The sequence below is a fragment of the Eschscholzia californica genome, unplaced genomic scaffold, assembly GCF_041429995.1.
Source record: "Eschscholzia californica isolate CP2 unplaced genomic scaffold, dmEscCali1.0.p SCAF_3, whole genome shotgun sequence".
Lineage (NCBI taxonomy): Eukaryota > Viridiplantae > Streptophyta > Magnoliopsida > Ranunculales > Papaveraceae > Eschscholzia > Eschscholzia californica.
This window is the reverse complement of record NW_028238420.1, coordinates 8,848,278-8,992,456: the sequence shown is the minus strand read 5'-3', so window position 1 is coordinate 8,992,456 and position 144,179 is coordinate 8,848,278. Positions and strand designations below refer to the sequence as shown.

General features: G+C 35.7%; 5 protein-coding genes, 1 long non-coding RNA gene and 1 pseudogene across 7 annotated transcripts; 4 read left to right on the top strand and 3 right to left on the bottom strand.

Moving 5' to 3' along the window:
• Nucleotides 1–10,066: 10,066 nt before the first annotated feature.
• On the top strand, nt 10,067–11,909 carry LOC147548211 (uncharacterized). Of its 2 annotated transcripts, none has more exons than XM_086670861.1 (5): nt 10,067–10,887; nt 10,978–11,085; nt 11,260–11,325; nt 11,455–11,520; nt 11,619–11,909. In XM_086670861.1, the coding sequence occupies exons 1-5, from the start codon at nt 10,312–10,314 to the stop codon at nt 11,733–11,735; spliced, it is 933 nt and encodes a 310-aa protein (XP_086526987.1). In that variant the 5' UTR covers nt 10,067–10,311; the 3' UTR covers nt 11,736–11,909. The 2 variants fall into 2 exon arrangements, with proteins under 2 accessions (XP_086526987.1, XP_086526986.1); XM_086670860.1 differs by having other exon boundaries at nt 10,249–10,887; nt 10,972–11,085.
• Nucleotides 11,910–31,043: 19,134 nt separating this feature from the next.
• Nucleotides 31,044–31,524, bottom strand: LOC147548210 (uncharacterized). The gene has a single exon (XM_086671070.1). The coding sequence runs from the start codon at nt 31,413–31,415 to the stop codon at nt 31,188–31,190; it is 228 nt and encodes a 75-aa protein (XP_086527196.1). The 5' UTR covers nt 31,416–31,524; the 3' UTR covers nt 31,044–31,187.
• An 18,963-nt stretch (nt 31,525–50,487) lies between these two features.
• LOC147548209 (conserved oligomeric Golgi complex subunit 4 pseudogene) lies at nt 50,488–87,475 on the bottom strand (annotated as a pseudogene).
• Nucleotides 87,476–98,317: 10,842 nt separating this feature from the next.
• FAB1C (FORMS APLOID AND BINUCLEATE CELLS 1C) lies at nt 98,318–108,326 on the top strand. Its single transcript, XM_086665047.1, has 11 exons — nt 98,318–99,955; nt 100,157–100,933; nt 101,021–101,174; nt 101,263–101,607; nt 103,380–104,210; nt 104,302–104,633; nt 104,860–104,986; nt 105,253–105,417; nt 105,590–107,203; nt 107,292–107,561; nt 107,880–108,326. Exons 1-11 carry the CDS (start codon nt 99,429–99,431, stop codon nt 108,132–108,134), a joined length of 5,397 nt encoding a protein of 1,798 aa, XP_086521173.1. The 5' UTR covers nt 98,318–99,428; the 3' UTR covers nt 108,135–108,326.
• A 5,372-nt stretch (nt 108,327–113,698) lies between these two features.
• LOC147548207 (uncharacterized) lies at nt 113,699–114,533 on the top strand. Its single transcript, XR_015236600.1, has 2 exons — nt 113,699–113,779; nt 114,292–114,533. It is a non-coding gene; the product is annotated as an uncharacterized LOC147548207 (long non-coding RNA).
• Nucleotides 114,534–119,736: 5,203 nt separating this feature from the next.
• SOS4 (pfkB-like carbohydrate kinase family protein) lies at nt 119,737–130,681 on the top strand. Its single transcript, XM_086669518.1, has 12 exons — nt 119,737–121,711; nt 122,510–122,603; nt 122,756–122,860; nt 124,414–124,497; nt 124,995–125,068; nt 125,600–125,664; nt 126,738–126,801; nt 127,805–127,870; nt 129,067–129,123; nt 129,587–129,631; nt 129,782–129,835; nt 130,423–130,681. The coding sequence occupies exons 1-12, from the start codon at nt 121,625–121,627 to the stop codon at nt 130,561–130,563; spliced, it is 936 nt and encodes a 311-aa protein (XP_086525644.1). The 5' UTR covers nt 119,737–121,624; the 3' UTR covers nt 130,564–130,681.
• Nucleotides 130,682–130,698: 17 nt separating this feature from the next.
• LOC147548205 (multicopper oxidase LPR1-like) lies at nt 130,699–136,170 on the bottom strand. Its single transcript, XM_086669517.1, has 3 exons — nt 135,862–136,170; nt 131,742–133,199; nt 130,699–130,875 (listed from the first exon to the last, which is right to left on the bottom strand). Exons 1-3 carry the CDS (start codon nt 136,096–136,098, stop codon nt 130,822–130,824), a joined length of 1,749 nt encoding a protein of 582 aa, XP_086525643.1. The 5' UTR covers nt 136,099–136,170; the 3' UTR covers nt 130,699–130,821.
• Between the last annotated feature and the right edge of the window lie 8,009 nt (nt 136,171–144,179).

Here is a 144,179-nt window from a genome sequence, read left to right as displayed (position 1 = left end):
ATATTATTACAATATATGTTGAAGTAAAATATTGGATCAAAGAACAATCAAGAAGGAAAATTATCTCAAAGGATTGAAGACAATCGAACGGTGTACGTGTCTGGATCAAACGATTACCAATACTTGTATATATTAAGCTTTCTTAAAAATTATATTTTATCAATATTTATTTAATATATTTGCACTTTCAATTGTGTAAATAGGACCTGTGTAACGCTTACAAACACATCATATTCAAGTCAATACAATTCACCTTTGAATTCACATTTCTTTCTTATATCTCACTACATCTCTCAATCTTTACATGGTATCAGAGCAAGATTATTAGTGGGGTATTCTTTTCAAGCTATACGGAGTTTCATTTTGGTTCGCTTCAATCATCCTACAATCAAGCAAAGGATTAATAATTTTCGCATACTCACTCATTACCATTCAAAGTTTAGTAAAAACTTCATAACTTTTTCTTTTCTGATTTTTTCAGAATTGTTTTCATATTTTTTCAAAAAAAATTCGATTTATTAGGTTTTTATTAAATTTAATATCATACTGTTTTGGAATTAATATAACCCAAACCAGAACCATTCTTACTTACCCAGAGTTTTTCAAGACTAGAATAAGCCTGACCTAGTTTTTTTTACAAAACCAGAAAGTTAACATCTTACCCTGGCCGGATCAAGACCGGGATCAAAATTCGAATCGGTTTCCGAACTTAATACAAGCACGGAATGAAGCTCGTCTTCTCCGACGATTCTGTCAACTCCGACCTTTTCTGGTCTATTTCTTGCTCTAAATCGGACCAGTAACAACCTTTTTACGTTTATCGACACATTCTATCAGTTTTTTTAACATCTTTGATGCTTGATTTCAAGTCAAAACGACCTTAACAGATACCACTATATTTGTTTCTCTCTTTAGAAATCGACGACCTTTGTTGCTCTTAACCTAATTGGTCTCTCAAATTAGACTACACCTGACCTAACAACCACGACCGTCCGACCCTTTGCTATTGTTTACGACTTTTTCGCCGTCGATTTGCTCACCCTTTCGGCGGCTGAAACCCTAGCTTTAAGGTTTCCCTAATATACCAACTGCGATAGTTGTTCCTAACCGTCTCTGATTTATCTTCTGACGATTCTTACTGTCACCTTTATATACATATATAACTACCTACAACTATTTGCGACACATTACTTTAAAATAACTTGATTTTTTTTCCTTCACAGTTCCTTCATGGCCACTAACAACCCAACAATGGTGAATAACAATGTCTTCAACACGACTATCCTGAGTCCTCTGAACACCTCTGATATATCACACACTGTTAACCCAGTTTGCGATGAATATTATGTGCATCCTTCGGATACCGGTACTTCCGTTGTCAAATTTCCAGCTTTCACTGGAAATGCCTACGCGACTTGGGATCATGGCATGCACGATGCCACTGTCATTAAAAACAAACAAGGATTCATTGATGGCTCTTTGCCCAAACCCACAGATCCTACCTGTGATGTCAAAACATGACTTTCCGTTAAATTAGCAAGAAATCGGGACTTGACGCATGACAGCGTTCGTTATGATCGAACGTTCTATTTAGTCGATAGATGCTTTCTTCCTGCTCCTTGCTCCTCGAAACCTAGGGGAAAACCTGTAAAGGGTTTGGAAAGCGCTCTGACACTTAAGACAGTCAGATTGCTCTTTGCAGTAAAAGATTCAATATTGATTGAACCTTTTGAGGGACGAGTATGAGTTACTCAGTGAAGTCAACCTGTCTTGTGGAAGACGGTGGGGGCCCTTTTATAGGTTGAATTAGACCGAATGTGATAGACAGTGTAGATGAGGTGATTGTGATCCTCCGTTTGGAGAAGATTCCCACTGTTCGTGGTTAGGATTTTCCTTATAGTTTATCTCGTATCTAGGATAAACAAAAGTTCCTAAGTTCAAAGATACTTCGTAGATATCCTGCCGAGGTGATAGATTTTCTAGGAGATGTTTCCTTCTTTGAGACTCTTGAAGTCCAAGCTTGCTTAACCACTTAAGATATTTAACCGACTGGGATCTTTTAGGGAGATTATGGGATTGAGTCGGTAAGCTTGCTACGCTTCTGCCTCCCTAGTTTAGGGCATGAAGCATCGACCTAGCTTTCGTGGACCGCCCTCATTCCTTTAGAGATTCCAGGTTTGACCTGATCGTGATGTAGACGAACCCTGGCTAATACCTCTTAGTTGATCTTGGACGACCTCTCAATTCGGGGCGTAGGTGGCGGAGCAATGTGGGTTCAGTAGTCCTGCTGCCTTAAGTCGGATTGACCAGTTGGACTTCTAGTCTATTTTTGACTTCTTGACGTCAGTCAACGTCTGGACATTTTATGCATCAATCACTACCCATCTCCATGACTGGATTCGTTGTGACACAATGGTTACGAGTTGGATCCTCAACTCTGTTAGCCCTGACATCTGCAGTAACATTATGCATCCGACTTCGGCTTTTGAGGTTTGGAAAGGTTTAAAAGAAATATGCCAAATCCAACTCTCTTTACATGTATCAGTTGTGAAAATCCATTGCTTCCCTTCATCAAGAAGCTTTGACTATCTCTGTTTACTTCTTCCAACTGAAAACTTACTAGGACGAGTTGGATTCCCTCCTCCCTACCTAGTCATACATTTGTCTTACTGGGAAGGCGACCATTGAGTACCATCACTCTGTTCGTATGATGGAATTCTTGGTGGGACTGCATGAAATATTTTGACCCATTCGCAGTCAGATCCTACTTGTGGACCCCTCGCCCTCTTTGGCCAAAATTTACAATATGGTGACACAAGAGGAGCAACAACAACACATTGTTGTTGGTTCACCTTTGGACTATTATGTTCTCCGTACTAAGATCATGGTTGATGCTAAACAACATACCCATAATACTCAGATAGGTAAACGACCCCGTCCTTATTGTAGTACTTGCAAAATGCACGACCACTCCATGAAAATTGCAACAATGGTGTACTATGTGACCATTGCCACAAACCATGCCATACAATAGAACAATGCTTCCAACTACACAGCTATCAAGAACGTAGAAACATACCCAACCACACTTTAGTTGTATCCAGTTCCTCCACTAATAACACGTCTGCAACTCCAATCTTGAGTCAAGAGCATTATGATCGACTTATCACACTTCTCGAAGCCCGTGCTTCCCCCTGATTCTAAGGTGACTTTAATGTCAGGTACAATTTTAATGTCCAATTCTTCTTCTTGGATTGTAGATAGTGGTGCCTCTTGGTATTGAGGTGACTTATGATTCTTCTTCATCTGCTATTTTGTTGAGTCGGAAGAATTATGTCCTTGAATTAGTTCAAAAGTCTGATCTCTTGGAATGTAAAGCAAGCTCCACTACTGTGTCTCCTCGTGATAGGTTGTCAAAGCTTGATGGTCTCTTTTGTCTTATCTCACTCTTTACAGGATGTTAGTGGGTGGACTTCAATATTTAGCTACAACAAGACCTGACATATGCTTTGTTGTCATTTATGCAACAATATTAATACAAAGGCCATGTGAGTCCCATTTCCTGCTGTTAAAGAAGATTTTGAGGTATTTGAAAGGAACAGTTGATTATGGTGTAACTATCACATAGGGGGATACATCTAAGCTAGTAGCCTTCTCTGACCCGGATTGGGTTGGATGTCCAATGACAAGAAGAAGTACCACAGGTTTTTGTATTTTATTGGGCATGTTATTGGTCTCCTGAAGCTCTAAAAAGTATCCAAAAGTGGCTCGTTCTTCAACTGAAGCTGGTATAAGGCAATATCCTCATCATTTCAGAGCTTTTTTTTGTTATTTCCTATTTATTGACAGAGCTTCATATTACTCCTATTATGCCTTATCTCTTATATTGTAATAATATGGTGCCAAAGCAATTGCTTCTCCCAGTTTTTCACGCTAAGAGCAAACACATTGAGGTCGATTCACTTTGTGCATGATTTGGTGGCCAGTGGTAAAGTGATTATCAAGTACATCCCCACTGACGATCAGCCAACTGATCTGTTTACTAAAGGACTTCACCCTACTCATCAATATACCTATCTTTGAACCAAGCTTATGTTCCTCTCGGTACCTACACTTGAGGGGGGATGTTAGAGAATAGAAGGAAGATATATTTTTTTTTGTTGAAATAGAATAGAAGGAAGATGGTGTCTCAAACGTGTAAAATATAAAGTGAGAAGGAAGTTGGGGTGGTGCTCATAAATGAAGAGGGTGCCGTTATAAAAGTCTGTTAGGAAATCTGTTAAGAAACATTTTAGTGCGTAATGGTTGTTAGGAGTTAGTTATCATTTTGTAAGACTTTCTCTCTCTAACTTCTAAAGTCGGTAAATACTTAAACTCTTGGAATCTTTGAACTTCAATAGAAATTGAGATTACAACTTCTAATATTATGTACATGATTATTTCCTGTATTATACTATTTATTTTCCATACTAATTTTAATACTACTTAAATTGGTGTTTCACAATGCCGATGTTATATCTACAAAATGTAATAGATAATATTTGAAAGGTTATATGGAAATGACAATGTTGAATTTTACCATAATTTGCATTCATATCGAAATACCTAATTAAGAACATGTGAGGATGATGTAGACGCAGCGGAAATATAATAACGATAAATAAAGTAAACGAAGAACGATAAAATAACTGAATAAACTTAATAAACTATAAACTTTGATTTGGTTTTCTCTTCAATATCTCATAAACAAAGACTGGACTCCCTTTTATAGATTACTAGACTTTCCTAAATAGACACAAACTGGACTTTCCTAAATAATAGAAACACTAAAAATAATGAAACTTCCTAAACCTTGATTCATTATGAATCATACTTAAATTAGGACTCTTATTAAACTGCTAATCTTTGGCCGACTAGGACATGTTCGTGTGGCCTTGTGGGGCCGTTTGGGATGCGCCTGCATCAGCTCCTCTTTCCCCAGAAGGTTCGTTCCGAACCTTTTCGATGAAGAAAACAATTTGATGCACCCGCATACGATGAGTTTTGCCATACTGATCCGTAATGCCCACGTTTCACGAAATTTCTTCGAAATCCGTAGAAGACAATGATGGACTAGTGAACCCACTAGAATCCGGACCCTTTGACACGCCAAGATTCGCAAAATTAACAATAGTGAAGAAATATCCAACAAATTGCGACATCGACCGTCATCTTTGAGTTTCAGGAAAGAAATCACAAATACAACCTTCTTTATTGGGAAAACAACAATGAATGTCGTCTTCAACTCCAATATGAAAACCACCTTGTTTCGTTTCATAACCACCTGAAATAACTGAACAAGGTGTCGACTATCTTCAAACCTGTAGAAAAAACTCGTAGAAGCATAACCAAGTGCGATTAAGATATCGATCTGGAAACATGTAGCGTTGATATGATACTCAAAAACTACCTTCCCACGTTCATCTTCGTGAATTTTATAAACCCGAACTCGATAATCACGTGAAAATTTAGTTACATTCCGAGCCCACATAGTTCCAAAATTTATATGTTTGACATAAGCTTTGCTTTTTCTAGAAGGTATTGTAGCAAAATTACTAATCACATGAATATTTCTAAGAAATTCCTTATCGAACACATTAGAGACGTGAATGATCAGTCCCATCAATTTGAACACTCCTCCCCAATACCAGAGTCACTGGCTTTCTTGTATCTATAAGATATAATTGACACATACTAGCAACACAAAAACTAAACCCATCATAATTAAGCCCAAAAGTTTTTATCTTCTCACCAGGAACAATATGTGGTTATAGATCTTGTATCATAACAAAAGATGGTTGCTGAAGATAACCTCTATTTGATGGATTACCCATTAACGTAACCCATAAATCTGATCCTTGAAAGATATTTCCAAAAGGAGAAGCGCAAGAAGCCGAAGTTCGAGTTTGTGAAACTGTGAAGGCTCCTGGATCCCAAACAAAGTAAAGAATTTCTTCGTCGAGAGAAAAATCATAGTCTTCACTGAGCAAAGAAATGCCTTCTTTAGACGATGATCCAGAATAGAAACTGTACGGTTGACTCAAGGGTGTTGTGAGCGAGCTTATGTTATGAATATAGTGAGTACGTTTTTCTTCATGGTAGTTATAAATTAGCCTCAAATTTCCTTGCCCAACTCCTATGGTGTCATATCCACTTCCCTTCGAAGCATACATGGTGGAACTGGCAAAAAAATTAAGCCAATACTTTGGAGCATCTTTCTGGGATTTACCCAAGTATGCCTTAGCATAAGAATTTCCTAAGGGCAAAGAAACGTTGATTAAGGGTAATATTTTGGACTTGATTACGTTGTCGCTTGAATCCCGAAAAGTAACTGAGCCACTGATAACTTTTTCTTCCACCAAATTCGAAAGAATTTTGTTATGTTCAAAGTGAACGCCTTTATTGGTATCATCTTCTTCTATTATTTCTTTGTAGTTGGAATCATCTTTTTCACAATCTCCCTCTTCAACTTCTTCATGATCAACTTCTTCCACTTCTTTGTATTCTTCTTTTTCTTCTTCATGATTGAAAGATAAAATCGACGAGGAATATGGTTGACGTATTAATGTTCTGAGGTCGTCACACATATCTTGAATCTTAAGCTAAATCGGATAGTAGTGATTGAACTGTTTCGGCAGACGTCGTTTGTGGTGGCGGTGGTGGTGTATAAGAAGATGGAGGTGATGGTAAATAAGAGTACGGAGGTGGTGTATAAGAAGATGGAGGTGATGGTGAATATGGTGGTGAGTACGGTAGTGGTGTATACGAGGACGGAGGTGGTGTATAAGAGTAATATGGATGTGAAGTTGTATAAGACAATGGTAGGGGTGGTGACGGTGATGATGAATACGGTGGTGGATTCGGTGGTGGTGAATGATTAGAGTACGGCGGTGGAGTATAAGAGTACGGTGGTGGTGTATAAGAGTACGGAGGTGGTGGTGATGGTGGTGGTTCGGTGTTTGTCGGATAATAAGAGGATGGAGGTTGTGATGAGTTTTCTCGTACGGTTTCTCCCGGATTCCAATGATAATCGTACGAATTCTTATTCTCATACACACATGATGCACATGAACATCGATTCGTTATCCCTTGATGAGTATAATCTGATTGAATATAATCATCTTGACGAATAGAATACGATCGATACGGATTTAACAGGTCTGGAAAAAAAATTCCAGAATCATTATCCAAAAACTTTGGTGGCTCTGAATACCACATGATGTAGACGCAGCAGAAATATAAAAACGATAAATAAAGTAAACGAAGAACGATAAAATAACTGAATAAACTTAATAAACTATAAACTTTGATTTGGTTTTCTCTTCAATATCTCATAAACAAAGACTGGACTCCCTTTTATAGATTACTAGACTTTCCTAGATAGACACAAACTGGACTTTCCTAAATAATAGAAACACTAAAAATAATGAAACTTCCTAAACCTAGATTCATTATGAATCATACTTAAATTAGGACTCTTATTAAACTGCTAATCTTTGGCCGACTAGGACATGTTCGTGTGGCCTTGTGGGGCCGTTTGGGATGCGCCTGCATCAGAGGAATTGTAACCATTCGTAACATTGAACAGATTTTGAACTTTTTTAGTTAAAAAGACATGTTATATATGTTATATATATATATATATATATATATTTATTAAAAATCCAAATTTTGTATTTCTTTTTGTTAAAAATCTAAATATTTGTATTTTGTTTGGTTAAAAAACCAATATTTTTTGTAAAAGTGTTGCAAGATGTTGCAAGGCGTTGTAAAGTTGTTGTAAGGTGTTGCAAGGCGCTCCAAAACTGTTGCAAAGTTGTGCAAGACGCTCCAAGGTTGTCGAAAGGCGTTGCGAAATTGTCGCAAGGTGTTGCAAAATAAAAAAAATACTCAAGGAGTTGAAGACTAAAAAAGATTGACTGATTCTTTTTAACCAAAGCCCAAATTTTTAGCTAGGGAGTTTTAACCAAATTTTCCTATATTAAAATACCCTACAATCACTTAGGTGAATAGAATTCCATTCTCTCGCGCCAAACTTAACATCTTCGGTTGTTTATCTATTAAACTTGATCGATATTTTTTGGTCTAAAAGATCCGTTGCGGGTCAATTATGTTATTATTCTAGTTTTTTTTGTTGAAAGTTATATTATTATTCTGCTGCAGTTTAGATTTTTTTTTTGCAAGTGCTGCTGATGAAGCTTTATGTTTTGCAACAGTTAAGTTCGATATTTTCTACGAGTAAGACTTTAACATTAGGCAGAAAAAGTTTAAAAGAAAAATTCTCTCCTTCAAAATTGTAATTCCACAATGAAGTCTGTCTGATCAATCTCTCTGTTTGTATCCAACTATTATGGGGGTTTAGATATGATTAATCTTTCAAGAGACCGACAATTTCATTTTTTTTATAACAGATGATTGGTTTTATAACATATTTGTTTAAATATTATTAAGGAGAGCTCCAATCTGGACAGGTGGAATGAGTAATCAAATAAATGGATGATGAGTTAATTATTACTCTGAGTTCTTAAAATATGTAGATAAGGCATTGTTGATTAATTATTAAACTCTAATCGTTAATTACAAGCATTTATTATTTCTTGGGAACAAGATTAGCTGCTTGTCAATTAAATTTGTGAACATTTAATAACAAATTAATGAATTGATGATCACTAGAAACAACTTAGATATTATATTCTTGGTTACGAGAGCGCCTCTTATATATCTTAGAGTGGCGAGCCCACATAGGGGCCGTGGGGGTGCGTGCCCCCACGACCCTAATGCGACTCGTATGTGTTAAATTGTGCTTGCCACTGTATTATGTATCTATATTTCCACTTTTTAAGTAGTATTCTTCTTTAGCTCAATTGGTGAAATGCTTGGATTACATCTTTTTTTTTCTAGAATTTGCACTACTTACATTTTTTTTCCTAGAATGTCTACTATTTACGTTGGTTGAAAGTATTGTTTGGTTTAAGATGAATTCTTATTGAAAATACTTTATAAAGTACATGTTTGGTCTAAAATTAGTTCTTATTAATTGAACTAATTCAATTTTGACCTCCTCAAATTGACCAACTTAATAATACGGCTTCGTAGAGATGGTGAATTTTCTAAATAGCTCCCTTAATTTTCATTCTGCCTGATTTTTCATTGACTTGTATTTTGGATTTCAGATTGTTTTTTTACACGTTTGTTATAGTAAACGTGTTATTAGAAAGAAAAGTTTATCTTTATTTTTTCTTCCATTACGATCACTTCCTCTTCATCATTTCCACCATCGTTTTCGTAATCTTCAACACTATCTCTTCATCCATTCTTTTGTTTTCTATTTTAATATTTTTTGCGAATCCAGTTGGGGGAAAGATCCCCAACCATATTTATGAGAAAATTAGAGATTACTTGTTGTACATCGAAATTACCATGGAATATATTAACTATAAATAAAATTTTGTTGAAAAATTGTTTTTTGATTCTAGCGTGATCGTATATTCGTATACTATTGAATTCTTGCACTAACTATAAAAAAAGTGCCCCCACTCATAAAATTTTCTGGCTTCGCCACTGTGTTAGACCATACTCAAACTTACCCTTATGTATGTTGTGATTTTATCAACTAAACACGTAACTTTTGTTAGCGTACAAGAAGAATTTATTTTGTGTTAGCTAAATATATATATTTTCATCATCACGTATGAGACTAACTTCGGTACTGATGTACCATGTTGAAATTTGGACATTCAACTCAAAATCAAGTTATAGTGAGTGGAGATGACTTGGATACTATACCTTTTGTTAAAATCATTGTCCGTTCGAGAGATCTCACAGTGTTTTCTTCATAAGAAATGATAAGCTTAGCGAAGGTATAATTTCGTGATACCTCTCACCCTTAACGTCCAAATAATTGAGGGATGCCTAGAACAATGACTTGATGACTCACATTCACTAAAAGATTAAGTTTGATTATCATTAATACCACTTAAACATGAGTAAATATATGATTTTTCTGTCCCAAAACTCTAATCTTTTTGTGAATGTATAGAACTCAAGTAAAAAGAGAGCAAACTATGACCTAATTTCAGTGGAGATAGAGGGCCAAGAGGAAAGTTTGTCATATACTACTAATTAAGGGGCTATTCAATAATTATCCATTTATATTATAAAAGTATAAGATTAGAATGCATATAGACCTATTCAATATTTACTTCTTCTACTATTTGGACGTTTAGTTGTACTGATCATAGTTGAAGTACAGAACCTGATTCTTTATCATTTATGAACTTCATTCATATGTATGGTGGAAATCAACATGTTAATTCTTCAGATCCTTCCTTAGTTGAATCACTTGCTTTTCATCATCATAATTATGCCAAGATAGTTGTTGATAATGATGATAATGAAGAAGGATCAGTCGGGTCCGAAAAGACGAGTGGTAGTGGTGGTGAAGAGGGTGGTACCAACAATTACTACACAATGAACCATCTTCCCTTTCTTCATAACCCTAATTCTTCATCCAGTAATGTTATATTTCATGAAGACGCGAATTCTTCTTCACAAGAAGTTACTCAACATAATGAAGCTAGGTTTGATAATGGATCTTTGCTTAGTTTTGGTGAAAGGGTAGTACCAGCTTATACTAATAAGAACTATGGCCTGAGTCATCTAAAGAGTGTTGGGGTAACCGAAACTCGGGTCTCTAGTAGTGACTTGAATACTTCCGAATCGAAAATTATCAAGGATGATGAACATGGTGAAGAGCAGTTTAGATGGTTATATTCTGTTGGTGTTTCGGACGCTAGTATTCAAGAGACTGGATGTTCAGAAACAAACTTACTTAAGCATCCTAACTCGGTAAGACTAATAGAATTTCGAAGAAATTTACCTCAAATGTTTGAATCTCATAAAGTCTTAACCTTAATTGTTTGATATCGTTAGTTGCAGGAGTGTGAAATGAAACCAACCAAGAAACATTGTTCGGGTACTTCACCAAAAAAACCCAAATTACCAAAGAATTGTCCAGCCAAAGACCCCCAAAGCCTCGCAGCTAAGGTACGATTAGCGATCTAGGTAGAATTGTATATATACATGCCTCATTTTGTTCCCTAAATAACGCTGGTGTATTGTAATTAAGAGAGAATGTGTCATTGATTTAAATCCGATACAAAAAATTTACATAGTTCCATTGTATACTAAAAAAAGTTTTCTCCTATGGTTTTGTTTTAGAATCGACGAGAGCGAATAAGCCAACGACTAAAAGTATTACAAGATCTTGTGCCGAATGGGTCAAAGGTATTTTTTTTCTTTCTTCATCACACCCATGAATAAATGGAAACTTAACTAATATATGCTCACAATTTTTATAATTTTCATTATTGTAAATTGGGTTTTCTCTAATTGTTGATCAATAAAAATATGTAGGTTGATCTTGTTACAATGTTAGAGAAAGCTATAAACTATGTCAAATTCCTTCAATTGCAAGTAAAGGTAAGATTTATTTACAAGTCATAAACTTCACTAGTTTTACTTATTAATTAGTGAAATAAAAATGAACTAATATATTTGGTGTTTTGTTTATTATAAAGGTCCTGGGTACAGATGAATTCTGGCCAGCCCAAGGTGGAAAAGCTCCTGAGATTGCTAAAGTGAAGGAAGCCATTGATGCAATCTTATCTTCTTACAGAAATTCAAATTCAAAATGAAAGCTCATCTCCCTAAACTTAGGAGTCATTTAGTGTACAAATCAAAAGGACCCAACTCCATAGCCAAAAAAGGCTTGTTTTGGACTTTTGTGATTTTTTTTTTTTTTTGTTGAAGTTAAGAAAGAAGATTTTCTCTGTGATTTGGTTCTCTTTTGGATTTAGTAGTCTTCAATTCCCTCTCTCTCTTAACAGTGGGTGGTCTAGTTTAACTTCGCGATCTAGTGAGGAGGGACTTTAACCCCATTGAGAATTTTGTATCAAATTGTCTAAGAGACGTAACCGAGACTTCTCAATCCGTCATCTTCTTTTCTTTCTCAAACTGTAAGAAACTTGGAGTTTTCTTAATCGTCGGATCTCTTATTTACTATCAGCCTAATATCAACTACAGGTAGACCTATAGGGCAGACACAAACAGAGATTTCAGACGTAATTCATAGGTCGGGCTATCCATTCGGCTCAAGGTCTAGATTATTCACATATCTCATTGGACTTTGTGCATTAGGTGTGATTTATTTTGTAATACATACTTGATAAGAAACCTGTTAGGCCTTTTTTACTACTAACAATATAGTTTGGGCTGAATAATTTGGTCTAGTGATGAAAAAGCGACCCCAATATCAATATGATTTTTTGGTTCAAAATAATATAGTCTAATTGTAGTTCATACTAATCAAAATAGTTCATACAAATAAATGCAATATTCACCCTGCTTTACAAATAATTGTTTGTTTTCTACCCACAATTTGTTTTTTTACAAATGTCGTTTGTATTCTACAAATTGTTGTCTATGTTAGAAAAGCTGACATGTTCTGAGTTTTGTTGATGTGTTTCAACTTTTTCTCAATTTTGCTGAAGCTTTCACACTTTTTTTTATCTATTTTAGACGATGATTTTTATCTTTTTAGCCACCGTTTTGAGGAAAGCAGAAAAATTTTCGGAGAGGACGGTGAAAAAAAAAAAACTCAAACCAAACGCACATTATCTCTCTTCTCTCTCTCTCTTCTCTGACCGACCCTCTCTTTCTCCAGCCAATTTTTCGGTCGGCGACCTTTGCCGGTGAAGATGATGAGGTAGCGAGAAGATGATGTGGCAGAGAGATGCGATGGGTTGGATGAGAGAGAAGTGATAACTAGTTAACGGTGTTATAACGAAATCTGAAAAAGGAGACCATCTGGGTATTTTTGATAAAGTAGGGGGCTAGGCAGGAAGCTGGTTACAAAGTTGGGGGCTATTTGAAAAATAACTCTTTTATTTATATTTGTGATGTTTTTGTAAATCAAATTTTTTTTTCAAACTTCTGTTTATCCAAACAAATTATTTGATACACATTATTGTTTATTTCGTGCAAACAACAGGCCTACGAGACAAATATTAACAGGAAAAGAATGAAAAGAGAAAAGGAATGAAAAAAAAAGCAATGAACAAGCAGCAACTTTGTTTTTGTTTTTTTTTTTTTTTGGTTAAGGAACCTTAGCTTCAAGATATTCCCAGCCAATCTAAAATTTGGTAGTAAAATGAAAACTGCTCCAAATAATGTTTTATAAATGATATACCTAACTTTTACTTTTTAATTCATACAAGAGACATATAGTCAAAATTAGTTATTGGGAGCATTAAATGCATGTGGTGAAGGTGGTCTCATGGGGTGTGGTGGTTATGCTACAACTTCATACTTGATTAAAATGATCTTTAAGTGATGTTTCTTATAGTTCTAAAGGTCACATGAAATTCTTCAACAAAAAAAAAAGGTCACATGAAATTAAATGCACCAACTAAGCATAGGGTTTTAGTGTTCTGTCACTTGTACACCCTTGTGACTTGTGATACAAAATGGGGTATTTGATAATTGAATTGTATATGCTCCATCACCATATTTTAGATACCACTGTTGTTGTGAACTTTTTATTAATTTATCTATATCTTATTTTAGTTTTTTTGTTGTTGAAATTATCAGATATATATAGAACTTTAAGAGTCATTACAAGAGATTAAAATCTTATTACAGTACATATTAATAAGAAAGTACGGAACATTATGCCAATTCTTGGATAAATACTTTTTTCGAGATCATTTGGCAAAGTTGTCGGCTTGAACGTTGAGGTTTCTGTTGGTGTATTGGAAAAGAACTGTTTCAAACCTGTGTTTCATTTCCTTAATTTTTTGGATATGTATTTTTGATTGCCACTGTATTTCATGAGATTTGTCCGATATGTTTTTAATTACATTTAGGTTGTCACTTTCAATAATGATATTTTGGAAATTCTGAGATTCAACTCATAAGAGGCTATTAAGAATTGTTAATTTTTTGGATATGTATTTTTGATTGCCACTGTATTTCATGAGATTTGTCTGATATGTTTTTTAATTAATTTTTGAGTTTATAGCCCAAAAAACGGGGCTTGATAGGAGATATAGTCCTCTCTAATCCTATAAAGGGTTTCAAAACCAAAAAAATAATATAAATGGATATCTAGTCCATTTGGTCTAATCTAGAGAGAAAACACAAATCTATAGAATAGATATTAATTTATAATACCTATACTAACCTTCTTTAAATATAAAACTTGATTTACATTCGAAAATCTAAAATATCTTTTTTCCATTTTTATCTCCACTTTCTCTCTCCAATCACGTTTAAATTGGAAGGAACCACTATTTTCAATATATTCTGTAACTGAAATCTGGTAACTTTCTCTCTCTCTCTCTCTCTCTCTCTAAAACCGAAATCTTCAATAAACCTCCATTAAACTCACCAGCAGCAGTTCAAACCTCCATTGTTTCATCTTCATTACAGCAGCAGTAAAAACCTCCATTGTTTATCAGGTTTTAAACTGTTTCTCTCTTTGTTCAAACCATTGATAAGATCAAATATTGCTTTTTAGGTTAAAGAATCATATCCTCTCTCTAACAACATCAGATTTTGAGTTTGGTCTTTTTATTTTGTTTAAACATTCAATATCTTTGAATGTTATCTGTTAATTTTCTCACTCTAATTGTTCATACATGTTTATGATCTTGATGTTTAATATTTATTTACCGATTCCTACAAATCTAATAATTCTTTTTAGGTTAAAGAATCATATTCTCTCTCTAACAACATCAGATTTTGATTTTGATCTTTTTATTTTGTTTAAACATTCAATATCTTTAAATGTCTTCTGTTAATTTTCTCACTCTAAATTGCTCATACATGTTTTTGATCTTGATATTTAATATTTATTTACTGATTCTTACAAATCTAAATCTGATGTTCTCATCCAATTATCTTGATGTTTAAGCTCTTTGATTTTCCTCAAATCTGTTTTTTTTACCGTACAGTTAATGAAAGAGTTGTGTTTTCCGTACGGTATGTTATACTGAATATACATTATAATTAGTTTACCATACATTTAAATTTTTCATACTTTAAAGTACATTACGCCAATTTTGGTCGTACTACAACTGTATAACAGAATGTAAAATATATGTAATCTGTTAAAAGTTATACATACTTTAGCAGCATTATTTAAAAAGAATGTTTAATTATTCATAAAGTACGTATAATTGCGTAATTTCTGAAACAGTACACGTAATTTATAGTAAATTACACATATTTGTGTTATATTACAGTGTCAATGTGATTACTAAAATACTATTTATCTCCAACACATGTTGAAGTTTATCAAACATTATGGATAATTTATTCATTATTTAATGTCGTTTATGATAAATTATAAATTTTTCTTACTAATGTATATGTTTTTTTTTTCTTGTAGTAAACCAGCACTGATGAAATTTCCTACAGAATCATCACATTAACTATAGAAGTATAAATTACGATGAAGAAGATTGTTTCTATGATCCTGTTTGGACAACAGAGTCTTATGTGAAGACTTACAAGGAACATATAATCCCTGCCCCTAACTTTGATGAACCACGTACATTTAATGAAGAGTCAAAAACACTACCATGTTTGATTCGCCGTAGACCTTGAAGACCAAGACAGTAAGGATCGAGAGCTCGGACAACAAAAAACATGATTTATGATAAATCACATACTTTATAACAAAAAACATGATTTCAGATTTACATTTCCTAACATGTTACCATAATTTATGGTAAATAATGGACATGTACACGTAAAACACAAGTAATTTATGTCAGAAAATAATCTAAGTATTCAATGGTACATAATGGAAATGACACACATACATATGATAAATTACGTTGTATACATGACAAATGATGGTTTCCTCGTCATAAATAACACATAATTACGAACTTGTTTCATAATTTGTATTCAATGTGTGTTTATGTATGAGAAAATAAAAGTTAAGTGAGAGAAAGTTGATATATATGTTTTGAGTATTAACCCCAAAATCACGCTAATTGATCTCAGAAAATATTCTCTTTCCAAATCTGAAAGTTAAGTGAGAGAAAGTGATATATAGATTTGGTTTCCAAATCTGAAAGGATGAGAGAGAAAACATGTTTTGGAAAATATCCGTTTTCCAAATCTGTTTTGGAAAATATCCTTGATCCGTTACTTCCTATTAAAATCCCCAAATCACGTCCAAATCTTGCCTTTCCAGATTCTTTCCGCCCCCAAATTAAAAACCCGTGAAATATGAAGGTGGGACATTGACGAGACTCTGTTTTAGAAAGTGAGGATTTTTATGTCCATATGGTAAAAGGACTAAAAATCCATTTTTTGGGAAGATTGGATCCTAAACCCTTTTTGAACATTATTTTGGACTATATACCCATTGACTCTTTTTTAATTACATTTAGATTGTCACTTACAATAATGATATGTTTTGGATATCTTGTTTTAGATAATGTTCACAAAACTAATTTTGAAATTAACTTATTATAATAATTTACTCCTCGACTAGTTCCTTATAAATTATCAAGTTTTGTCAACACTTAGTTGTCTAAGTGGTTCAAAGTGTTGACATAAACTTTAAAAGTCTGAAGGTATAAATAATGTAATAAGCATCTCGGACTTTAGGTCTCTTTCATTATAAGTTTAACTTAGGTGGTAATCGTGCTTATGATATCTTCATGATGTATCAACGCTTTGTAACGACTAATGTAGATCGTAGTCGATTTCTCAAAAAAAAAAAATTATCAAGTTTTAGCCATACACTCCATGAATTGAATAGTGATCGAGTTATGAATTTCAAATTAGCTTAGACTAATTCAGTGTGACCAAGATTATCGTCCATCTGAGTAAACGGTAGCAAATACAATTGAAATCTTTTTACGACAGAAATCCACAAAAGTGCATCATCTATTTGCACATCTCATTTATGCCTTCACATTAAAAAACTAAAATTTTATTTATTTTTTTGTTGCAAACATACAAAAGTGTGATACTCTGTGTTTTATCGAAATATCTTGGCCAATTCTTGGATCAACAATACATTTGTCATTCAGAGCATATGTGTGGTTTTTGCAATTTTATCTAACGTCATAGGGAGAGATGGAATTTTACTCTCTATATACATTACTCGCAATTACTTGTATCGATGTGACGCGGTTTTAGTGTGCTTATGTACTTAACATGATATTAAATAATATGTTAATTTAGATAATCTTTGTGTTAAAATATTATAATTGATAAATAACATAAAAAACACAAAGAAATTAAATTTATTAATTAGTAACTAAACCAAGATATCAATCTAAAACAAACAAGGTGGAGCTTCACTTTTCAATGATTGACAGAAGATATATATTTCTAAAGACTCCACAATATGAGGCCATTATGTAACTTTGGGTTATTTTCTTTATGGCCCCATGGTTCGTGACAATATTTCTCTCTCTAGTTTTCATAATTTTTTGTGTTTGAATTGAGATTATTAAGGTATAAATAATGCAGTTGGTAGTCCAAGTGGTTCTAAGGTGTTGACATAAACTCCAGAAAATCTTAGAGGTCTCAGGTTCGAATCCCCAAAAAGTGGAATCTTTGGTTATTTGAATTGAGATTAATAGGGTATAAATAATGTAGTTGGGCTTTAGGCCATTGTTTAGTTGGGCTATAGGGCCATTCTTGTAAGAGTTTGAGTGGGCGATTATCGAGCTTATCACATCTTTGATGTATCAATGCCAAATGTAATGACCTCGTAGTCAATTTCCAAAAAACGAAAATTGACTTTTGTTTTTATTTTTTAAACTTTAACAACTGATCTTTATTGAAGAGTTTTTTACCTTCTAATTTTTTTCTAAATTCAAAAACGATAATCTTTTCCGAATAGATCACTTTTTTCAAAACTGTCAATTAAATTTAACGGTTAATTTCGTCTTGGCCCCCGACTTGTGACCAACTCACTGTTTTGCCCCCATAACTGGCAGTTCGATTTGGCCCCCAAATTTTTTCTAACCTCTCAATTCTACCATCATGACATTTCTGTAATTTAATTTCTTTTTTTCTCTTTCTCCACCTTACTGCCCACACCACCTCAACAATCTCCACCTCACCATCTTCCACATAAGAAGGTCGCCGGAGAAGGTTGTCTGCCGACAACTTTTTCCAGCGACCTTCATTTTTTTCTTCGTCTTCTACAATCTCTCACCTCTTTTCTCTTTCTAGCTTCTCTTCTCTTCCCTTTCATGTCTCTCTCCCTCTTCTTCTCTCTCCACCCTTCCCTCTCCTCCCTCTTGTATGTTCCGGCGAAGAGGTTTTCCTTCACCGGAACAGAGATGAGGGAGTTAGGGGATGGCAGAGAGAGAAGAGGGGGGAGAAAGAGAAATGAAAGAGAAAAAAGAGAAAGACAAGCTAGAAAGAGAAAAGAGGTGGAGATTGTTGAGGTGAGGTGGACAAAGAGAAAAAAAAATTAAATTAAATTGCAGAAATGTTATGAGGGTAGAAGTAGGAGCTTAGAAAAAGTTTTGGGCCAAATAGGAAGTTGGGGGGTCAAATCGAACTGCCGGACACTTATCTTGATCCTATTGTAGGGGCCACCTTACACAGTGCCCGTGGGGGCACATGTTCCCACAGACCGGAAGTTAAAGCATTCTCGTGCGCGCTCAAAGTTAAAGTGTTCCTCATAACACATTGTTGTCAAATATAGTTAAACACATGTATTTGATGTAAACTAGTGTTTGACTTCTTAGTTGAAGGATGTTATGCTAAACTTATTGGATAGAGGTTTGAATCCTCCCACTTGCCAATTTTTTATTTTTGTTAAGTACTTAGCTTAAACCTTTGGACTATTTTCTTATAAAACAATCTTTGACAAAGGTTAGTAATGTATTTCGACAACCAACCACCGATCATGATATTTTTTTTTTACCATTTATTATAACTAAAGTGGGCCCATAACCAAAATTTTCTGGGTCTATTGGCTTCTATAATCAACTATATAAGAGAGCTTTAGTAACTCAACTATATGAGTTAGTCTCCACGAGAAAGCATCCGGACCGTTGATGATTAGGTTAACAATGGATTGTGAATCCCCTTCCAAATCATCGGTATAAAGGCCTAACTTTTCAGCCAAAGAAAATCCTACAGCAAATCCTTTTAATTCGCTATTAAGAGCCGAAACAGGTGAGAATACTTCTGTTAGAGAATCTATCGTTTCTCCCCTCCAATTCTTTGCCACCGCCGCTGCAGCTGCTCCTTATTGTCGATATGCTCCATCCACGTTTATCTTTAATCGACCAAAAGTTGGGGGTATCCATGTTTGAACCTGCACTACAGTAGTCAAGTGAGAAGAAACAAAAAATAGTGAGTTTCGATTTAAGTCCATAGAAGTTGATCTCCAGATCTGTCAAGATTTACATTTAATCCCCTGAACTGCAGCTCGTTCCTACTCTTCCACCAATGCCAGAGAAGATAAGTGTATTTAATCCAAGTCTCGTTTCCTTCTTCACCTTTGTTTAGTAGGGATTTGAGATTTTTTACATAATTTCCTGTTAGATTTGAAATATTTTGATCTTGAATGGTTGAAACGAGTAGCCTAAATTTGTTGCATGACCCAAATAAATGAAAGCAAGTTTCGATCTCGTCTGAATCGGACATTTGGCATGACTGATTTATGTTTGAAACTCCTTTACCAATGTTTGATAAAGTTGCCAAACCATTATGTAAGACCTTCCAAATAAACCACTATATGTTTGGTTTCAAAATGGTTTTTTTCCATAACTTTGTCCATGGAAAATCAGTTGTTTCCGAGGATACAATCGGTCTAACCTTGATAGATGAGTAATAAGATTTTGTCGTAAAGTTCCCTTTCTCTGTTTGCTTCCAGATAAGTCTGTCTCTTTGATGTGCATTTGGTAAAGTGAGATTGGTTATTGCTGTTATAGTTTCTTGAGTATAGTAATGCTGAAGAACAGTATTATTCCAAGAATATGTGTCTTAATCTATTAAGTCTGCCACCTATGTAATGTTTGTTGGAAGCTCTCGAATTGATATTGGTTTGTGGTTTTCCATTTCAGGAATCCACTTGTCTTCCATAATTCGAGTATCCGTCCCACCTTCTATCATCCAAATGGTGTTATTTCTGAACTTTTCCCTAGTCTGGAGAAGCGACTTCCAAAAGGGAGAGGTAGGTTTGTTTTGATCCACAGTCCAAAAATTTCCATTCTTAACATATTTAGGTTCTAATAGTTTCACCCATATTGTCCGTTTGTTTGTTAAGAAATGCCACGCCATTTTGGCAACCCCTCATTGGCTTCATTTAGGGATCGAATTCCCAGACCCCCATGTTTCTTTGAGCAGTGATGAGATTCCAGTTGATAAAATGTAACTTTCTTTCTCCGATATGATTACCCCACCAGAAAGACCTTTCTTCCCTTTCTAGCGGTTGGATTACACCTTTGGGTACCTTCTGATAGCTAAAAGGATAGACACACATAGGCCCTAAAACTGATTTAATAAGAGCAGTACAACCAGCTTGTGAGACTAAGCGTTGCTTCCATCCCAAGAGGGATTTCTTGAAATTTGCTTTTAACCAATCGAAACTTTTAATTTTATTACCCGGCTTTAGAAGTAATGCTCCCAGATATTTGGATTGATTTGTCATAACAGAAGCTTGTAGTGTTGACTTATATTGTTCTTTCGTTTCAGGTGAGACTCGCGAACAGAAATAAATGGAGGATTTGTCGTAGTTTACTGCTTGCTCTGAAAAGCTGGAATAGATAGCCATGAATTCAAGTATAGCATTAAGATTGTAATTAGTAGCCTTTCCACATATGATTAAATCGTCTGCATATAATAGGTGGAGATTGAGGGGCTCGCATTATTTATCTTGTAACCGGTAAAGAGACACTTTGATTCATAATGATAAATAAGTAGGAATAGAGCCTGAGACGTGAGGATGAAGAGGTAGGGTGACAAAGGCCACCCTCGCCTCAATCCTCGAGATCCTCGAAAGCTCCAATATAAGTGACCATTGACTTGAATGCGGAAAGTGGTAGTGGTGAGACAAGAGAGGATAAGCTAGAGCAGACGGCCTGAGAGGCCCAATGCTTTAAGTACTATTTACAAAAATTGCCAGTTGACCCTATCATAGGCCTTTGCCATGTCTATTTTAAGTGAGAAACCTCCACCCTTTGATTTGGATCCATGCATAGAATGTAATAACTCTTGAGTGATTACTATGTTGTCCAAAATTTGTCTATTTGGGACAAATGCATTCTGGGTCCACATTATATTCTCTTCAAGAAAAGGTTTTAAACGGTTCGCTATTATTTTCTTAATGATTTTGTAAATGGAGTTGCAAAGCAAAATTGGTCGAAATTCAGAAGCGCAACTCGGGTTCTTGACCTTAGGAATTAAGGTAAGAGTAGGGTAATTAAGAGAGGGGTCGATATAACCTGAATGGAAAATTCCTTGTACATACTGTATAAGCTCGATTCCTATTATGTCCCAGTTATGTTGAAAATATTCGATTGGTAGCTCGTCTGGACCCAGACTTTTGTTTGACCCCATAATCGTCACGACGCCTTTGATTTCCTCTGCTGTTGGGATCCCTGAGATGGCGCCAATATTTTCGTCCGAGATCACTTTATAAGCACTAAGAACCTCCATTGGCGGATGGACCACTGGTTCAGCTGTAAACAATTTCTGAAAAAAATTTGTCAAATCATTTGCAATTTCTGTTTCATTTGAACTAAAAATACCTGATTGGAGTCGCATTTGATGGATTCTGTCTTTTTCCATCGAATGGACATTGCAACGTGAAAAGCCTTTGTGTTTCAATCACCGTTGTTCACCCACTTTAATTTTGCACGTTATTCACATTTTGTTTTTTCCACCTCTTCTAAGTAGATGATTTCCTCTTGAAGTGAACTTTCTATATCTAGTGTTAGAATAACAGTTTTGCTATTATGTAAAGTTGTTAATTATTGTAATATTCATGAATAGGGAAGTTTCCCAAGTTTCCCAATATTCATGAATAGGGAAGTTTCCCATTATTCCTAAATTACTTCTATATGTAAATCCCTTGTAAACCTATAAATACTTGTGTAAATCAATGAATAAAACACACAGAGAAATCTTCTCACATATCTCTCTCTCTTTCTTGTCTTCTCTTTCTGTGTTCAAGCTATTATTATTCAAGAGGTATTTCCCTCTTCACATGGTATCAGAGCCAATTCAGTTTTTTTTAATAATCAATTTCTTCTATCATGACTACTACTGAAGTCGATTCTGGAGACTATACTCCTCATTCTCCACCTAATCTGGTGTTTGATGTTCATCACTCTGACTCACCAACTACTATTCTCATCACTCCATTATTAACCGGAGATAACTATGCCTCTTGGTCAAGAGCCATGAAGATGGCTCTTCGGGCAAAAGATAAATTCGGGTTTGTAGATGGTTCTATTCCCAAACCCACTTCTCCAAATCAATTACACTCATGGGGAAGGTGTAATGATCTTGTTAGTAGTTGGATTATCAATTCCATTGCTCCGGATATTCGGTCTTCCGTTTTATACGATGAAAGTGCCGCCGATATTTGGCGTAATCTTTATGAAAGGTTTTTTCAAACCACTGCCCCCAAAATTTATCAATTGAAACGGGCAATTTCATCCTTCAAACAAGAAGGACATGATGTCTCCTCCTATTTTACTCAACTCAAAACTCTACAAGATGAGTTACAATCCCTCATGGTAATCGATCCATGTATTTGTGGTCAAGGGAAATCGTTACTTGATCGTACTAATCAAGAACGTGCTATGGAATTTCTTCAAGGGCTTCATGACCGTTTTTTGGCAATTCGAAGTCAAATTTTGTTAATGGATCCTTTTCCTTCAATCCTAAAGATTCATTCTCTTGTCAAACAAGAAGAAATCCAACAAAATATCATGGCCACTACTTCCAATCCACCGGAAGCCGCCACCCTTGCAACATACAACAATGATCAACGAAATTTTCGAATGGAGAAACCAAACGCTCAACGTCCTAAACGAGCTCGTCCCTTTTGTGACTATTGTCAACAACATGGCCACGTCCGGGCTACATGTTACCAATTAAACGGTTATCCAAACCGTTCCAACTCGGGTGCTCGGTCAAATCGCCCACCACGACCGACCGGTCCACTTGCCGCCACCGTAACCGAGACGGTTGATCCTCCAACGGGAGCACCTCTAGCCACCTCATTAACTCAAGAGGAATATCAAGGTCTTCTTTCACTTCTCGATCACCAACGCCATTCTAACGGCACTTCCAATCCTACTCAAGGATCTACCGACGCAGGTATTAACTTTACAGGTATTCAATTCCTCTCTTCTCCTTGGGTTATTGATTCCGGTGCCGCCAAACATATATGTAGTTCTTTATCTCGTTTCTCACATTATGTTGATGCTCCACCTCAATGTTTTGTCCGTTTACCGGACGGTAAACATATTCAAGTACGTCACATTGGAACGATTGTTTTCAATTCAAATTTAATTCTCAAAAACGTTTTACATGTTCAGGAATTTAAAATCAATTTAATTTCTGTCTCCCAACTCACCAATTCTCTTCGATGTTTAGTAACATTCGATTTTTCTTCATGTGTCTTTCAGGACCCAGTGACGAAAACGAGGATTGGACTTGGTGATCTCCATGAAGGACTATACTTTCTCCGCACGGATATTAGGATTTGTTCCTTTTCAATTTCTAGTAATAGTCTATATAATAAAGATGTTTCCGATATTTGGCATTGGCGCCTCAGACATCCTTCTTCTTCTATTTTTAAGTCTTTAATTTCAAGAACTCAATGTATGAAATCAGTTTCATTCAATAAAAATCCGTGCGAAATTTGTCCCTTGTCCAAATTTACACGTTTACCTTTTCCGTTAAGCAATTCTACTTCTTCTCGTCCCTTTGAATTAATTCATGCGGATTTATGGGGACCTTTCTCCGTCCCCTCAAACTTTGGTTGTCGTTATTTCTTAACTTTAGTGGACGATTTTACTCGTTGCACTTGGATTTTTTTAATGTCAAATAAATCCGACACTACTCAATTTCTCAAGAATTTTTCTAATTATATATCAACTCAATTTGATTCTTCCATCTCCAATTTACAATCCGGACAAGGAACATTTCCTATTTTGAAAATTCAATCAATCCGATCTGATAATGGTATGGAATTTATGAATCATGAACTTCAATCATGGTTCCGTAAGAGGGGCATTATTCATCAAACTAGTTGCCCTCATACTCCTCAACAGAATGGCATCGTCGAAAGAAAACATCGACACATTCTGGAAGTAGCACGCTCCTTACGTCTTCAAGCCCATCTCCCAATTTCCTTTTGGGGTGAATGTGTTCTAACGGCAGTATATCTCATCAACAAATTGCCAACACCAACATTACAAGGCATTTCTCCTCATGAAAAACTCTTGGGTTCTCCTCCCAAATTTGACCATCTTCGGGTCTTTGGATGTCTATGCTTTACTAGACGTCCTTTGGTAAAAACAAAGTTAGATTCCCGAGCATCTCCGGGTATTTTCGTTGGCTATCCCCACAATCAAAAAAGGGTATCGCGTTTTCGACTTGAATTCTCATAAAATAATCACATCTCGTGATGTCCTTTTTTACGAAGACAAATTTCCGGTGTTGTCTAAACATCCGATCTCTTCTCCTCCTCCTTACCGACCGATGGTCTCAATCCACGATGATGGTTCCTTTAATTTTCCGAGGACATCACCATTGGCTCCTCGTCAAGCATCTCATCGAGCGTCTGATGTGCCTATAGGCACTCCCTCACGACTTTTCGGCTCTGTCCCTTCCGCTTCGAGTCAGCCCGACAACGACTCCTCTTCGGGCACTCCTGGGCTCCTCACAGACCAAAGCCAGAGCCCGGCTCCCTCCTCCATCGATCACGCACCCACATCTCTAGGGACGCCTCCTCCCGATGGTCTAATTCATCCTTCACGGCCATCCCGCAACCGCCGACCACCCACTCATCTCAATGACTACATCTGTCACTCTTACCCGGATTCTGATGTGGTCTACCCTCTTACTCAATATCTAAATTTTGAACAATTCTCGGGTTCTCATCAAGTCTTTCTCAATTCGGTAATCAAAACCGTTGAACCCACTTCTTTTTCTCAAGCCGTCAAATCACCTCATTGGCGTGAGGCAATGTCTAAAGAAATTGCCGCTTTAGAATCAAATAACACATGGACCATTACAGACCTCCCTTCTGGAAAAAGGGTCATCGGATGTAAATGGGTCTACAAAATCAAATTCAAAGCCGATGGTTCCATTGAACGCTACAAAGCCCGTCTTGTAGCAAAAGGATACACACAAATCGAGGGTCTCGATTTTCATGACACCTTTGCCCCCGTCGCAAAGTTAGTTACTGTACGCGTTCTTCTATCAATCGCGTCTATTAAAGGTTGGTCTCTCCACCAACTAGATGTAAATAATGCCTTTCTCCAAGGCGACCTCGATGAAGAGGTCTTCATGAAATTACCTCCCGGTTTCTCCAAACAGGGGGAGTCCAAAGTCTGTCGCCTTCAGAAATCTCTCTATGGCCTTAAACAGGCATCTCGTCAATGGTTCTCAAAATTTTCATCCGTCCTTATCAAGAAGGGTTTCACTCAATTCCTCTCTGACTATTCATTATTTTCTCTCTGCACATCTTCTGTACATCTATACGTTCTAGTTTACGTAGATGATATTCTCATCACTGGAAATGATGAATCCGCCATTTCCAAACTTAAATCCTTTCTCCACGCCACTTTCTCTCTCAAGGATTTGGGTCCTCTTAAATATTTTTTAGGGATCGAGGTCTCCCGATCCTCCAAAGGCATATTCCTTTGTCAACGCAAATATGCCCTTGACATCATTAAAGACTCTGGTCTTTCGGCATGTCGTCCTTCTCCTTTCCCAATGGAACAGAAACTTCGCCTCAGTCCTTCTGATGGTGATCCTCTTCCGGATCCCACCGTTTACAGACGGCTGATTGGTCGTCTTCTCTATCTCACCGTAACACGTCCTAATATCTGTTATGCGGTCAATAATCTTAGTCAATTTCTACAAAAACCCATCACTACTCACCTTGATGCTGCTCATCGGGTCCTTCATTATGTCAAAGGATCCATTGGCCATGGCCTTTTTCTCTCTTCTTCTAGTTCTCTGCACATCACTGGATACTGTGACTCTGACTGGGCTGGATGCCCCTCCACTCGTCGTTCTACCACGGGTTACTTCACTATGTTGGGTTCTAGCCCGCTCTCTTGGAAATCCAAGAAACAACCAACGATTGCTAAATCTTCTGCTGAAGCAGAGTATCGTGCGCTAGCACATCTCACTAGTGAGCTTCAATGGCTGAAGTACCTTCTCAAAGATCTTGGCATCACACATTCTTCACCCATGACGGTTCACTGTGATAACAAAGCTGTTCTCCATATCGCCGATAACCCAGTCTTCCATGAACGAACAAAGCATATTGAGATTGATTGTCACTTCGTTCGGGAAAAGATCAAAGCAAATGTCATCGCTCCTCGTTTCACACCAACTTCTGAACAACTAGCGGATATCTTTACCAAACCACTAGGAGCTGATGCATTCAAGACGATTATTGGCAAGTTGGGCCTCACGTCCCTTTCGGCTCCAACTTGAGGGGGAGTGTTAGAATATAGCAGTTTTGCTATTATGTAAAGTTGTTAATTATTGTAATATTCATGAATAGGGAAGTTTCCCAAGTTTCCCAATATTCATGAATAGGGAAGTTTCCCATTATTCCTAAATTACTTCTATATGTAAATCCCTTGTAAACCTATAAATACTTGTGTAAATCAATGAATAAAACACACAGAGAAATCTTCTCACATATCTCTCTCTTTCTTGTCTTCTCTCTCTGTGTTCAAGCTATTATTATTCAAGAGGTATTTCCCTCTTCACATCTAGAGATGATGTTGTTGGTGACAAAGACTGAATATCCAACAGTCTTTTGCGAAGTGCCTTTAGTCTGTCTCTTATCACGTTGAATGGTCTTTTACTCCAAACTAGCAGGGAAGTCTTGACCGATTGGGCTTTTTCGCAGAAGTCTCCTGAAACTTCTTCCCAATTGTTCTTAAAAGTGTCAGAATAATCCCAATGCTTAGTCCAATACTTCTTGAATCCTTTAATAGTTGGTAGGACTTGGCCCACTACTTTTAATTTTAGCAAGATACATCTGGGAATTGTAACAGCCAATCTGGGGAAACAATAGCATGATCCAGTCTTTCTTGGGTCAGATGGTGGCGATCTCTGTTGTTGGTCCAAGTAACGGCGGACCATTAAATCCTAGGTCTATCAATCCACTTTGTTGCATAAACGATTGAAATTGGTGCATGAAAGGGGTTGTATTTGAACCTCCCCATTTCTCTGATAAATTTGTGATGCAGGGAGATTTTCATGAGATATTCCAAGTATCTTGGATATCTTAAAATCTAGTTATTTTAATAGTATAATATTTTTGTTCGTAGAGAATTATTATTTTTAGCAGTTTTATATTTTTAGGAAACCTTTTAGCTTTTAGATTATAGTATTTTATTTATTTAGAAGTTGTTATTAGAATTTGATTAGGTTTAGGAAACTAGTATTTTATTTATTAGAAATTGTTATTTGAGTTTGATTAGGTTACGGAAACCCTAAGTCTATATAAAGGGAATCTAGGAGTTGTTTTATTCATTCAGTTCAATCAATAAAATTCAAGTATTTTAGTAGTTAATCTTATTAGTTTTGGTTTTATAGTCTTTAGACGGAGTTCTAAGGCTTTTATCAGTTTTTCCGCTGCGTCAGTTGGCATCAAGAGCGAGGTTTCTCCTGGCTTAATGGCAGAAGACGAAGCTAGAAACACAAACCTCGACGGTGAACGAGGTAACAATGTCATGTGGGCAAAAATTGACGGTTTGAGTCATCAACAAACCCAAGTTATGGAGATGATTAACAACCTGAATGTCAATACAAACCCTAGGCAACCTATTAACAGAGAACGTGTTGAGGGATTCGCCCACAACCAAGCTGTTAATGGAAACGAAGGCAGAGCACAACCACTTCAACAATATGCTGGCAACCAAGAAAATAGAGGTAACTATTATCCTAACCAATTATATACGCGTAGATATTATGATGAATACAAAATCAAGGAAGAAATACCACTCTTCAATGGTTATTTGTCGGTCGAAGAGTTCCTTGATTGGCTACATGAGGTTGAACGGCAAGTGAATATGTCATATACTGTTCCTGGTGAACAGATGGTAAACATTATTGCTTGTAGACTGAAAGGAAATGCTGCTGTTTGGTGGGATCAGTTACAACGTCAAAGAGTGGGGCAAGGAAGGGCTCCAATTCAGAATTGGCCGTCTATGAAAGAAAACCTGAGAGAGAGGTTCTTACCACCAGATTATCAACAACACTTGTTTATGACTTACCAGAATTGTAGACAAGGATTGCGTTCGGTGGGTGAGTACTATGAGGAGTTTTCAAAACTGGCTCAAAGAAACAATGTGGAGAACATTATAGAATATGAAGATGTTGTAGCAAACCGATTTTTAAGCGGATTAAAATTTAGTTTGCGAGAAAAAGTGGGGATAGTTACAGTATGGACTATTCAGGAGGCGTACAACTTGGCCCTAAAATTGAAGCTGAGGAACGGGAATATAGGAAGTTTGGATTTCGGAGGGAAGAACAACCTCACTTAACTATTAAAAAGGTAAAAACGACTCCCTTGGAGAATGTTGAACCACCACGAATTATCACCATAGACGATTCAAACAATATTGTTCATGAAGCAAAATCCGACGTTATTGTGTTCAAGGATAAGTCTCCTAAAATCAATTTACACAATAAAATAATTAATTCTGAAGAAATTATTCAGAAAATTGAGTTAAAGGAAGTGGTTCAACCAATTGAGTCAAAGGAAGTTGTTCAGGAAATTGAGACAACGGACGTTGTTCAGGAAATTGAGACAAAGGACGTTGTTCAAGAAGCTGAATCAAAGGAAGGTGAAAAGCTTCGGAAGTTAGACATTAGTCCAATTGAAGTTCCTTCATACGAAGACCCGTTCTCAGAATTTTGCGAATCTCAAGTTGTTTCACATGGATTGACAAGTAATTTTATTCGAAAGTCTTCATCGAAGTTCATAATTTTCAATCATTATACTCATGATCTGTACAAGTTTATTTTTTGGGTGAAAAGAGAGCTTGTGTCAAATTACAAATATAGGCAGAAAATATTTTATGGCCTAGTAAAATCGTCAGTCAAATCTGAAAGTTTGGTAATTCCTATGCATAGTTCACGAGAAGGATATATCAAGGGACTGTCAATCAAGATAACATTCAAGTCAATTAGTAAACTCGAGGAGAGTTTTTTTGAAGTGGAGGAGACTGATGCAGGGAGATTTTCATGAGATATTCCAAGTATCTTGGATATCTTAAAATCTAGTTATTTTAATAGTATAATATTTTTGTTCGTAGAGAATTATTATTTTTAGCAGTTTTATATTTTTAGGAAACCTTTTAGCTTTTAGATTATAGTATTTTATTTATTTAGAAGTTGTTATTAGAATTTGATTAGGTTTAGGAAACTAGTATTTTATTTATTAGAAATTGTTATTTGAGTTTGATTAGGTTACGAAAACCCTAAGTCTATATAAAGGGAATCTAGGAGTTGTTTTATTCATTCAGTTCAATCAATAAAATTCAAGTATTTTAGTAGTTAATCTTATTAGTTTTGGTTCTATAGTCTTTAGACGGAGTTCTAAGGCTTTTATCAGTTTTTCCGCTGCGTCAATTTGCTATTGCATTCATGTCTACTATACAACAGAAAGGATTTGTAATACCTGAACATCTCGACAATAAATTATTCCAAAATGATTGTCGGTCCTGTAAACGAAGAGGACCATAAACAACAAATAAATCGTCTTCCATTAGATTTGATCTCAACCAAACTCTCAACAAAAAAAAAGAGCCGGACTTATCCTCAAATAACTGACTGAACTGCTTTAGTTGATAAGATGCAAAAATAATTTAACACGTTACGAATTTCTAATTATTCGATATTTTGGAGAAGTAAGAAAAATTGTTCATTAACACATTTATGATTAATGACCTCTATATTTGTTACATAATTAACAAATATAATCACACAATTGTATTCACTAAACATTCAAATTTGAAATATAAATTGATTCTTTCTTTCGCTCCCTTCTAACTTTTACGATCAGATTTCCCTAATTTGAAAATAGCCACCAATTTTTTCTTTCCAATGATTTTGACTAACTTTTCTTTTTATTAGTAAAATTTTTGTAATTTTATTCACCAATTTGCTATATAATTTGGCTCTCCTAAATCCAAATTCTAGATTTGTTATGTACCATTATGTGTTATTACTCTCAAGGTTTTGTTCTGTACCATTATGTGTTAATACTCTCAAGGTCAACAATGAATTGACCAAGTGATTGATAGCGTTGGCATTCATTCTAATACCTAAAACTATGCGGTTTCAATTTTTAGAAGGGATAGAACTCATATATATTAAATTTGACTTATTAAAAATGTAAATAATTATAAATTTATCAGACTAATTTCAATTATTAAAGATGTAAATAATTATAAATTTATCATACTAGACACAAGTAGGAGACGGTCTTAATAGTTAGTTTAACTTAGTTAGACAGTTATTGTGCTTATCACATCTTGATGATGTATAATGTCTTATACTGATTAAGGTTAATCGAAGTCAGTTCTAAAAAAAGATAAAAATATGCAAGAGCATATATACGGCTTTGCTAGGAGCATATTAAAGGCGCCTTCATAAGTGTTAAAGTCTTTTTCTTAAGAGGTGGGCCTTTAACACTTACCAAACAGCTTTAAAACTCCCCCCATGACACCAAATTTGTAAGAAGGTTTTAATATGCCAACCTAATTTATTAATTTGATATATATAACAAGAAAACAAAAGAAAAATACAGAATACAGACTGATAACCATTAATTTGACAAGGATGATTTTAATGGATGGAATCAGATGGGGATGGAATCAGATGGGGATGGAATTTGACACAGATGGATAAACAACAGAAGCAGGATGAGCCATAATTCGACGCCCTTTTAAGTGTTTGAAGATATAAACCACCGCCCCTATAGGCCATTCCACCACCGCTGCGGCCGCAAATGCCAAGAATCCCACCGTTGGACCCACCACCCTGCATCTGCATGGGTTCCTCCCCGTCCCACATTCTACACATATTGGTACTCCGACCGTCATACTTCCAATAGTAACACCTACTCTTTAGATTGATTTCTGGTTTCGACTCTAGAGAGAGAAAGAGGTTAGACAAAAACTGCTGCTGAAATTGTTCATGATCTTTCCTCAACTGCTGGTGATTTCAATTTATAACAAGGTAATGTACGAAAACTAGAAAAGAGGAAATAAGTTCCAATTAGAGATCTCCAATGTTTACACGTGGGAACAAGATCAGCTGCATGATTTACACGTGGCAACATGGCATGAGTAAATAGGACACGTAAGAGTTGTCGGTCCAGTAGCCTAAATGGCCCTGTTATTATTTCAAAGATATACCGACCGTAGGTATGGACCATCCGATACGGGCCGTCGTCTTCTAACATCAGGGTTGGCTCTGACATTTTCGTGATCCAAAGCGAGTTCAGAAAATGTGATCCCTATAATATGTAAATAAAAAATTGTGTTTGTTATAGAATCATTATCAAGTACCGTAATAATATTTTCTTTATATATATAACAAAATGTTACTAATAAAGGTTATTTCCCTAATGGCCCCCGACTTTGTGACCAGCTTCCCACCTGACCCTCTATTTTACGAAAAATATCCATATGGCCCCCTTCCGTTATAACACCGTCACTCTTTCTCCTCCATCGTGTTTTCTCTCTCTGCCAACTCACGCCACATCATTTGTTACGCCACCTCATCACCTTCTCCGGCAGAGGTGGCCGCCCGGCTAAATTTCCGGCTGGCGACCTTCAATGTTTTATTTTTTTTATTCTCTCTCTCTCTCTAAAAAAAAAAATTATTTCCTCTCACATCTCTCTCTCTCTCTCTAAACTCCGGCAAAGGGGGGTTTCCCTTCGCCGGAGTTTAGAGAGAGAGAGAGATGTGAGAGGACATCTCTCTCTCTCTCTAAACTCCGGCAAAGGGGGGTTTCCCTTCGCCGGAGTTTAGAGAGAGAGAGAGATGTGAGAGGAAATAAAAAAAATAATAATTTTTTTTAGAGAGAGAGAGAATAAAAAAAATTGTAGATCACCGGCCGGAAATTTGGCCGGCCGGCGACCTCTGCCGGAGAAGGTGATGAGGTGGCGTAACAGATGATGTGGCGTGAGTTGGCAGAGAGAGAAAACATGATGGAGGAGAGAGGGTGACGGTGTTATAACGGAAGGGGGCCATATGGGTATTTTTTGTAAAGTAGGGGACCAGGCGGGAAGCTGGTCACAAAGTTGGGGGCCATTAGAGAAATAACCCTACTAATAATTACAATCACCTAAATTTCGATCATCTTACATTTTTTAGATGTAAAAACATTAGTGATTTGAGTAATCAAGACATTCAGAAATTTCTTTAACAATTAACCCATGAAAACTATGTGGTGGCATAGTAGGTCGTACATAAAATTTAAGAAAAATGATAGAGAACAAGAAAATTCAGACATACTCTAGACCTACATCCTATGTGGCTTGCTGTGATTCGTGTTTTTTATGATTCTAATTCACTAGACAACGAATCACGGCAAGCCACATAGGATGTATGTCTAGAGTATGTCTGAATTTTCTTGTTCTCTATCATTCTCAAGATTTAATGAACTTCAAATTAGAGAAAAAATTTTCTGCAGATGCAACGGTAATAGGTATAGTTAACAAAATAGTAATTAACTTCTTTCAGAATTCAATATGTACTTATCCTCGTTGATAACAAAACGAGTATAATATGCAAGATAATTGTCTACCATATTTTTCCAAAGAAAACTCAAAAATATTAATTCTTCTTAGTTATTTTTGTACTAAAAATTCTCTCATAATTTTATCACTGATGTTCCGAGGTCCCTGGTCAGAAATTTTTTTAGGTGTATTCTTGCGAGACCTCTTTGTTCAATATTTAAAGTGACTCTAGTTTAGCTCTTACTTTTTTTTGAAACTTAGTTATACACAAGCTGACCTTAAATATCGGGTTTTCATAAATTTAATATAACATAAAAACATCATAAACAACCTGACCTCTTGCACTGCATTACCTTTGAAAAAACATACTCCACTCCCTTAGACTCGTTACGCAACACGACTGAACTCGTACAACCCTCTTCGTAAGCTCCGAGTACACTTAGATACTGAATTCTTACACTCGGTGCAAAAATGCTTCGTAGAGTAAGAAGGTCGGAGCTTTTGTACCTCTAGAATTGCTTGCTTTAGTCGTAGAAAAGAGCTTGGAGAAACTTCTGAAATTGTAGCAGAGATATGAAGCAAGAGCTACTGCAGCCGACAATGATGGAGCTTCAGTAAAGGGAGATGAGGGCATGGACCTTAAGCAAACTGATGCAGCATCCTAAATATATTAGAAGATTTGGATATCTCTTCCTTTTCTGCTTCCGTTATACTTTCTCGAATTCTTCCTTCAGTGCTTCTCATTCCTTCCTGCCGAGCCGGCTGTCTTCGCCATAGTTTCAGGTTCAGATTTCGCTCTAGTGAGATGATTCACGAATGGTAGCGTGAGTATATGAGAATGGATAAGTCTTCCTCCAGCACACAACTTGTTTATTCGTTTTGTTTGCCACTATATGAGAATGGAAGTTCTACGATCAGCATAGGCATTTTAGGTAATGGGAGCCCCAATACGGAGTTTGGTCGGGGTAGGAGTCTCTCCCATAGAAATCTCATTTGATATCAAAAGTGATTATCTAATTTCTTTTTTACGGGCCTTGAAAGTTTCCCAAAAAGGTCTCCACCCGCAAGTATACGGACGTCAAGTAATAAACCCGGTAAGACCGGGGTCGATCCTCAGAGACTAAGACAAACCTATTCTAAAACTTAGAACTAACACGGTTTTTCTTCAAAATTGATTTGGTTTTTGAAATATCAAAATACTAAAATAACGATGACAAATAATACCGGTAAACGGATCAATGGGGGGAGAGGACCTAGGATTTCGAATCCAGTCTAAACATACATAAGGATCAACTTAAACCTCATATTTTTGTATGGCTCAACATGATCAATTTTTCTAACAACTCTAACTATTACCTATCAACTAGCAAGTATCCACCATTAAAGAACCTAACCTAAACATGGTGGATCAAGCTTCAAGAAGCAGAAGTAATGAAAGATTATACTCGTCTCAAGAATCGACTATTACCTAAGAAGTATTGGCCATTAAAGAGACTATTCTAAATATAACGAATCAACTCGGAAATGTAACTGACGAAGGAATCACGAGTATTGTCGAACATCAATGCATATGAGATGCTTAACATACTAATGCGATCATAAATTAATATCTCATGCAAAATTGTAACTTTATCAAAACCCTAGACTAGAAAAATTAGTTACTCATGCTTATCAAAGATGTCATAAATATTCTCATGAAATAAGAATCAAATAAGAGGCAAAGAAAATCACCAAATCTGAAGCTTTGTGATGATGTTTGATGAACAAGATGAGTTGAAAAAATGGATTCTTTCTCTGTCTCTGTTTCTCTCCCTCTCTAAAAAAAATAAGAATTTATTTCCAACAGAGAAGAAAGGAAAAGAAACTTAATGATTCAATAGAAACAAATAACATTCAACCAACTCTCTGAAATTGTATTAACAAAGAACACCTTTTTCTTCAACTCCCTCTCACAAAGAAATGAACAAGATGAAGAACTTTCTGACTCCTTCTATGAACCTATTGGGCTGCAAATGGGTGTTTAAAGTGATATATAAATCTGATGGGTCAGTGGAAAGGTACAAAGCCAGATTAGTTGCAAAAGGATATCATCAGAAGGATGGCTTGGATTACTCTCAAACCTTTAGTCCTGTGGTTAAGGCTGCTACAAAAAGGACTGTTCTAAATGTGGTTGTGTCAAATGGGTGGAAGATTCAACAGTTGGATATATCTAATGCTTTCTTGCATGGAGTTCTTCAAGAGAATGTTTATATGACTCAGCCTCGAGGTTTCATTGATCTGAATTACCCCTCTTATGTCTGTCATTTGCATAAGAGTCTCCATGGTTTGAATTTTGAAATAGGCTGATAGAGCTTGGTTTCAGAGATTTGGGTCTTTCTTAATCACACTGGTTTCAGAAGAAGTGCTCATGAGCACTCTATGTTTGTTCAGCAAACTGAGTCTGCTATAATGGTGTTACTTCTCTATGTTGATGATATCATTTTAACTGGAAGTTGTGATTCTCTTATTACACCCCTTGTGGCTACATTAAGTAAAGAGTTTGCTATGAAAATGTTGGGTACTCTCCATTTTTTCTTGGGTATTGAGGTGTCTAGAGCTGAACCGCCTGCTCTTTTTCTTACCCAAAAGAAATATGCTCTTGGTTTGCTAGAGAAGGTTGATTTAACTGATTCAAAACCAAGTTGCACTCCTGTGTCTGGTGGAAATAGACTCTCTAAGTCTGATGAAACTATTGTCTTTGTCCTTGTTTTTATAGAAGTATCATTGGTGGTCTTCAATACCTCACTATGACAAGACCTGGCTTAGCTTATGCTGTGAACTATGCTGCTCAATTCATGCAGGAACCTAGGTCTTCTCATGTTCAAGTGTTGAAGAAAATTCTAAGGTATGTTAAAGGGAAAATAGACTGTGGGATTACTATAACACTAGGAGATGTTTCAAAGCTCAGGGGTTACTCTGATTCAGATTGGGCAGGCTGCCCTGATTCAAGAAGGTCAACCAGTGGCTTTTGTGTTGTTCTTGGCCAATCACTTATCTCTTGGTGCTCTAAGAAACAACCAACAGTGGCAAAGTCTTCCACTGAAGCTGAATACAAAGCATTTTCCATCACTGCTGCTGAATTACTCTGGGTTTCTTATCTTCTTCTTGAGCTGAATCAGAAGATTTCTTCCCCATGGTTGTGTATTGCGACAATTTGGGTGCTAAGAATATTGTTGCAAATCCCATTTGCCATGCCAGGACTAAGCACATTGAAGTAGATTACCATTTTGTGAGGGATTTGGTGGCTTTAGGGAAGCTTGACATACGCTACATTCCTTCATTAGAACAGCCAGCTGACTTGCTCACTAAGGGTCTCTCTAAGGATTTGTTTATCTCTCTACGAAGCAAGTTGATGGTCCTTCTCGACCCATCATCTTGAGGGGGCATGACAGTGAATACACTAAAGTGTAATCTAGGTGTATAAAGTCTAAAGCTAATAGTAGAAGGAAGTGTTACTGAAGTGTCAAAATATAAGTTTAAGAATACTTACTCCGGTGGTGCCTATAGCAAGAATAAAATAACAACCATAACTAACAAATTAAAGTTAGTTATTGTTGTTATAATCGAATCTGTTACTCACTCTCTCTAACTAAGTTGTAAGAGCTATATAAGCTCAATGAATCGAATAATATCTGTAATCTTGATTTCGAGAATTAATGAAATATTTCTTCTCTTTAATTTCTATCATAACAGCAAAAGAGAAGAAGACAGTCTCCTCTCATCTCTCTACAATCTTTGCTCTGAATTTTCTTCCCAAGCTCTCTGCCTCTCTCTACAATCACTCCCTGTTAATAGAAGAACAGATGATAGATAGTCTCTCACAAACTCACTCTATCTTTCTCTAAAATTTCAGTGAAGAACAGAGAAGAAGAAGATGCAATCTGTTTCCTTTTGCTACTCTCTCTCTCTCATTTTTCTGTTAGTTGAGCTAAAAGAGAGTATGATTCCCCACAACCGAGATTCTCTTGTTCTTCTCCTTCTCCTTCTCTCTCTAATATTTCGTTATGACTCAGAGAAGAAGAAGAACAGAGAGAGAAGTTAAGTTCAAAAATGGAGCTAAACCCCCTCACAGTTGTTGTCTAAAAAGTATCCCCTTTCTCCTTCTCTCTTTTTTTTTTCTTTTATAAGCCGCCGCCAATTATTTTGCCGAGAGGATATCTCTTTATCCTGTTGATGAAGATCTCCAGCTATACCTCTTCAATCACAACTCTCTATCTCTCTGAAATTTTCATATTCTAACTTGATTCTCTAATTTCTGTTTATACCCGAGAAGACACTTCCCTGTTTTGCTCAATTGGATCCCTATCTCTGTCTAGAAAGAAATCAATCCTTTCCTTTTAAATATACAATCACAGAACAATCTGGTGCCAACCAATTCACAATGTGCTAGGAGATTAGGACTGATTTGGTGTAGCAGGGAGTACTTTAAGAGTGTGAGACGCACTTTAGGAATGCTACCACGAGCGTGGAGATGATGCAAGCCGTTAGATATGGTGGATGCGCCTTAGGTGCATGGTAATAAATTGCTTCGTGTTAGACCGGTTATCACCCATTGTGCCCACCGATGTACAGAGAATTTATCCCTCACCGCCAGGTTGCACGCCACGTGGCACTGAAAAGCCCAAACTTGTCCTAGTTTTGACCAAAACTTTGACTTGATATAATTTTCGCACCCGACTCTGATTTCACTTCTGTTTTCACCCACGATTTCATCTTAGATTCTATTTTTACCCGAGCATCAACAATGACCACAATTACCACAATACAAAATTGATCAAAATGCCCCTAATGTGTCTTTCTCCCGTTTTTAACTATTATTTCGCGTTCAACTCCTAAGAAGAAACCTGAGTAAGAAAAGCACTCGATTTATCAGAGTAACTGCTCGAAATATACTAACTAGCCCAAGTTAGGAGATTCATATGGGACATTGTCATGTCTCATCACTTTGGGTTTGTATATGGAGACTTCTATTTGAATTACTTGTCCAACGTAATATCAAGGATCCATTTGATACGCGTGAAAATCGATTTTTTTTACAATTGTGAAAATCAAATTTAGTAGGAAAGTCAGTTTTCTGTTGTTTATTTCAACTAAAACAGTGTGAAAATCGAAATTGCGTAAGAAACAAATATTGGAAAAGGCAATGAAAAAGTTTACATTTAAAACATGGAAAAGTCGTTTTCCCTCCGTCCCTCAACTGTTTGCGCTCTCTCCTCCCCTTTCCTTAGTTTCTAATTCCAATCCGACTCAAATTCCCTCTCTCTCACCATGGCTCTATTCCTCCTCATTTTGAAACTCTATTATATATCCTCCCTTGCAGACTCGTTATCTCTCTCAGGCACCTTTTCTGCAAACTCCAAAACACAAACCAGAAAATATTTGTTGGAAAAATATTGCTAACAATTTGAAATGGAAATCACTCAGAAAAAATTGTGTTGTACACAAACTTCAAAGCTCGACAGTATTGATTCTTTTGGACAGTAATTTGCCCCCCTTCTGGTATAAACCACGAGTACACAACGGGTTAAGAATTATGTCTTAACAATTATCTTAGTTCAAAGTATGTACGCCTTGTCTAAGATCGAGAACACTCCGAAATATAAGTTGATAATACTAAAATACTCGACCTCGAAATTCCAAATAACTTGATAACATAAAAAACCCAAAATAATCTTCTATGTTAAAAACTAAAACTAGAAAAATGAGAGCAAGAGAGTGACAGGTCGGATGCCTATGGAGGGTTGATGGTCACTTAATTTATAACTCACGAAAGGATGTGGAGACATCTCATTGGGATGCGTCCAATTTAAATGGTAATTTTTTGGTTGCTAGTCCAAAAATCTACACCTAAACACACATTTAGTCCACCCTAATATTAATGTAGGATTTTATGCCAAAATAATAACTATAATGGATATTTAGTCCAAATTGACCCATCTCTGTAGAAAAAACAGATCTCTATCATTTCTGTTTAATCATAATACCCATCATAACATTTTATATCAGGAAAAACCCACTTTTGAAAACCAATCCCCAAAATTTTCTTTCTTTTTTTCTCAGATTTTTTCGATTGATTTCAAACTTACTATCTGTTTCGCAATATACACGTTATTTAGTATCAATTACGTATATTTCTACAACAAAACACGTTTAGTATAGTTAAAGTATGTCTAGATGTCAAAGTTACAGTGTTTTTTTGTTTATTGATTCTTGTTTTATTTCACAAATAACGTGATATTTATTGTTAAAGTTTCATAATTTATTTCATTTTTTTATATGTGTCATACATAACACTTTAAGTATCAACAATGTTTAATGTTTCTTCCAAAAGGGAACTAAAATCCTATTTTCTCGGAAGATTGGACCTTAGTCCCTTTTTGAATTTAATTTTGGGCCTAAAACCCGTGGACCCTTTAAGTGGGCATGACACCCATTCATCCTCACTGTTTGTCCACGGAAAATTCAGTGGCCAATTTAAATTTGAAAATTACCAACAATATTAATGAGAACGAAAGCGATAAGTTTATGCTAAAATAGAAGATGAACCAACTCTCATGAAATCTTCAGTGGTTTTGAAACCTCTTAAAAATCTTTATTTCCCAAAGAGATATTTGCACAGGCAAATCACTTCACACACTTTACATAAAATCCATTGTTCTTTCTTCAAACTTTTTTTCCTATCATTTTGTCATCCTTTACTCCAAATGTGGTAGTCTTATTTCAGCTCAAAAAGCTTTCAATTGGACACAAGATCCCAGTGTCTTCCTATCCATGCATTTTACCTTTTCTTATGCTAAAGAAGCACAAATTCGTATTGCCATCAACTATTTGACAAAATTCTTCAACCAGTTCATGTCTCATGGAACACTATTATCTCTGGGTATGCAAATCGTGGCAAACCACAACAAGCATTCAAATTGTTCTTCAGAATGAGAGATATGAGTCTAGATTTGGATGGGTTTACATTATGTGGAGCTATTACTGCTTCTTGTGATAATGTTGCTTTGATTGAAATTTATTCTTTAGTTATTACAACTTATTTGATTTTTTTTGTTTATGTTGGTAATGCTTTTGTTACTAATTACAGTAATTTGGCGGTGCAATTACATAGTTAGAAAACGAAGAAAGGGTGCAACAAATATGTTTTGCCGCACCGGAATCAACAACCCAAGGGTGTGAAGTGAGAAACGTACCAACTATATTGATATTCGGTTTATTGATGGCGGAGCCTATAGCAAGGGCGGAGCTTGGATTTTATGTTAACCCGGACTAGCCTAAGATCAATAAGAGAGCAAAATTTTCATTTTCGATGTATATGCACTCATAAGTAGTATTTCAAAAGCAAAAAATTTGCCACATAAAACATTTTCTTCGACTATTATTATCATATATATATATATGTGTATATCTTTACGATCCAAAACAAGTGATTCTAAAACTTCACATTAGAAGAAATAAAATTTACGTGAAAAGTTAATAGTTTAAACTTTAAACAACAAAAACTTAAGAAAAATTAACTATTAAGAGTTTATAATGTATGTGATAATTGGTAATTCGGGGGCAAAGAAATTATTAGAACACAAGATGGAACCTAGAGAAATGGGTAAAACGTCACTTAAGAAAGAAAAAAAAAGTGATCAAAATAGTATGTGGTTCAGAAATAGGGGGCATAAATTGGGACCAAAAGTGAAAAATGCATAATATAAGGGGTCAATATGGAATTAATTCAAAAAATAATGACTTAAATTTGAGGGACATGGGATTCGAACACCTAATGTGGAGTGTGGGGATCAAACCACCCTCACTAGCACTACTGAATGTCAAAAAATCACATTGCAAAACTTAAGTTTCATGAATTCTGCCCCTGGCTGCAGCCAGGGGATGCCTCTACATAGTTCTGCCATTGCCCTATAGTATTGGCTTTAGGTATAAACGCCTGGCTGGTGGAAACGGTGGCGGTGCTCTCAGCGGGAGTGCCTCCAGCAGAACATTGATGATCCAATAAATTGTTTAAGAAATTGACCTGTTCTTGTGTCATCGAGGTGGCTAACGACACCTCCATGTACTTGGTGTCGTTAGAAACCGATGCAACAGCCGGTCCTTGCCGATTGCGAGGTGGATAACCGTTAAATTTATAACACGTTTATTTCACATGACCATGCATGCGGCAATGGTTACAATATGGACGAGCCCGTTTGGAACGTGATTTGTCGAAACGATCTAATGGAGTAGACTAAGAACGATCAAAACGATTGACTGCTAGGGCAGCTGCCTCAGTTCCGTGATTAGTACCATACATAATGGTTTGTTGGGTTTCTTCCTGTTTGACCAAACTATGTATTTTTAAGAGAGATGGGAAGGGATCCTTTAAGAGATTTTGACTACGAATGGCCGAGAAATGGTCATGAAATCCTTGGAGAAATTTCATTGTCCGATCTTGATTGGTACTATCAAGAATAGATTTGCCTTGGCCACAAAGACAATGGTGAAACACCATAAGTGATTGAAGTTCATCTTGAAGTGTTTTGAGCTTCGTGAAATAGGTAGAAACATCCATTCCATCTTGCTTAAGAGAAGATATAGCACGCTTAAGTTGGAATATCTTAGGTGCATTAAGTTTGATGAAAACGTTCATATAAGTTTTGCCATATATCGGCAGCTGATTTGTCATAAAGGATGGATTGGCGAATGTCAATAGCAACAGAATTAACCAACCAACTCGCAACTAGATCATTGCAACGACCCTGTACATGCAAGTCAGATGGAGAAGAAGGTTTTGGAATCGTACCATCAACAAAACCAAAACCAAGAGGCATAGTTATCTCCGCTTAAAAGTGGGGTAATGATATTTGAGGTCGGTGAATCCAAATGATGAACAGCAATAATAGGAGAAGAAGTCATAGAAGTTGGCATAGTTTCAGAAGTAGTACCATGAGATTAAGCCATAATAGAGAAAAAAGTTATCAAGAAGTGAAAATAATAACCTTGCTCTTATACCATGTGAAATATCGAACCCAATAGAGTTTGATTGATCGACAGAGAAAGATAGAGTGGGCGAGAGGTATAGAGAGATGAGAGTGCTTGACAAAATAATTCTTATGTATTGATTATCATTGGTTTACATGTGTTTATACAAGTAGGATTCCTAAAGCTATACAAACTCAATAACTACAAATACGTATTTAGAGTTTTTTTAAATACTAAGTACCAAATAACCTAGATACTAACCGACTGGGTTATTTGACCCAATTGGGTTGGATAAGCAGGTCACCTATCCTAATAGAATGAGTTTTAAATGGATGCAAAAAGGGTATTTCGGTGAGATGGGTCTGAATAAAAATGAAGTTTCTTGGAATTCTATGATTGTTGCTTATGAACAACATTGAGAAGGACAGTGTTTCAAGAAATGATTCATAAAGAGTTTAATGCCGATTCGTTCACATAAACGGTTTAATGATTCATAAATGATTTTTCCCATAATTCAAAGTGTGTAACGACGATAATCAATTTCTTTAGTTTTTTTATATTTCATCTTGACATATGTTTTATACAAGTATAATTATACGATAACTTTATTCAGGATTGCATTGGAGCTATGGCTCACACACATATCCTATCTATGATATCAGGATGTGATGATAGTGTTTATCGTAATCGTCATGTAGTAGTTTCACAATATGTGTTAATTGTTAATAATTTTGACTTAGAGTTCATATAAGCTCTTAGCGGATGGAAAAGATCGGCTCATGATTCAAAGATATTAAATGATGCTCTTACGAGAAAAAATGGGTTAAAAGTTCCATAAGATGTCAAATCAATTTTTATTTAATTTGTTGCATTCATTTATATAATAAAAATCTAAATTATAGTTTTATTAAGTAAACAAAAAATGATGCTATGCCCGGCGGGAATCCCGGTTGGGTGAGTTGACGCTCCAGCTGGGCATAGATGGTGGCGTGTGAGGGTCAGCAGATGTGTTTTGAAACGAGTTTGTGCTTTAGTCCCTCAAAGTTTGGTCGATTTCAGATGAGGCCATCTATAAAAAATGAGAAAAACCACTTTCTTCCATCAGAACACATCTCGACCAAAACCCAAAATTCTCCGCTAGGGTTTACCCAAGTTCTTTGTCCAGACATCAGCTCGGATTTAGGGCAGGAATTTCAACACGATTTTTTGCCACAAATCATCACCCAACGGGTTCACCTAGGGTTCATCAGATCGAGGTAAGGTCCAAAGATCTTCTTTTCCTCTTTCTATCTCTCTTATGTTGAACTCATTGTTGTCTAACTCTCGAATTTCTAGCTCTCTCTCTTTCTCTCTTTTTCTCTACAAATCGAAGTTCCAACTTGGGAATATTTCAAGCTTGATTTTGGCACCAAATTACTTCGTAACAGCAACTCGGTTTGAAGCTACTTTGCTATACCCTTTTCAGTGTTCTGAAATTTGTGAAATTAATCTGATTTTGCCCTAAATTGTGCCCTAGTTGTCTAATGTGATGAATTTGGGAGAAATTGTTTTAATATATGTTCTATGTGTTCTGAAATTGTTGAAATTAATCTGATTTTTCTCTAAATTGATATCTAGATGAATTTGGGAAAAATTGCCCTCAAATAGGGTCTAATGTCATGCTATATTTTGTTTTGCTTAGGATAGTGTTTTGCAAACGATGGCTCGACTAACCGAAACAGATATGTAATAGCGTGGTTGTGTGTAGGGGAGGGAAAACGTTCTGGGAACCCGAGACCAGGGGCGAGCCCACATAGGGGCCCGTGGGGGCGCAGGCCCCCACGACCCTAACGTGGCTCGTTAATGTTATGCGACATTTGCCGCTATATTAGATACATATATCTATATATATATACATATTTCTATTTTAAACATAGTTCTTCCCTAGCTTAGTTGGTGAAGTGATTATGTTTCAACCTTGAGGTCAAAGGATCAAGCCCCACACACAACATTCTTTTTTTCTAGAAAATTTCTACTACTTACACTTTTTTTTCTAAAATGTCTACTATTTGAAATTATTGTCTGGTTTAAGATGACTACTTTTTTTTTTGTTAAGAGAAGATGACTACTTATTAAAAATACATTATAAAGGTCATGCTTGGCTTAAAATTGGTTCTTATGAATTGAATAACTCAATTTTGACCTCCTCAAAGTGACCAACTAAATAAAATGGCCTCGTAGAGATGATGAATTTTCTAAACGTCCCTCTTAATTTTGATTTTGTCTGATTTTTCGGTGACTTGTATTTTGAATTTCAAGATTGTCTTTTTTTAGACTTTTGCTGTGGTAAACATGTTATTAGAAAGAAAACTTAATCTTCATCTTTTCTTCAATTACGATCACTTCCTCTTCATCATCTAGCATCGTTACCACGGAATCAGTAGCGTGTGGTGGGGGGTGCGGGGTGTGCTCCCGCACAGGCCCCCCACCACATGGCCCCCAAGTATAGCATCTTTTCAAACTTACTCTGTGTAAAGGACTAGGGTTAAAGTTTATAAGGCGGTGACTCATTACCCCACTCCCCACTTCCCCATTTAACTCTCCCCCACTCTCTAGCCACAAATCTCACGAATCTTTGTTACCTTCTTCCTCTTTCTACCCACCTTCAAAGTATTCTTCTCTCACTAGATAATATACTAGTAACTTTATTCTACTATTACTTATAACATACAAGATTTGTTTCTTATTATACGAAAAACAAGTAGACAGTATTTAAATCTCCGAGATCAAATTGGACAAGTACAACTTACTCGGTAACAGGATTGCACATAAATCTTTTACTATCCAAAGGTAATTTCTATTAAAATTTATTATTTATTGTATGCTCTTTTGAATTATTCATTCAACTATGATCATCATAAACTATTTAAAGATTTTGAATTAGTCAATTTCAAAATTTATTATTAGGTCTTGATTGTTTATTGTTTAAACAAATTTTAACAAGTAAAGTATTTATTGTTTTTTTTTTTCATATTTTCAGAAGTTTATTGTTTTTAAAATTTAATTCTTAGACAAGATTGACTATGAAGGTTTAATTGCCATTTTACTACAAAACGAGGATAAATTTTTTTAAATAAAAATATTAAATGTAATCATTTAGTTTAGAATACGAAAGTTTGTGTTTATTATCCAATGTCAAAAAACATGTAGACACATGTAAAAGGGTCCGCTAATATTTTGGCACCGGACCCCCAATTTCTCAGCCACGCTACTGCACGGAATATCTAAACTATAAATAAAATTTTGTCTAGAATTTGCTTTTCGATCCTAGCTTGATCGTGTACAGGGGCGAGCCCACATAGGGGCCTGTGGGGGCGCGTGCCCCCACAGACCCATATGTGAGTTCTTTAGTTTATTAGGAGGTGCTTTTAGTACATCCTGTAAGTGTCTCAAATTAACCATTTAATTTACCAGCCCGTTATTAATAACCCACCCTATCAATAATCCAACAGTCCAGCCCATCATTAATAAGAACCCACCCAACTTAATTAATGACTTAATCACTAATGCTTGCCCACTTATGACGGTCAATTAACGGAGAGTACCAAGTACTACCAACTACCACCACTTTTATGAAAAAAAAAAAAAAGAATTTAACATCCACTCAAACATCCCAGTATCCCACGGTTAATTTAAATCCCTATTGTGGCAATTTTACTCAAAATAAATTTTCATCCACCATCCTACAATTTTTTGCGAAACCGTCATAAAATTTGTCGAAACAACTTTAGTCAAGACAAAAATTCTTATCTTATTTAAATTAAATTGAGATTCATAATATCTTCAATTTGTTTAATTCAAAACTAAGTTCTCTGTATTTTTCTCAAATTTTTAAAATATTTTAGTGATTAGTTTCTTCTAGATTAACTTCAAAACAATTTTAACTTATTATTAATTTTGAATAGGCTTATAGTTGGTATTTTCAATATGTTTCAATTTTTCGATCCACGAAAAAGATATCAACAATAACAATCGATTATTAGTTAAAGGTAGGCGATATAATAAACCTTTTATTTTCAATAAATTCTTCATAAACTAATCCTATTATATATGTTTGGTTCCGAAAAAAATCATAAGGAGACGTTTTAAGCGAAGAATTATGGATTAATAATCGTCACAACTCAAGACGTTTCGTAGTAATTTATAAGAAAATAACAAAGACAAGAATTTAGAAGAAAATCGTGATGATAGGTAAAATTTTATAAAAGTCATTTCTTATAGCGCACGAGTTTGTTATTTCCTTTGACTTAAATGTGCCCCCACATCAAAAAAATCCTGGCCTCGCCACTGATCGTGTACTGTGGAATTCTTTCATTACCTATAACAAAGAGGTGCCCCCACTCATAAAAGTTTCTGGCTTCGCCACTGCCCGAGACCCGACCCAATTAGCCCGGACCGTTAGTACCCGAAGATCGCAAAGAACCCGAGCCGGACATACCTGACCCGATGTTACGGGCTTTAGAGGGAGGGACTTGGTCAAGCCCTCATATCCGAGTTCCGACCCAATATGCCCGCTCGCTACCTGATGCAGGGAGATTTTCAGATGATTTTCCATAAAACTTGGATATCATCAAATCTAGTTATTTTAGTAGTTTCCTATTTTATTTAGTAGACAATTATTAGTTTTAGAAGTTTTATATATTTATGAAACTTTACAGGTTTTAGATTCTAGTATTTTATTTAATTAGAAGTTGTTATTAGAATTTGATTAGGTTTAGAAAACTAGTATTTTATTTATTACAAATTGTTATTTGAGTTTGAGTAGATTAAGGTACTATATAATGGGGGACCTGGGAGTTGTTTTATTCATTTAAGTTTGATCAATGAAATTGAGTAATGTAGTTTAATCTTGTTAATTGGTTCTACAAGTCTTAATACGGAGATCTAAAGGCTCTTTTCTAGGTTTTAAAAGTTTTAGACGAAAATCTAATTCTTTTCGAAATTTTCCGCTGCGTCAGTTGGCATCAAGAGCAAGGTTTCTCCTGGCTTAATGGCAGAAGACAAGCAAAAATACAACCCTCGACGGTGAAAAAGGTAACATTGCTATTATGGGCAAAAATTGACGGTTTGAGTCATCAACTAGTCCAAGTGGGGGAGATGATTAACAACCTGAATGTCAATACAAACCCTAGGCAACCTATTAACAAAGAACCTGTTGAGGGATTTACCCACAACCAAGTTGTTAATGGAAACAAAGGCAGAACACAACCACTTCCGCAATATGTTGTCAAACAAGAAAACGCAGGTAACTATTATCCCAATCACATATACCGGCGTAGAGATTATGATGAATACAAAATCAAGACAGCGATATCACTCTTCAATGGCTATTTGCCGATTTAAGAGTTCCTTGATTGGCTACATGAGGTCGAGCGGCAAGTTAATATGTCTACTACGATTCTCAATGAAAAGATAGTTACAGATCCGCCCGTTACCCGTCCAAAAAATATCCGCCCGCTACCCATCCGAACAGATCCGCCCGCTACCCGGTCCAAGAGGTCCGCCCGTCCGAACTCGCATATTTTTCTTAAGATCCAATGGCTGAGGTAAGGTGTCTCTTCAAAATAGACTCCAACCGTTGGATTATAAGGGGCATCCCTTGGAGACTATAAATAGGCAACCTCCAACCTAAACCGAAATGCTCCCCTCTCCGCTTCTCTCTCTCTTTAGTCTCTCGGTCTCTTTCTCCCTCCCATCTCATGTAATATCTTTGTCTAGTCTACATATGGGTTAAGAAAATAAGTTGAAGTTCGGTATACGTGGATGGTTTATGATCACATGACGCGGTTAAGTCTTTGAACATCATCTTAGGCATTAGTATCCTCATTTTTATGTTTTTGATGTGTTTTTTATTTTATTTTTGAGACGTTTTTTATGTAAATTTGTTTCTGGTTTGTTTAGTAAGTTTTGAATCCTTTTGAACTTCAAGTTCGATCATTAATTAGTTTGTTGTTTAGTACTTCGATCTATTTTTATAAATCTGAGATGTAAAACAAGAGGACCTTTTGGTAATCTAGGGTTTCATAAATCTTTTTGAATCTTTTCGTAATCAATTAGATGTTGTGATGATGTTTTTTGTAATCTAGCGTTCCATAATTTTGTAATCTAGGGTTTCATTTAGATGTTATTTGTAATCTAGTGTTTCATAAATCTGAGATGTAATTGTGTTCTTTAATTAAAAACACAATGATAAATGAAATGGTTGGTTAATTATTAAATTTTTTTCTTAAATAACCCGAGCCCGTCCGGCCGGGACCGCTGAAGCCTGCTCGGGTTGGCGGGCACAGGCAAGCTACAGGCAGTACAATAGGGATATTTGGCTTGCCCGATCCGCCCGAGTTCGTCTTCATTAAGCCCGAGCCCGACCGAATCTCACACCTAGTTCCGTGTGTTTATTTAGATACTATTTTGAGGTTATAATAAAGGTCTATGTATTTTTTGAAAATAGAAAATCAATGATTCTGGATTCCATAGAAGAAAGAAAACAGATCATGTGTGCTTACTCGAATGGTTTTTTTAAGGTATTGCTTTCCAGAATTGAGCGCAATCGTAATCGATGGTTCACAAAGTGTCCACAAGCGGTATCATTTTTTTTTTTTACTATATTTTATATACATTATTTGAAGTAATTGGAACAATTCAAATGTAGTTACGATCATTCACTATATGTCTAGAGAGGATTTAGTGACAAGGGTTGTGGATTTTGGTGTTGGATGGATGAACTTTGCTTAAGTCCACGTGGGGATGGTCCTGCCAAGCTCATGACATCAAACTTTGAACGTCGAAGGTTCTATTCTTGCCCAAAGTCATATTATGATGGAAAGCGTGGATGTGGGTTTCACATTTTCAGAGAAGATATTTATGATTTTGATGGCATATCGGAGGTGTCTACGAGAGAAGACGATGAAATAAGCTGTATTGTTGAAAAGTTAATGCCTTTGGAGTTGGAATCTCATAAAGCTACGGAGCGTTACCGACAATGTGAAGAATTAAAGAAAGATCTCATAAAAAATGCAGAGTTGAAGTTGAAAAGCACTGGAAAGATTTAGTTAACTATTTGGTTGTTGCTGGGGTATTTGAGGAATTAAACTGTTTGTACTATGAAACTATTAGAAACTAAACTAATTAGAAAATTTTATGCTTCCTGAATTTCATGCTTCCTAAATTTGAAACTTGCACATATAACTATTCTCATTAGTTGAAAAAAATTCGTGCTCCGCCTTAAGATTTCATGTACCGTCAGGTATTGTAAAATTTGGAAAAAAAAATTGGCCTTAAGAATTTCATGCTTTCTGAATTTGAAACTTGCATGTATAATAACCAACTATTACAAAAATTTGAAAGAAATTCATGCTTCTTGAATTTGAAACATGCACATATAACCAACCATTACAAAAATTTAAAAGAAATTCATGCTTCCCAAATTTCATGTTTCCAAAGATAGAAGTATCAAAACAGTAGAATTTCATGCTTCCTATCATATACTGTCATAATCAACCATTACAACATAGATGAAATAGTAGACAAAACTATATAATCCAAAAATAACATCAAAACGACATGCTTCCTGAATCAAAACATAAAAGTCGACCATAATCAGCCATTATGTATTTTTCTTAGTCGTCAGCTGAAAAATTAAACACATTATCTAGCTCGTCGATCAATTGAAAACGTGTTCTTGCATGATCAAATTGTCGAACCCCCGCATCTGCTGAAAACGGGAAAGTTGAACCACTTGCAAATTGAGGACGATACACTCGCATCAATAAGTCCATGTTAGACTTCACTTGTAATCAAATATGATAAGATTTCTAAACTAAAGTAAACACAAACATATTAAGATTTTTAACTAAATAAGAGGTAAGGTAAACAAATTACCATCCTAGGTTCCGGTGTAGAGTATATATTTTGTTGACTATCACCAAACGAACTCTCTTGTGTATTCAACACAGGCTGACATGAAGGCATTTTACACGGTGAAAATAAAAAAATAAACACAAACTATTAAGTTTTCTTAACTAACTAAGAACAAAAGAGGTAAGGTAAACAAATTACCATCCTAGGTTCCGGTGTAGAATATATGTTTTGTTGACTATCATCAAGCGAACTCTCTTGTATATTCAACCCTGGCTCACATGGAAACATTTTAGAAGTTGAAACCTACAGGTAAACAGAAACATAGTAGGATTTAATACATTACACAAAATAAAAAAAGTGTAGAACATAAATATAGGCAATGTACACAAACACAACTTACTTTTCTCTTTTTGTATGCTTTCTTTTTAATTCTAATCTCTCTTGGACGACCCTTCGACTTAATTAACAATGGATCACGAATATCTTCTTTTGCATTACCCTCACAGTCGGTCGTATAACCCGTTTGTCAGCTTGTCCCTGAATTAGTTCTCTTGTCCTCTTTTGAGTTCATCTTCAACTTATATTTGGACATCCATTCTTTTAAATGATTACTGCTTCTGTCATCCAAAGATGCTTCATCTGCTATTTCGTTGAATGATATACACAATTCATCATGGCGTTTTTTCTCTACTGTTGTATCACACCCGCCATAGTTGACGCTAACCCGATTGTGAGATCTTTTCACACCCTTCCTCCATCTCCTTGGAATGTATTTCTCCGGTATGATCTTCACATCGTTTCTACACAACACCATCAGTAAATGACAGCATAACATGCCCTTAAACTCAAACAAAAGACAAATGCATTTGATATCACACTCAATAAGATGAAAAACCGTCGAATATCTAGCCTTACCATAATCCATTTTCTCTGAAATTAAATACTCATACAGTGTTCCATACTCTCTAACATCCACATAGTCACAAGTAAGTTTTCCAGCAAGTTCTGGCAGAAAATCTTGAAACTTAGCTAGTGTGTAGATCTATGTTGTTTGGGTGTGAGGCAAGCGACAACCCCCTCGCCTCGGCTTGGCGAGCTTAGGCGCGCTTAGGCGACCGCCTCATACAAAGGTTGCGGCTGCCTTTTAGCCTGTAAACTACCTATTTAAGTAACACATACATACCTAACATACAAATAACTAAATAAACTTTCAAATGTCAAATATTAAAGATTCAAAACTTAACATCAAAGCATCAAAAGTATTAAAAAGCATTCAAACAAGCAATTAACTAACAAAAACACAAGCAATTAATGCAATGTCAAGTTTATCAACCATCAAAACTTAAGTCTTGTAAAGATCTAAAAGTTTATCAACCATCAAAACAAAGTATGATAGGCATGGATAGCAACCATACTGTGTTTTAACAACAAAACAAGGTGTGCTTGCTGATTAAATTAAATGACATTAAGATTTAACAAGAAGAAGAAAGTGAAGGAGATAAAGAAATTAACGTAGAAGAAGATGAAAAAAGATGAAATCGAGTTACCTAGAGAGAAACCCTTGAACTTTGGAGAAGAAGAGGTGAACTTTGGAGAAGCACTCTTGGTCATGGAGGATGAGTCGTTCAGGGCAAAAGTAAAAAAACAGAGTATGCTTCCTCATTTAAATTAAATGACATTAAGATTTAAGAAGAAGAAGAAGAAGAAAGTGAAGAAGATGAAGAACTTAAAGAAGAAGAATGAGAAGATGAACAGGGATGAAATCGAGTTACCTAGAGAGAAGCCCTTGACTTTGGAGAAGAACTCTCGGTCATGGAGGATGAGTCATTTAGGGCAAGAGCGGAGAGAGAAATTGATTTAAAAAAATTGATTTGGGTGGACTATTGAGTTGGGCTAAAACCCTACAAACTCAAATTCTTTGGACAACCACCTATTCGACTTCGGCCGAATAACGCTTCCCCTAAGGCGGTTAAAAGGGGCGCTCGCTAAGCGTCTGAAGGCGCCACCAGGGGGAACTAGGGGATTTTGCCTCCAAACGAAGCGACCTTTTTGGCAACATGTCGCTTTGGGCACTTTGGCACGCCTTTTACAACATAGGTGTAAATGCCTCTCATCTGTTTTTCAATTTCGAAATGAGTCACACAATGCAACTCAAAATTATAAGACCTGAAGTCTTCTCTTGCCTCTTTTTCAACTTTGTCCCTTAAAGCTACGTTTTGTTGTTCAAAAAAAACCTTTAATGAGGTTTTCGCGTTGGCATTTCCATCAAAGAAACGCATTCATACTTTCACTTCGTTGGGAAGTAGACATTCCCGCTCAAAAGTAAGGTATCACAAATATTGGAATCCATGGTTTCCTCTCTCTATACATATCATCCAAACATCGATTATCCCATAAACTATAATGATCCATCATATTTTTCCACTTAGACTCGAGCTCTTCGGTGCTAAGTGTGTCGTAAACAATATCATGTAGCGTAGTATTTATCTTCTTGTGGTCTTTTTAGCTACTTAGTTTCTGAGGTATCTTCTTCATCATATGTCAAAGACACCATCAATGTCTTGTATTAGGAAAAACTTCCTCAATAGCACACCACATAGCTTGATCTAGATCTGTAATAATACCATCAGGAGCCTTACCATCCATGCGATCAAGCCAAGTCCTAAACAACCAACTAAACGTATCTGTGTCTTCATTAGACAATAAACCACAACCGAAAAGGTTGAATTGTCCATGATGGTTAATGCCAACAAAAGGAATAAAATGAAGACCATATCTATTTGTTAGTTTGGTTGTATCGAACGTCACAACGTCGCCAAATTCTTTGTATGTCTCCCTACTCCTCCCTGTAGCACATATAGACCATTATTTTTCAACCCCTTCATAACTGTAAGACTCCCCTTATAAATCCGAAGAACACCACCTTCACCAACATATTTGCAACCATTATCATCCAGAGTTCCCAAAGAGATTAGATTCCTCTTCAATTCTAGAAAATGTCTGATGTCTGTTATAGTCCTCACAACACCATCGTGCATCTTGATCAGAATAGTACCAATTCTAACCACCTTACAAGGAGCATCGTTTCCCATTAACACCTTACCACCATTAGTGACTGTGTAAGTGGAAAACCATTTCTCATGAAGACATACATGGAATGTACAACCAGTATCCAAAATCCACCTATCTTCAGCGAAGCAGGCATTGATCGCCAGAACCATAGCTTCATCACATTCTTCAATGATTGCCGAGACACTACCATCATCTTCTTCGATGACTGTTGCATCTGCTGGCTTCTTCCTAAGCTCAGGACAATTCTTTTTGAAGTGCCCCTTCATCTTACAGTTAAAGCATTTGTACTTCTTAGGTTTCGATTTAGACCGTGATCGGCCCTTCCCATCGACCACATGTTGCGACCTTCCCCTTACAACCAAACCATCTCCTGAGTTGCTTTCTTCCATTGACCTCCGTCTCAACTCCTTCGAGTTCAATGCTGCTTTAACATCCTCAAAGGTTGTAGTTGTTTTACCAGACATAAAAGAATCAACAAAGCTTTCATATGATGGTGGCAGGGATGCAAGCAATAGTACTTCCTTATCTTCTTCTTCGAATTTGACATGTATATTTGCCAAATCTAAGAATACTCGATTGAGTTCATCCATATGGTCTTTCAACAATTCCCCTTCTAACATTTGTAAACTAAATAATTTCTTCTTTAGATACAAACGATTAGTTAGAGATTTCGTCATATACCTTGTCTCCAGCTTACTCCATAGCCCATCGGCTGTACTTTTCGTCGCTACTTCCCGCAAGACCTCATTGCTCAAACAGAGTAGAATCTGACCATGAGCTCTCTCCATGAGATCTTCCTTCTCTGCTTCTGAAAGTGATTCAGCGAGTGCAGCCTTCCCATTCAACGTCTTCAGCAGACCCTGTTGAACTAATACTTCTCGCATCTTAATCTTCCAAAGATTAAAATCGTTACTTCCATCGAACTTCTCTATCTCGTATTTCGCCATCACAGAAACCTCAAAACATCAGCTCTGATACCAGTTTGTTATGTCAATCGGGGTTAATGTGAACAATATGAGTAATCCAAGACAAACAATAGGAATAGTAAAGAACAATCAAGAACAGAACACAGAGATTTACGTGGTTCGGTTGGTGAGACCTACTCCACGGCGACAACGGCCCGATGATTTCCACTATGATAAGTAAACAAGTTTACACAAGAGATTCGTGAGATTGTGCTACTGATATCTCCTTAGGGTTTAGTTTATATAGGCACTAAACCCTAATCCCACCGCCTCACCGACTCGCTACAACCGACTCTCTCTAAAATTGACATTATACACGGATAACACTAATCACCGACTTAAGCCTAGCTTCCGCACCCCAGCTCTGTCTCGGAGTCCAGCTCTGCCTCACAGCCTGCTTCGCATACCAGCTCTGTCTCAGTAATCAGCTCCGCTAACGAGTTGGCGGGTCGTAAATCAGGTTCAATACCAATCTATATTCGAGTCACTTCTAACATCACGCTCTGAAGAGTTCAACATTCTTACAGCAAAAGATATGTATAAGATAAAATACATGCATCACATTAGCAGACTCCAGCAAACCAAAAACCAAAAAATCCACAAAATATAGCAACAACATATAACAACTGGATCAGAAAACAAAAAATATTTTGAAACCCATTAAATCTTAATTGCCACAAAGTAATTCAAGACTATCTTTATCTAATGAAGATCTAATAATTAGGATTAAAAAGGGTATAAAGAGTACCTTCAAACCAATTTGTTGTTAGGAGGGTGCCAAAACCGAGCTTGAAATCTTCCTAAGTTGGAGCTTCGGTTTGGAGAGAGGGAAAGAGAAGGAGTTAGAAATTTGAGAGTTAGCAAAGAGAAAGAGGTAAGAGGGATAGAAATAGAAAGAAGAAGATCTTTGAACTTTACCTCGATCTGATGAAGAACTCATTGGGTGATGATTTGTGGCCAAAAATCGAGTTGAAATTACTCTACAAATTCAATTTGATGTTTGGTACGAAGAACCCTAGCTTTTGGTCGAGACATGTGTTCTGATTTTTATTCGAGATGGCTTCCATTGTTAGGTCTGGGTTTTTGACCAAATGGCCTTATCTTAAATCAACCAAACTTTGAGGGACTAAAGCAGAAACTCGTTTCAGAACACATCCGCTGACCCCAACACTTCACCATCTATGCCCGGCTGGAGCGCCAGCTCACCCGGTCGGGATTCCGACCGGGTATGACATCATTTTTATAGGTAAATATTATCTAGTAGATTGTGAATTCTAAATCGATGACAATTCTTAGCTCCATATCGTGGTGTTCGTTATCATCTCCAAGATTTTGCTGGTGAAGATCGTAATCCAGAACTGCAACTGAATTGTTTAACCTTCCGCATGCTTCCCTAAGCAATGTGGTTGAGAGTTATTTGGTGTGTTTAAGTCTCGATTTTGAATATTTAAGTTTGCACCTCCATTCCATTTACGACCCAAGCAGAGGTAGTGTTGGTGTGTGCATGATTGCACAATTTCCTTCGCAAAGAATCTCATAACGATCAATTTTTTGTAGAAGATGATAATGATCAATCATATATTGTACCCGTACCACTTAGTGATGATGAAATTGATAATGAATTAATTTGTCGACCACAACAACAACGTGAATAAGCTAATAACTGTTGCGACAACATATCGAATGGTATATGTAGGAAGATGCTCAACAACCACTTTAGTGTAGTTCGTTTCATATTTTTTTCAAGACTTATTCGAAGAGTATTTTGTTTTTGTATGAACACTCTTTCTAGTGAAGACTTTTTCGAATGAATATTTTAGTTCGAATATACCTTTATCGAAAATATGCAAAGGATAATTACGACGAATTATATGAATATTAATGAAATTTCAAAATAGGTATCAAAGATATGTTATGAGAATCGATATAAACATCTCTCAAGATGTCACTATAAATACTTCTCAAAATGTCGGTAGACATTTTTTCCATGTACTCAAAATCCATAAAATGTCTATGGACTCTCCAATCTCAACAAAAAATGACTACGGATATGAAGTCCACAAGAGTCTGCCAACAAAATATCTATGGACGTGAAGTCTACAAGAGTCTACTACAGTCACAATCCAAACGGCCCGCCTCTAATATAGTGGTTAAGATTTACCATGGAAAGTAAAATAGGGGTCACAGGTTTTTATATTCTTCCTAATTCCACCTTAAAGCCAAAGGAATAATAAGTGAACTTTCCATAATCTTTTTCTCACTTGACAAATTTAACAAACTATAAAAAGCTATTTTTGTTATCTCATGTCAATGCACCAAACGTAAGAAAAACGGTGGAGTGAACTGTCTTCTCTCTTTAACACTCTTTCTCTCTCTACTTTAATTCTTGGTCGTTACACTATCTCTCTCAAGATCTTCGCCAATTTGTTCTAAAAACTTCCAAGAAGATTATAAGAGATTTGTAGTTTTTATTGTTTACTCCTATGGGTCGACTTCGATGGGAATTATTTTTCCTAATTGTCTTGGCAATTTTTGTGATTACTCCTTCATGTAGTAATTCGGTTTCGGATCAGCTCCAAGAAAATTCGGTTCCAGGGACTCAAGATTCAGTATTGAGGTGTGGATCATGTGAACAATCTCCACCTCCGCCGCCTCCACCATCACCTTTATGTCCGCCACCACCAGCACCACTTCCGCCAAAGAAAAACTGTCCTCCGCCACCATCGCAGCCTTCGCCGCCGTCGCTGCCTTACAATATTTTTACACCTCCTCCTGGGGAATTATATCCGGTTGACCCGAATGGGCCAAAAGTTTCCGGTGCCGGAATGGATCTTATAAACAATTTGGTTGTTTGGGTTGTTTCTCTATCTTGTTTGTTAATGGGTTTGAAAGTTTAAGGACTGATCTCAACCAAGTACAAAATTTAATGATTTAGGGAGTCCAATTTCTAAGCTTGATTCCACTCTTTGTTGTTCTTTTTTTTTTCTTTTAGATATCAAATTAATAATGGCATTTTAATCTCTTCAACTTGTATTAGTTTTTATGAGAATTATTTAGGATTTAAATATTATTTTTCTCCAAAACTTTTCGATATATATATTTGTATTATCTCATCGTAATATATTACTGTATTGTAACAGACTCTTGTAATCTACATCAAAAGAAATTAGAATTTTATTTGTAAGAGAAAAATTATTGATTCATGTTACAATCAGAAGTTTGGAGAAAAACCAAATCTAGACGTTTCTCTTATATTCTAGGATGAAGACTTTGAAGTCACTTGTCTAATTTTCTAAGTCTAATCCAATTTTGATTGATCACCACATTTCTTTCTCTCAAGAACTTTGAATTGTAATTATGTGGAAAAAGGACATGGCAAGAATGCAAAATATGAGATGTTTGGGGTTAGGCTTTAATATGAAAGAAAGGAGCCAGCAAAGTGAAAGGGATGTGGTAATGTATGTGTATTGTAGTGGTTGATAGTGGTTGGCGTCTAACTTCATCAACTATAAAATATTAAAATATGAGTCACCTCATTTGCACCGACTAGTACACCAAACTACCAAAGAGGAATTATTGTTCAAGCATGGCTTGACTCTCCACTTTAAGTGTATATATTATATACTTTTTTTTGAGAAATATATTATGTACATGTTACATAGATGTTTTTATAATCCATAGAAGAATTGTTATAAAATCTATATTTTATTCTACAGTGATGGTATATTGTGGGTAAAGTTTGGTCGGCGACTTCGGGACGGGTACGACATAACCCGTGGGCGCCTAACAGGTTGATCCCGCCCCACCGAACATAATGTACTGGGTGAGCTCGAATGAAAAAATTCACCGGAGTCCTTGCCCAAACTCGAACCCACTATCTTCACCGATGGGTGCTTTTAGATTTTTGCCCCTTTGGGTGGCATTATATTCCGACATGAAGCCCATTATACAACGAAGCCCAACTAACAAATTCATCCACAATAACAGTCAGATGATATCTATGTAACAAATGACATAAGTTTTAATGCCATGTCATAACTTTCGTTTATAAATCTCAGTCGTCCAATCTTTTCTGTAAATCATAACCTTTCTTTTTTAAAGAGTTTTTAAAAGATAAATGTCTATAGGTCAAAATAACTACCCCACTGTCAACAGTTGGTAGCCCAAGTGGTTCCAAGGTGTTGACATAAACTCCAGAAATTCCTAGAGGTCCCAGGTTCGAATCCCAGAGAAGGTGGAATCTTTGGTTATTTGAATTAGGATTATTAAGGTATAAATAAGGCAGTGTAGTTGGGCTTTAAGCCATTATCTGGTTGGGTTATAGGTCAGGTTATGTGTAGCGCCCCAGATCCCAAATCTCAAGCTAACCCGCCTTGAAATCGAAGATTTGAGACCTTCAAACTGGATCCACGAGCAATGCCTACCATGAGTGCACAATCAAAACCTGAAAAACAAAATAGTTGGGTTCAAAACCCAACTACAGTAGATTTCCTCAAACCTAAGTCTCGGATAGCCAAGCTCAATCCACAATCAAGGAGGCATTGCATCCATATTCATTATTGGCATTATCTGAAATTTAACGTGACAATTAACATAATACAGCGAGATTTACCTCACACATGTAGAAACTAATAATTCATGTTCTTGATTATTAGGCTTTCAACGTCCTCGTATTCTAATCCAATACTAACTCTCGTAGTACAACAATCTTTTCAATAGATATAAAATGATCACACTTTTAACCAAGATAGACCTTTATAGAATCCAAACTTGACAATTAAGCCGACAAATCATTATGCCAAAAGACACAATCATCAAACTCTCATCGAATGATATGACAAGTTGGTGTCCACGTTGAACGAGAGTGTGGTCCACAAGGTCATCCATTGTGTTAGCGCCGACCCCATACGCTCCATACCTAGATCGCATCCGGTAGAGAGGGTCGAACCACCCACAAAAACTCATACAACCCTCTATCAACTCCATCACATCACACACATAATAGCAACATACAACAAACATAAGTTGAATGAGAGTGTGGTCTACAAGGTCATCCATTGTGTTAGCGCCGACCCCATACGCTCCATACCTACATCACATCCGGTAGAGAGGGTCGAACCAACCACATAAACTCATACAATCCTCCATCACATCACACACATAATAGCATCATACAACAAACATAAGTTGAATGAGAGTGTGGTCCACAAGGTCATCCATTGTGTTAGCGCTGACCCCATACGCTCCATACCTACATCGCATCTAGTAAAGAGCGTCGAACCAACCACATAAACTCATACAACCCTCCATCACATCACACACATGATAGCATCATACAACAAACATAAGTTGAATGAGAGTGTGGTCCACAAGGTCATCCATTATGTTAACGCTGACCCCATACGCTCCATACCTACATCGCATTCGGTAGAGAGGGCCGAACCAACCACATGAACTCATACAACCCTCTATCAAACCCATCACATCACACACCCATAATAGCATCACACCACAAGCATTGGCTCTAATAAAGGATTACAAATAAGTTCACCAAACCATTCAAGCCGACAACACATAACAAGTCAAAATGGATGATGCTCATAATAGATCCTCACGTGGATCACAACCTCAAACAAACAAATAACAATAATAGTTAACAAATATAGACTCACCAATATAAGGTATCATCTACCTAGGAAATACATTGCTTAGAGAATAGAACCAACCACATGAACTCATACAACCCTTCATCAAACTCATCACATCACACACCCATAATAGCATCACACCACAAGCATTGGCTCTAATAAAGGATTACAAACAAGTTCACCAAACCATTTAAGCCGACAACACATAACAAGTCAAAATGGATGATGCTCATAATAGATCCTCACGTGGATCACAACCTCAAACAAACAAATAACAATAATAGTTAATAAATATAGACTCGCCAATATAAGGTATCATCTACCTAGGAAATACATTGCTTAAAGAATAGAATCCATGTGAATTATCTCAATAAATTCGCTCATTGGAGATTGTCTCGACACCTAGTACGAAAACTATTATAACTCCTCACTCAGAACTCCAATTAATGCACCGTTTTAACCACTAGAAAGTAGGAAAATAGACCTTTCTCCCCATATAAGATACACAACAAGATTCATTATCAATCAATACCAGATCTAATTTGAAGTTAGATCAAAACATTGTCCTATATAGATGTTTTACGGAATTCAAGATATGACTAATATCTAAATCATTCAATCATTCTTTATAGAACTTATGTAATTAACAATACTAAACCTATCATGGAATAAATTGAAAAAGCCTACAAAAGAATTAGGAGATAAGAAATCTACCTCTTTTGCCTTAGATGACTTCAAGACCACAATCATGCCTCTTTCTCTCTCTGGAGAACTCCAACTCTACCTCTTTTCCTTTATTCATTCTTCTTTCACTAAGGAGTGACTAGTTGAATATTAAGAAGATATACCCACTATAACATAAGCAATACATAGATTTCTTCAATTTGTTCATCAAAATCTTCTCCAAAGAATCCCATTTCTCTTTCTCTCTCTAAGTTTTGTTCTAGATCTACAAAAAGAGCTCTAGACCCCTTTTTATATAATTACCTCAAGCAACCCTAGTTCTTCTTCTAACCCACTTCTATTTTATGATGCTCAAGCTCACACTAACTTACTCTTCATATTAGGCCCAACCCCAAATTGACCTAGAGTTTTGTTATTTCCACCTAATTTGATATATATAGAAAATATAGGTGTTACATTATGTTTGAGTGGGCAATAGGCCGGGTCATGTTAGAGTTTGAGTGGGCGGGTAGCAAGCTTATCACATCTTTGATGTATTCAATGCCTATTGTACGACAATGTAATCGGTTTCTAAAAAATAAAAAATAACTACCCCACTTCCTATAAAATCTCACAATATTTCTCTTTCTCTCTCCCCTATCTTCTCTCTCTTTAAATTCATACGATTTTCTCTCTATCTTTTCTGTTCTCTCTTTAAATCTCACACTATTACAGTTATCATTTATATTTTGTCTACTTGAATATTTCTGAATGACCAAAGTATATGTCGATAATTCGACCTAAAATGTTTATTGAAAACTCCGTGTCCTACGGGCACGGGCTATGCCCTAGTATCTCCAAAATATCTCTCACTGTTGGTAGTAGAGTTATGAAACCTAACCCCATCGCTTTAGATAAACCTCTTGCTTACTATTATATTTTCTAGACTCAAACATGTCATCTCTCCCCCTCATTCACTTTCCTGTTATTTCTAGAGACATGTTAAACTTGAGAGCGATAAACATGAAGTTCTTGAGGGAATTTCTATCTATCACTTGACATTTCTCTATAACTATTCGTTCTTCGTCTTAGTCTTGTTTTTTGTGTCATTTCTATTTGTTGTATTTTTCTCTCTCTCTCTCCTTCATGCACATAGTTCCTGTTTTTTTTGTTGCTATAAAAAAATGAAATGGAGAAGAAGGTTAACTTTGACATGCTTCCTCCACTACCGCGTTGTGGATCTCCTTATATTTCTTTATATACGCATAGGTTTCGATCTATAGAACGAACATTTGTAATTTTCAAAAATTCATATTTAGATTATTCCTTAGTGATGATCCAAATAAAGGTCATCTTTTACCAACTCAAAAAGTCAACAAAAGACCATGAATCAAATGGGTCAACCTGTGGGCCAAGTCACCAGGAAAATGGATCGAAAGAGTTTTGTCACCTAAGCCCAGAACTGGGAGGTCGACACAAGTTTCTTAGGTGCCTTAAGCCCTGATTTGGCTCTAAAAAAAACCAGGTATCCCTTGGCTAATGCTTTGTTCTGGATCTTGGAACAATAAGGGGGGAGGGGGGGGGGGTTATGGGCATCAGCTCAGACCATCAGCTTGTCTTGCGTCAAGGAACGGGAAGGCCAATCTAAGTCGAACGTTTACCTAATGGAAGCCTTGACCTGATCTATGGTCTAGAAAAGAAAAAGTAACAATCAACTAAGCAAGCGAGTCTCGTTCGAGCTTCAAATAGAGCCTGAACCGGGCTAGGTGAAACTTGCCAAAAACTAACTTTTTATATGCAATCCATGTATCACTGATGACCATCTATCAAATTCGAAAGATACACAAACAAGGAAAGTTATCATTTTGACGAACATCAAAGTGTGATTTCATCTAAGTCGTGGATCCTCACCTCATCATCTCAGCTGATCACCACAGTAAATCAACCGAGCCTATATAAGTACATCAGGTTCGCCCTAATCAAGAATGCAAAGTTCATTCTCTAAACTCAGATTTTGAATTCAATTCTTTAACTGCAAAAATACCCCCACTGACTTGAGCGTCTAAGAGGTTTCTGAGTTTTTTTTGAGATTCTTTCCCCCCAGATTACAAGAAGAAACTCATTATCTGGTTTTGTTGATTTTGCATCACCTAAATGATAAACTAAAGTCAACTTCAGAAATCATAAGTTTGGCGCTACATAGAGGAGTCCAACAAAAATCTTGAACGTGAAATAGCTCAAACTTTACAACCTAGTTTCCTCGCGGAATCTACCACGTGCGCCCAAATTACCGTAAGTTCGTTGTTTCTAAAGAAGAAGATTTGGAGGTCGAGATTCCACACTTAAGAGGAGAAAAGAAACGCGGCGTAGATAACATGTTACTCTTGCAATCCACTCTCGTAAAACTGTAAAAAGAAATGGACCAATTGAAAAAGTCCAAAGAGACTCCAATCCCTTGCTAAGAATCTATTCGCTACTCCGACTGCTACATCCACCCCTTTTATCGGGAACGATAAGAAATTAAAAGATTTATGTACTCTTGAGAAAAAGGTAATGCCCTTGTGCCAGGTGTTATCTATCGTAAGTTGCATGCTAATCATCAAGGAGAGTGGTGGAAGCGACACCATGGTAGTCGAGCTGAAGAAGAAACAGGCGAACTTGTTCGAGTTGATTGAGAAGACATGGATAAAGTATCCATATGCACCGTAAGAATTTGAATGTCTCGTGTGAGAACCAGTGACAAGGTCAGAAATTCTCCTGTGGGGCCATTTTGTGTAAATAAGTAAAAACCCATATTATAGAAGTACTTGGTTTCGGCTATAACGACCAAATATCATCAAAAGTTACTTCTGATCAGGGTCGACACTAAGGGGCAAGCGAGCGAAGCTTTGCTTCGAGCCCCAGGGTCAGAGGGCCTCCATGAAACTAAAAAAGATAATTATGGGGCCCCTATATATTTCTTTTATTTTAATAAGAAAAATTTCCAAATGTTAGAGATTCCAAACAATCCAAGTTCTAGTTCAAGTATAAGCATTTTCCTTTATATTAAATTGTATTTTTTTAATTACTTTAGTTGAAACTTCTACCATCGCCATGATTACTAATCTCTACCATACCTCCACTACCACCACCATTACTAAACTTCAAGACTACAACCACCACCATTACATAGTCTTTTTTAATTACTTTACTTGACATTTCTACCACCGCCGCGACTACTAAACCTCCACAATGACTACTAAACCTCCATCATTGTACCTCTACTGTCACTACAATTACTAAACATTTGCCACTGTACCTCCTCTACCACTACCACCACCACCATTAAAATACCTCAACACCACCATTACTAGACTTCCACCCCTACAACCACCGTCAAACCACAACCAACCACCATTATTTTCTAATACTTTTTCTCGGTTTAAAAAAGAAGAAGAAACTGAAAAGCTACTGGCTAGAGGAGTTATGAACTCGCTTAACTACTTGACTGGGAGATCGACTAAGGACCGACAAGGTTTTTCCGACCCCGAGCCGATTATCGAGTAACTCTTTCATTTCAGACTGCAAGTTGTGAAATAATTTCATGTTTTAACGTCACATTATGTGTAAAGAAAATGTAAAAAGTTCGGGCTTATAAAAAAAATATTTGAAACTTGTGTAAGCCACATTCTTAAAACTCGCTTCGGGCCTCTGAAATCTCAGGGTCGGCCCTGCGTGTGATACTTCTAAATTGTTGTCTTTGACATTTTTCTTTGAACTGTTATTGGGTTCCTCAAATTGTGCCTACAATTTGACCATACCTTTTTTCCTTTCAATTTCTATATGACTTTTGAAAATGTAAAATATGAACCACGATTACTTAATAAATTTATTCTATTATAAAATTCTAATATATTGTGTATTTGATCGTTGATTAGTTAACTGAGGTATTACCAATTTATTTTTGATAAATAAGGAATTTTAAATACATCTAAAAAAATTGCTTCCAAACATTAAACAAAAAAAATAAAAATTAGAAAGTACCATTTCTCAATTTATGAATATACATAATTTGAATAATGAAATATTATGCAATTTATAAAAATGAGAAAGCAGCCTTACATTCGAATAATGAAGCTACAAATATAATGCCCTTGGAATGAATTAGAGTTGGAAGTAGAAATAAACCAATAACCCCCTATTAAATTTGAATGATATTATGAATTTTATACCAAAGAAAAGGTGAAAAGAAACAAACTGCCAAAAACCCTTCTAGTGTATTTTTTTTTTAAAGAAACTGCAATATCATTTAACATCACTTAAGTTACATATGAGATTGTTGCAGCTGGAAGAGACTTGCTTGAACAGCCATGATCTAGACGTTTTATGCGTTCTCGACCACTTAGCAAGTTTGTCCGCTTTTATGTTAACGGAGCGATTAACATACATAAACTTTACATTAACAAAAGTAGTAGCAAGACTCCTAATTTTATCCAAAACATGAACCACTGTCTAGTGTAAGTGATATGTTCCTCGATCATTTTGGTTGAATGTGCTAATAACATTCTTCGCTGTCCCTTATCGATGGCCCATCGAACTGCCCACAAACGTGTCATCGACTCTCCTTCATCTATTGATACATCGGACGGCCTTTGATTCTCCGGCCATGCTTTTACCTGTATTATCAAATACAACAAAGGCAATTCCAGCATCTTCAGTAGTTCCTCTAAAAGATGCATCAAACTTTATACATATATCAAACAATTGATATTCCAAAGCATGTGAATTCAATGTTGCACTCTCTATAGGTTTCTTTTTTATCATTTGTGTTATCATCTATTTGGCTTGGTTGAGGACTCTTTCAATTGAGGGATTAATATTTTGAAAGACCTTTGAGCATCTTTCCTTCCAACAATACCATATGGCAATCATAATTTCGACTTGAGAGATATATCAGTTGGTGGAACATCATTTTTTATCCCTCCTAGCTGAGTAATCGAGTCTTTGAAAGAGCTTCCTTCCATTCTATCTGTATGACGCCCATTGCTTATCTCATATATGATCCCTGTAGTAAAAGTGCATCCTAATACGAAGTGTCGACATTGCTTATCCCATTGCTTATCTATTATGAGCATCATCCATATAGATGGAAAATTCATAAAAGGACTCAAAATATCATAAAACGGGACCATATTAAGACTTAGTTTCCACATAAAAATTTTGATTCTAGCGGTTACCTCAAGTTTCCATAAATCATTCCAATAATTTTTATCGTTAAGTTCGGCTGTTTGGTAACAAGTGAGGTGTTTGTAAAGGGATGAAACCGGAAAAGTGCCATTTTGTGTAAGAGTCCATTCAAGTGAATCATGTGTGGCTTGACCATTCAGAGGGATAGATAGGATTAAATCACAGGTATGCTCATCAAACAATTCATGCAACAATTCTACATTCCAATGATTTTGATTATTCCTAAGTTGATCGACGTAATAAAAATGAGTATGCTCAGGAATTACATTCAAAGCTGACTTTTCTGGAATCCACTTATCATGCCAAATATGAATGCGACTACCGTCTCCCACTTCCCACATAGACAAGTCCTTGACTAGAGGAATTCTCCAATGAATGCCTTTCCAGAGCCAGGATGAGTTGGTCACTCTAGCTCTGTCAATGGTAGTTCTAAGGTAATATTTATACTTGACAAAATTACACCAAAAAGAGTCGGTATGTGTTTGAAGCCTCCAAACCATCTTTGAAATCAAAGCAAAATGAGTCAAGTTTTTGAAGCCTAATCGTCCTAGACTTTTTGGTTTCTCTAAGGTCGACCACGCCTTAAGATAAAGAGTTTTTTTGTTATCCTTTTTGCCCCACCAGAAATCCATTTCTAGGGATACAATGTCATTCTTAATCTTTTTAGGAATATCGAATATTGAGATCTGGTAAAACGGAGCAGCAGTAATAGTTGAATTAATTCAACTTTTCCCGCCTGAGAAAGAAGCAGACTTTTCCATTTGCTGAGTTTATGGCCTATAGCATCCACTATGAAAGAGAAGGCCTTTATCTTTGATTTGGCCAAAAAAAGACTAGTGCCTAGGTATTTTTCCGTCTCAGTCATACGTTTGACTTTGAGAATTTTTGAAATGGTTTTACTACGTCTATGATGAGTATTAGCACTGAAAAAACACTAGACTTTTGAAAATTAAGCATCTGACCTGAAGCATTTCCAAAATTTCTAAGCAAATGAAGTAAATTATGAGCTTCTGTAATGCCTACTTTCATGAAAATAAAACAATCATCAGCAAACAACAAATGATGAATAATCGGAGACGAACGATTGGTTTTAAATCCTGTAATATCGCCATCAACATGGGCTTTGTTTAAGAGTCTTCTAAGGGCCTCCATACAAATAATGAAGTGATACGGAGAAAGCGGGTCTCCTTGTCTAAGTCCCCTAGTCGGTTTAAAGTAGGGTCCGGGAGTTCCATTCAATAATACAGACATACTGGATGTTGAAATGCATTGGTGTATTAATTTACAAAAGTTCTCTGAGAACCCCAAATTAGATAAAATATCAAGAAGGAAATTTCATTCTACCCTATCAAAGGCCTTTGACATGTCAAGTTTTAGGCTCATATATTTGTGTTTTCCTTTCTTAGCATGCATTGAGCGAACAATCTCCTGTGCAATGACAATATTATCAGAAATATGTCGTTTGGGAACAAAAGTTGACTGATACGGAGAAATACACAAATCTAACAAGTTCTTCAGCCTATTAGCTAAAATCTTAGATATAACTTTGTACGTGGTATTGCAAAGTCCAACCGGCCTATAGTCTGAAGGGGTTTGTGGTATTTTGGTCTTGGGTATCAAAGCTAAAAATGTCTCATTAATCATGGGGCACATAGTCTGTGTTCTAAAAAAAATTTGTACCATATTAATCATGTCCGAACCCACAATATCCCAAGCATTTTGAAAAAAAGTGGGAGAATACCCGTCGGGTCCAAGAGCTTTGTCAGCTTTCAAGGAGAAAATAGTCTCATAAATTTCCTCCACGGTGGGGATTGCAACTAAATTTTCATTTTCCGTATTAGAAACAACAGGGAAAAACAGACAAGTTATATTCATGTCTAAGCTCGGAGAAGTGGACATGGCTATCTGAGCAAAGTGAGACTTTAGCATATGAGCCATACTATCATGAGCCGTCAGCCAAGTATCATCCTTATCCTTAAGTGCTTTTATATGGTTGGTTCTTTTGGAAGCCACCGCATGAAAAAATTTGGTGTTCTGATCTCCTAGTGTCACATGTTGTTCCCTAGACTTGGTCTTCCAATATTCCTCTTTGGCTTTGTATAGCTTGTCTAACTGAGTTATTAAACTTTGCTTCAAAAGGTTTTCTATCTAGGCTTTGTGATTGTGTTCTAGGTTTTAAGTATGTAGTGGATTTGGAGGTTAAAAGGTGAAAGAAAGTGGTTTGGAGGAGTCATAACTCATAAATGAAGAAATTAGTGTGGGAAGAATAATGGGTGTTCTTAGTCTTACGTGAGTGGGTTTGCTCAATTGAGTGTTGGGCTTAAATTAAAGGCATGTATCTTTCGCTTAAAGGCACCCCTACAGTGAAGTGTACATTTGAGCCGCGGGCACATGCCCCCATGGCTCGGTCGGCTCCTATGTGGGCTTGCCCCTGACTGGAAACTGAGATCTCTAAGAAGTAATCCCATTTAAAGAGATAAACAATGATGAAACTCGGGGACGTTATTGATAACCCATATATTCTATTTATAACGATCAGTACTGATTTGAGTTGGAAGAAACCAATATTATAAGACAAATATAAAAGAAAATTTCACTCATATCTCAATGATCTCTAGATCTTAACTGAGTATTTCCAAAGTAAACTCTTGATCTTGCCCTGCATATAGGCTGGAGGGTACAATGCAATTTAGCATTTGGGTGGAGATTCTTCCTTTTAATCTGCATATAGGCTGGAGTTTATATTATATTATAACGGCAGCGGCGACGATTTTCTGTGATGGAGGTGGTTCTCCGGTCATGCGACGATTTCCGACGATGAAAGCAGTTTTTCCGGCGACGGTCTTCCGGCGACAATGGCGGTTTTCCGGCGAATTTGGCGGTTTGCCGGTGAATGTGATGGGGATGTAAATTAGTTTATTCTTATTTTGTATTTTCTGTTATTTTGGTGACCTTTAGGGTCTTTTCATCCGTGATCTATAGGATCCTTTCATTTTCGTCCTCCTTTTTCTTGAGTCGTGTCTAGTCCAATTTCTTTCTCATTATGAGGCACTTTGCATTTAAAGGTATGCAACTCTCATGATGTTTGAAGAGAGAAATTATTAACATTATCCATGTAAATCAGTGATTTATTCACTTATGAATGAAAAGGGTTTCAATGGTTTCAAAAAAAAAAAAAAAACTCATTCAAATAAAAGAACGGTTCAGATTGTAGTCAAATCTTAGATTCTTTTATCATATAGACTATAGTGAAGTCGAGTCGTCAAGTTACAAACAAGACAAAATCTTTTGTGCAAATAAGACATTTTTCCTAAAGTAAAAAAAATCCTAAAGTAAATTGGGTTTAATAAGACTCGAACACACGATTTTTCTATATTTTAAAGAGATTTACAACCCAAACCAATGAGCTATCAAACTCATTTAAGTGTAGTTTAAGATTGGAGTGACGCTGGAAAAAGATAAAAGAAGGGCAGACTCTGAGCAGAAATCCTATTAGGTTTGTCATGTTTCGCAATTTAATGAATTAGAATTACTCGAAGTACGAAAAACAACACTTGCGATTTTTGCTAAGATTTTGTCTAGTTTTTCTTATTCTGAAACATTTTTCTAAATTGCATGAAATGGAAAAAAAAAATGAAATATCAAAACCATCTCTATGACTAAAGTACAAAGAGACAACCATGCTCTATAATTGAACTATTCTGTTAAGTAAAAGATTCCCATGTAAAAATTCTGTAACAATCCATGAAATGAGCACATGTCTAATACCAGAATTTTCTGAAAGATTCTCAAGTATCATTGTTCCTTAAAACAGAAAACCATTGGGGGGATCTAATCAAATCTCATTTGCTTTACTTTATTGTTTAACTTTCTCTCAATTGCTTTATTCTATTAGTTTAAGAAATTTTCATTTTTCCTACATGTTTTTTTTCTTTTGTAGTTATTGTCTTTTTTATCGTAACAGATATGTTGTCACTTTCTCTCGCTGTATTTTCTTTTGTTTCTTAACCATAATACTTTTCTACCAATATAACGTTAAAACTGTCATTTTCGTGTTACAACGGTACGATAAGTTTTACTGATGACATCGACCGACTTTAGCGTTTAATAAATATCGACCGATGTCACCCTCCTAAGAGAAGGTTATGTAGACCATTATTGATGGAGTTCGAATGATAGCAATTCTTCTTGCAACTATTTTGGTGCAGATGGTGTGGGTTATGTCTTTTTTACTTATGTGCGCCTTAAACTATGTGTCTTATTTTATGGCGACAATTAGTTTGCATCTTGTTGTTTTTAGAGAAATTAAATTATACTAAATTTTATGTAGATTCGCCAATAATATTGTGGTTTAGTGTAACCCTCATAATCTTATCTATATGACGAGGAATATAATGAAGTACTCGTCATATTTGAATGGAGATTTTGTCATAATCGATTAAGAAACTTTACCAACCAATTAAGTACAGAATATTTAACAATTCTTTTAACTTTTTAATTTGGTTCTAAGTCGTTTTTTAATGATCACACCCCTCTAAAATGTCCCTACCCCCATCCTTTGAAAATGGATTCCTTGTACTTGTTAAGGAAATTTTGAAAAGGAAATAAGAAAACATTTTTCAAATGTGCAAGGACATATACCTGCCTATGAGAGGCTAGCTATGAGCATCTTTAAACCCTCAAATGTTTTTAACTTTAATTTTAGATTTGAAAGCAGGATATAAAAATTCTAAATCTCTGCCTAATAAATTGACCTAAACACCTATAGAACCTTATCCTAACTTATCTTTTTTATCTTGGTCCTTGGAGACATTATGTATGTAGATAGAGATTAATGAAAAATGAGTTTGAGTAGTCTAGCTAGAGGTTTGGAGTCAATAATGTCATCTATATATTGTTTATGTCGGTTCGACTTAACCACCTAAAGATAGATGACAATATCACAATAATACAGATTAGCTCGGTTAAACATAACACAGATTAGCTCGGTTAAACAAAATAAGTACACACCCTTGCCAATATTAAGAAATATTTTGTTAGTGTGGTGTACTATGATATACAAAACACAAATCAAAACTTCAAGTTTACAGTGAATTAGCATTCTTCCAAAAAGATGCAACATATTTTTTTCAGTAACTTTTATAAGATGTGTATTTGCATGCAAACAATATTGAAGACAAAAGTCAACAGTTGGTAGCCCAAGTGGTTCCAAGGTGTTGACATAAACTCCAGAAAGCCCTAGAGGTCCCAAGTTCGAATCCCAGAGAAGGTGTAATCTTTGGTTATTTGAATTGGGATTATTAGGGTGTAAATGATGCTGTTGGCCTTTAGGGCATGTTCTAGTTGGGCTATGGCCCGGTCCTGTTAGTGTTTGAGTGGCCGGTTATCGAACTTATCACATATATGATGTATCAAGTGTCAAATGTAACGACATACGTAGATCGTAGTCGACTTCCAAAAAAAAAAAATATTGAAGACAAAAGTTATTTAATCATACCTATGAAAATCCCTAGGTAACACATGTCAAGCTAAAATTTAACTCATAATTAGATTTGTCCCTGGTTTCACTGTATGGCTAAGAGGAAATGGTACCTAGTAACCAACTATAAGATTCCTCAAAAAAATATATTTATGGCCTGTTCAGTTTGTGATCCTATCAGTTAAAACTAATTGATAATGATTAGAGTAGACCTAGACATTATAATTTTGATTACTAAATCACTCTTTTCTTTATGTGGGGCTATTATAACAAACTTTCTCACCCTTTTCTTTGTTACGTTTGTGATCATCCAATTATTCAATGTAAAATTATTATCATAAGGTCATAGCAAAAGATAACATCGACCTTTATATAATAGTTGTAAAGGGGGGAGACCCAATATGTAGATGAGTCATGATGATGAAATGTATTAGGGGGCGGACAAGATGTCCATTCTTTCTCTTCATCATGTAATTCATTTTCTTTTCCTTTTTGCTCCTTAGGTCTTGAATCATAAACCATTTTTTCTATCATCAAAACAAGAGAATATATATTTCAACAAAAAAAACAAGAGAATATATATATATATATATATATATATATATATATATACACATATATAATAGGGTAGTTTGAAACAAGATATACAATAAAGTCGTTTAAACAACAAGATATACAATAAGGTCAAATATAATTTATTGAATTAAATTAGGAAACCGCCTTTTGGTTTTTAATATAATGAAAAATGAAAAAGCCAAGCGAAGAAAGGCCAAATAACATAACATGAGTGAAAGTGGGAATTTTATTCTCATCAAAAAAAAAAAAAAAAAAGTGGGAATTTTATGAGTTAACAAAAGAACTTATCTTTTGTGGTAGCCGGCATACTAGATCTGACTGTGTTATCTCACCAAACAAATGAAAAACTTCCCACCAGCCCCAAATTTTGACATTGACCTCCATTCAATTAGCAATATTAGGATTACAACACAAATTTTCCGAATAGTTGATATAAACCCCCAATTTCACAAACGCCGTTAAAATTGTATTAAATAGATAAACATACCCTTCTTTCTTCTATTTACAGAGATAAAGGGAGAATTGCTAATCTGCTATATGTGTGGGTTTTCGAAAAATAAGGTTGAGATAGAGAGATAGGCGTCCTCTGTTATGGGTGACCGAAGTTTTCGCGGATTTCATTTGTGGATCTTCAAAGCAATTAGAACCCCTGGGATTGATAGAGGTCATATTTGTCCTCTTGGGGAAAATTTATCCTGTTCTAGGTCCATATCAGCAATTTAAAAAAAAAAACAGGAGTGCAACCTAATAAAGTTATTAAAGTGGGGATCAATGTCAAAATCTCCATTCATAATCAGGGGCGGAACTATGTGGAGACCAGGCTGGGCAGTTGCCCGGCCTGATCTCCACATATATGAGGTAAGCTACAACAATTAGCAAAACTTTGCTTTAGCTCTTGTGGTATAGCCTCTACCCTTCCAACTCAATGGCCCGGGTTCAAGTCCTTCTGCCTGCCTTAATTTTTTTTTAGTTGTCATTTTGCTTTCAAAGAGTAAGGGGGCTTAACTAAGTGACCAATTGCTAGAGAAAATCTAATTTTTATTTGGGTATACTTTTCATTATGTAATTTTTCTACTGAAGTGTCATTGAATAATTATAACACGAAGACCTTACATTAATTATTTAATGAAAATATATGATTTTTTTGTTCTTTAAGATGTAGAATAATTGATAAAAATCTATTTATATTTTGGTACTCAATTGAGTTATCTAATATTACGTTAATTTGTAAATGTAAGTCAAAAGATTACTTCTATTCTGTTATTTAGGTTATTAAGATAAATGTAAAAATCACGATATAAAAAGGTGTTCTTAAAAAATTTGTCTTGTGTTGTATTTCGTAAGGTCATACGTATTATACGTAGAAGTTTACTTTATAGAAGTTTTAGGCTTGCCCTACCTAGTATGAAATCCTGGTTCCGCCCCTGTTCATAATATATGTTCATGGGTCAGATGAATGATGTACTTCAAGTTAATGGAGAATCAACTTCCTGTCTCCCAAGGACCTAAGCAAAAGTTTAGCAAGAGTGGAGAGTTTGACAAGAAACAATTTCCAAGTACAAAAGGGTTGTTGGTTTCTTTCTTTTTCTTGTAACAGAAAAGGGTTGTTGGTTTCTTGATCCACGTCAAGATGACTAGCAATGAAGTCGGATTTGCTTGTTTTCGAGCCGGCTTGGCCTTGTCTCTTTAAAAATCAACTTTTGGTGGAAAGAAAGAATTCCACCGTTTACCTAGTATGGGAGTTCTAATGCCCACAGGATGTGAATTCTAACGTAATTTAGTCGAATATCCCCTATAATCTCAACTTATATTCACGGAAAAATCAGTAAGAGATTTATTAATAATCACTACACTCGTGAGTTTTTCGGTTATATTGCTCAAGCATAACATGAATGAATAAAAGTTTAGGATCAAACTTATATTTATTAGAGTTAATTTGGGTGTGCTCAATTTCGTAAATAATCTAACAAAGTACACATATTTATCTGATAATAATATTAGATGATTACAAAAAATACTATAAGTATATGAAACTCAATCTTCTAGATCTTCAAATATCTTGAACATACTGAAAGTTGGAACAAAACTTTTGAAGTGCCCAACTTGGACACTGACGATGAAAATACGGTAAAGAAGAACATTCAACTTGACTTGATTGAATTAAATCAGCTTTGAGTTTCTAAAAAGGCAAATCGACTTGAAACGAACGAGTGACTTTATTCTTCTTCTTCTAACAACTCCTTAATCTTAATTGCTTGATGAAGCCAAATGCAAGCAAGATTAGTGAAGTAGCTTTTTGATCTTTTATCATTCTAGTACTGAGTTCATTAATATCTAAAATGATATCTTGAGCATAAAGATTTTTTATCTTCTTGGAACTTTTCAATCAAATTCTTTTCGTTCCGTGTTTTTACGAAGTGCATAAAGATTCATATTATTAATCAAGCATCTCTCTTCGAAAGGGTTAGTAATTTTTCAATTTTTAAAATTGCAAATTGCAGACCTAATTACATCTAAATTTTGACTTTTCTCGAACCACTGCTCTTTTTTCTTTCTTCAATTCACCAAATTTCGTATGTTCTTCAACCAAGAACAGCCGCACGGATTTGTTTGTTCTTTACTCATAAATGTAAAAGACTTTGCTAGGTCTGATGGGTTTTATTTTTCACCGCAAAAACCAAACCGTCGTATTGTTCCTCATCGTTGCAGTCAACGAGGAAACTGAAAGGTCTCCATGATTTTACCTCTTCATGACCAAGTTTTCGGTCCACAAACGACTGCAGACCAAACATGTTCTTTCTTCTTGCCATTTTAGCAATGCCAAACTGTTAAAATTGGTATCCCAAACACAGAACTATCGCTTTCAAAAATCTTTTTTCCGCTGACTCACTTTCTTATCTAATTGGTTTAATTAAATTGTCTACAACACAAGGCGGAGCTAGGTTTTTTATGTTAACCCGGACTAGCCTAAAATTACTAAGAGAACAAAATTTTCATTTCCGATGTATATGCAATCAAAAGTAGTATTTCAAAAGTAAAAAATTTACCACATAAAATATTTTCTTCGACTATTATTCTTATATATATATATATATATATATATATATATATATATATAACTTTACGATCCAAAATAAATGATTCTAAAACTTCACATTATAAGAAATAAGATTTACGTGAAAATTTCGTTAATAGTTTAAACAACAAAAACTTAAGAAAAATTAACTATTAAGAGTTTATAATGTATGTCTTATAATGTATGTGTTATAATCTATGTGATCATTGGTAATTTGGGGACAAAAAAATTATTAGAACATAGGATGGAATCTTAAGAAATGGGTAAAACGTCACTTAGCAAAAATACGAAATGATTCGAAATAGTATGTGGGCCAGAAATAGGGGGCAAAAATTGAGATCAAAAGTGAAAACCGCACAATGTAAGGGGCCAATATGGAATTCATTCAAGATATAAAAAGAACTTAAATTTGAGGAGATGGGATTGGAACACCTGATGTGGACTGTAGTGAGCTAGCGATCAAACCACCATGGCTACCACTAAGGAATGTGAAAAACCACATTGCAAAATGTAGAAAGTTCCTTTATATATATATATATATATTTTTTTAAAGGCAGCGGCTTTGGGGAATAAAGAGAATTCTCCGGGGAATATTTGGTCAACAATATTTGAGGGGCATATTCGTTTTCAACCCAACAATTGAGTTTTTCGATTTTTGCCCCCTAACATGCATCTCATCTCTCTTCCTCTCTCTTCTCAACTTATTTCACCCTCTCTCTCTTGCTGAATCTAACACCCATTTTTATTCTTCTTGAAAGTAATAGAACCAACCATGTTTTCTTCTGTGGAGGTATGTGTTGGAAGGTCCACTCCACTCGGCCAAACCGAGTGGACTTGGTCCAAATAGGAATCCTACTACAACTAGGATTCCTTAGGTATTAGGATTATAGTTTAGATTAGTTTAGGATTAGTTTAGATAAGTTTTGATAACTTAAAACTCTATCATCATGTAAACCTATATAAAGAGATCCATACATAATGTAATGTACAAGTTGTAAGTGAATAACAAAACCAAGGTATTTACCTAAACTATTATCTCTCGTCACCATCAACCATTCTCCTTCTCGGCCTTCACCTGAAGCTCCCTTCATCTTCTCGGTTATCTATCCGAGATCATCATCTCCCTCTCTCGGTCTCTCGGCTATCATAACCGAGACATAATCTCCTTCACTCTCGGTTATACCCGAGCATCACCACTCTCGGTTTTCACCAAGAGTCGTCACATACCTCTTGGTTATAACCGAGACACTCTCTCTCTCTCGGTCATCAACCGAGAGCATCACCTTCTTCATCTCCACTCGTTATACTCGAGTGTGTTTTATTATTCAAAGGTTTAAACCTTCTCACATGGTATAAGAGCCTTCAAAAATTTTTTTTTGAATCATGACTACTCCCGAAACTTCGGAAACTTCTCAAATTCACACTAATCTCAATAGTGGGCCGTTTGATGTTCACCATTCGGATTCTCCTACTACTATTCTTATTACACCACTTCTAACCGGTGATAATTACTCCTCATGGTCTCGAGGAATGTCAAAAGCTTTAAGGGCAAAGGGCAAACTAGGTTTCGTAGATGGAAGCATCGATAAACCCACCGATCCTAATGAATTAGAACAATGGGGACGATGTAATGATCTCATTTCTAGTTGGCTTATTAATTCGGTAGACCCACCTCTTCGATCATCTATCTTATATGATGAGACGGCATCCGATATATGGAAGAATCTCTTTGATAGATTTCATCAAACCAATGCTCCTAAAATCTTTCAATTAAAGAGAGCTATTTCTTGTCTCAAACAAGAGAATTTAGACGTTTCTACGTATTTTACACATCTCAAGGCTCTTCAAGATGAACTCAATTCCTTGCTAATCACCGAGCCTTGTATATGTGGTCATGGTCGCTCATTGGTCGAAAGAACCAACCAAGATAGAGCTATGGAATTTCTTCAAGGTCTTAATGACCGGTTCTCATCAATTCGGAGTCAAATCTTGTTAATTGAACCCTTCCCTTCAATTCTTCGAATACATTCACTTATCAAGCAAGAAGAGGTTCAACAAAATCTCATTACTCCCATGAATGTTGACTCTAATACTGCTGCCCTTGCGGTTGGTTCCAACGATTACTCACATAACCGATTCAACGGTTCCGATAGACAACGTACTAAACGTCCTCGACCTTTTTGCGAAAATTGCAAAATTCATGGACATGATGTTTCCTCATGCTACAAATTACATGGGTATCCATCCAACTATGGTCAACGAGGAAGGAACCGAACACGACAAGATGCCGTGACTGCCTCGGTTATGGACAACAATGGTTCGGCCATGAACCATAACGGTTTGGGGGTGCCTGCAGCGTCATCTTTTACTCATGAGCAATATCAAGGTATTTTAGCATTATTGGACTGCAATAAGCAACCAACCGACCACTCTAACGGCACCAACAAGGATCCCCTCATCAATCTCACAGGTAAGTACTCTTCTTCTTCTCATCCTCCATGGGTTATTGATTCAGGAGCCGCTAAACATATTTGTTCCAATCTTTCAAGATTCTCTTCTTATTCCCTTGCACCACCGGATTTATATGTCCGATTACCGGACGACTCCCGAGTCAAGGTTGATCATATTGGTACCATCTATTTTACGAATAGATTTTATTTAAAGGATGTTCTTCACATCCCTTCTTTTCAATTCAATCTCATATCTGTATCTCAGATTTCTAAATCCCTTCGTTGTACCGTCCTATTTGACCATGATTTGTGTCTTTTTCAGGACCGAAAAACGAAGACGGAGATTGGGCTTGGTAGTCTTCATGACGACCTTTATTTCCTTCGCACGGAGCGTCCCATCCTTTCAGTTTCAAATTTAGTTCGAGATAATTCTAGTCATGAGTCTTTTGTTTTATGGCATTGCCGTCTTGGCCACCCATCTTTTTCACGTTTTCAATATTTTAATTCTAGACTTCCATGTATGAAGTTTAATTTTTTATCAAATAAAGTACCGTGCGAATTATGTCCTCTTTCTAAACAAAGTCGCTTACCTTTTCCTAATAGTACTACTACTTCTTCAAGTATATTTGATATAGTACATATGGATTTATGGGGTCCCTTCCCGGTCCCCTCCACCTCCGGGTGTCGTTATTTTTTAACCCTTGTTGACGATTTCTCACGTTGTACTTGGATATTTCTCATGAATTCCAAATCGGACTCAAATACGTTAATTATGAATTTCTCTAATTACGTTCACACACAATTTAATTGTAACATTAAAACAATTCGAACGGACAACGGATCCGAGTTTATGAATAATTCTCTACAACGTTGGTTTCTTGAAAAGGGAATTTCCCACCAACGTAGTTGTACCTATACACCTCAACAAAACTGTGTTGTTGAGCGCAAACACCGTCACATTCTTGAAGTAGCACGATCTTTACGTCTTCAAGCTCATCTCCCTCTCTCTTTTTGGGGAGAATGCGTTCTAACCGCCGTCTATCTCATTAACAAGTTACCTACACCTATTCTTGATGGAAAATCACCTCATGAAGTCCTCATGGGTTCCCCTCCGAATCTTTCACACTTACGTGTATTCGGATGTCTTTGTTATGCCCGAATTCCTTTGGTCAAAACTAAGATGGATGCTCGTTCTTCCGCCGGCATCTTCCTTGGTTATCCAAATGGACAAAAGGGTTATCGAATCTTTGATATCTCCACCCGCCGTATTTATATTTCACGTGATGTGACCTTTATTGAAAACCGTTTCCCGATGTCATCCACACCGATGGAACAACCCTCTTTCTCGCGTCCGGAACCCTTCATCACCATCGACGACGACGACACGTTTGTCTTTCCGACAAACGATAAAATTTGATCCATCCCACCGGCGGACAGCAGCAGATTCACTGATGAATTTGCTGTTCCTGTCCCTGGGAGTCTGGATTCAGCGTCAGGGGTGCCTTCAGACACCCCTGCTGGCCCGACTTCAGGTCCACCTGACAGTGGACCGCCTACCCCATCAGGGGTGCCTTCAGCAAACCGTATTGAAGACCTCGGTCCTGGTGTGCCTCCAGAAAGGTCTATTCCACCACCGAGCAATGACTCTTCATTGCCGAATCCTCCACCCGACGTCCGGAGCTCCGACTCCGTCGTTGCCGATTCCGGCCGACCGGTTCGGTCTCGCCGCCCACCTAGTCATCTTGACGACTATGTGTGTTCAAATACTAACATTATTACCCTAAATTCAAAACATGACATTATAACTATTAGGTTCCAACTAAGTAACGTTTCCAAGTAAATAATTCTTTCTGGGACAGGGTTTTTTGAAGAGAGAGAAAGTCCCCTTTCTTCCCTCTTTTTTCCCAAAACAAACCCTAAACTACTCCAAGAACAACCAAAATCCACCTAATCTATCACCCCAATCCCACATGCAATTACTTTTTCTCATCCAATCTACCTACATAAGTTCACAATAGAATAATCACCACCTTGCCACTATTATCCTCTCCCAAATACCCGACTTGGTAGCCAAGAGTAAACCCTAATTTTAAAATTCTCATCACTCACAATAAACCACCTCTATCAGCCAAATCACAAACTCTTTCAACAAAAACTGACTTTAAGAGTACCACCATAGCAACCACTTCATATGTGAAGTTTCTCTCCCAATTTCAATCAACCAGTTTAGATATCAGTTAGATCTAGGTTTTCACCGGTCCTTAGTATCTTCGGGATGGATTGGGGATTCATTCAATGATGATCTCCCCTTCTGTGTAAGTTAATTTTTCCATTTCAGTCATCGGAAATTAGCAACTAGGACTGAGGTGAATACACGCAACAACAAGTATTTTCTTCAATGGAACGGGGGGAGTAACTACTTCTCGGAGGCTTCACCACTATCGAAGGAAACCCTCAAACGGTCGGAATCATCTATCAAGGAAGTCATCTTTGAACCTTCGGCTAATACTTACTATATTAGTTGGAGTTTATGGGTTTATTAGTCCTTATTTTACTCCTTTGGATTTCTCTGAGCATCTTGAACCTCATGTTGAACCTCTATGCATATTTCGTTCACACCTTGATTCTTCGTTATATAGTGTTTTCACCTTGTCGTTCTATTTGCGAAGGTTTTGATCAAGTTTCCATGTTAGTTTCACTCATATTTAACGATAATCAATTTAGGTACACTAATCGCACAGTAGCTGGCCAATTTGGCCTCTGGATCAGTCGAATAACAAATAGAATCCATCTCACATTTCCATTCGACCCCGGACGTCACTATACTCCGAAAATAACTTTCCATCTTCGCCATAAAGTTTTGGTTGCGTATCTTCCATATCTTTTTTTGTCGACTACTTCTGTATATGTGGATCAAATAGATTTAACTTTCAATTCTATCAGACCAATAATTATAAGCATTTATCTATACTTTCCCTTCGATCCCGGTTTGTACTCAACTTTGTATTTTAATCGCCATCATCGTCTTGCAGTTGAGGTTTCTTATCTTCCAGCTCACTTTTTGTCGAGTACATGTGTCTTTGGTAATACTATAGATTCAATTCTGATTCCAATCTCTGTAACATGTTCACTTCCACCCCTTTTCGCAATTTTATTGCGATCCTTTGTCGGATTAGCAGGGTATTCATACTCGGGCTATGACGGCGATCCCATTTCCCAGGTGTCTGAACTATTTCTACATTGTAGAATTCGATCGGATATGGTCTCTGTATATGGAGAATACTGGCGGGATACCCCGGAATCATCCTATGATTCCATCTTGCAGACACCCTTGTTTCTTTCAGAAACTTTGGGTGAATGTTTAATCCATCTAAAGTGTTACAAGAGGTTAGATACGAGATTCATCTTTTTAGCTACCAGACGGACTATCAAGACTAAATATTGCATCTTACTCAAGAAGAGCTGCCAGCCTTGCAAGCCACAGAATGAAGACTGCTCTACAAACCGAAGTTATACAGTGCACCTCTTCAGTTCTGATATTTTGTTGTACTACTTTTCTTACTGTATTTGTAATTTTCTTTTTAACTTACTGTAATAGACTCGTTTATGTTAATGTATTCCCTTTAACAAAAAAAAAATACTAACATTATTAAATATCCTCTTGAAAACTATTTTTCCATTAACTCGTTTTCAAATTCTCATCAACAATTTCTTTCTTCGGTTTTATCGTCTACCGAACCAACCTCTTTCACTCAAGCAATGAAGTCCCCCCCATTGGAAGGAGGCCATGGCCAAGGAAATCTCAGCCTTGGAAGAAAATAAAACCCTGACAATCACTGGTTTACCACCCGGCAAAAAGCCCATCGGTTGCAAATGGGTGTATAAAATTAAATTCAAATCCGATGGATCTATAGAGCGATATAAAGCCCGCCTAGTAGCCAAAGGCTACACCCAAATCGAGGGGTTGGACTATAATGACACTTTTGCTCCAGTTGCTAAATTAGTAACCGTTCGTGTCCTTCTTTCTCTTGCCGCCATTAAAGGGTGGACTCTCCATGAATTGGATGTCAATAACGCCTTCCTTCAAGGCGACCTTCATGAAGAAGTTTACATGAAATTACCCCCCGGTTTTTCATCTCAGGGGGAGTCTAAAGTATGTCGTCTCCATAAATCTCTCTATGGTTTCAAACAGGCCTCTCGACAATGGTTTTCAAAATTTTCCTCCGTTCTCATCGAACGTGGCTTTTCTCAGTCTAAAAGTGACTATTCTCTTTTTACTTTTAGATCTCACTCCACTCAAATCTATGTCCTTGTCTACGTAGACGACATAATTATCACGGGAAATAATGATCATGCCATCTCCCAGTTAAAAATATTTCTGAATAAAGCCTTTTCACTAAAGGATCTGGGCCGTCTGCAGTACTTCCTTGGTATCGAAGTATCTCGCTCATCACAAGGCATATTTCTATGTCAAAGGAAATATGCTCTTGATATTTTAAAAGATTCTGGACTCACCGCTGCACGTCCTTCTGAGTTTCCCATGGAACAAAAACTACGTCTCAGTCCCACCGACGGTACACCTTTACCAGATCCGTCAGTTTACCGTCGTCTCATAGGCAGATTACTTTACTTAACGGTTACACGGCCGGATATCACCTTCGCCGTAAACAACCTCAGCCAATTCATGCAAACACCTAGCCAAGTACACTTAGACGCAGCTCATCGCGTTCTACGATACTTGAAGGGTACTCTTGATAAAGGAGTCTTCTTATCCGCAGACAGCTCTCTCCATATTACAGGATACTGTGATTCGGATTGGGATGGCTGCCCTTCAACCCGTAGATCTACTACTGGGTATCTCACAATGTTGGGATCCAGCCCTCTCTCTTGGAAATCAAAGAAGCAACCCACAGTTGCCAAATCTTCGGCAGAAGCAGAATATCGAGCTTTAGCCATCCTCACATGCGAATTACAATGGCTCAAGTATTTACTACTTGATTTTGGAATCGACCACTCTGACCCGATGACAGTTTACTGTGACAATCGGGCTGCTCTCCACATTGCTGATAATCCCGTCTTCCACGAACGTACAAAACACATTGAGATAGATTGCCACATCGTTCGTGAAAAGATTAAAGACAATGTCATTGCCACACGCTTCACCAGTACAGAAAATCAGTTAGCGGATATCTTCACAAAGCCACTTGGGGCAGAACCGTTCAAGAACATTATTGGCAAGTTAGGCGTTACTTCCATTCCCGCTCTAACTTGAGGGGTAGTGTTGGAAGGTCCACTCCACTCGGCCAAACCGAGTGGACTTGGTCCAAATAGGAATCCTACTACAACTAGGATTCCTTAGGTATTAGGATTATAGTTTAGATTAGTTTAGGATTAGTTTAGATAAGTTTTGATAACTTAAAACTCTATCATCATGTAAACCTATATAAAGAGATCCATACATAATGTAATGTACAAGTTATAAGTGAATAACAAAACCAAGGTATTTACCTAAACTATTATCTCTCGTCACCATCAACCATTCTCCTTCTCGGCCTTCACCTGAAGCTCCCTTCATCTTCTCGGTTATCTATCCGAGATCATCATCTCCCTCTCTCGGTCTCTCGGCTATCATAACCGAGACATAATCTCCTCCACTCTCGGTTATACCCGAGCATCACCACTCTCGGTTTTCACCAAGAGTCGTCACATACCTCTTGGTTATAACCGAGACACTCTCTCTCTCTCGGTCATCAACCAAGAGCATCACCTTCTTCATCTCCACTCGTTATACTCGAGTGTGTTTTATTATTCAAAGGTTTAAACCTTCTCACAGTATGTGATTTTTGATCTTCTTCTCTAACACCTATGTTTGGAATTTGTTGAGTTTTATAAAAAGGAAAACTAAGACCCTGTAACAAATTAGAAACCCAATATTTGAAGACCATGATTTTCACTACGACTCACTTAATGGACATAGGGTTTAAGTTAGATTGAAATGGTATAATTGAAGGTAGAAAAGTGTTCCCACACTAGACAGAAACAAGCAGGTAATAAAGAAAACTAGGGTTTGTTGATGTTGGTGTAATTAATGGCGGTATTTTAGTAGAGAGAAAATTCATGTTTCATGGTGGCTTCTTAGTGTTTATAATGATTTAAATTTTGTCGTGGGTGTTGTGATTAGGGTTGGGATTATAAGGGTTATCAAAGTAAGCTGATGAAGAAGAATATGGTTTTTTATGACGATGTTGATGTTTTCCCTTTCTACATCCACCATCAATATTTTTTAGGGTTCCACCAATACCTACCTGAGTTGCAGAAATTTTAGGTGGAGAATAGTGAAAGAGAGAGACCGAGAGAGAGAGAGAGAGAGAGGGAGACCAAGAAAGAAAGAGAGAGAGAAACAGTGAGGAGAAAATCATGAGAAGAAAGAGAGAGAAAATTAGTAGAAGAGAGGAAGATTAGGGAGCACAAATTGAAAAAATCAATTTTTGGACTGAAAATAGATATGTTCTGTAGACCTAGTGTAGTTGACCAAAGACTTTATTCCCCGAAGAATTTTCTTTATTCCCCAAAGTCGCGACCTTTTTAAAACACATGTAGGCCACATTCTTAAAACTCGCTTCGGGCCTCTAAAATCTCCGGACCAACCCTAATTATAGAAAATGGATGATATAGAATTTTATTAGCTAGAAAAGATGGAATCAGGTTTGATAAATAACAAATCAAACAGAGGAACATTTATTGATAAATATGGTTTACATTCTTTGGATAATCATTTAAACAATGAAAAAACATTTTCTCATTCATTTTATTTACACATATAACTTAATTTAAACTTATATAGACACCCCCACTTGAAGCTTAAGGGTCTAACGGGAGAATCAAACCGTTGAGGTAAGATGACACACCTGCATAACGGACATGTAGATAACGCCATGAGCCAACGACAGATGCAGTCGATGTGGAAAAAATGTTTACACAACGGTATTTGATGTAGAGGCTCTCTTAATTCAAACTCCTCCAAGCACACACTACACATTGAACAATCCGAGGATATTAACTCTTCGTCGAACAGTACAACCGGCAGCTTCTATCTCAATTCTTGTCTCAAAGCCTGAAATGATGCTTGAGGGGTAGTAGAACTAGGCAAATAACTGGGATTGGAGAGGTTGGAGTCTCCACTTCTCTTGACGTAACAGTAAAATAGTAGAAGAAGAAGAATAATGAAAAAAAAAATACAAATTGATATTAAAGATGCTTTGAAAAGGTCGATTTACGTGAAAATTAGAAGATATAAGATTTACGTGAAAATAAGATTTACAATAAAATAATGAAAAGAAAAATAAATGATTCTAAAACTTCACATTAGAAGAAATAAGATTTACGTGAAAATTTCGTTAATAGTTTAAACAACAAAAACTTAAGAAAAATTAACTATTAAGAGTTTATATTGTATGTGATATAATGTATGTGTTATAATGTATGTGATCATTGGTAATTTGGGGACAAAGAACATAGGATGGAATCCTAAAAAAATGGACAAAACGTCACTTAGCAAAAAAAAGAAAAAGATTCGAAATAGTATATGGGTCAGAAATATGGGACAATAATTGGGATCAAAAGTGAAAACTGTAATGTAAGGGGCCAATAAGGAATTCATTCAAGAAATAAAAATAACTTAAATTTGAGGGAGATTAGATTCAAACACCTGATGTGGACTGTGGTGAGAGCTAAGTACCAAACCACCCTGGCTACCACTAAGGAATGTCAAAAACCACATTGCAAAATTTAAGTTTCATGAATTCTTCTGCCCCTAGCTGCATCCAGGGGCTGCGTCTACATATTTCCGCCCTTGCTACAACATCTTCACATTCCTCTACTTTTGTTGTGATGAAATATCTCATTCCTCTACTTGAAAAATGATGTAGAACGCAGCGGAAATTAAAGAAGACGATAAAATTAAACAAAGAACGATAAAATAACGATGAAATAACTCTAAATACTTAAAACTTTATTAAACTTCAATGGGGTTTCTCTTCAACTTGAGAATAATGGACAAACAAGATATCCTTTTATAGGATTCTGGACTTTTCTAGATAGACTTGAATTAGACTTTCCTAAATAATTAACATACTGCAACTTCCTAAATAACTAGACTCAAATCTGGACCTTTCCAATTATTGGAAATACTAAAATAACATAATTTCCTAAACCTAAATTCTCTAATAATCATACTAAAATTGGGACTTCCTAAAACTATTCTCCATGGTCGGTTAGCCCTTGGCCCGGTTTGGTCATGGAAAAAGCCTCCACGCCGGGTGCCCCTGCATCAGCTTCCCCTTCTCCCACGAGGTTCGTCCCGAACCGTTTCGACGAAGAAAATAATGTGAGCCGCCCGTATACGCTGAATTCCGCCATGGCGATTCGTAATTCCCACTTCAAACGAAAGTTGCTGAAAATTTGTAGAAGATAATGATGTATTAGGGAACCCACTATAATCTGGACCCCGTGACGCGCCGAGATTCGCAAATTCAACAATAGTGAAGAACCATCCAACAAATCGCGACATCGACCGTCATCTTTTAGCTTCAGGAAAGAAATCACAAATACGACCTTCTTTCTTGGAGAAACAACAATGAATGTCGTCTTCCATTCCAATATGAATACCATCTTTTGTCGTTTAATAACCACCTGAAATAACCTAACAAGGTTTTGACTATCAAGTGAAAAGGCGAATCGTGGGGAACAAATAAAGATTAACAAATTACTTGGTTCCCAAAGAAAATAACGATAGATTTTTGTCGCATTCGGAACTGTCTTACCCAATCTCAAGTTGGCTCTTGTCTCACCTTTTAACTTAGCTGTAGATATGTCAATCGTAGCTTCACGTGACAATTCATCAATCGCTATAGCCTTCCTAACACTCTCCACCATAAAGGATTCTTCAAAAATCACATAGAACTTAGTAATTTCCTGAACCACTCTATTGAAGTTTCCACTTTTAAATAATTTCGTTGCTTTTGGATCCAAATCTGGATCAACAGATCTCAAACCCCTAATTTTGGACAATATGAATTTGGTATAATCCTCACCCAACTGTGTCAATGACAAGATTTCTTCCAAATACAACTCGATTTCCTTCGGATCGGGACCTTTTGTAGTTCCAACAGAGAGTAGGTTCTTACTATAAAAGTTAATTTCATATTCTAATCTACTCAATTGCCTATACTCCATATATTTCTTCAAGATAAGCGAACCTCGAGTATCACATTCCTCTTGAAGCTCACATATGGCATAAAGAATTCCATCTTCACCACAAAGACTCTGCAAAATCTCAGCATTTTCTTCAACAACCAAAACAATATCTCTAAACAGCTTTGTGAAACAACCGACAAAATTAACTTGATTAATTACTCCACCGTTGTTGTGTTCTTGAAGTTCCTCTAAGTGCTCAAATTCTGATCTAGAGCTGAATGCAATTACTTTCTTTAAATAAGAAACATAAACTTGTAATCCTTCATCTTCAAGACCTAACAGTGAAAAAAACTTAATAAACCGTAAAATCGTCGTATGATCACATTGATCTACGGCAGAAGACAATTTATTCCTAACAATTCCTTCAAGTTGTTTCGTTGATGAAAGAAGATGTTCTCTCTCTTCAGATCCAAAATCTTTAAATTTCTCATCGATTTGTAAAAATATTGAAATATATTTGGCCGCTGATTCATAATCTTCAGTTTCTAATGCTTTTTTAACACCATCAATACAATTACCTCTTTCAACAATAGCATCAATTCTAGATAAAGTAGATTGAACACAAGATTGAACAAGATCTAATTCTCTAACTTTTCCACTTACCTGAACAACATGGTCACAAGTTGATCGAACATTAGTCAACATATAATCTGAATCAGCTTTAACAATCGCCAAAACTTCTTCGGATTTCTGCAAATTAATGAGTGTTTTCGCAAGATCTGTTCTTTGAGATAGTAAATTTTCGAGTTGAACATCGATGCCTCTTTGGTAAGCTATGTATTCGTGAAGGAGACGAGTCATTGCTCCTACATCAGTAAGATTACGAACATGTTCTAGGGCTTCTGTACTACCAAAGTTAACTGAAGAAACTCCCTTTTCTTCTTCTTCTTTGATGGCGGAATTTGGAAGCACTGTGTTTGGTGGTTCGTCTTGAATTGGTAGAAGTATAATCTTCTTCCGAAGCCAAAAGAATTCAAAGGTGTTCTCGCGGCATCTGTTGACTAACTGCCAATTCGTTTTGGTCAGAAACCCAACCGATTTTATATGGGCAAGGGTGGTCGTAGTAGGAAGACCGAGTGCTTTGACTAGGTGAAGTGATATCATGTTTCCTTCGCTACCATCGTCAATAATAAAGTCACATACCTTATTGTTGATGGTAAGTCTTGACTGGAAAACGTTATGTCTTTCCACAGGATCCAGAGGTTTGGGAAGGATGGAAGAAGACCGTTGAAGTGGTGAATTCGGCGGCGGTGAATGAATAGAGTACGGAGATGGTGACGGTTGGTATTGACGAGGAGACGGTTGTGGAGGATTTTCTCGTGCGATTTCTCCCGGATTCCAGTGATAATTGTACGAGTCGTTATTCACATATAAACATGATGAACATGGGCATTGATTCGTTATCTCTTGATGAGTATAATTTGATTGAATATAATCATCTTGACGAATATAATACGATTGATACTGATGTAACTGGTCTAGAAAAAAATTTCAAGAATCATTAGCCAAAAACTTTGGTGGCTCTGAATACCACATGATGTAGAACGCAGCGGAAATTAAAGAAGACGATAAAATTAAACAAAGAACGATAAAATAACGATGAAATAACTCTAAATACTTAAAACTTTATTAAACTTCAATGGGGTTTCTCTTCAACTTGAGAATAATGGACAAACAAGATATCCTTTTATAGGATTCTGGACTTTCCTAGATAGACTTGAATTAGACTTTCCTAAATAATTAAAATACTGCAACTTCCTAAATAACTAGACTCAAATCTGGACCTTTCCAATTATTGGAAATACTAAAATAACATAATTTCCTAAACCTAAATTCTCTAATAATCATACTAAAATTGGGACTTCCTAAAACTATTCTCCATGGCCGGTTAGCCCTTGGTCCGATTTGGTCATGGAAAAAGCCTCCACGCCGGGTGCCCCTGCATAAAAAAATCAACAATTACAGCCTTATTTCAAAGCTTAATGGCAGTGTTGTCATACTTACATGATCACCATCAAGTAATCGACCATTCCTCTAAGTGGGTTTAAAATTATATAAAAAAAAATATCGTGAGCTCCATACTTATGAAATTGATCTCTCACACATGGACTTTGAATTAGTAGACACAAAATTCTATCTCTCCCATGCTTTGTGGCTATATCAAACTAATTTTTTTTAATTATCTATACAAACCCATGGCTACTTATTAGAGGTAGCCTAACTAGTTCAGCTTAAGATTTTCCTCTACCAATATAAGGCTTCTTATTCTTGTACACTGTTGTACTCGTGAGCAAGGTCGTCCTTATAGTCTTTAGCCTTTCTTATCCTAAAAACTAGTTCCACTAAATATTTAACTCACGTTTATAAACTGAGCACCTAACGGTCTACATATTATTGGTGAGAAATTATCGTAATACTCACATATAACTATATCTAGAATCTAAAAGATTTTGATAATTAATTCTTTTTCGTACATTATTAATCATAATTATAAGTAGTAGAATAATGTTTTGTTACAACTTAGAGTACAATATATGCTTTAGTCTTTCTAAACAGACTAAAGAAAAACGCATCTTTATCCCATAAATAAAATGGACATTCAAACAATGAAGATTTCCACTATTATTTTGTCTTTGCTAAAGATTTTTATAATCTCATTAGTTGTGTTGGATATTTTTATATCAGATAGGGTTTGCTCTTAAGCATATCCTTTTCGATTTAACTCATGATTGTATATAAGCATCTAGCATTGCTGCTAATATACTTTATATATACGGATATACCTCAGACAGTCAGACTAAAAAAAGATGAAGTTATTGAAAAATCTTACTATGATATCCTAGTAAACCTAAGGCGTATCATATCAGAGGTTTCTTTTGCAAGTGAGCTTAGCGGTTGGACCTTTTATTCATACATAAATATATGATGGTTGTGTTGTCATATAATCCTGAAGACATTATGATTTCCTGATTTCTATTGTACTATATTTTGACCTCTTTACTAAGGGGTAGTGGATTGAGACTTTTCCAGACATTTATAGACAAAGGCCAATATTTTGGGAAAGAAGTAAAGTTTCCGGGGTAATAAGTTTTGGGTGGAAACAAATTTTTTGTTTCCTCCGAACACTACCCACTTCTTATGTCTTCTTTCACCATCTTCCTTCTCACCAACATCAACTCCAACGACCATTATTTCCGGCGACAACAACTCTGGTCATCCATCTCCCTATCTTTCTCTTCATCCCTCTCTTTTATCTTCTCTCTCTTTCCTCTCTCTTCTCTCTCTTTCCTCTCTCTTTCCTCTCTTTTTTTTTCTCAAAATTCCGGCGAAGGGGAGTCCCCTTCGTCGGAACCCTCGCCTTTCCAGACGAAGAGTTTCGGCGAAGAGACCATTCCCTTCGTCGGAACTTAGAGAGAGAGAGAGAGGAAGAAGAAAGATGCAGAGAAGGGAGAGAGATGTAGAGAATAGAGAGAGAAGGGAGAGAGAGAGAGAGAGAGAGAGAGAGAGAGAGAGAGGAGAGGGAGACCGTCGGTCGGCCGCCGGTGGCCAGAGAGAAAGTTGGTCGGAGAAGAGAGGGTTGAGAGATAAGGTGCGTTTGGATCGTGTTTTTTTGGTTTTCCACCGTTTTCCCCGAAATTTTTTTTGCTTTCCCTAAAGCGGTGGCCTTGACACAATGTCCAGTAGACATTTCAAGACATTTTTGGTGATTTATTATACTCCCTCTGTCCCAAATTAAGAGTCCCGTTTTGAAAACGTAACTTTTTTTCACAATTTTTACTTTTCCATTTTGACCCATATTAATTTTTAACATGTTTTTTTGGAATTCAAAAGAATCTATTATACAAAACAGATCCTTGTGACTGGGACACAATTAATACAAAAGAATGTGACTAGGATATGTGATTAGGACAAAATTAATATGAATGGACCTATGATATGTGATTATGTGATTAGGACATGAATTAAATTACTTTTAATTTCTTAATAATTATTATCCCTCCATCTTTATCTCTCCCTCTTCCATTATTTTTTATTTTAATATCTACTTACTCCTCCCACATTATATCAAATTTTTATCCTAATTTGTCTATTTCTCCCTTAGTTTAATTTCACTGTAATTATTTCTCATTTTAATATCTACTTACTCCTCCCACATATATCAAATTTTATTCTAATTTGTCTATTTCTCCCTTAGTTTTTTCAATCTTGAAACACCGGCCATTTTAGTTTCTTTGGATTTTAGAATATATAAAACTTCATATGAAATTTCTCATATATAAAACTTCATTCGAAATTTCTCACTACATCTTTCTATCTTTGCACAGTCTGCTTGGGAAAATTTCGAAGTGAAAAAATTAAATATGTTCTGATGGATAGTTGTTATATCAATAACTCCAAATCCCTGTTATGTCGAATGCTATATTGAAGAGTCAAAAGATCTAGATGAATTTTTAATCGATGAATTACAAATTTCATTGTTGGTGCATGGACAAATAATGATAATAGGGTCAAGGCTTCCAACTCATGTGAAAAATTCTACAGGAGAATACTAAGAGGTTGTCGTACAATTAATACTAATTAACTCGTAAGAACCTTGAGATAATAATTGATTTCCATGTATAACATGATATGAACTAAAAATCTTAAAAAATTATATATGTTTGATCGAGTTAACTCTTATGCTGCGAGACTAATGTCTCTATTTTCCCACTTTCATAAATCATACCATATAATACGCCACCTCGAGTAAAATCCAACCGTATAGGTCCCTCATTTCTCTCAAATGTCCCACTTCTCACAAATCAAATTCCCACGTTGTCACAACTCTTTGGTTTTTTTTATCTTTTCCTCTTCTCCTCCGTCATGAATCTCAAATCTGTAGATCCCAGTTTGAAACCCAACTCTATTTCTCCTCAAAATCAAACATAATTTTCAAGTAGTCAAAGTTACACTAACAAAGTTGTCGTCATCACCAGTTTATAATGACAAAAAATGACCAACAGGTGAACAATTTTTATTTCTCACAAATCAAATTCCCACGTTGTCATTATTTTTTGATTTTTCCTCCTTTTTTTTCTCTCATGAATCCCAAATCTGTAAATCCGAGAGTTCGGAACCCAACTCCATTTCTCCTCAAAATTAAACACAATTTTCAAGTATTCAAAGTCACACTAACAAAATTTTCTTCATCGCCAATTTAGAATGACAAAAAATTACGAACAAGTGAACAATTTCTATTTCTCCTTTCTCCCGTGAAATAAATTGGTCTTTGATTCATTGCATGCATGACAATTCTTTCTTCGAATTTCTTGGCACCAAATCCTTCAGCTTCTTGTTTTGTTACAGTTGAAGTATGCAGATAAGAAAAATAGAGATCCTATCAGTGAAGTACATATCAAGATTTTCAATTCGAATTGAGTTATCATTTTTTTAGCTTAAAGATTAAATATGTTTGTTAATATCCTCCGCCACTAGGCTTACCACTTTAACTCGTAGAGAAGGATTCAATTACTAAGATGTACAACGGGAAGACGATAGAGTGTGTGGCCAGTTACTTGAATTTTGTAGAGGTAAACTTAGCCGCCGCATAAAGAAGATATGATCTTTTTTTTTTTTGTTTTTTTTGCACTTTAAATTCCTTATACTAAACATTGTTTTCCTATCGTTGCAGGATTATCCAGGTTGGTAGTCGTATCTTAAACCCATCTTACCGTGTGAGTGAGACTCTTTGTTTAGCGAAATTGTTATGTACAACAAACGCAACTAAAATTTCTTATACTAAGCTTTTTCTTCTTGTTGTTTTAGACCATTTTGTTTTGTAATATAGTCTAGGCAAAAAGAACACCAAATACGGAAACATTCAAAATTACCTTGGCAAAATGAGCAACAAATACGGAAACATTCAAAATTATCTTGACAAGACCTATTAACTTGTTAAAGTTGAAAATGTTGCAAGCATTAGATTCCTTGAAACTTTAAAAATTAGGAGCTTGCCAAGTAAAAGGTAGAAACTAAAACTGGGTAAGCCATCTGTTATAGGAGGATCACTAGAGATATCATTTGTTCTTTAATCAAGAGTGTGCATCTCTTGCGAAGAAATTAAAAGACACCCCTACAAGGTTCTCCCGCAGTGTAATTTCTCAATTCATCGCCATTCGCAACCTTTTTCTTTCTTTCCCTGCAAGCTTCTTCATTACTTTTCGTTTATCTGAAACTCTCACTTATTATCATCCCCTCCTAAGAAATTAATTAGTTTAGTTATGGAGTTGTCACAAATTAAGTTTAGTACGTGTTCTTCTTCAATTTTTAGCCATTTGTTTGAACTTATGGTTGGAATTTCCTTGATTAAATGTTACATACAAATTAGTTTGTTCATTCTTTAGACCGTTGACTGTAATTTTGGTTTACATAGAGCTTATTCATGATAAACCAACTTACCAGGTAAATATATTTTCTCATAAGTCTTTCTTGCATAATTCCATTTGTAGTTTATATCTTTCTCATGTTCTATCCTTGTTTTTATTTGTAACTCTTTCTTTCGATCTTTCTCTCACTCTAATTATCTTAAAACCATTTACATCCATATACTTAAAAACTCAGTTTTTCCTAATAATTATACATTTCCTTTTGTTGTTTTAGATGTATTAAACAAGTGCAATATATTCAAACCCATGTTCGTAAATTGGTTATTTTTAATGATAGTATTTATATATATTCAACATTCTATCTTCAATCTTTACTCATTTTGTGGTGAATGGGTAAATGTCACGAACTGTGTGTTGAAATACCACAAAGAGATTTTGAATCATGAACAACGTTAAATGAAGCTACTATAAATGTTGTTGGTGTTTTGTTTTATGTTGAACATATGACACTTTCAGGAGTTCAACCTAATTAAGTAACAATTAGATTTAGGTTTTTATTCGATCGTCATGGTTGTTCATATTAGTTTTCGTATATATGTCAAACAAGATAATTTAACACAACAAATAGTTTTGTTTACTTTGATCGTCATGGTTGTGCATCTTAGTTTGCGTATATTAGATCAAAATTTGTGATTTTCATCTATAGGGTGGATAAATAGGACTAACAACATCGGTCTAAGAACTTCATTTAATTAGCATCTTGCGTTAACTCGATCTTTTATGCTGAAAAACTTATTTTATCTTTCCCTTTTAGTAAAAAAAAAATACTCCACAGGTAACAAATGGATAAATGTTATTCGATTTCAGGTATTTTGATCTTTAAATTTTTAATCAGAATCCTAACATACTTATATCAATATATGTCAAACAAGATAATCTGATCAAAAGGAACATTTCTATTTACTCCGATGTAAATTGTTGTTCATATTTTTGAATAAGTTTGATACAGTTTCGTGATTTTCTTGTATATGGTGGATTGATAGGACACGGCTGATGTTGATTCAGATGCACGTAGTAAATCAAGTATGTTCGTTAAGCAATGGTATGGAAAAATTTCATCATTTATGTTGTAATGAGCATCACGGTAGCGAGAAATATATTTTCTTAACAGATTTAAGAACGTCAAATGGTTTTGTAGGCTCAAATTAAACCTTAAATACCTTAAGATAATTACGTCTTATACTTCTAGAATACTACACATATATTTAGACGATCTGAAAAGTTAAAAATTACAATGAGAAAATATTAAACGCGGAGAAAAAGAGCAAAGTTAAATATTCAAATATCGCTTCTATATTTGGCTTAAAAGGCATTTCCCCGCCCGTAGGGCGGGGATTATGCCTAGTTAGTATATATATAAGATTAGTTTCCATAAACACAAATTATTATCATCTCTTTCTAAAAGATTTCCAAAATACGAATTATTTTAATAAGGTAATAAGTATATTGTATAATGTCAACATGGGCATATTTGGAAAAACCAGGGATTTAATATGATAAAAGAAGAAAGGGACTCTTAATTTGGGACAGACGAAAAAGGAATACGGGACTCTTAATTTGGGACGGAGGGAGTATACAAAATGTCCAGTAGACATTTCAAGACATTTGGGTGATTTATTATAGACAAAAATATCTTTATAGACATTCTCAAGACATTGAGTTTGTAGACAAAATGTCTTAGAGACATTTCAAGACATTTGATCCATAGACAAAATGTCATGGGGGGCATTTTAAGATCTTGAATCCATTGACAAAATGTGTAATGCATATTATATTTGTACTAATCCAAAATATATTTTTCGACTTTCGTAGACATCTGTAAATATCTACGGACATTGATGGACATTTGGTGGATATTTATTATTTTAATATTATTATTATTGTTTAATCACATGAAATAGTATATTTGTACTAACATTTCAAAAATATAATCGTCTTTTGTAAACATCTGTGAGGATCTGCGGACATTGATGGACATTTGGTGGATATTTATTATTTTAATATTATTATTATTGTTTAATCACATGAAATAATATATTTGTACTAACCTTTCAAAAATATATTTTTCGACTTTCATAAACATTTGTGGACAGTGATGGACATTTGGTGGACATTTATTATTTTAATATTATTATTATTGTTTAATCACATGAAATTATGTATTTGAATGAACATTTCAAAAATATATTTTTTGACTTCTGTAAATATTTGTGGACATTGATAGACATTTGCTTGATATTTATTATTTTAATATTATTATTTTCATATCATATGAAATAAAATGTTTTTATCCTTATTTCAAAAAAGTGTTTTTTTGACTTTCGTAGACATCTGTAGATATCAGTGGACAACTTTGCAAATTGATGCACAATTAGTGGATATTGATTATTTAATATAGTGACATTTTAAGTGCTCTGCATAACCGTTTATTCCTAGAGAGAGAAAGAGAGTTCGAGATCTAGTTTTTCCGACGAAGGGTTTCTTGTCGCCGGATGTTCCTCTTTTTTGCTTTCCTTTTTCGTTTCTTTCCCTCTTTCTCTCTTTAATCGTTGTTTCGTTCTGACTGTGGTGGTGGATTTAGCGGGGATGCTGGGATTAAGATCGGTGGTGTTTTAGTGGAAGTGTTTTATGAGATGGTGGTGGAGTTGTTTTATGAGATGGTGGTGGTGGAGTTGTTGTTTCAATGATGGTGGTGGTATTGTTGTTTTATGAGATGGTGGTAGAGTTGTTGTTTTTTCCTGAAGAAGATAGATGTGTTGTATGAGATGGTGGTGGTGTTGTTGTTTCAATGGTGGTGTGGAAACTGATTCAGAATAAGGACAGAAATCATGAAATTACTTCACCATTAACGCCTCAAAATTACATCTTCTAGTATCCCAACGTCACTTGATCCATGTACCTTCAAATCCGACCGACATGTATCAGTTCTTGCATAAATCTGCACTTGAGCAGTCCCTTTCTCCCACTTCTTTGAAGCAATTAGCCTAGCATGCAGCGATAATATCCTTCAATATTGTCTACTCCTCGAAGTTAGACATCATAGAAGTTGGATCGGAATCTAAGATCGATCCAGTTAGTGATGCGAGCAAGGGGGAAGAGAGAGTTTCTAGTTTTCTATTTACTTAATACAATAAAGGTTATGTATCTTTGTTGGTCTTTAGGGTCCGTTTTGTTGGTCTTTAGGACCCTTTTGTTATTTTTGTTTTTATTCAGGACCGAGTGTTTTGATCATAAACCACTATTGGGAGTTTCTTCATCAACTTACAACTCTCTCTACCAATGTACCAGAATCAAAGGCGCTAACCGGAGATTTGCACGCTAATGGTTGACGGCGAGAAGAGAAGAAGGTGAAAGAAGCATCGGTTATAAAACTACCCTTAAATGGTTAGTGGCGGCTGCACCAGAAGTAGCCCACAAGTTAGATCAGGCAGCTTTAGAGGCACCCCAAGTGGGCATAACTTGTCTTGTTTGTCCGATTTTAGTTGTGTCTTTGTCTTTGTTATTTTAAACTTCATGATGTAATTCTCATTAGCCTTTTGGCCTTTAAATGAAGTTTGATTTCCTAAAAACAAAAATATAGTGACATTTTATGGATTTTGAGTACATGGACAATATGTCTCTTGTTTTTGTAAAGACAATTTGAGCTCCAAATTTGTCCCAAATCCTTCACAAAATCGACCAAACTATGAAGACTACCAAAGTCCGCGAACATTTTGTCTATAATTGAATGCCACAGACATTCTGGAATTTGTAAATATCTAAATTTGAATACCTCAGACATTTCAAGATTCTCAAATGTCTTGATTTGAATGCCTCAGACACTTCAGGATTCTCAAATGTCTGGGAATGTCCGAATCCACTACCCCCTAGGTAGGCCAATTATGTTGAACTTCAAAATGTCATTATTGGTTTGGGTACACCATCAATATATATGCTATGAAGGTACATCATATATCATATATCATTAATATATAATACAAAAACATAAGATGTCATATGAACATGTATAATGAACATACGATACGAAGACACATCAATAATCAAATAAACACTATAACCACCACCACTAAAAAAAAAATCTAGACCCTAAAAGAAGCCATATTGACCCTTATGACTACCAAGATTTGATCCAAAGGCCTCAAAGATTTCGTTTCAATACATAAAACTATAACTAGAATGTTGACAAGATCATGCTTCAACTTAGAAGTTCCTCCAAAATACATCATTAAGTATTTTATGTTCATTTTTTGTTTATATAATAAAGGGGCCCTATTCTAGCTAGATTTGGCTTTGAGCCTCAAATATGATTTGGTTGACCCTGGTAAAGAAAGGGAGAGAGATAAAGAGAGGTAGACAAAGGAAGGAAGAAACATAGATTGGAGAGAGGTATCAGAAATTTAACATGGCAAGATAAAAATCTCTTTGATGATTACATTCATTAGCTTTCGTGAGAACCATCACACAAAAAGAACGAGAAGGAGATAGCTAGATAGGTAGATAGATAGATGGAGAAAGAGAAAGAACAAAAAAAAAGATAAAGAATATGAAGTCATACCTTACTACAAATCTACCGACGTCTCGAATGTCGGACGATCTCCTCGCTTTCTACGCTTCCAGCTGCAAATCACATGGTCTTCTTGGTCGAGATCATATAGCTCTTGATGGTGTCAATGTCTCAGTAGACCTACTTAATCTATTCCCCCCTCTCTCTAACAACAACTTTTGTATCTCTCTTGTATTTGTACAGATGATATTTATATCTCTGTGTCTTATAAATTACACACCCTTCTGAGTAATAACTCTCTCCTACCTTGGTCTCTCATCTTTTAGTGCACTTATATATGATTCACTCTCATCTATCAAAAACAAAATTAGTAGGTCACATTTTTTACTTGCGAAAGTCTTAGATAATGAGGAGGAGACATCTTAACGCGGTTGACATTCACTATGTGGGATGAATGAGCTCGACGCTCTAAGGTAATGCTCATGTCGATGCTTAAGTTAGCTCTCAGGCCATTTTGGACTTAGGTGGCCCTCAAGTGGCCTCTAACACCCGAGCTTGCCCACTAGAAAATAAGAGGTTGGATGAATACTACGCATCGTTGGATTTTGGCATCACATGATTTATCGCGACAGACACATTTTCTTTTATACGGACTCAAAAAGTGATTACATCATTACTTATCATAGATACATCATAAATTGAATAAACTCAATAACAATCATCTCTTATTTATTTATGTATCTGTCTTATACATACTCAAGTTCAATAAATCATGTACTTCTATTTCTACGAGATTTGAACTTGAGACTCTATCTGCGAAATGAGTGTCGAACTAGTAATCTAAATAGGGGTGGAACCACGAATGTATCAAATCATGGAGTTTTTTTTTCTCCACCAAAGAAAAATGGAGTTCTTTCTCACCCCTAGGCGATCATAATTTCCACAGGCCGGAAACCCGGATAGTGAGCGGGAGACATACCCACCTCTTTGCTACTTGTGTTGCTGGACTCCTTTGTCAAGAAAAACAAATTCTCTGTCAACTGTGTTAAACGTCTCTCTCTCTCTCTCTCTCTCTCTCTCTCTCTCTAACCTCCTGTATCAGTTTCTCTCTCTACATTGGACAAAGAAGTGAATAAAGAGAAAGAAATACTGAGAAAAAAGTTCTTGAAATTATTATTAAAATAATAATATTATAATATTAAGGAATAATAATATTGTTTGAGAGAGAAAACCCTTTACCTGCAAAAATGGGAAAGGCAAAGATGAGTAGTAGTAGTAATATTATTACTTGTAAGAGCCATCCGGTTGTGTTCGAGATGCGAGCCGATTCCAATTTTAAAGGAAACTTCCCTGCTACTATTCTTCTCATTCTCTTTTCAATTCTCTCTAATTTAACTCACAGATTTTAACCCCAACCCTTTCTTTTAAATCTCTCTTCCTTTCTTTAGATCTCACTTTCTTTTTAGGGTTTTCCCTTATTTGAAATCAAATGAAACATAATCTTGATAAGAATTCAAATCTGTTGTTTTTATTGATGTTATTGTTGATTAAAGTATTTCTTTCATTTGAAGTTGTTGTCATCGTTGATTTAGTGATCTAGGGTTTTTATTAATTAATGTCGAGTCGTACTTTTCATGCATTTTGAAGAATCGGGAATTGGTTAGGTTTTTTTCTGGGTTTTATTTAGGGTTTGTAGTATTTGTATCTCTTCTTCTTATTGTTCTTATGATAGGTGAATTTAAAGATCTGAGTTTTGGGTTATTTTCCAAATTTACTGTAAATAGTTAGGGTTTTCTTAATTTTGAGAGATCGGTGTCTGTGTTGTTGACTTCTTCCCTGGAGATATTTTCTACTGCTCTGGAGAGATTTCTGTTTTCTTTTTCTTGTTATTATACTGGATCACTAAAAAATTGTTCATCTGTGATTCTTCTGTTTAAAAACCCCCACCAAATTTTATTGTGGGTTTGATAGCTTTTATCTTTTGACTCCTATTTATTCGAAAAATTGAAAATTTTATAACAATTATAGTATAATTTTTAGGGTTTCCAATTTAGTTAATACATTTAGAAAGAAGAAGATAAAAGAATTAGAGGGGACTGATTCGTTATGATTGGGAGTTGTTATCTCTATGGGAATACCTGATAGTTCACTTTTAGATCTAATTGAGAAGGTTAGATCTTGGATTCCTTGGGGAGGAAGTGATATATCAGGTGTTTCACAGGAATATTGGACAACTCCTCACAGTAGTTTCAAGATGTGTTGGGAATGTGAGACTCGAGTAACGGAGTTTGGTTGTAAGTGCCATTGCAAGCACTGTGGTCGGGTATTATGTGGGAGAAGTGTTTCGTTCAAAGGCACTGCTGAAACCGAAGAGTACATGTGCAAGTCTTGTAGTCAAGATGGCAGCGGCATCGATACTATGGAAGATTATTGTGTGAGGGTTAATTCTTCTCCTCGACATAGCCCAGAACGCGGGTTCAATTCTTTTGACAGAGAGAAGTTCAGTAACAATGATAATACTAAGGCCACTCGAAGTGAAAACCTTGCCCGCTTTCTTGATTCACAACATCATGATTCTTCGCCACGGGCAGTTGCCAGCAGCAGCTCATATACGGACCACCTTTTTCCTATTTCATTTCGTCGCTCTTCTAGCAGGCAAGCTTCCTTTTTTAATGCTTAATCATTATCAGTTTCTTTCTAGCCATTTGTAGATGTATTGTTTCTACTTTTTCTCCGTTTTCTTATATCAAAATAAAATATTCATGAGGACTGTGATTTTCATTTCTGTTCCTAAATATGATTTGTCTATTGGGACTTGGTTCATATGTTTGATGCGTATATCCAACTTGTGTATAGGAGCGATGAAGAAGATGCAGAGGATTCTCGCAAGCAACTTTTCAGTCCACTTAGTGAATTCTCTCATGATGTTTCTGATATAGATTCCAATAGTATTAGTGCTACACATGACTTTTATGGTTCAAGTCCTCTCGACAGCCCTTGTAGAATAGCAACTACTCCTACTAGAGCTGCTTACATGCAACGGGAGCAGGAAGGAATGCGAAGCTATCAAAAAGCATCTCATCCTTTCGAGAAAGAAAATGAAACCATTTCAAGAAGGTTTGAGGTGGAGAACGAGTATCAAGAAAGCAATGATGAGTCCTCTCATGATATGTCAATACATCAAAATCAATATGCACAACAACCACTAGATTTTGAAAGCAATGGTCTTATTTGGTTTCCTCCTCCACCTGACGAAGAAGAGGATGATATAGAAAGCGACTTCTTTAAGTATGCCGATGATGACGATGATATGGGTGGGTCTGATATGGTGTTCCCATCTAGTAGCTTCAGCACTGACACAGTTTCAGTCAAAGAGAAATTACATGAGGAACCAAAAGAGCCACTTAGAGCTATGGTGCATGGGCATTTTAGGGCCCTTGTTTCACAGTTATTGCAAGGGGAGGGTATTTTGATGGGAAATGAGAGTGATGGGGATGACTGGCTAGACATCGTTTCTTCACTTGCTTGGCAAGCTGCAAATTTTGTGAAACCGGATACAAGCAAAGGCGGAAGTATGGATCCTGGTGATTATGTGAAGGTTAAATGTATAGTTTCAGGAAGACCAAAGGAGAGGTATGGTTTATAATATATATGTGTAATTGCTTTCTAGTGATAATGTTATAGCGTGGCCCTAACTTTTGAACATTTTTGTTGCAACAGTACCCTTATTAAAGGAGTAGTTTGTACAAAAAATATAAAACACAAGCGCATGACATCGCAGTACAGAAACCCTAGATTATTTCTCATGCGAGGGTCAATCGAGTACCAGAGAGATGCAGATCAGTTGGCTTCTTTTAATACTTTGCTCCAACAGGTAATGACTTGTGTTTCTTACTTTTTGGGACACTCAGTTATTAGCATGATAAATTGAGTACTGAAATAGAAAAGCTTTACGCGAACAGGAAATTGATCATCTCAAGATGGTTGTTTCGAAGATAGAGGCACATCGCCCTAACGTTCTATTGGTAGAAAAAAGTGTATCTTCATATGCCCAAGAGTATCTGCTGGAGAAAGAAATCTCGTTAGTGTTGAATGTCAAAAGGCCTCTTTTGGAGCGCATAGCCAGGTGTACTGGTGCTCATATTGTTCCCTCAACTGATAATCTTTCTCAGGCACGAGTCGGACACTGCGAAGTCTTCCGTTTAGAAAGAGTCCTCGAAGATTGTGCAACTGCTAGTCACCCCAACAAGAAATTAGCTAAAACATTGATGTTTTTTGAAGGTTGTCCGAGGCGTTTAGGTTGCACGGTAATGTCTAACATCCTCAGTTTTGGTTGTCCTACTTTGTTTGAAATTATGAGAAATCATTCAAATCGATGCATGTCAACCAGAAATTATGTGCTGTTTGATTTGTTGTATCTCTTGATTAAGGATAAGGGCGACATAGATGTACCTTTCAGACTGTTATAATGTTTTCCTTTAGTAGTTATCCTTGCTTGCATAATGTATACTTTTCTTGTTATGTTGTCGCAAACTATGTTTGGTGTAATTATCTTAGGAAGTGTTGGTCTCTGATTTTACTACCACTTGATGTGTCATGAGACGTAGTTTGAAATTGAACGCAAAGCCGTCTATGGTTAGTAATAATAATCCATTCACCTTTCTTCGTAAGTTTTCTGCCATAATTATGGTGGTAGTTAGCGTGTTGCATATAGTGAACCGCCCGAAGCTGGGTTTGTATTTGTTATAGTCTTTGGTTATAGTGAAAACAGTCTTTTATGTGTGTTGAATCTGTTGATGCCGTAGCATAAAGTTTAACCGGCATCCTATGTGTTATAACTGCCAAAGCTGTGATATTCCCGAAGTAGTTTCTGTTTCTTATTTTGTATTATTTATTTTATTCTATTATTGCTGCTTTTTCTATTAAATATTGTATTACGTAAACCTTCAGTGAATCCTCTGGCGACGTTTTTCGTGAGGGAGCATAAAAATCCTACCTAAATGAAGGACTGACTTGTTTCCTCCTAGGCCACAAGGACTAAGATACCTGTGTATAACAGGTTTTTTTCACCCAACATAGTTAACTTCAACTATTTGGTAAAATGTTTTCGTTGTTGCAATCTTTACAACTATTTCATGGAGGACCTCTGTTAATTGTTTTTTGGATATCTATTGCCACAAATTGGTGATTCTCTGTTGTAGTGGAGTTACTATAATGCATCAGTATCTACTTCATAATTTAAAAAAATGAACTTGAGATCCAGCTTACTGTGTCCACCTCAAGTTCCCAATTTCTTTATATTTTGATGATTCTGTAACTTTTATCAGAATCCCTCTTAACACTTATATATATAATAACATAATATGCTTCTCCCGTAGGTTTTTAGAGTCCATAGTCTCTTGTTATTTAGTAGTTATTACTTACCAGAGCTGTTACAAATATATTATTTGCCGATGTTAATAATTATGTCTAGGCATACACCTCTAGGTGATTAGGTCCTTGTTCTCCTCAAGGTGTATGCATCTGAAGGCTCAAACAGCACACAGCTTGAGGCTTACACCTTTAGGCGTTCCGGCTCCAGGCTTATGAGGCGTACCCTGACTTAATGGGGCCTAATTGTGAAATTTTTTTCATAGTAATCCTTTACTTGAAGATGCCTTTGCGTTCATCTCAGAGTTTGATTTGAACCAGTCTGTCTCTACAAGCGAAAGTGCCCTTTTTCATGTTGATTCTAATTGGTTCGCTGAATCTCCTTTTACCTTTTGTTCCGTGAGTTTTCATTCTGCAGTATCTGCTGAATGAGTTGACCAACTGACGACTATTACTTGCATAATATTAGACAGCATGCCCTTTTCAAGGAACTAGGGAATTCAAACTATAAGCGGGTAAGATCACTGAGAGAAACAAATGACGCCAGTGGATATCTTACAGTAAACTAAGATGTTTACTCTTTTCACTCTATGTCGTAGTACTACAGAGTATCTCAGTATCTCTTAATATTTATCATTTGATTTTCTGTTTTTGAACGTTGGAGATCAAAGGTTTTTCTTATAAATGGGATATAAATTGTTTTCTATAGGTACTTTTGAAGGGTGCTGCCTTGGAAACACTGAAGAAGGTTAAACATGTTGTTCAATATGCAGTATTTGCAGCCTATCATTTATCTTTAGAAACCTCCTTCCTTGCAGATGAAGGTGCAACCTTGCCTAAGTTACCACCTACACCTCCAGCACGAGTTACTGAAAATTTGACCATTACTGAGGGTGCTGTTTCAATTATCTGTAATTCTTCTGATCCTACTGATTGCCTAGCTGTAGCATGCCAACATCAAGATTTGGGTAAGCGCAGCATGTCCGGGACATCAATTGTTCAACTAGCCTCTGACAATCTTCAAGAGAGGGATCAGATACCTAGAATTAATTCAGAACTTGATGAATGGGAATCATCTCATGGGCATGTTGATGTTGGAAAACCTGTATTATCTCCCGGAATCATGGAATACAGTGCTGAAAGAAAATATCCCGATCTACCTCATTCAGGTTTGGTTGAGCAAGTCGGTCAAGTATTCTGCAATCAGCAACAATGGAAGGAACAGGGGAGCTTCTCTGTAATTCCTTCGGAACTTGAACTTTCTGAAAGTTCAGTTCAAGAAGAAGAAAGCACATTAAGAAGTCCTACGCATTCTGGAGAAGTTCATGAACCAAGTAAGGCAGACACTGTGGAGTTGAATGATGTTTCAAGTGAGTACTTCTCAACTGTTGACAATCAGCAAAGCATATTGGTTTCCTTTTCAAGTCGTTGTGTGCTGAAAGGGACAGTATGTGAACGCTCTCAGCTATTGCGTATTAAATTTTATGGAAGTTTTGATAAGCCACTTGGAAGGTATCTACGGGACGACTTGTTTGATCAGGTAATTCTTTAATTTACTCTTAAAGCTTAACTAGTCTCCCTTAATGTATGAAATGTTTGTGCTAATATTTTCTTTTACTTTTCGTGGGAAGACATCTTGCTGCCGGTCTTGTAATGAGCGTACGGATGCCCATGTTCTATGCTACACCCATCAGCAGGGAAATCTTACAATAAATGTTAAACAACTTCCTGAATTGGACTTACCTGGGAAGCGTGATGGAAAGATATGGATGTGGCATCGTTGTCTGAGATGTGCACATAAGGATGGAGTTCCACCTGCAACTCCGAGGGGGATTATGTCTGATGCTGCATGGGGACTTTCTTTTGGAAAGTTTTTGGAGCTTAGTTTTTCCAATCACGCAACTGCTAATCGTGTGGCGAGTTGTGGCCATTCTCTGCAGAGAGATTGCCTTCGCTACTATGGGTATGGTTTAATTCTGAAGAACTTTTTATTTCGATTGTTAAGGGAATGAAACCCATTTTTATTTGTCTCATTCCTGTTCATGCATTCTCAGAATGTGTGGAAATCTGTCCGATTAGGTTAGCTGTTTTGGTTAAACACTTAAAGTAATCAAAATATTCGGTTAGAATGAAATTATGAAGCATGGTTACAATGATAATGAAATCTTATCTTATCGTGACAATAATAGGTTTGGGAGCATGGTTGCTTTCTTCCGCTACTCCCCGATTGATATACTCTCTGTTCGTTTGCCTCGTTCAATGCTGGAATTCGGTGATCAGGTTCAGCTGGAATGGGTAAAAAATGAAGCAGTACAGGTATGGTATTGGAAGTATCTAACTTTGTAAATCTCTGATGATGTGTCCTAAACTCCTAGCTCTACTTAATGTGTGGGAATTCAAACTCTTTTAAGACATCTGTGCGATAGTAGGTGGTTTTTATTCTGGTCTACAACATATAGTGATCCCATGCTCTTTTCTTCCCCCGCTTATTATAATTATTCAACAACTTCAGGAACTTATAGGAAATGTCATAGAGGAGATTGTTTCCAACCTATGTGGCTATTTACTTTATTCTTGTACAGGTTTCCAGGAAAATGGAAGTTTTATATGCTGAGGTATTTGACGTACTTCACAAAATAGAACAAAGAGGGGTAGCTGTGGGGCTCAAATGTTCAGATGACGAAGAGTTTCACTATAACATTGGCGACCTGAAGGACTTGCTGAAGATGGAGCGGAATGAATATGAAGTAAGTGGCAACTTAGAATTAGTTTAATTTATATCTCTGATAAGTTTTCTTGTCAACTCACATTTTTCGTTTGGAATTTGTTCGAAGTACCAAAGTTTTTCAAAAACCTAGGTCTCTTTCTCTTACAAAGTAGTTTCCAAGTTTAAGTTGTTTTTTATTTGTTTTTGTGTAGAGTCTGCTACAACCGGTGGATGATCAAGACACTGAAACTGTGAGGCCGTTGGACATTCTAGAACTTAATCGATTGAGACGCTGTCTTCTTATTGATTCGTACTTTTGGGATCGCCGACTATATGCACTAGACTCCCTCCTCAAGACAAATAGTTCTTCTCCCGTTGTTGATTCCTCCAGTAGGTTGGATTCCGCAACTTACATCAAATTAAAAGAATGGAGAGATGAGTCATTTTGCAAGGACAACAAGCTCGTATTTTCTTCTGAAGAAAATATCTCGAAACCTTCGAAGTTGGGAAATTCTGGGCATAATTCAAGTCTTGATCTGAAAGAAAATCCATTGTTTTTGGATCACATTCCAAGTGAGTTGACTATAGATCAGAAGAGTCTCAAGTCAGATGAGTGTTGTACGGAAGACCCAGATTCACCGTTCCATCATCATAACAGACAGGAACTTGTAGATGAGGAAGTATCAGTGGTTCAGACATCCATGGAGTCCGTCCGATCACCTGTAGGGAGTCTTTCAGATAAAATAGACTCCGCATGGACAGGTACAGGTCAGCAATCCGTGAAGGATCGGTTCCTTCATCTATCCCAGCCGAACGGAAGCCACACTGAGTCAGTCGGACAAACTGCCCAGGTTGATAATCCATCCCTTAAAAGGGTTATGGCCCCGGCAAGGGTTTATTCCTTTGATTCAGCAGTGAGACTCCAAGAGAAAATGAGAAGAGAATTATCCCCCCCTCCTTTATCTTCGCTTCGGTCTTTTCATGCCTCTGGAGAATACATGAGTATGGTTAGAGATCCAGTTCCTAACATGTTAAGAACCTTTTCCCAGGTTTCCTTTCCTAGTGAGACCAAGAAATTAAAGTTCATCTTTAACTCTGCACCCTCATTCATATCATCTGCTTCTCAAATGGCTGGTGAAGGGGTTCGATTGTTACTTCCTCAAACTGGCCGTAGTAATATTGTTATTCCTGTTTATGATAATGAACCAACAAGTGTAATATCTTATGCTCTTGGCTCGAAGGAGTACGAGGACTGGATTTCAAATGCTTTGGTTGAGAGTGGAGGAGTTCGGAGTGCAATTGACACTAACCGGGTAGAAATTCTCGCATCGAGCTTTAGTCGTTCAGCAACTTCAACATTTTCAGTCTGGCAATCCAGTAGCTCCATTGATTCCGATGATCTACTCTACAGAAGTCATGCTTCCGAAGATGCTTCTTCGACTACGGGGAGCTTGTTTTCGGATACCAAAAGATCTCCTCATGTTAGAATTTCGTTTGGGGACGAGTCTTCATCATTATCGGGCAAAGCAAAATTCTCTGTAGTTTGTTACTTCGCCAGGCAGTTTGATGCTCTTAGGAAGACTTGCTGCCCAAGGGAAGTAGATTTCATAAGTTCCCTTAGTCGTGGCAAGAAATGGAATGCACAAGGTGGGAAGAGCAATGTGTATTTTGCAAAATCGTTGGATGATAGATTTATTATAAAACAAATCACGAAGACGGAGTTGGATTCGTTTGAGGAATTTGCTCCGGAGTACTTCAAATATTTGATGGATTCTCTTACGTCAGGAAGTCCCACATGCCTGGCTAAAGTCCTTGGTATTTATCAGGTCAGTTCTTCTTCCCGTTTTCTCGACTGTCATGTTAAATCTTTAGTGCTATATATGCTTAATTCAATATTTAATTATTTCGTGACAGGTCTCTGTCAAGCATTTGAAAGGTGGAAGAGGAGAAACAAAGTTAGATATAATGGTGATGGAGAATCTTTTTTTCCGGAAAAAAATAACTAGTGTTTATGATCTCAAGGGTTCTTTACGATCTCGTTACAACTCGGATCCAACAGGGAAAGATAAGGTTTTGCTAGATATGAATCTATTAGAAACTATGCGGACAAATCCCATGTTTCTTGGTAGCAAAGCAAAGAGAAGCCTAGAGAGAGCAGTTTGGAATGATACATCTTTTCTTGCGGTAAGCTCCTCGGCATATGTTTTCTAAACCGAGTAACTCATGGACCATATCGGTATCGGGGGTTAGCCTAAGCCGATCTTATGTCGAACCCGAGTTAGTTGTTATGTATGAATTATGTGCTATGTATAAAAAAATATGCTATATAGTATAGCAGTTTGAAAACGCGCTTGACTTGGCACGGACAAGGGAGGATCTGGGATTCTGCCCCCAACTGCTTCGCGCCATATCATACTTTTTCGTTTGCAGAGTTGATACTACCACCTCCTCTTGTGTGCTATGTGTTTTTCGACATCTAATTGTTTGTCCTATTTGTTACAGTCGATCGATGTAATGGATTATTCATTGCTGGTTGGAGTGGACGAAGAGAATAAGGAGTTAGTGCTGGGAATAATTGATTACATTAGGCAGTATACATGGGACAAGCATTTGGAAACTTGGGTGAAAGCTTCAGGTATTCTAGGTGGCCCAAAAAATGAATCTCCTACTGTTATTTCTCCTAAGCAGTATAAGAAAAGGTTTAGAAAAGCTATGTCTACTTACTTTCTCACAGTACCTGAACAATGGTCTTCTTGAACTGTAAAAAAACGTTTTTTTTCTTCTACTGTTTATTCACTGTAACAAGCTTTTCGAAAATAAGCGAAATGAAGACAATAAACACCGAGAGGTAAGAGGAGATTCTTTGAATGTTGAGCTGTTTGGACACGTTTCAGCGATAATTGTATGATTAACCTAAATTTTCTGCGTATAGAGAAATGCTTCTTTCCCTGTCTTATCGTTTTACTCCGAGTTTGATTAAGAAGCATCTAGTGAGACTCCCTATCAAACCTTAAGTAATTGCTGCACTCCCCTAGCAAGCAATATGTTAAAATTTTTTAAAATTTCAATTACAGAAATTTTGTATCTAGACAAAGGCATTCATCTTATAGTCGGCAGGGTTAACTCGTAGACAATTTTTGTCTATGAAAATTTTATTTCCTCGCAAAATATCCCAATTTCCGTCTGGACAGATATTTGATTAATACTATTAAGCATTGTCTTAAGTTGAGTTTCATGATTAGTAAATGTTGGGCAATTTGGTGGGCTGTTGTGTTGTGACATCTGATTGCTCATTTGTCTATAGCTCTTTCTTAGACACAATATAACCTTTGAGTGAACTTCAAGCCATTCACCTACTAAATATTTTCCTTTTTTCTGTTTTCTATCTTTTCTGTCATACTTGGATATTCAGTTCTCCTACATCAGGAATTACAAGTGCCATTTTGAAAAATTATTATTATTGTTGTTGAAAGTGACACATATTATCTTTTTTCTCGTTGAAAGACAGATATTATCTTTCCACAGGGTTGGATTTCTCAAATTCAAAGTGAAAGGTCTCACTTTATATATGCCTATATACCAAGTTAAAAGGATTGAAATAGCCCATCATATACATTCTTGATATATTTGATTTTGGACATTTTTGATTTACCACTTACATTGAAGAAAAGGAGATTTTATAAGCAATGTCCAAAGTTGTTAAAGACAATCTCGCTAAAGGTAATACCGACGGTAGGCCTGTAAACGGCAGCTTATCGGATACGGATATGGCTATATCCGTATCCGAATCCGATAATTATCTTGCGGATATTAGAAATCAATATCCGAATCCGATAATATTAACGGAATTGGATAATATCCGATATCCGAAACTTTAACAAAATTTCAAATTTGTTCTTTAAATTTTTAACCATCAGATCTAAACAATAAATCTCAACCATAAATTTTATATATTATTATGAATAAATTTAAATTTTTAATATTTTTTTATATTACTTGTCGGATACGGGTATTTATCGGATCGAATATGAGTGTGTCCGTGTCCGATATTCGATAAGGAATATCCGAATCCGTATCCGAAATTTCGGATATTTTTTTGAAATTCAAATATGGATGTGGATCGGTTGTCGAATATTCGGATATCCATTGACAGGCTTAAATACCGAGTTTGGTTAAAATTAGGGTCTATGGGTTTTAAGCCCAAAATAAAATTCAGAAAGGAATTAAGATCCAATCTTCCTAGAAAATAGGATTTTAGTCCTTTTCCCTTTTGGAAGAAACATTGTTGATACATAATGTGTTATTATGACACATATAAAAAGGGTTTTAGGCCCAAAATAAAATTCAAAAAGGGTTTAAAGTCCAATCTTCTCAGAAATAGGATTTTAGTCCTTTTCTTTTGGAAGAAACATTGTTGATACATAATGTGCTATGTATGACACATATACAAAAAATGAAATAATTTATGAAACTTTAATAGTAAATAATATGTTATTTATGAAACAAAACAAGAATCAATAAATAGAAAAACACTGTAACTTTGACATCTAGACATACTTTAACTACACTAAATGTATTTTGTTGTAGAAATATACATAATTGATACTAAATAACGTGTATATTGCGAAACAGATAGTAAGTTTGAAATCAATCGAAAAAATCCGAGGAAAAAAAAGAAAGAGAATTTTGGAGATTGGTTTTCAAAAGTGAGTTTTTGTTTATATAAAAGGTTATAATGGGTATTATGATTAAATAGAAATAATAGAAATCTGTTTTTCTACAGAGATGGGTCAATTTGGACTAAATATCCATTATAATTTTTATTTTGGCTTAAAATCTTATATTAATATCGGGGTGGACTAAATGTGTGTTTAGGTGTAGATTTTTGGACTAGGAACCCAAAAATTATTAAAAGTAATGTGTGATTATGAGGCAATGTCAATTCTGAGTTTGACTTAACGACGTCAAGTCATAAAACGGCAATCTCCGTCCGACGACCTAACTTGGAAAAAAATCTTCTTCCTCTTCCTTCTTCTTCTGTCATCTCTACTCCCTCTTTTCAGTCACCTCCTCCCTTTCCCTTTAATGGTGGAAACGACTAAGTAGTGAAGTTTTTCCATATTCTTTCAGACAATTAATTATCTATCCATTTTCAAGGAATTAGGGCTTTGACGATTATACTAATTTCTCCATCATCTGCCCTAATTCTTCATCTGACTGCAAGGTCGTCTGTCAAACAAAACATTATTTTTATGAACATGACAGAGAATGGTTTGAATATGCCCTCAAAATTTCTCCTAATCGGCAGATTTGTACTAAGATTTGATAATTTTGGATGATATATTTGTCGTATATGCTAAAAAGATCAGTTCTTTTTGCTGTAGTTAACCAAACTAGGGTTAAATTTCGATTAATTAGGAGAATTTATTGAATTGTAGTTGTGAAATCTTGTTTTTGTTTAGGGAAGAAGGTAAATATGATTGGAATTAGTACAAGGATAATTAAACTTTAACATTTACTTGGTTAATTTGATCTGAAAATGTGTAGTAACTTTTTGATTAGGTATGATAAAATTGGATCATATGATTTAGTTACTAAATCTAAACTCATGAGTTAACTTAATAGTTTACAAGTTTGATCTTCAGTTTTCCAATCTAACCCTAAGTAAAGGAGAAGAAGAGAGAATAAGAAGGAAGAAGAAGAAGACCAAGATTGATTTTCTTTTTATTTCTTAGTTGCCGGACGACGATTTTTGAATTCCCGATTAGAGAAGTTTGTCGGATAATAGGGGAGATGACATTGCTTTAACCAAACTCAGTCAATTGTTTTGGCCAAGTTTTGGGAGCAAAATACATTACCTTTAACAAAAAAACACATTGCCTTTAAAATTGCCCTTGATGAAATGGCAACATTGAAAGATATGTCCTTTCTGTCTGAAGAAATGTTTTTCTGAAGGAGTCTCCTTCGACCAAGATGGAAATGCGTGCAATTTGTCGAATAGGATAACGATGACCTTATAACGGGATCGTAATGCTTAGCTAGAAGCCGCTTACGATCGTTGGGTCACTTTTGTAATCCGCAACTAACATAGACCGGATCCTACAACAGGTTACACCATCAAGTAGAGAGGGATTTTAGAGCAAAAACTCTCATTCTATCTATCTAGTCAAGAAGAAGGAGTTCTTCATCTCAACCTTCATCCTAGCTAACTAAAGGAAGGGAGTTTAAGTCAACCTACTCGGTGTCTCAAGTAGAGAAGGTACTCTTTGAAGCTCTTAACTCCCAAAAGGCGACGGAATCTAAGTTCGAGGGAAAGCGAATAAGGTATTCTTCTTCCCATTCTAGTTCATATTTAGTTCATGCACGTGATCCTGGAAACTAGTGTTAGACATACTAAATGCCTGAGATTCCGCTAGCAACACTAGGTGACACCAAAACCCAACAAACATGTATATAAAAATCGAAGTATATTGTGATAAGTTTTTTCGTGATACAAAATGAAGAACACATTATACTTTTTTGACCCACCAAGAATGTTGTTTAAGTCACTAATACTAAAATTTCCCTTTCTCCTTTGGATTTCATATGCACACAAATTACAATTTCTTCTACACGAAAACCGAAGAAGAAAAACATAAACTAATGCAAAGGTTTATTAACAGTTTTACTTTCTGGTCACATCTAATACGACTTTTACACCTATTACTAATCCGTTCTTCGGATTTTGAACTTCCATCGTATTAGTATCAAATTTTGAGACTTTTTAAACTTAGGCCACTGTTTAAAAACGACTTAAAATTTTTGGCCTAGATCACTTCTTTTTTGTGCAATTTTCTACTATTTGTCACAAAATAATGTATGAGTCACAGTCAAATATGATCAACAAAATGTGTTAGAGACTCAAATATGGTAAAATTTGATGGGTCAATAATGGGAGAAATTCTATTTTAATTGGTCAACTATGACCGAAGAATATTTTAAATCATCAAATCAATGCCAACAGTGAAATTGTGTTGGACCACTTCTTGAGAGAGAAAGAGAGATCGTGATCTAGTTTTCCGGCGAAGGGTCTCCCTTCGCCGGATCTTCCTCTTTTATGCTTTACTATTTCGTTTCTTTCTCCTTTTTCATTTCTTCCCCTTTTTCGGCTAAATCAACCGACGATCTAAAACCTAATTCCATTTTTTCTGTCATCTTCATCCTAATCTTGCAGGTTGATACAGATCTATGGAGTCAAACACTTTCCCAGTACTTAATCCATCCGATCTACTGGTATTCTTTAAATTTGTATTTAACAAGTTTGAGATCTCTGTTTCTAATTCTCTTCCCACTCTAAAATCTTTAAATTAAACAAGTTTCTGAATTTGGGTTTCTCCGATCTACTTGTAATCCTTTTGATTCTGCATTACTGTGAAGAATTTTCAGTCGAAATCTAAGGTTGGGGGAGTTTGAAATCTTTCAAGAATGTTTCTTGTTGATTGCATGGTTTTATGGGTTCTTGCTTCTCTTGGGTTATGGTAGAAAGAAGCAAAGATCTTGTTTTTAGGGCTTGATTATGTTGGGATAACATCTTTGCTTCATATGTTGAAAGATGAGAGATTAGTTCAGCATCAACCAAAACAGTAAAAAGAAAGAAGAATCACAAAAATGTGTTCGGTGGCAGTGGTGGTGCGGCGAGAGGGCTTTCTCTGGTGGTGTTTAGTGATAGTTTGGGTGTTCGTGTTTAGTGGAGGTGGCGGCTTTTCGGAGACGACGGTGGCTTTTCCGGTTTTGACGGCAGTTTTCCGGCAATGGTGGCAGTTTTCCGGCGACAATAGCGGTTTTCCGGCGAATGTGACGGGGATGTTTGAATAGTTTTTTCTTTATTTGTAATTTCAGTTGTTTTGTTGACCTTTAGGGTCTTTTCTTTTGTGATCTTGAGGATCCTTTCATCTTTTTTCTATCTTTATTCGTCAGAGTCTAGTCCAATTTCTTTCTTATTCACGAGGCACTTTGCATTTAAAGGTATGCAACTCTCATGAAGTTGGAAGAGAGAAATAACAATTCATCCATGTAAACAATGTGATTTTATCACTTATGAATGGAAATCGATTCCCGTGGCTTCAAAAAAAAAAAAAACAGTCAAAAGTGTTTGTATCCGGTGCAAAATCATCTGTCTGAAAAGATCAACAACCACAATTGACCCAAACCCCTTCTCTTCCTCCCTGTCTCTCTCCCACTCCCACTACAAGACAAAAATATCCCTCAGTCTCCCATTAGTATTCCTCCATAAAGCTACAACATTTCATTCTTTGGAACTCACACCTACAATTCCTTCTCGGGTTGTTGTCTGTTCAAAGAGTTTGAAGTTCAGTTTTCAGACGCGTCCAACCATAAGTCTAGCATCATCTCATTCTGCAAAGGTAAGTTCTATAACGTATTCAAAACTTTGTGTTAGGGGTTTTCTCCACCTAAATATCGTTGTTCTTTCAATGATCCGAAATTGATAGATTTATGTTAGGCTTTAGACTACCAAATGTTACGGTATAGGCAACCAACCAGAATTTCAAAAAACTAATATACGAATTTAAATACATTTACATGTATGTCCAGTTACTTGTCAGATGCTGTAGGCTAAATCAGGGAAATACCTGATTGTTTAAACATCAGAAGCATACTTAATCTGATGTTGTTCAATGTTCATGATAATTATTTTTATGATGATTGAATCTTTTACTTTATTGTCTTTCTTAATTTTTTGGGTTTCATTTATATAAACAACAATACTTATTCTGTCTGTCACAGATTAGTTTGAAGTTTGAGTAACTTATGGTTTTCATTTTCTTTAGATGGGTTGTGTTTCCCTTATTTTGATTTGTCTAAGTTTACATAAATCTTGACATTTTCATTGGATGGGTTGTGCTCCTCTGTGTAGGTATAATATTTGAAAAACAATGGAAAAGAAAGTGGCTTTACTACTGCTGCCTCTTTAAATATCAAGAGTTTTTCCTACTGTGTGTGGAGTTATTGTTCCATTTCTAGCAATATTTAGAAGGCCAGGAATATTTTTTAGGTTAATTCTCCTTTTTGGGTTGCACAAAGTCTAATTCATGTCAGATGTGTTTAAATTGATCAATAATGTTTAATATAGTTATTTTTCGTTTTTTTAGTTATTTACAACCATCTTATTAGACTCTCTAAATGTTATTCCATATTTAGGTAAATGACCCGATTTTATGTGAAATATTCTACCTTAGTTTTTGGTGACTACCCTAGGCAGTGTGTGAGTCGTTCACGATGTTAGATATGTAGAATTTGTTGGATTCATGTGTTCAATAAATATGCATCACCGACTAATTATATAAAGTGACACGAAGTATATCAACACATATTGTAATTACCTGCCTATGTAAACTTCTTGACTATAATCCCTAAATTAATGCTTTTGTCAAGTTAATGTTACCTTTCACCGCAAAAAAAAAGAAAAAAAAAAAGTTAAATGGTTTACCACCACCTACGTGAGCTTACTTTAGTTTTAAGTAAAATCCATTAAAACTATGCAATTTATATCACAGTGATTTGTAGGTTAAGGTTCTCTTAATACTAACTGATCAGAAAACATACACCTGCATATATATAACCGACATTCTTTGATATATTATACCATCCCTAGAATCTGTCTTCTTTCAATTGAAATTCTCAAATGGCCTGGCACCATCAATCAAACTTAAAGAAACACTTCTCCCAAGATCGCGTTCAAGAGTTTAGACCAAAAATAAAAAAACATATTTGAAACACAAAATTATGTTTGTGGAAAGTCAATTTGAACACTATTATAGCATAAAATGGTTCGACTTCTTCCCGCGTTATCAGTTATCACGTTCTTCAAACATCTATGACCGACGAAATTCTCAGTTCTTGCTCTCTAGAATGATGTAACGAAATGCGATACGCGATGTAAGCAGCAAAATGATGTATAAACGGGGTAACGCGTAATGAAAAAATAGAGTGGTAAGAGATACAACATATAGAAATATGAAAAAAATGTAATTTTGTCGTATGAAGAATGAACGATTTTTCTTATACCAAAAGTCAATAAAAAAAAACAATACTATAATTTCCGTGTATATCTAGCAAATATCAATTGATTATATATAAATCAAAGTATCTAAATAATATTATGAAATTAAAATTAACTTGTATATATTGGATCAAAGTTACCATAATAATATATTTTTATTTCTTACTTAAATTTAGAAAGTTTTTTTAGTTTAGATGTATTTGATTCATGTGTATTTAATAGTTTGCTTTTGAAATTTTACATTATCAAAATTTAGTTTAGTTTGTTTGTATGAAAAAAGAGATCTTTTTTTTTTGATGAAGATGAAAAAAGAGATCTAATAATGATAACATGAGATTTATTTTTGCGAATTGAGACCATTCATTTTGGGTGCTTCTAGAGGCACCGGGGCAAAAGGCTGTTAGCATCCGGAAATTTTATTGACTCGGGTTAATAGTCATTGACCCAAATTCTCTATTTTTAATGTGGGTGACGTTCACCTTCATTTGCTTCTTGCATCTTCTTCTTCCAAAACAAAATGAATCCCAACTCATTTTTCTTCAAAACAAATTTTCTTTTCTTCAATTACGTTAAGAAGACGTTCTCACCATTTAATTAATAAAACCTAAAGGCCACCCATTCTAATTGAGTTTTTCATCTGAAAAGGAACCAAATGAAATGCTTTTGAACTTCTTGTACCTTAATGGTGTTATTATAGCCAAACAATATCAGGATTGTGATTCCCAGGAATCACATTCCATTCCCACGCGATTCCCAAGGAGGGGGTGAGTTTGTGATTCCCATTCCCGGGAATGCTTTGTTTTAATATTTATAGACCAAATTATCCTTAATAAAACATTAGAATGACTATTATTAAAATCGTCCTCCACTTAATATCACAACTAAAAAAATAATAAACCTATGGTTAGCCACCACCATAGCAATTCTTTCTCTCTAGTTTTTTTTTCTTTTCTCTTGTTCTTTTTTCTTTCCAATCGATTTCATAATATTTAAAAAAAAAAATTTTTAGCCGTAATTTTTTTTTTGAATGGTCAGCGTGCCTTGAACCCTTGATTTCCGAACTGGAAGATTATACCTCTTACCACTCCAACCAAAGGTTGTTGGCATTTTAAATAAATTTTTAAATACTACTTAATTGGTTTGTCATGTTACTATTTCATATCTACAATTGAATAAATAATACTGATTAAAGTATATAATAAAATTGACGTTTTATTTATGTAGTTTAAGGATATAATAGGACTTTTACAAAAAGTTATATTCCGATTCCTACACGAACCAAACACCAAGTTAAGAATCTATTGGGAATCGAATTCCTATTCCTGGTCAAACCAAACATCAAACTGAATGATCTGATTCCCAGGAATCGCGTTATGGGAATGTGATTCCCGGAAATCACATTCCTTTCTCGCGCGCCAAACATGGCCTTAGGATTTTGCCTCGGCTTGGAAAAGAAGATGAGGAAGAAGCTTTTGCTGGCTAATTAAATCACATCAAAGAAAGTCTAAATGGAGGAAGAGAGATTTTTGTGACAACCAAACAGAAATATTAAATGGCTTTTCGTGATGTGTCTTCAAATTCATAGATCCACTAAACTAAGAATTACAAGCAGTCACAAAGGATGGTCAACCACTTTGTAACGTATAAAATACTCAACATAATTAACCGTGTCGATACTTCCTTACATCAACATTAGAATGTAAGTTCACGATTAACAGTTTTTCTTCCCCAAATAGTTTTAGATTGTCGAATAATGTGATACTCTATATGATGATTTCTATAGGCATATTGTTTTATCCAAGGATGATCCAATACTCCTTGGGTTGACATTCGATATCTCGGGTCAGGTTTAAGCATCTAACAAACTAAGCTCTTAGGTTGTGTTTGATAACCATCAGGGGAAAGGAAAGAAAATAGAGAAATATTTACTCAAGAGTAATATTTATCCCAAGAAACATTTACCCCCTAAATATTTTTATATTTTCTACTGTTTGGTTTGTGAAGAAAAAAATAATTAGTATTCCAATTTTTTTTCTCATTTTTCATTGTTTGGTTTTCTATCTGAGGAAAGAAAGCATTCTTCAGGCTCAAATTGTATAAACCCAAATTGCTAGTTTCATACCCTAAACTACAGTCTGGGTCTGTCCATTTTGTGTCCAAATTTGTATGTATTTATTCTGGTCTCATTTGGGGATTCATAGCTCTTTTCAAGTCGAAGATTATGGTTTCTAATATGGCCAGCGCTTTGGGGAAAGCTAAATAGTTTCCGGGGTGTGAAGACTTGGTCAACTTTGTTTGACAATTTTATTTAAGGGGAAAGCAAAATAGCTTCTCCACCTCAGCTCTCTCTCTCTCTCCACCTCACTTCTCTCCCTCCACCTCATCTTCTCTCTCCACATCATCTTCTCTCTCTCTCTTCTCCGATAGGTCGCCGGCCGGAAAATTTTCCGGCCGGCGACCATGAAAAAAAAAAAAAATTCACTCACTCTCTAGAAACTCCGGCGAAGGGGTTTCCCTTCGCCGGAGTTCCGGTCTGTTGAAGAACAGACCGGAAGATGAGGTGAAGGGAGGTGAGGTGAGGTGGAGGGAGGTGAGGGGGAGAGTTTTTTGTTTTGAACCATATTCCCCATAAAATATGTTTCCTCGGAAACTTTTCAAAATTTTGCATATTCCCTTTAAAATTTCACACCCCGGAAACTATTTAGCTTTCCCAAAGCGCTGGCCTTCTAATATACATATGAACTGACTGCTTATCACATATCAAAATGTCTATTATATCATTTTCTGTAGTCTTCAAAGCTATGAACATGTTACCTGTGTAATATTTTTTATACATATATGAACAATCTCTTCCTAGACACATGGAGATGTCTGTTAGACCCTAATTGGTTACACTAGCTTCAATTTCTGTCCAGGCATAACAATTGGAGGATTTGTAGTCTTGGGCTCAGCCTTTTCTTATCATACTTCATACCTGAAGATTTATAAATTATCAACCATTGAATGAATCACCTACTTGAACACCATGATATCTTGCTTATTAGTGAGCATTAGTTTATCAGTACCTTTATCTTCTTCTTCAGATCTTGAAGTTGACACCATATTTCTCTCTATCTATCTCTTTTCTCTCTAACTTAGGTTGGAAATCTAAACCAAGTTAAATAAGTAAAGATAGTTGCTTTTAGTAGTGGGTCTGATCCAATTTTTTTTTTTTTTAGAGATAGAAAGAGAGATAAAATCATGATGATGAAATCTTGAACTCTAGACTTTGAAGATGAATTTTTTTTTACCTTTTCTCTCTTTTATCTCTGTACCCAGTCTTTGTTGATAACCTAACCATGTGGTTAGAGAGAGAGAGAGAGGTAAACAAAAGGAGAAGAGAGAGAGTGAGAGAGATAATAAAGATAGAAAGAACACAGTTAAGGTAAAGAGAGTTTTTTTTTGTTTCCAGGGGAAGGGAAAGATTTACTCTAGTATTTGGAGGGTAATAAATTCCCCCTTCTTTAGGGAAAATTTAATCTAGTATTTGGAGGGTTACATATAATTTTCTGTTTCCCTTATTGGGAAAAACGTCTATGAAACACAACCTTAGCATAAAATGAAACTTGAGGCCAAGGATCTCCGTTAAAATCAACCTTCGAGTCTTGAATTTAATGTCGAACTTCTTCATCAATTCTACCATCGAATGGATAAACACCACCGAGTAAACAATATAACGTTACACTCGCACTTCAAATATCAATTTCAGCTGGTCCTTAATTCTTTTCAAATACTTCCGGCGTAAAGTACCTTAAACTCCCAAATTGGGCTCTGCCTGTCTCTCCACCAAATTCATATTTCAAACTTATATCAGAAGGGCGAGTATCGTTACAATGCACATGATGATTTACTACATCTAGGAGTAGCATGGGTACAAATCGACCAAGTTGGGGCGGACAATTTTGTTCAAAATTTTGAATTCAATTTGCTCCATCATCTCAACCATAGTTTTCTAATTGCTAACTGAACTCAAACCTAATGAAGAAAAAAGAATTATGAATCATAGATAATAAACCGATGTACCATCACAGATGACTAAATTTATATTTGACTATTTCTAAACAACATACCAAACAGACTTATAGATGATTCAATTTATAGAATAACTCTTCCGAAATCATGATCAGTTAGTTCTCATAACAATTTCATTTCCTTTCTTACAATAACTATGATAAAAGAGAATGAAAATTAAATTTGGAGTCACATTGAATTTGCTCAAAATGAACAATAGTTAGGCTTGATATCGCTTTGGGTTCACTTGTGCTATAATCAAGGAAGAATCCTAAACTTATTAGAAGAATCACAAGTTATGGAACCAACTCAACAAAAATACTAGTATTTATTTGGTTCAGAGATTCAAGTGGTTCCAAATTATTTCATTTTCTTTTTAATGAATAGAAAATTGAGCCCAAGACCCAATTTTAAAATTTTTTAGTTAGAAAAGACAATTTGAAGTTTTTTTTGTTATTTGTATTTTGTTTGGTTAAAAATACAATAGGTGTTGCAAGGTGTTGCAAAGATGTTGTAAGGTGTTGCAAGTCGCTTCAAAGCTATTGCAAAACAATTGTATTAATACCTTATTCATCTAAAGCGTACGCATTCTTATAATACACTCAATATACACAAACTTAAAATTTGTTTGACATTAACAAATGCTCATTATCTTAATATGCAAAACTAAACTGTCTGTCCTATGGGCACGAATTACACTAGTGCGTGTGTATATATATATATATATATATATATATATATATATATATATATATATATATATATATATGTCAAGGTGGATTTTTTGGGGTATAAAGAAAAATGACCGTGACAGCATAAAGATTTAGTCAATCAAGATTGATTTAGGGAGCATATTTTTTTAGTCTAAAAAATCACATGATTGTGTCTAGCTCCTTCATCTTCATTTTCTGGTATCTTTTTTCTCCTTTTCTCTTCCTCTCTTTTGCTGCTCTCTCTTTAACTCACTTTAGTATTACAACAAGTGAGATAGGGTTTGAGAACCCAAGTTGTATAGTCTTATTATTCTACTTCCCTTATCTTTTCCACTGTGAAAACAATAACTGGTCGCCCAAAGCTGGCTGGAAACCTCCTCCCATCAAGTAATCTTCTCTACTTCTTCAATCCAACAAATATACCTCATAACTGGTCACACAAGGCCCATTAAAATGGGATCAACAACCCAAGGAAGCACAAAAACACTTCCACCAAGGGGGCAACTAAATTTCTTCATCACTAATTTTGGGTCCTATTTAGATTTTGTTGGCATGGTTAATGTTACAATCTGGGCTTGATCATAATATAAGTTTTTATGGGTCTTTTGTTATGGGTTTTATCTTTGTTGATAGATCATACATGAACGCAAAGTTCTTTAGGAACCAGATGTATGCAAAGAACCGCACAACAAGAAGGAAGGTGGATCTGCTGATATGAATGATTTGGGTTTTGTCTATTTCTTACTTTTGTTGTTTTAGATTTGTTTTCAAACACCCAAGATGTCATATGTTCTGCTATTGAATGTCAACTACTAAGTCTTTATGTCCTGAAAACTTTTTTTTTAACCCTTAAGCTCTGAACCTATGTTAATATGTTAGAAGAAAACTTTCATGGCCTTAGGGGCTGCTGTGTACGACCTCTAAGACCTTTCGACCGGGCAGGGCTAAATAACGCTACTAACTCAAAATCCAGCCTAACCAGGACGATTCTAGTTCATAGGCCGGTTTGGCCCTATAAACACCATCAAATATGTAATATTTGACTTCAATTTTAGAGTCGATCACAGGCCGAAAGGTGATGTGGCTGACTCTAATTGGTCAGCCCACGTAAGAGAAAACTGAACTAAATAGAACTAATCACATCAACGGTCGTCCAGTGGTCCGCTCGGGCCACATAGCATTTGTCAAACGCTCACTAATATCACAGGAAAAACATTAAGTTAGACTCTACGGTCCGATCTATCAAAAAAAGAAGAAAAAGATTCCACACCCCGGAGTCTTGGGTTTTGACCTCCCCGTTCCAGTTGAAAGCTACTCTGTTCCAAAATCCAACTCCAACGCGAACGGGAATCTCTCTCTCTCTCTACTTTTCTCTCTCTTAAGCGGTCAAGTTTTGCAGGTCGAAGAAGTCGATTAGATCGATAATGGCGCCTCCTCCTCCTCCGATTCTTTCATTAGCTTTGCCATCAGGAACTGGTCGAGTACTCAGCATCCAATCTCACACTGTTCAGGTAAAACCTTATCTTTTTCTTCATTCTGATTTTTATTACCTATGCTTGATTATGATAATCTAAATTTGATTTTTCTTTCGATCTGATTGAATTAAGTGATTTTGAATCCCTAAAATCTTGCATGTGTACTTATTCCCAGTTAGTGGCAATCTGTAAAGGTGTCCATTTTCTCAATAGAAGGGTTTTCATACTCAATGCCAATCTTATAAAGTTTAATTTTAGTCATGACTGATATTGACGACTAGAAATGAACTGAATGGACTTTTCTCCTAAATTTGGCATCTCACTGACTGACACAGTGCATGATGAGGTTTAAAAAAAGTTGCCATTGGCATGAATTAGGGTTAGATTTTCTATTGTATTTGGACATGTATTGTAGACAAAATTGATTTTTTAACTTCAAGCCATTTATCGTCGGATAAGCATTAACGGTTGATTAACGAATTCCTTGTCCTAGTAACACCATGTTTTTGTTGGTACTTAGATCTCTAATTAGCAAAATCCATTTTTCTATAATTTTAGTTGATTTTGACTTCCTTACATTAGGTTAATATGCATTATTTTTGCGAGATATCACATAATGTATAAACCAATCGAATAAATATTAGTTCGTGGTCCACTGTAACACAATTTGGGAACGACCTATTTGGATTTATATGAAAATTCAGTTTTGTCTGTCTCTAATGGTATCTGCATGTTCTATTAATCGTTCATATCAACTTCCATGGAAAATAAATGAAGTTTAAGTAGTATTAGTTCTTATTTGGTTATCATTCATCATTGTCTTTTCTTTCTTAGGGATATGTTGGCAACAAATCAGCTGTCTTTCCTCTTCAACTTCTTGGCTTTGATGTCGATCCTGTCAACTCCGTTCAATTCTCTAATCACACAGGCAAGCTGCTTATATCACTTCGTTCTGAGAACTCCGAAGCCTGATATACAGAGGCGAGTTTTATCTGTCAGACCTGTATAAGTTCATGGCTGAAGGGAATCCGACTCTGAATATATGAAAGGTCCTGATCTAATTAACCATCTTTCATGTAGGATACCCAACATTTAAGGGTCAAGTATTGAATGGGCAACAGCTTTGGGATCTCATCGAAGGCCTAGAAGCAAATGAATTGCTATACTACACTCACTTGTTGACTGGTACCTTGATTGCTTCTTTTGTTTTTAAATTTAAAAGTTAGATGGGATATTTAGCAGATCAAATGAATTGAAGTTGAACAAATATCTTCCTTTTCCAGCAATAGGGTTGATAAAATGGGTTTCAATTGGCCATTCATTACAAGCTTGCCTTCTATTTGTATAATTTAAGATCCTGGAAAAAACAGTAGATAAATTTATGGGAATGAAAGAAGTAGGAAAGAAATAATCTTTTTGGTATATAAAAAATAAACATTCGAGATTTTCAAAAAAAAAAAAAAAAACAAACATTCAAGCTCGTTCTTGTACATCAAATAACATCTAATGCTTCGATTATCTTTTATACTTGGACTCATAACTTCTATCAAGTTGTATCCAGGGAGTCATTTGAAGAAGTGGACTTCTTGTTTCTTCCTTGATAAATGTTAATATAGTCTTGCCTTTTTGAAAAAAAAAGAAATAACAAAACAATCAACCATGAGAATTTAGCCTCTTTGGAAACTTCTCTTCGTTCCTGTAGTTTCTTGGTTTGCTCTTTCCTGTTTTGATTTCCTTTGCACTGGGTTAACAAATCCTAATGATATAAAAAAATCCTCCTAGGAAGGTCTTTATCGCTATTCAGTAGTCTATGTGAACCGCCAAGTAACACTGTACTACGTTTTGTTATCCCTTTCAAAAAAAGATTTAATGCTTTTACCTTGAAGGAGTTTATATTTTCGTCAAAGAAAATAAGTCGAAAAAAATTGTAATATTTTATGACTCTTCATTAACATATTAGGTGCAATAAGGAGAATTTATGCTACCTTGTTATGACATTTCTTCAGTGAGTTTCTTTTTGAATTGCTAATTAATATATTAAAAAAAGGGGTATGTCGAAAGGTCCAAATAGGGAAGCTGAAGCAAAAAATGAATCTGCATATGGAAACAAAAGCTAGGTTGCCAAAAAGGCGATCTAATAAACATTCGCCATTAGTCCTATGAAAGGTTGATTTCAGCTAAAGAAGTGTATTTTGCTCAAGACTTTCTATTAGACCAACAAGTACTAACGCGGCTCCTTTAGACCAAGGAATTAAATTTCGAAATATTTCGGTCGAAATGACCGAAATATTTCCATCTTCATACTTACTGAAACCGAAATTTTATTACTTCTCTTAGCAATACCTGATTTAGTAATTAAATTTTGAAATATTTCGTCCGAAATGATCGAAATATTTCCATTTCCATGCTTAGTGAAATTTCCACCAAAACTGAAATTCCATTCTTTGCTTTTTTGACCGAGTGAATCAAAGAAGAAATGTGAAACAATTTTCCCTTGGAGGTTACATCATTCCTTGCTTTCCACGGGGTCCAAAACACTGCTTTCAGGACCAGGTTCCAAAGCGGTTTAGCCATTTTGGGAACTTGAGACTGGTTCGTTGACTTAACGTCAACGATAGGGCCGGGTATGGGTATACACAAACAGCATCCATTGAATGCGAAAATATTATAGTGCCTTTTACATTATTAAGTTTTGTTAAATATACTATGATATTAACTTTGATTTGGTGTTTTTGCAGGTTATATTGGGTCAGTTTCATTCTTGAACACTGTCTTACAAGTAGTTGATAAGCTACGCTCAGTCAACCCAAACTTGACATATGGTAAGTAATATGACCACTAACAACTATATGAACTGCCCTTAATGAATTTGGTCAAGCAATAGAATATTGTTCCGACTAAATGTTTCTCGTTCCTAGTTAGATCAAAACTTTGGACAAATTCCTTTTTGGAACTTCCATAGCGTAATGCTACAAGCTGAGACGAACTGATAAATTTTGGTCTGTAGGAACTAGAGATAGGAAGATATTCAAAAGTTTGAACCATGCTCATACAACTTGGTTAGTGTGATAGTTAAAGAGCATACCAGAGAACAATTTTTGTACACAGAATGTTATCATTCTCTCTATTTTACTTCGTACTGTGGAGAATTTCTGTTCTGTTTTAATGTTTGAGCTAGAAAAAAACCATTTCTTTTGTGGTTCTTAATGAGAAAATGAGGAATTTTGGTGATAGTCTTTTCTCTGTTTGGTATTTATTTCATCTAGAAATATATGTGTAGGTTATTCTTCTTGATACTAATCAGATGTTCCATGTCTAGTTTGTGATCCAGTGATGGGTGATGAAGGAAAGCTCTATGTCCCTGAAGAGCTGGTGTCCGTATACCGGGAAAAGGTGAAAATTTAATAGATTTAGTGAAGATCTTTTATAGATGACTTTTTGTTGTTATTTGTTTCTCTTCTGTATGACTTTGAAGTCGCATAACAAGGTTTAAAGCTGAATTTCCCAGCACAGAACGTTTGACCTGAGGGTAAAACTGGTAAATGAAACAAAAAGGGAAGAAGAAGTAGAAAAGGAAGGCAGTTTGCTTAATTGATGGAAAATCATAAATTTTTTATAACCTATGTTTGCTTCTCAGTCTTCTTGAAATTTGAGAGCTCCCGGGTCATGGATCCTTGCCTGTTCTCCCTGGCTGAAGGTTAATTCTCGGGTGTGGTTGCAAGTCCTTTTTATCTTCTTATCCTCCCCAAACAGACATGCTTTGCGTCTCTCCTATACTTAGCTCACTTATTTCCGGCACAGCTGTCTGATTTGCTCTATAAACAAATTGTAGTGTTGTAGCAAAAGAAATCTTGTAACTCACTTTCACTTCACCTGTTGGTTGCTGATTACTTTGATGGTTTTATTGCCCCTGCTCGTGTTTAGGTTGTCCCAGTGGCTTCAATGTTGACTCCTAACCAATTTGAAGCTGAAAAGTTGACGGAGTTCAGGTAATATTGCAAATTTTTCTGGAATAATTTGCTAAACCTAAGGGTTATTTTTTTTTTTGTTTTCATTTTATCTCTTTTTAATTTTTTATAGTTTTATTCTGAGATCCTTTTTGTTCTGAATCTTAACTTTACCATTAGCAAGCCTTCGTTTAGTCATGAAGTTTGATAGGACAATGTACAGAGACGCTTTTTTTAAGAACTTCTTGCAGGATAGCCAAATAATCCCATTGGTTCAGAAGGCAATCTTACTTTATTTGCATGAACTTTGTGGTATTAAGCACAAGTGAAAGTCCACTAGCGATAGCAACTTGTGGACTTCAGTTTAAGAGTGGAGTTCACTTTCCCGACCTTGATTCAAACTCCTGTGATGCATTCCTTGGTTGACCAGCAATACTTGGCTTGCATTATGTCGAATTGCATTTATATCACTGTTAATTGATCCATTTTAAATCTTCGATTCGTGCCTATCATTTTCTTGTTCCAACTTTCAAATTCTAACTGAAGTCGTATATGGTTAAATGAATTCTTAATATAACACCTTTCTATGAACACTAGACACTTGCAATTTTTTGGGCAAAAATTGGATCTGACCCTCGGAACCCACACATGCATCAATTAAATGAAGGGCTTCTGGTTTGTTTGTTAATATATCCTAAGTCAGTGAGACAACTTTTCCTCACTTCCAGGCATCACATATATTATTTTCTGTATGATTGGGTACCCTTTAATCACAACTTAAACTTCTAAGCTGGTCTCTGTGAGAATCATGGGTGCTGCTGGTCTCAGATCAATAGACATTTGTTCCATCATCCATGGAACTACTACTTCATAACAAGATCGCTGACAGTATTCTCATTCTTATTTGTAGCCGGTTATTCTTTAAGTTAAGGCAGATACAGTCTCTTCGACCCAGCGCAAGTAGTATTTCATATGCATATAAATATATGAATTACACTTACTTTACATTACAATCTGAATCCGTACTATTGGTGTCCAATTTGTGAATATGTTTTATTTTGTCCAACTTTTATATTGCTAGTAGGTCACTAGTTGCCACTTCAATTTATATGCAGGATTAGTACAGAAGAAGATGGTCTGGAGGCTTGTAACATGCTTCATGCTCGTGGACCTTCTAAGGTTCTTAATGTTTCAACCTATTAATTAAGAAATCTACCAAACCCTAATCTTTCTTAGTTGGTCATTTTTAAACCTTCTTTACTTGAAAGTTTGTGCAATTTCCTTTTTAGATTTATGCCCTGTAAATATAGTCATTTGGATAAGTTAAATTTCCAAATTATGGCGTTTTTGCATGTGTAAATCTCTGGTTAACTTCTTGAGAATGTCAGTTTATGTAAGAGCATCTAGAATTCTGGAAGTGCTATAGGTTTTTTTTTACTTTTCGAATAATTAGTGCTTGCTGAATTTTAAGTTACAAAATGATTTCATATCTTTCACGATCCACCAAAAAATATGGGCCACGAAGCCAAATTAAGTGATTATTAACTTAGATTCAAGTTCTGGGTGATCACCTTGATTCTCTTCTCCCCACAAGTGCCAGATTAGCCATTTGGAAGGTTTATTTTTTAAGACTGCGATTTCTGAGCCTATGAAAATGAGTGACTGTCATCATGGTTGCTCTAAATTTTCTCTTGGTCTCTACTCTCTAGGCAATCGGTGTTCATTAGGTTTTATAATTTCTTGTAAAGTAATGCCTCTTTGTATTGGATCAGACCGTTTGTCACGACACTAACCTAAATTTGAATGTTATTCTATATCTATGTTATTTTCTACTTATCCACTCCTTTTAATCTTCTGCGTGCACAAATATAATGACTGCACAGACATTATTTCCTTGTTGGTTTACTAGGGCTTTGTTCATGTGATTAGGTGGACACGATCAGATTGCTTGAATCTATCCCGTGATTCCCGTCTCATCCGTTATTTGTTTAAAATTGTAGCCACAAACACAGTTGGAGTTGCTTGCTTTATGTCTTTATTGACTAGTAAATCGATCTTAGCTGCACTTTTATGATGCTTTAGAGAATTGTGCGACATGAACTTTTGTATTCAATTTTCATTTTGTAGTTTATTGCTTTAACATAGTGGGATAGCCTAACTATCATAAGTTTTCCTGCTCCAGGTTGTAATAACAAGTGTGCATATAGGGGATAGTCTCTTCCTACTCGGCAGCCATCTAAAAGTAAAGGTGCTGTATTTTCTTTCAGATTTGCTAATTTGGAGCTAATCTTTTTGTTCATTTAATAGAGTACCTGCAAGAGATTGAGATGACGAACAAAATACCAGTGAAGCTTATAAAGAAATCTGGAACAACAAACAAGAATACACTTCAGTAATTAATGATAGGAATATAGGATGTATGAAATTTGTATAATCCTAGTAAGAACTAAGAAGTATAGTTTCTGATCTTTTTTTTTTTCTAAACCATGCCTTCTAATGCAGATGGCTTTAGTTTTGCTACGATACCCAACTTTATTCATGCTTCTTCTTTCATTTTAGGATCTTCAATTTGCATATCTAATTTAGGAGTTGCACTTTTACCATTTGTTTACATTATACATGATTAACCCATCTCAAATCTTTTTCTTACTTTATTACATATTCTCTTACTACAAAACTTTCTTTTACGAGTTTACTTTCTGATTTTAGATATTCTTGTCACTACAGTTTTTCATCACCATATTTATGTTATTTTCTATGTTTCTACAAGTTTGAACTTTTGTTTATGAACATAACCTAGATTTATGCTAGAGGTAAATAAGTTATCACTGCACCTGACACCTTTTATGTCAGACACCGATACCCTACCTGTTTTCACGTTACATAGCTAAAAGGATTATCCTTGTTACATAGTTCGTCACGTTTTAAAAAAAAAATAATAGCTTCCGAGAAAAAAATTAGCACGGGTGATTGATGTATGTTGACACCCCTGTGAAGAACAACGGCTAATAGAACATATCCTGTAAAATAAGTCTAAGCCTCAATAGTTTGGCGCATTTTGCTTGTCACCTCAAGTTCTTGAATTATGTCCCTTCAAGTTGGTAAATCATACATATACAAACTATGATGTATGTTGACACCCCTGTGAAGAACAACGGCTAATAGAACATATCCTGTAAAATAAGTCTAAGCCTCAATAGTTTGGCGCATTTTGCTTGTCACCTCAAGTTCTTGAATTATGTCCCTTCAAGTTGGTAAATTATACATATACAAACTAATAGTATTTCGATGGTCATGATATAATAATCTTTTCAGGTGGACATTTGTAACTTTATTGTCTAAATGGTTTTCTCACGATTCAATATTTATTATCTTTAGGACATTAGAAAAATGCTGATTGAATATTGATCTTGTCATGTTTTTCGATCTCATTGATCCTTGCAGGGTCAGCCTCCTGAGCAATTTAAGATTGTCATACCAAAAATTCCTGCATATTTTACGGTATGAACTATGAAGATTAATACAACTCTGCTTCTGTACCACTTTAATGCCCAAATGATGGTGAATCCCTGGCTTAGTTTTTGCTTGGCCGACGTTAGTGGATCGGATGGATGGCAGATGCAAATTGAAGTTAAATCGGGTTCAATCCTGTTGTGCCATCAAAGAAGGCATTTGAGTTTATTGAGGGTCGAATAAGTACTGAAAAATCTACTTCGTTTAGAAATATTTATACCATCTAGAGTTGGACCAGACTAAAGTTTAAAAGGATTCTACGTGTTGAAGAGATTTTTAGATCATGTCAAATCCATCTAGAGTTTGTAAAAATTGATCTTCAAAATGAGATTGTTGAAACACATCAATCACACTGCTTTAAAAGTTATATATCTGCCTGTCATTGTCTTTCTGATTACAAGTGTTGTCAATGACATACATCAAATAAACATCTTAGCTGGTTATCTTGTAGGGAACCGGTGATTTAATGACTGCACTATTACTGGGATGGAGCAATGTAAGGCATAGGATATCTCTCCTCAGTTTTAACTAGAAATCCTTTATTTATTTATTTACTTGCTTATTTATAAAAGTTTATTATTTTTGATTATTTGAATGGTAAGATACTTTCACTATCACTTATGTCTTCTGTTCGTATATTCTCTAGAAATATCCCGACAACCTTGATAAGGCAGCAGAGTTCGCAGTTTCTAGCTTGCAGGTATTAACTTTTTCGATAACTGCTAGTATTACTTTTACAAGTTTTAACTTCACTGAAGTGTAAGATCCCACTGCATGACTTAGAACAGATATACATTCTTATATTTAGGTTTCTATTTCCAAAAAGTGTCTCTTCATACATACTTACAGTGTTTGTTTTTTCTTTATTCAATGAATCCGACTCATCTCAATCTACTTTCTAGTCATCAGGGGTACATTAATCCTTTCAGGATATTTAAGATAGTTGGACTCTTATTTCAATTTTATTTTATGTCCGGCTGAAATGGACCAAAATGAGTCCGAATCGGACAAAAACAAACATCCTGAATTATACCGATTTAACCATTAATATGGGTCGGATATGAATTTCAGAAAACCCAACACCGCCTTAGATATATCAATTGCACAGACTTAAATGGTGTGCTAGTTATTGTTGAGTTCTCATATTTGAATTACTTTCGTCTCTAGCCTGAAGTTTATATTGCTTCGTATGCAATCATTTGGTATTCTTTTGTGCTTATAGTAACTAAGATAACTTATATAGTTTAACTAACCGCATATTGTTCAATACTTGAATACATATTGCAGGCACTACTGCAGAGGACAATAAGTGATTACAGAAGTGCGGGATTCGATCCTCAGACAAGTAGCTTAGAGATAAGATTGATTCAGAGTCAGGATGACATTCGAAACCCACAGGTTACTTATAAAGCACAAAAGTACAACTAGATACTCATTTTCATGTGATACACATAAATTATTATAAGAGTTTCCGTACATCTACCTTGTTTTTGATATAAAAATGTTGCCCTAACTTTATAATCAAAAGGAACATAGTTCAATCTTACATTACTACTTCTGCTTCCTTCTTCCTGATATGTGTGTGTGTGTATATATATATGGCTAGGTGCTGAATGGAATACTTCTATTTTACCCAATTGTTATTCTATTAGAGCTGAATAGGTAGGAGGCCAAGGTTTCTATTACTCATGGAATTAACTTCATAGGCCTCATCATTTCATTGTCTTCATGACCTAGTATCTGCAAAAATTAAATCACATAGAAAGTTCAATAAGTTATGGTATAGTGTACGGGAAATTTAGTCAAAACTTTCTATAAATTGTTTGTTTTGGTGAAAAATGATCATTCAATTTTTTTAGTGTTCAGCTCTCTAGATATTTTTTGGGTTTTTGGGGCTTACCCCCTCATCACTAATTGGTAATTGAGTTTACTCCCCTCAATAATGGGTAATTGAGCTTATCCCCTTAGACTTACTATTAGTGACAAAAATACAAAGGCTATGTTTGGCGTACGTGAAATAATTGCCACTACTAAGAACAACTATTCTTCAATATGATTCATATTAGGGATTCTACCTCATTTTATTGTTTGATTTGTTCAGGAATATGATTAGTAAAGATTGATTTTGTTTATATATTATTTACTTTCTGATTTTATCATCGCATACCAAACATATCCCTAGTAGTTTTGAAAACAAATCTAAATTCAGGGGGTAAGCTCAATTATCAATTACTGAAGGGGGTAAACTCAATTACTAATTAATTGTGAGGGGGTAAGCCCAAAAAACCCATATTTTTTTAATTTGCAACAACTTTGAGACAACTTTGCAACAATTTTGTAGCACTTTGCAACACCTTGTGATAACTTTGCAGTATTTTACAACACCTCGCAACAACTTTGGAAAAAATATTAGATTTTAACCAAACAAATACTAATTTTTGAATTTTTAACTAAAAAATACAAATTTCAAGGTTTTAACCCAAAAGTTTAAAATTAGATTCTCGGTCCAATTTACTGATTTGGAAAACCATAACACCACCTAAGACTCCAGGACAAATTTCTCGGAGAAATATCTACAAAGAGTGGAAAGAAGAAAAAATACTTACGTGGCAATGGTACACGTAACCAGGTTCAGCTGTTGCATCGAATGGATAAGATGCATTCGATTGAAGAAACGAGAACCTAACAAGAATCTTGGTCATAAAATGTGGTTTCATCTTAAACACATTCTTCCACCCTTTCTCGTATGCAGGTATACCAACTTTTCTTCCAATTGCATAGTTACTTACTTGGCACTTAATCGCATCGTTGAATTTCCCCATACAAACTCTAAACTCTTTCCAATTAAGTAACTCCGTTTGATCCAATGTCACAAAAAACCCTAGATGTATATGCAACGGGTGATTGTTATCCGATAGATTTATAACGTACCATATCTCATTTGACCCTACTTTTGGCCTCTCTGTTACTTCATCCATATATGATTTCCCATTAAGATACATATGTGTAGGATTATCACTCTCACTTTCGTACTCGTACATAGTTATGTATCTCGTACGCGAAGCACTCGATAATTCTACTTTCGAATAGGTTATCAAATTTTTCGGGACACGTGATGTGTCATTAACTGACTGGTTATCTATGAAAAACTTCATAACTTTTCCTGTATAATTACCATCAGATTCGCCGAATGGGAAGGGATACGGGGCGTCGTTAATTAATACGACATCTTCTGATTCTGATGTGGAAAAGTCGACGACCACGTCAGCAATTTCAGATGGAGCTAATGTTATTTTGCTGACTGTAACAGGATGAGAAATGTAAGCAGAATCTGATGCTAAAAATATGAATTTCATACCGTTGGAAAAGAATATTCTTAAGAATCTTGCGTTACTACCGTTAAGGAGTCTTAACCTGTATTTCCTACGCTTCACTGTCATCTTTGGCCAGATCTTACCGTTGACAATAATTGTGTTACCGAAATACGACGGTTGCCATTCTGGATGTAGATTGGGATTATCTCCTGTACTATTCATGTACAAAGATCCATTTGTATAAAACATCCGATCGAAGATCACAAGTGTCCGATCAAACTCATCACCAGATGGTAAGCCCAATGGGCCTTCGAGATCAGGTTGTCGTATAATGTAAGATCCAAGAAGCCCAGCTAAAACATTAATCCTGGTTAAGCCCATAGCATGATCATGGTACCATAAGTTACCGGGTTGTTGGGCATTTTCGAACCGGTATGTTTTTTTGGTCCAAGCGGGACCAGTTTTTTTAAAACCGGAAGTGAACCATGCATGTGGGTTGCCATCACTTTCGGGTTCATCGACACCACCATGAAGGTGTACAACAGTTGGTACGCCATACTCCCCACTTGATCGTCCAGCCATTGGGATTGTTCTATCGGACGGTAGAATGTGTTCTTCGAGATAGTTTTGCCACGTCACGTAAGTTTTTGTCCCCTGGAGAGCTTCGATTGTTGGACCAGGAATTGTTGCTGTTTCTTTTGATGTACCATATGCAAACACTGTTGTTGGTGGGAGGTCTTGGTGGAATTTCTAAGAACATCAACACAATGATGAATATTTTATTTTTATAAATTACTATGCTATAATAAACTTAAGTTCATACAAACTAAATTTTATTTTTCGAATTCAAAAATGCTAAAGGTCTAGAAATGGGGCCTGACCACACGCGGAACGATTGGCGTTAATTGGTCAAGTCATTTTTCTCACCACATGGTCTGACCAATTGGAATTGGTCACATCGTCACATCTGTCTGGGTTTATCAAATTATCTATATAATAAAACAGAAGGGAAAACGATGACTGGGACAAACATCCTTTTTTAATAAAGGATATTGTCTAGAAGCCCTTCTCAAAATTTAAAATTTAATCCTTCGTAGAGATAAAGTTACCTATTTAAAAAACAAATTGTCTAGAAGCCCTTCTCAAAATTTAAAATATAGTCCTTCGTAAAAATAAAGTTACCTATTTAAAAAACAATACTTCTTTCCTTCTTAGAAATAAAATAACTAATTTAAGAAAAAAAGAAACAAAATAAATTTCAAGGGTTAAAAAAAGAAATTAAAATCTATATCTCTCAATAAAATAATCTATTAGTATATAAAACAGAAGGAAAACGATGACTGGGACAAACATCCTTATTTAATTATGCATATTGTCTAGAAGCCCTTCTCAAAATTTAAAATTTAGTCAAATAAAGTTACCTATTTAAAAAATATTTAATCATTTTCCCCTTAGAAATAAAATAACTAATTTTAGAAAAAAAAGAAACAAAATAAATTTCAAGGGTTAAAAATAGAAAGTAAACTCTCTCTTAATAAAATAATAATTAATTTAAGAGAAAAAGAACAAAAAAGTAATACAAAAAAATAATAAACTAATAAAAATCTCTCTCTCTCAATAAAATATAACAATAAATTTCGGAACATTTCATGATACAAGTGTTCGTGCCCTAGGGCACGGGATATAAAATAATCTATTTAAAAAAATAATCTATTTAAAAAAATAATTTATTTAAAAAAAATAACCGATAATTAATTTAGGGTAAGAAAGTTTCTACTCAGATTTCCATAAGAGGAGTTCTACATATATTTGGGAACGTCTCTACTCAGATTGGGGAAAGTTTCTACTCAATCCTCAAGTATTTATGATGAAAATAAGAGGAGTTTTACTCAAATTTTAATTGAACTTCACTTTAGGCTTTAGGGTTTTAATCTCACTTTCTCTTCATTGAACTTCAATTCTATTATGATTTCTAGTGAGTACTCAACCATGTCTTCTAATTATTATTCTTCTTATGCATATTTATCTTAAATTATCGTCTTCATTGTAAATTACAAAGATTGCTGGAGAGCCTATAAAATTTCCATAGTTAAGTTGGTTAATAATGAAACAACTATTACGGAACAACACATATGCAGACTGAGTGTAAGAAAACTAGAGAAAGTTCTGGTAGGCCCACATGCGACACATGTGCAGACACATAAATTTACTATCATTGTTGTTAATTAACTATCATTGTTCTCCAATAAGGTTTTGGTAAATTAACATAAAGTTTTTTTTACTATCATTGTTGTAAATCCATTGTTAAGTTGTTTGTTGTAGGCACATATGCAGTTTGAATTATCATAAACTTTAGTTTTTTTAGTTGTTTGATTAAATTTTTGTTTATTTTGTTGTGGTTGCATATGTTGTTTGATTTAACTAAAGAAATATTTTTATCAATACATTTCTTAATCACCAAATCTTTGTAAATCTCCATTGTTAAGTTGGTTAAATTATCATCTCGGTTGTTAATTAAACACTATGAAATTTGTAGTGGTTATTTACAAAGATTTGTGGTGAGCCTAATTGAATTTGAAAAGAACCTTATGCTATTTTAGATGTTCATTATTTATTTATAGTTCTGGTGAGTCTAATTGAATTTTGAAACACTATGAAATTTCTGGACCTGGTGAGTCTAATTAAACGCTATGAAATTTCTGGTAACAATTAGACTATATATTTAAAACCTATAGTGAGTTAAAACCTATTTAAAAAACAATAATCCTTTCCTTCTTAAAAATAAAATTTCTAATTTAAGAAAAAAAATAAACAAAATAAAGTTCAAGGGTTAAAAAAAGAAATTAAAATCTGTCCCTCTAAATAAAATAATAATTAATTTAAGAGAAAATAAACAAAAAAAAATAACTACAATAAATTTCTCTCTTTCTTAATAAAATAATAACTAATTAAAATCAATCTCTCAAGTGTCCGTGCCCTAGGGCACGGGATATTGTCTAAAAGTCCTTCTTAAAATTTAAAATATAGTCCTTCTTAGAAATAAAATTACCTATTTCAAGAAAAAAATAACTAATTTAAGAAAAAGGAAACGAAAGATATTTCAAGAGTTAAAAAAAAAAATTAAAATCTCTCTCAATAAAATATTTACTAATTTAAGCAAAGAAAACAAAAGAAACTAATACCAAAAAATCAGGATATCTAGAATATAACAATATTAAATATGGAAAGTCGTCTCTTGAATTTCGTCATACTTGATTAATACAACTGTCCGTGCCCCAGGTATACCCTAGTATGTTCAAAGTAAGATCAAATTGGGGCACATGATACAAAAAAAAACCTTAAGTAAATTTTGTAAGTGTGTATTTAAAAGTTCAAACTCATTCTCCAACTTTTGAAGTAAAAGATCACTTACCCATTTTTTCTCAAACATGCCAATATTGAGAGTTTTAGGAATAGGTACCCCATTTCTTATATCATACCCTTTAAGTTTAGGCATGTCTGGGAGTTCATCTACAAACATTCTCAGCTTTTCTCTGCTTATTTTGGTTAGAATACTTTCATCACCACCACTATTTGGAGTATTAACAGAATCTCCTACACATCTTTGAGCAACCAAAGAGATGAAAATAACAAGTAAAAGATAACCCATTTTTTCGGATTATGGATCGTTAATTTTACACTCCAAGACAGTTTTAGTTTCTACTTTCATGAAATTAACTATGGGAAAATATTGGTATGGAGTTCTACAATTTGTAGTGGTGAGTAAAGGATAGATGGTGGAGTACTTAAAGATAGGAGGAGAGAGAAGGTAAGTTATTTCTATATTCATACATGGGGTCATTACCTGGTGGAGTACTAAAGGACCATTTTCCATATAGGACTAATCTCACCTGTCCCTTCACATGTGGTGTTTTTCTTAATCTAAGTACGTCTTTTATTTTATCGCACACGGGTCGTAGGACCTATGACATCTGACCTAGTTCTAATACCATGTTAATTTTGTGATCATCCGACTCACATCAATTGGCTACGAGAAAAGTCATTTTCCTCGTTGGAGTCAGTAATTCCCTACTTTTTTAATCGATATCTTCTAGATTAGCTCTAACTCTTTCCTTTCGGCTTCTCTTACATTACTAAAACAAATCTCACTTCTTATATTTTTTAAACGATATCCTCTAGATTACAATAAATGTACATACATACATTGAAACTCAGTAGTATAGTTGAATATGTTGAACAATCTGACTGAACAAATAAACTTTCTCACCTGTTTTTTTCGTTTCCTTTGTTTCTATAAATTTCCTTTCTTTCTACCTGCTTCTTTGGTTTCTTTCTAAATCCTAATAATCTTTACTTGGTTATTTCAAGTTTCTAAATTTATTTAACATATTAAGCAATATTCAGTGAAGACATGTAGTGGGGTGGGTTCAATTTGGTGTGGTTTTATCATGGCGGTCTTCATTTTTGGCTTTAAGCAGCGAGGAGGTTGTCAAAATTGTAAAATACTCAGGTGGCTCACCTAATTAGTTTTTTCATTTTACACGAGTAAGTTCTTTTTAAGGGCCAACCCTATACCAAATAAACTTATTACAAAGAAGGGTTAGCCAAGACATTTATAATTTAGTTAAAAATTTCTTCCACACGGCCATCCTTCCCTCTGACACTAACCACCCACATCTGTCTTATTTCAAAAACGCCTATTCCTCAAACTACGGCGGACTATCTCCCTATCAGCCTTCTTAACACTACTTATAAAATCATCACCAAGATTCTGGCAGAGAGACTAAAACTCAATCTCAATCCCATCATCTCCCCTTTTCAGGCCGCTTATGTTCAGGGGAGACAGATTTCAGACAACATTATCATAGGCCAGGAACTCATCCACTCTTTCAAAAAGATGAAAGGAGAGACTGGTTACTTCAGTCTTAAATTGGATATGTCTAAAGCGTTTGACAGAATATAATGGTCTTTTTTGGTGGATGTCATGGGAAACCTTGGTTTCTCAGAGCACTGGATCAAAATGATTTTCAACTACATTTCGACCTCCTCCATGTCGGTTCTCATCAATGGGCGTCCGGGTCCAAATTTCTTCCCCACTAGAGGAATTAGACAGGGTGGCCCCCTCTCACATTTCCTATTCACGCTGGCTATGGAAAGTATGAGCAGACTCCTTACTTCTAACTCCGGTCACGAACAGTTCTTGGGTTTCCGCACCAACAATCCCAATCTCACATCTTCTCATTGCAGACGACTGCATTATCTTTGGCAAAAACTCTATTGATAGCATTCATAACCTTAAGAATATCTTAACTCTCTTTTGCTCCGCTTCTGGTCAGACAATAAATTATGCGAAATCCAACATCTTCTACTCTAAAAATTCTCACCCCAAGTTTAAGCGTATCATAATACGCACGCTTAAAGTAAAATATGCTTCCACCCCTGAGAAATACTTAGGTGCTCAACTTTTCATCGACGCATAAAAAATCAAGGGTTTCAACAATATCCTAGAGCAAATTAAGTCCAAACTATTCAAATGGAACCATTCATTCCTTTCCCAAACTGGTCGTACAGTTGTTATTTCAGCTGTAGCTTCGGTTGTTCCCCGACACCAGATACAATGCTTCGCCATTCCCAAAGGGATAAGCAAAAGTATAGCGACTTTGGAAAAGTCCTTTTAGTGGGGAAAGTCTAAAGATATATGCACCAAAGCATGGTCATATATTTGTCTTCCTAAGAAACTAGGAGGGTTGGGCATCCATCATCCTCAACTTGACAATACAACACTCCTAAGTAAATTGGTCTGGCATCTCAAATCGGATCCCAACGCCATCTGAGTTCAATTCCTTAAAGCCAAATAATTTCCCAACTCTAATTCTCCCGGGCCAGCCAATTCTCATCACTCGTGGAACTGGAAAGTCCTCAGGAAGCATTTCGGTCAGATCGAGAACCTTATTACTTGGGAAGTACACACGGGAGACAACATTAATATATAGACAGGTAATTGGATCTCAGGTACTAATAGTCAAGTTCAGAACTCCAACAACTCTAATCTAGTTAAAGTGTCGCAACTTATCACCAATGGTCGATGGAATGATGCTATCCTCGGTGCTAACTTTGATGAACCCACACAAAATCTTATTAAAGCTACAGGGCCGGTCCTGACTTTTTGGTGGCCCGAAGCGAAAACCGAAAAATGTGGCCCCTATACAATACGCAAATCATAATTAAATGAGAAAAAATTACATGTACATACATATTGTCATTATATTTATATTCAAAAAAAGATATTGATAATTACATTCATTGAAATTTCGTTATTCTTACATTTTTAGATGCAAAATCACTAATAATTATCAAGTAATCGAGATTTTCAGTCATTTGTCTCTCAATTGACAAGATAGCTATCCCATTCTTGTAACATAGTAAATCGAGTATAAGATTTGATCAACTTCAACTTTGAGAAACTTCTTTCGACGGATGCAACGGTGACGGGTACCGTCTTCCGCACTTTCATCGTTTATGTCTCTATTGTGTCTAATAAATCTATCGAGAGCACCGACTCGGGATTGAACTAGTTCTTCATCTCTTCTCTTCTTCTTTTTTCTTTTCAAACCCTCGCATGCGTGCTTTCGTACTTTGTTAGGAGGCATAACAAAATCTCCAGCTATCTCTAAAAATCAATAAAAAAAAATTTAATCACATGATAATTGCAAGCATAATAAGAACAATAGTCAATATGTGAATCAATTAGAAAAGCTAGCTAGATTTTGGTAAAAAAAACTTGTAATACTAATAATTTAGAAATCTAAGAGAATAAAACTAAGAGATACCACAAAATCTAGAAATTTAAGAATCCTGATGATTAAGAAATCTATAATAATAATAAAATCAATAATAGACTAATAGTTTTATAGATTAGTTAGATGATTAGAGAAAGAGAAATAGTCAAACAACCTTATTATATAATATTATAATGATAAAAATCATTAATAGGTTAGTTACTTAGTTATTTAGTTAGAGAGAGAGTAAAGATTACCTTGATATCTTGATGATTTTGTCCAAAACCCCAAATTAGTTGGTGGAATGGTGTTACGGTGGTTGCCTTAATGCCTTGTTGTCTTGTTGAAATTAAAAATTTGGACAATGAAGTGCCAAAGTGGGAATGTGGGATTCGTGGAAACTCGTGGTGGAGTGGAGTTACTGTTGATTGTTGAGACTTGAAGTGGAGGGTGGTGGGTTGTGTTAATTTAGGGGCTGTGATTAATTTGGGAAGTAATGGAAAGGGAGGGAAAAAGATTTTGGGGATGGGCAGCCTAGGTAAGGTTTATGTTTTAAAAAATGTGGGCTTGAGTTGTGTTTTAAAATGTGGCCCATTAGTTGTTTTAAGAATTTTGGGGGCCCTCAAATTCTATCTAACATGTTATAAGATCTGGGGATGCTTTTAAATTTTTTTATTGAAATGTGGCCCCTATTGTGTGGTGGCCCAAAGCGAGGCTTTGCCTGCTTTGGGCTCAAGGCCGGCCAAGCTATTCCTCTCCAAAAAGAAGGAAACGACCAAATGAAATGGACTCTCACTGAATCGGGGAACTTCTCGGTTAAATCTATGTATCATCATCTTAGCATCAACAATAATCCACAAACCTCCCCTTCTATCAACTAGAACTTTATCTGGTCTATCCCAACAATCCGTCGTATCCAACTTTTTATTTGGAAAATTTGTACGAAATCCCTCCCAATCTATGATTGTATAGGTAAGTATATAGGAAACACTTATGCATGCCCGAATTGTGCAGAAATAGAAACAACTGAACATACTCTTTTACACTGTCCTTTAGCGAAAAATATTTGGTTTCACTTTAACATCATATCGACTAACATTGAATCTTTAACAGAATGGATTTTTTCTTGGCAGGATCATAACCAAATCAGTTACACATCGAACGATATACATTTTGTTATCGTACTATAGCACATCTGAAAAACTCGATGCGACCATTGCTTCCAGAATACAATTAATGATACTAGTTCGGTTATAAACTTGATTATGGCCTTCCCTAGAACTAACAGAGTCCAAACTAAACCAGCTCCTACATGTCCGGAAAAATGACAACCTCCGATGATACCCTAGTTAAAACTAAATGTTGATGCATCTTTTACCAATATTGATACACATATTGCCATATTGGCACTAGTCTAATAGTACACAATGCACAATCAACTTTTGTGGAAGCTAAAGTAAAGACGACCTGAGAACCAAACAACGAGGAGAGTGAGGCAATTGCTATACTTCATGGGCTCACTTGGGCAAAGGAAAATAATCACAAGACAATCATAGTAGAAAGCGACAATATAAACCTTATTCATCATCTGAAAAACCCGAGGCACAAGATCCAATGGCAATCGATGATCCACATCCGGAAAATCAAAGAAATCAGAAATAGACTTGACAACGTCAAATTCAACAATACAAAGAGAATTTTCAATATTCAAGCAGACAAGCTAGCAAGATGTGCTCGCAAGAAGAATAGATCGAAGACTTGGAAAAATGTACCTTACTTTTTAGTGAATATGTATTGTAATAGTACTCTTGTGGTTTAATTATATTTCACATTGCAACAAAAAAAAGGGTTAGCATTTGGCCCATTTGAAGTTTCCCTCCATGACCACGACTCATTAGTTAAATTTAACAGTTAAATTTAGCTTCTTTTTATTTTCATTCATTATTTTTTCTATTTAATAACCCAAAACCAGTACGGCAGCTGGTTTCAAATAAAAGTAACATTTTTGTTTATTTCTTTTTCATCTTCTCCTTCTACCACCACCTATACCAAAGTTTGGCCATCATCATCATCAACTTTTTTCTCTTAAGTTCAACAAGAAGCTCGGTCTAGCCACCATGAACTCTTTCTCTTTTAAGTTTAACAGGAACCTCAGAGCTCCAACATGAACTTTATGTCGAAGCTTGTGTCGGAATCGGAGTAGATTTTGAATCTATTCAAATGTTCAAACTTAGAAACAACGCACGGCACTGCGTTTGTCTCGTCGAGATCTTAAGCTTAGAGCCAAAAATCACTATAATCCAATTACAGATGAATGAGACATTCAATTATGAAGTTTGGACGAAAAATGGTGAAGTTAGGGATCAAACGACAATAAAAAAAAAATGTCGGTTTTGGGGCCATTTGTGCAAAACGAGCATGTCCAGATAGGACGACTCGCTTTTTGTCCGTGTTAAAGGCCTTCATCTAACTACCACGGGAAGATCTCTTCGGGATCGTGGTGGGACGCCTACCAGGAGCGTCTGATCTCGTAAATTCGACGTCTCACACTCTGCCAGGGCATGGAAAGGAACGGTTCCTAAGCTTCATCTAACACCCATCGACCTCTCCTGTTGCGCTTGTTTCGTGACAGATCTAAGTGATCCGTGAAAAGTCACATTTTATTAACAAATGCGCCCCTTAAAATCCAAGCGATGTGTCCCTAATGAATGTGTTTCCTACAAATAAGATCCAAATCAACACAAAATTGAATTCTGCTTTTTCTAAAACATCAAGCATTATTAGAAGTTTATTGTAGAGAAATTTGGACTTTCACAAGAAGTTTTGTTCATTCGCGTTGAGACAGATTTTAGTATACTTTCAAATTTGACTGCTTTTTGATTTGAGTACCATTGAATCGAAATGTTAATTGTTGTATCATGAGCCAGATTGGCATGTAGTCGAAAAGAATAAACCTAGAGATAGTTTTGATATGGGTGGAGATGATGAGTTACTAGCTTCAGATTATGACCCATTTGGTAATCAAAATCAAGTTGATATTACATTGGATGAAAATACCAATTTGGTTAGGGATGATGTGGCGGGAGAAACAATTGAGGGTGATCCGCCTACCGTGAATGAAGTAAATGAAGATCAAGATGAAAGTGAAGATGAATATGAAGATGAAGATGAAGAAGAAAAGGAAGATGGAGAAGAAAATGAAGATGAAGTAAAAGTGGAAGATGACGAAGAGGAAAATGACGAAGCAGAAGATCATATATATGATGATGATGTTGATGATGACGACTTTTATGCTTGAATGTAGTTGGTTTTTGTTGAGTGATATTTTATCAATTTTACTTTGATACTTGATATTAGTATATAATAGGAAATAAGAAAAATTGTGATGTTTGATATTAATTAACAGTTTCTCCTTGGTAATTGAATTTAGATTGATACTTTTCTTTTGTCTAACTTTACATTTTATAAGAATTTTGTGTTTTAGCTTTTGAATATAGATGGCAGAATCACAAGAAAAAAATGCTCCATGGAAGGGAAAAGGAAAATCAAAGTTCAGCTGACTAGCAAACATGACGGAACCACTACAAATAGCTTTTTATCGGGGACAACCAGTTGGAGAACATTCAAAAAAATTGTCTGCTTTTGTTGGAAAAATCGGTAAAGATATATTTTACCAATGCCCATTCGTAGCTGGAAAGAGATGGTCCAAGAACATAAAGAAGAAGCTATTCGCAATATCACTAACTATTTTGTTATCCCAAAAGGGAACATGAAGTGGGTTCTTTCTACGTTAAATTCGACTTGGAAAGATAACAAGTACGACTTAAAGCATGGTTACTTTCTCCCTTTCTCCACATTCACGGAACGACTTATGAATTGTACAAAAAAAGTCCCTTTGGAATCATGGAGATTGGCTATAAACTATTGGACTAATGAAAAAGTCGTTGTAAGTTCTAAATCATAGTATTTATCTTTGTCGTTAAATATTATTATTTTGCTCCTACTTCGTAATATGTTTATGACTCCAATCAATAATTTAATTTATTATATAGGGAAAAGCAAAAAAAAATTCAGAGCATAGGAAGAAACAAAAAATGCCACATACCGGAGGATCAAACAACTAAGCTAAACACGCTATTGAGGTGAGAAATCATTGTTTATAGTTTAATGCATTGTCATATTATCGTACTAATATTCAGTATATTTTTTAGATTGAACAAAATTCTGAAAGAGATGCACCCGCAGGGGAACCTGCATCACAGTTGGAAATGTTCTTCAAGATTCACACAATAAAAAACAATAAACCAATAACACCAGAAGCAACTCAAAAAATGATAATCATGATATTAAATAATGTTATATTTCTTTCGCATACAAACATCTTTTCATACTAATTTAAGCTTCAAATATTTGAAGGACGAATCAGAGACTTGGTTAGTAAAGCTAATCAAGACGGATTACCTATACATAATGACGGACCAGATACCATATTTTCTAAGGTCATGGGACCTGAAAGTAGAGGCTTTGTCCGTTGTTATGGAAAAGGAACTCCTAAAACTATTTGGAGAAAATCACCAAAAACTAAACCCGATGCGAACAACGAAGATGTTTTGAATTTGAAGAGGAAAGTCGAACAAATGGAAAATGAAGTTGCATAAATGAAGGCTTATTTCAGGCGATTTGGCAACCAAGGGGTATTATCTTAAAATTTATAATTTTATTGAATTTAGTGTTACAAGATGTCATAGTAAAAATTCATATACGTCTTTTGCAGGTACACACTTCTACACCCAACTTCTCATTTGGAAGTTCTCCTATTAGTCCAAATTCAAGCACCCATTGTGATTAATATGAGGTGATCTTCTTTGCTATAATATATTGATTTCTTGTTGAGTTAGACTTGATGAACTAGTACTTCATTAGATTCGATGAAGTATATATGTAACGAGAA

Excerpts from the sequence above, each read along its gene's own strand:
- FAB1C (XM_086665047.1), top strand. The coding sequence starts at position 99,429 with ATGGGAATACCTGATAGTTCACTTTTAGATCTAATTGAGAAGGTTAGA. Across the intron at positions 100,934-101,020 it reads TCAGGAAGACCAAAGGAGAG|TACCCTTATTAAAGGAGTAG; the intron begins GTATGGTTTATA and ends TTGTTGCAACAG. Across the intron at positions 107,204-107,291 it reads AAGTCCTTGGTATTTATCAG|GTCTCTGTCAAGCATTTGAA; the intron begins GTCAGTTCTTCT and ends ATTTCGTGACAG.
- SOS4 (XM_086669518.1), top strand. The coding sequence starts at position 121,625 with ATGGCGCCTCCTCCTCCTCCGATTCTTTCATTAGCTTTGCCATCAGGA. Across the intron at positions 126,802-127,804 it reads ATGCTCGTGGACCTTCTAAG|GTTGTAATAACAAGTGTGCA; the intron begins GTTCTTAATGTT and ends TTCCTGCTCCAG. Across the intron at positions 127,871-129,066 it reads GCAGCCATCTAAAAGTAAAG|GGTCAGCCTCCTGAGCAATT; the intron begins GTGCTGTATTTT and ends TGATCCTTGCAG.
- LOC147548205 (XM_086669517.1), bottom strand. The coding sequence starts at position 136,098 with ATGGGTTATCTTTTACTTGTTATTTTCATCTCTTTGGTTGCTCAAAGA. Across the intron at positions 133,200-135,861 it reads GCATGTTTGAGAAAAAATGG|AAATTCCACCAAGACCTCCC; the intron begins GTAAGTGATCTT and ends TGATGTTCTTAG. Across the intron at positions 130,876-131,741 it reads GTTACGTGTACCATTGCCAC|ATACTAGGTCATGAAGACAA; the intron begins GTAAGTATTTTT and ends TAATTTTTGCAG.
- LOC147548211 (XM_086670860.1), top strand. The coding sequence starts at position 10,312 with ATGAACTTCATTCATATGTATGGTGGAAATCAACATGTTAATTCTTCA. Across the intron at positions 10,888-10,971 it reads TACTTAAGCATCCTAACTCG|TTGCAGGAGTGTGAAATGAA; the intron begins GTAAGACTAATA and ends TGATATCGTTAG. Across the intron at positions 11,326-11,454 it reads TTGTGCCGAATGGGTCAAAG|GTTGATCTTGTTACAATGTT; the intron begins GTATTTTTTTTC and ends AAAAATATGTAG.
- LOC147548210 (XM_086671070.1), bottom strand. The coding sequence starts at position 31,415 with ATGACGGTCGGAGTACCAATATGTGTAGAATGTGGGACGGGGAGGAAC.